The 121,896-nt window shown below is 39.2% G+C and overlaps 1 protein-coding gene and 1 long non-coding RNA gene across 4 annotated transcripts; one reads left to right on the top strand and one right to left on the bottom strand.

The window, feature by feature from the left end:
• Window positions 1–6,583: 6,583 nt before the first annotated feature.
• Window positions 6,584–116,989, top strand: LOC101746933 (homeobox protein ceh-24). 3 transcript variants are annotated; one of them, XM_038011980.2, is made up of 4 exons: window positions 6,584–6,653; window positions 20,501–21,174; window positions 50,548–50,786; window positions 111,643–116,989. In XM_038011980.2, the coding sequence occupies exons 2-4, from the start codon at window positions 20,583–20,585 to the stop codon at window positions 112,045–112,047; spliced, it is 1,236 nt and encodes a 411-aa protein (XP_037867908.1). In that variant the 5' UTR covers window positions 6,584–6,653; window positions 20,501–20,582; the 3' UTR covers window positions 112,048–116,989. The 3 variants fall into 3 exon arrangements, with proteins under 3 accessions (XP_037867908.1, XP_012553039.1, XP_062525294.1); XM_012697585.4 differs by lacking the exon at window positions 6,584–6,653 and adding an exon at window positions 8,344–8,571; XM_062669310.1 differs by lacking the exons at window positions 6,584–6,653; window positions 111,643–116,989 and adding exons at window positions 8,364–8,571; window positions 86,663–86,888.
• Window positions 107,085–111,648, bottom strand: LOC134199123 (uncharacterized). Its single transcript, XR_009973476.1, has 2 exons — window positions 109,437–111,648; window positions 107,085–108,985 (listed from the first exon to the last, which is right to left on the bottom strand). It is a non-coding gene; the product is annotated as an uncharacterized LOC134199123 (long non-coding RNA).
• Window positions 116,990–121,896: the final 4,907 nt, after the last annotated feature.

Genomic DNA, 121,896 nt, shown 5'->3' with positions numbered 1-121,896 from the left:
ATTAAAAATAGCGTAAAAAAAATGATTTTATTGTAAAAAAAGCGTGGGGTGCATAGTATCAGTAGTTATAAATATTTTATGAACAGATATGAGTAGAAGGGTTATTTTGATAATATTCTGAAAAGCACTCCATGCTTTTTTACAATAAAATCATTTTTTCGTACAGAAATTTTTAATTCAAATTTATTAAAATTTATTTTCTATTTTTTAGTTGGATTTTCTATAAAAGCGTATATTATTAGTTTTTTTAAACTATTATTTATATTTAAGTCACGGTATTATTGTCAAAGAAAGGGATCGTAGCGGCCCATCGAGTCGTAAGTTATTTTAGGAGCACAACTGAACTGTAACACTGTAAAGAGGACTTAGGAGACAGAGATCGAAACAACTTAAAATAATTGAAGAAATCAAAGTATCATTATTTGTAATCGAACGGACTGTCTCCTCTATCGATTTTCCTTAATCTATGCGCATAAAGTTATCGTTTGTATTTTATTGAGGCATTTCTACACTATAAAGTCTCTTAATGGATTCGTTTTATTGACAACGTGTGTACTCGCAGCCTATATCCACATATAGGAGTGTAGAGTGTGCATTATTATGGACATTTTTGCCTCGTTAATGTAAATGTTTCGTAATTCTATGCTCATTTGAATTACAGATAATAGGCGTGCTGATTGATAATGTAACAAACAGCTTGCGACAAGATCACTCTTGTCGATTAATAGAACATTAGGTTGTATCAACCAATTCGAATTGTTTCATCATCATCAGCCTTTATCTGCCCACTGCTGGACATAGGGTTCCCCAATGCCTTCCACATAATGCGGTCCTCCGCCTTCCGCATCCAACGACTTCCCGCCGTGCATTTTCGATTGTTTATTGTAGTTTAATTATAGATTTTGTATTCTAGTTATACTCTGTACGTACAATTCAAAGTATTTCAAAGATGGTTTCTGTGACAACACGATAACGTATTAAATTGGCAATAATTTTTGTACGAAGCCGAATGGGATTTAAAACTTTTGTTGCATTATTTACGATGAAAACAGTATTTTCACAACGCGCTTAACACTAAACATACCATAACGAGTCAAATGACCCATTGCGAACTTTTGCATTGAAAATGTACGTATCATCTTATTGGTTTTGTACATATATTTTTCTTACCAATTAATCTACAGTTGTTATACTATTTTTGGAACAAAGTTCCTTATGGGGCGATGAGGAGGGCTACCCTAACTGGGAAAAAAGTTTGTAACGTAAGATTTTTATTATTTATGTCTAGTCTTAGTATGGTGGCTATACAGTGTCTAATGTATAGTCTACGTGATGACGGCTATTATTATTATTCATATAAATAGCTGTTTCTTTGTATATTATTATTATATATTTTTTATAAATCATTGTAAATAAAATAAAGTTGATAACTTTGTAAAGTAGTTTTTTTTTGTTTTTATCAATAAAAAAATCATAGTACAAAATACGTGTCGTATACCGTTTTCTACCCGCCATGCCAGAAATAGGTACCAGTAAGTGTTGGTATTATTAGTGTTAATGGAATAATATCAAAAAGGAATGGAAATACGTAGGTACTACATAATAATATATATAAAAAAGTTAGATCTACGACGCGGTGCGTAGCGCCGAGTCTACGAAGTGCTACGATTTGCAATTATCATTACAGTCGCCTTATACACTAACAAAGGTACAGAGATACAGGATCAGTTATGTACACGTAAACGCACTAGAAACGTTCACATCATTACGGATCCTCCCGATCCATTAACGTTGCTTTTAGGCACCACAAGCACCGATCACCATCCTCGCCGAACCCGTCGCTTGCGACGAAGGGCTCGACGAGTAAATTAACCCACAGACACAGCCCACTGAGTTTCTCGCCGGATCTTCTCAGTGGGTCGCGTTTCCGATCCGGTGGTAGATTCTGCGAAGTACTGCTCTTGCTGGCGCCAGTGTTAGCAACATTTTGGTTTGAGCCCCGTGAGCTCACCTACATGTCAAAGCGAAGCCGAAATAGCCTCTCAAGGTTAACAGCATATAACAGCATTAAAAAAATCCCAAGATTTGTAAACTCTGGTATTTAAAAAAAAATGCGGTTTCTGAATAACGTGGATGCGAGACTTAGGAGGTAGTTACATATTTATAAATAAATACTAGTTTTACTGGTGGTAGGACCTCTTGTGAGTCAGCACAGGTAGGTACCACCATCTCGCCTATTTCAGCCGTGAAGCGGTAATAGGTTAATATATGATGATCATAAAGACATGTTATGCTATATGATGTTAACAAATGGTGTGGAGGAATAGGAAGGAGTTTTACATTTATTTTATTGATCGTTAAAGTTCGTTGCAGAAGTCGTCGTGGCCCAAAGGATAAGACGTCCGGTGCATTCGTATCTAGCGATGCACCGGTGTTCGAATCCCGCAGACGGGTACCAATTTTTATAATGAAATACGTACTTAACAAATGTTCACGATTGACTTCCACGGTGAAGGAATAGCATCGTGTAATAAAAATCATCCTGCAAAATTATAATTTGCGTAATTACTAGTGGTAGGACCTCTTGTGAGTCCGCACGGGTTCTGCCGTAAAGAAGTAATGCGTTTCGGTTTGAAGGGTGGGGCAGCCGTTGTAACTATACGGAGACCTTAGAACTTATATCTCAAGGTGGGTGGCGCACTTACGTTGTAGATGTGTATAGGCTCCAGTAACCACTTAACACCAGGTGGGCTGTGGGCTCGTCCACCAATATAAGCAAAAAAAAAAAGTTAATCCTGCAATTTTCTTACCTAAAAAGCTTTTTATATTTTAAATAAAAACATTGCTTTAGACATTGTTTACATTTTCATAGAAGAGCAGTTATGTTTGTTGAAGCTTATCGTTCGCCAATCGACCTGAGTTTTATTTTTAGAATTCAATAGCACCTACGTAGTAGTGTGAAGACTTCAGTTATTATATTCGTAGAATCAGTCCTAAGTCTGTATTGCTTATGATGGTTCAGGTTATAAAAAAAAATAAAAATTAAAGTTGTAAATTTTTTAGACATTCATTAGGTATAATTTACTTGCGTTTGTCTATTTAACTATTGATTACCTTAAATGCGCGATACTCATTACAATCTAAGACGTGTAAAAAGTTCAAAGTATTGTAAAGAATATATTTTAATAACATTTGGTTGAGTTTATAATATTTGTGTCTAAAACGTTAGCGGACTTTGAGCTTACTACATATTATAGTTTATTATAGGCTATCCTGATGTACTTCGAAATATTTTTCCTCAGTGGGAGAGCTTATGAAGTTCGTCATTTTTAAAAGAAGATTTATACCTTTACTAGCTGGCCCGGCAAACGTTGTTTTGCCATATAAATTATTTCTAGGAAAGATAAATAACCTAGATACCGACTGCAGCGCCATCTGCCGGGCTGATTTGTAAATCTAAACCATTCTCGAATTCACCGGAAGGTACACAGAAAATTTCATTAAAATCGGTCCAGCCGTTTATGAGGAGTTCAGTGACAAACACACGGACAGAAGAAATATATATATTAAGATAAATGAAATTTATGAATAATTACTAAAATGAATACACATTCAATTACTGTAAAGTACTTTCAGAACAATATCCCGATTAACCCCGGCCGGGGCCAATATATCCTCAGTCGTGGTAATAATTTAATACAACGTACGTACCTAACAAAATAACAGGTTAATATTACGCAAAGTTGATATTACGAATGGATACATACAGTAACAATGCGATCTCATGGCGTCCGCGTCGCACTCAATTAGCTCTTACAATATATACGACCAATTACGCTGAGCCTTTTCATTCGTTTTTTTTTACGAAAAAATTCTATGCATATTATTTTAATAAGCTTATTGCTAACTCCATGTGAGCAAAGCATCTAAATCCCACCGCTGATTTAGGAAAAATGAAATTAATCTCAGTATAAGCGAAAAAAAAATGAATTGTTGAAAGACATCAAAACAAACATCATTATGGTACAGAATGTTGCGTTGTTACGTATAGCATAAGCATTCACTGTTCATATGACGTAGATATTCCAGATATTGTCTTTCATGTATAGAAAAGAATTTTCCCTAATCGCCGAAATTAAATCTGAAACTTCCAAGCTTTGGCGCAACAAGGAAAAACTAACAAAAACTTAGGATAAATAACATAAATTTATTAAATTACTAAAATTATCTTCCTTAAGCATCGCTTCATCGGCTGAGCTAAATTTAATTAGCACGTGTATTCTACGCGGACATGTGCACTGTGGGTCGGTAACATATATATTCAAATAGTCTAAAAATGGACTACGACAATAAGCAAATTGGTTTTGTAGATTGTAAACAGCGATTTAGGCCCAAATTCACTTAAGCTTTGACAGATATTCTGTTTATGACGCAAATTAGCGATTTATCTGTTGATTACGAATGTAATTACAATAACAATTGCAGGTGACTTGTGTTTGACGTTATGTTGTATTGAAGTTTTCTGTGTTGAATTTTTTTTTAGTATTTTTTTCAATATTGATCCAGAACTGCGAAAACAAATGAAAACATTAATTTAAATCATGTCAATGGTTGAAAAAACGCACAGTACAATAGCGCACAATTAATTTGTTCATCCTACAATCGTTCCTTACAGCAGTGTGAGTGCGTCAACATGTGTGCGCCCTGTAATAGAGCGATGACGTGATTTCCTGCGCTGAGTTATTGCTACTGTACCGGCGCTAAATGGTTCGCGTGCTGTGACTTTGTCGCGGGGGAATATTTATCCTACAATTTTACTTTACTACAAAATTTGTGGTCTATTCTGAAGTGACTTATTGATTTTCTTCTCTTTGATATCTTCGATGCTGAGTAATTTGCAGGCAATAAATTTGGTTCACAGCCAGCACTCTCTTATTTATTTTGGTTAAGGACTGCCCATATTCCGATACTACTGCGTACTGTGTATGAATATGATGTTATGAAATACCAAAATGTCTGAGACAACGTAAAACTATTACACGAAAGGAATTCAGATATCAGAATCAGTTTAAAATAACCTTAAAAATATCAATTAACACGAAATCGATCACATGAGGTCATTAGGATGGTTTGTTATCGACACAATTAAATATAAAATTATAAAAATCATCAATTATGTTGTTAATATACACTAATCGCTAGATTAGAGTCTTCAAAAAAAAATTATTACACGCCTTTGATTAAGATAATTAAGTGGTTAACCGCGAAATGTAATTTTCGGATGGGGTTCCGTAGTATGCTATCCTGAAGATAGCATAACCGACGCTGTTATGTGTGGTTACAATAATAGGGTTTTTCTTTAATTTACAATGTTTTCTTTTCATAATTTAGTTAAAGCGTTCCATGTATCTTTAATTACAATGATTTATTTTATGCGTTTTGCAAAATTATCTGTGTTATAGTGAAGTTGAAGACATGGTGAGAGAATCAATTCATTTATGATACAATTTGTCAGATGGGCCCACCTTCTTTTTTTTTTTGGGCCGGGACCGAACCTCCCACTAGGTCCCCGCGCTTAGGGAGCGCATGGGGTATATAGGACTGGTCCGCGACTGCAAGACCGCGGGCCCAAGGATATTTTCAGGGTCCTACCCACTAAACGACTCCCCTGCACTCTTCACCCAAGCGTCCGATCCCCTACGAGGTCAGAACCCGTGTTACCGCGGTCAACACTACAACCAGACGGCGCAGCTCACCCCAAGGACGCCCGGCCGACGGAGTCTTCGAGGCGAATCGAAGGCTCTGAAACGTCGGCCGTCTCGGTACTTCAGCCCGTCAGGCCGCCCAGATGGTGCCGCTGTCGTCCCGGAATACAGATGGTCCTACCTAGCACTATGTTTTTTTTATTTTTTTTATTATCTTTGTAGGCAGACGAGCATACTAAGGCCAACCTGATGGTAAGTGGGTACTGTTACTCGTGGAGTTCAGGAATGCCAGGGGCAGAGCCAAGCCGCTCCTCACCGTTGAGTACTCTCCACAGGCCTCATTTGAAGAAGGGCATGTCATAGCACTTGGGAAACACCTTGAGGGGAGCTCATTCTAAAACCGGATGATACGTGGCAGAAAAGATCTCTAGAAATGCACTGCTGACAAATGGAGTGGTTCCGGGTAGTATGGATGAGCTATAATCCGGTGGGGGGCGATGCGATAGTAAAAACGATATTATGGGGATGTAGCTACGGGTGCACATAGAGACCATAATCAGGGACACTTCAAATATGAGGTCGAAGTAGTCAAAGTGGATGGCATATAATATCGAATCCAAATTAAATTAGAACCAACACGCATGGTTACTTTGCGACTGATAGGGCCAACTCATGGAGGCTGATAGCAAACTTCTACCATTAGAATGCCTATAAAACTTTGCATTACAATGAAATGAAAAAGTCAAATAAAAAATTAAAATGTTTCATAGCATGAATTCGTGAAGCCCTAATAAGTGTTTATCATGCCATATTTATTGACATTGCGATCGACAATCAATATAATCGAAGATATAAATTGTAGCCAAGAATAATTTCAAATGTTATATGAATTTTCAGAACCACCTGGTGTGTAAAGTAGTAAAAAGTGTGCAAAGGAAGTATACCTAAGTAAGTATATTTAAAATAATATCTAAATTTTACCAACAAACTCACTATAAGCATAATGTAAAATTCCGAATAAATAGATACAGACACCTTAAAAAAGTGTTCTTCTAACCGACAACATCCATTGCAGTAGTATATGGTATATGTTATAAGGTACTGGTAATTGGTTGTCACCAAGCGCTCTGGTTGAAAGTTATTAATCTTATTAATCGTCCTTGTAGTCGTAGACTTAGAATTTACCAAAATTAAATGACGATCAGGACCAGGAAAAATATCTTTTAATAAAAAAGTGTTAACGAATAATTGTTTTCTCTTGGATTAGGTAGAAATTGATATTTTATTAAATGGGTTTATCACTGTTCCACTAATCACAAATTTGGTGACGTGGAAAAACAACTGAGTAGGCAGTGATGGATGTGTTTAAAGCTAGATAAGGATTCACTAAATGCAATCTGAAACTTTTTTTGATAGATGGCTGTGTAAATAGCAAAGTTTTTAATATATCGACTGCGGAATAATTACCTGCAAACAGTTAATGGAGGTGCATAAAACGGACAGCAGTTAATCTACTGGAACATCTTATGATTCCTGCCAGTACGGATTTTATACGGAGCTTATCGCTATTGCGTGGTTATTGTTATCGCTGTAACAACTACAACAGGCTATGGCTCAAAATAGACCTCCAGATATATTTTTTTTAGTTTTTATTGTATGAAGGTTGAATGAGCTTAAATGAAAAGACAACCTTTGCACCAATATTTTTATCGTATCTCTAGGAAAAACAACTATTTACTTCTTTTTATCTTCAGCATGGCTTAATTTATGTCTGTAATCGTTTTAAATTTATCAATTAGATCTTTTTTAAACTGTAAATGTGATAATACAATATTGTGTCGCTTGATAAATCTAGGTTGCATTAATCAAACGTAATCGTTTACGCTGAAGAATGGTTTAATTGATTTTTTATCATTTTTAATTACTTTTTTATGAAAATAATACCCTAAGGTGATTGGAAAAATATTTTTATGATATATTCTAGGATGTAATGCTCAATGCATATGTATATATTTATTTTATTGTTTTGTTGCCTTTATTTGATACAAATCTTAATTGTCCGTTATTGATTAATGTTTTATTTGAAAAGTTTAATTAATATTAGATAAAAATGTTATCGTTCTAATTAACGTCGCACGATTGTGAATCGGTCGAATGCGTGGTTTAAAAGTTTAAAAGAATTAATATTAATTCACTTGGTTTTTCAGTAATTTATTTAGTTTTTCCTTTTAATCCTAAAAAAGAATAAGATCACAATGATTGTTGCGCTTGTTGACTTGTATTTTATAATCCTAGACGGTAGGTCAAATCATTTCACTCATATCACTTATTAATCTATGAAAAGGCTGATAAATGAAAAAAAAGTCACTAAAGATAAATAATAAGATCTCAATTTTATAGGGATTATAATATCGATGGTCTATAATTACACTGAGGGTCTACTAGGAAGTCATTTAACAAACTATTTACACGGCAACAAATAAGTAAGTAAATTAAAGAGTTATGATTTTCGATGTTGCCTGTTTTCTTTTGTTCGATAAAAAATTTGAATGCCTTAAGATTTACGCAAACTAAATGAAATAAAACAAAGTACGCCATGCAAAAGTTAAAGCACGCGTCCCGAACGAGGGGGTGGAGAAGGCAACAACTCATAAAATTAAGCGATTTGGATGTGAGTTAGTCTAACTGCGAGTATCGGTGTGTTAACAGTCCGCTAGCTGTCATTTGATTTCGACATTCACGCACCGTCCGCGTTTGCAACACCACGCAACATAGCTGTGGTAAACGGTTTTTTCGCGCCACAAACTGTTAATATTGTTTATTTGTGTGTTTAATTGTGTTTTTGTGCAAGGATTTTTCTCTTAAGGTGAGTTTAATCTTTGAAAGTTATACACATATAATTTTGGTGAACGCGCGTTAAAAAAAGTATGGACTACTGCATTTTTAGTGATGTTTGTTTACGTGAAATAATCGTTTTTCCAATGTTTTGATGTTACCGTATGTACTGTAAATTAAAAGCTGTAACATAAAAAATATTAATGAAGCTATTTAGTTGTAGAACTTTTCAAACAGCTTTTTTAATTTCAATATTGTTTACACAAGTAGAATTTGAATTGACTACGCTTAGGCGCGAAATAAAAATACCATTTTTTTAAAACAGTTCACAGATACCGGTACAACATTATTTAAAAAAAAAAAACATGTTTGTCTTTGTTTACATTATTCGTCTGACATTATTTTACAATGTTCTATACATACTATGAACAATAAATACATCTCTGTAATTCTATGAGAGGCAAGAGAATGTTATAGAAGTTATGATTTTATTTAATTAAGTTTTTTTTTTTATTGCCTTTGTAGGCAGACGAGCGTACGGCCCACCTGATGGTGAGTGGTTACCGTCGCCCATGGACTTCAGCAATGCCAGGGGCAGAGCCAAGCCGCTGCCTACCGCTTAATACGCTCAGTAAATAGAATTTGTTGTGTGTTTTAGTTGCTGCAGTTTCTAGTAATAGACATCTCTATATTTTTAAATTCAAACATTAATGTATTGGATACAGGTAACAGATGTTATTTGACATTAAATTTTCTAACCAATAGGTGGAAATTGTTGGAAGTCGTTTGAATTTAGGAGCCAGAGTATTAAGCACATATTTTCAACGGGAAATTCGAGATATTTTATTTTTTCTTTAATCACATCGGTCTGGTCGACATCAAATTGCAATCTTTGTACTCTAAACTTTTCGGGGCAAAAATGAGCTCACCCTCTTTTTCGCAGGCGACTGAGGAATTCATGATCATTTGAAAATTCCGATCTATCTATATGATATGAGATGCTTCAATAGCTGATTTAAGTTAAAAAAACTATATGCAGACGTGTTAGTTATGAAACAAAACAACATTCAAAGGTAGTTTTTTTTTTTTAGTGCCTTTGTAGGCAGACGAGCGTACGGCCCACCTGATGGTAAGTGGTTACCGTCGCCCATGGACTTCAGCAATGCCAGGAGCAGAGCCAAGCCGCTGCCTACTTTATATGTGATCATCTAATATTTATTAATCACATTCTCTTACAGCTTTCTAACTAAACTACAATTTTGAAGTATTTGTGTCTAGACCTAGCATAACAATTTTAGACCACAGAGAGTTAAACTAGCGTTTTAAATGTCAATGTCGCTGATGGACAGTCCACTAAGTTTCTCGCCGGAGACCCACTGAGAAGACTCAGTGGGTCGCGTTTCCGATCCGGTGGTAGATTCTGCGAAGCACGGCGCTTGCTAGGGTTCGTGTTAGCAACGTCGTCAGGTTTGAGCCCCGTGAGCTCACCTACTAGTTAAGGTTACGCTGAAATAGCCTCTCAAGGCTCTCAGCTAAGGTAGGAAAAAAAATGGACTTTGATATCAAAGAATATAGGCTGCTAGGGTCAAAACCAATGATGAAGACAGATTCCAAGATACAATAATTTCATTGTTAATAACTATTTAGGAAACGTTGCAAGCATTGTGATAGAAGAAAAGGCTAAATTGCCTCTCCTATTGGTCGTTATTACGACCTGAAAAACGAATCACTGCTGTTTCGTTAATGTTTGATTAAGCTACGCGCTTTCAAAATCATAAACAGATATCTAAGTATGAATAAGAAATAACAAATAAATATCTTGGACCGGGCGGCGATATTGCTTAGTAAACCAGAGGGTCCAAGTATTTTTGTTGGGAACTACTCTTTATATGATTATTTTTTAGTGAAATAGTATTTATTTGTTGATTTCTCAACTTTTTTTTCAATTATAAATAGGCAATGAATAATTCGATGTGGATTATCAAGCTCTTGACGTTATCTGTCGACAGCTAATCCCTGCAACTTTCGGGATGAGAACGATGTTATTTTAGACAATTTTGAATCATAAAAATGGAACACACAGTCGAGATTACCTTGCGTTTCATTACAAAACAAGTGACAAGTTTAAGGTGCCAGTAAATCCGATCCCAAAGTTTACGATTGCCTTTAAATATGAGGTCGTCAGCGCAAAAGTGGCCTAACCCACAATTTTTCATAATCATGCTTATAATTATGTATATTGCAATTTATTTAAACATAATAAATTTTGATGAAAAACCGATTCATAGTTTCACCCATAGATAACAGATGGCTTTGTAAACATTATTTTTGCGCGTATTGTTTTTTTTGATTACTGAAATTCAAATTCATGAAAACTTAAACCGTTTTGCGCTGACGGCCTCATATATCCGTTCGCTTGCTTTTTCGTTTCACATTATCGCAATAAATAATTACGATTAAACTTCAAAATATGTTTACGTCTATCGGTAATATAACCTTTTAGATTAGCAGTTCGTTTGTGGTTACAGGAGACCGTAGACAACAGTGAATGCCGTCATCCACCTTGAGACATGAAATCGAACTCACAATTATACTGTATAGCAGTGTTTCCCAACCTTTTTTGTGCAATTCCCTCACTGTAACATTTCTAAATTTTTTTGTCCCTCATACATACTTAATTACACATTAAAAATTTTATTTGTTCACTTAAGAAACATAATGATGGGTTTTAGGAAGAAGTCACTATGTAATTGTTATCAAAAGACAGTAAGTAATATTTCAACACATATAATAAAAAGCTGAAATTCAAATTCTAAATAATTTTAATACAGATTTTCTATATTAATTCAGTGCGATTGCCCTTCTTAATTATCAAATTGCCCCCTTGTGGGGCGTGGGCCATACGTTGGGAAACACCGCTGTATAGGGTCTATTCAACCCTTCAAATCGGAAGTTCGTTTCACAGTTTCCCTTCAAAATTCGCCTTATCACCAATAAAATAAGAAACTGTGGATGTGACAGTAATTATTCCACGTTCGAGTTCATACTATGAATACGAACACGGTAAAGGAATAAATTATTTTTTTAAGAAATAACTCTATGCAGTCTCATTGGTACAATTTCTTTTAATGAGCCTCCATAGCTATGTACCAACATCCTGCGTATTCTCAGAGCTTATCAGAGTGACCACTGTATGCTTCTCGTAATGCTCTGAGCCGTCACATGCCCAGAGTTCAACTTTCCAACTGTTTTCTAAATCCCGATTAGGCGCGAATTCTCCAGTGAAACAATAAGGTTCTGCAAGAATAGGTTAACTAGTGTCCCTCAGGGTTTCTCAGTGATCGCGGCTATTAATTAATTAACTAATGTAATAACCACAACGACACACACGTCTCTAAGGAGAAACAGCGGCGTTAGATTAGAACGGAATTAGATATGAAATAATGTTCGATCACTGATCAGTGGTCAGTGTTAGATTATAATCATTAAAAATTCTAGATTTAGAATATTCGTTTATGACATTTTTTTCTTGCATAAGTGCAAAAAAAAGAGTCTCGTCAAAAAATTTTGTTCGTAATTAAAACTAATAAGTAATTAAATACAAAATTCTCACAAAAAATAAAACGGATTTCAACAGTATTAAATCAGAATATCATCAATGTAGGTAATTAAAATTAAGTCAATTAAATGAGCATTATTAACAATAACTCAATAACTAGCGGTTAGATCTTGAAAATGCTTAAATGGATAAAAAAAAATCGATTCACCTCGAAGTTTGAAGGTTCTTTTTTTTTTCTTTAAGTCGTAAGTAAACAATCATTGAAATGTTTTGTCTTTGCCAGTTTATTAAAATACGTGATTAAGAATAATGATGCACTCCAACGACAAATAATATACCTAGGCACCCGGTACCTAATTTGATTTGAAACATTATCTTGCAGTTTGTGGAAAAATCGTGCTATCTTCGGCACCTGTCATAGCGGTAGATAAAAAATATCAATTTAAACTTTAATTAAAAGTTTACAACACGAAAATACATGAATGAAAGTAATTACAGTGATGTTTGCGTGAAACTCGAGCGAAAAAAGCGTGGTTTAAGAGTATTCATTGGGAAAATATATTTTAATCGGTGTACCGAATTGTTCGTCGTATTAAACGGAATATCGGCATTTAAAGAAATATTATTTTTAATTAATTTTATTGGTTGTTTCCTATGTCGACAAAGCTTAAGATCCTCCTGATGGTGAGTAATCACCCATGAAATTCAGCAATGCCAAATGTTAAAACCTTATGGCAATACGTACAAGACTGACTCGGTGGTGAAGGTTTTTTTTTATTGCTTAGATGGGTGGACGAGCTCATAGCCCACCTGGTGTAAGTGGTTACTGGAGCCCATAGACATCCACAGCGTAAATGCGCCACGGTCTCAAGTATAGTTACAACGGCTGCCCTACCCTTCAAACCGAAACGCATTACTGCTTCACGGCAGAAATAGGCAGGGTGATGGTACCTACCCGCGCGGACTCACAAGAGGTCCTACCACCAGTAATAGTAAGCCCCGACTGTAGCGCTGAGGGTCGTGGGTTCGATTCTCACGTCGGGTTAGTGTGTGATGAACAGGTTTGTTTGCTCTTTGTCTGGGTATTTATTATCTATACCTAACCTAACCTATCTATATATTATAAGTATGTAAATATTTAGATGTATGTAAATAAGTATGTAGGTATGTCAGTCTCTGGTATTAATTACACAGGGAATCCTAAATTGGGGCCAGATAGCCGCGCATGATTTGTTCCAAATTATTAGTTGTTATTATTAGTAAGTACTTCTTCTTTCTTTCCTATTGCCCTCTGCTGGGGTGTAGGGCTCGAATTAAATCCATCCATTTACATCTGTTTTGGGCTGTCTGTTTAACTCCTCCCACGTCATACCCAAGACGCCCAGCTCCTGTTCTACTGAGCGACGCCAAGTTGTCCTGGGACGGCCTCTCTTTTTATTGCCAAACACTTTTCAGGTCAGTGATCTCTTGGATAGGCGGGTATCAGGCTTTCGTAATATGTGACCAATCAAATGCCACTTTCGCGTAAGGATCTCCTTCTCCATTGGTGTCTGCTGATGATCTTTGTTGGTGATCGTCTCAGGCCAAGAGATTTTCAAAAAATTGAATCGGTATAATGTTGATTTTTTTATTTTATTTTTATTGCTTAGATGTGTGGACGAACTCACAGCCCACCTGGTGTTAAGTGGTTACTGTAGCCCATAGACGTTTACAACGTAAATACGCCACCCACCTTGAGATATAAGTTCTAGGGTCTCTGTATAGTTACAACGGCTGCCGCACCCTTCAAGCCGAAACGCATTACTGCTTCACGGCAGAAATACGAGGAGGAGAAGGAAATAGGAGGATGATTTTGAAATATAAAATTCGTGTAATATCCGTTAGTAAATAATAAAATGGACATTTTTTGGAAAGGACATCATATAGTGAATTAAAAAGCACAGATTACAACGTGAACCGTCCACATTGACAAGTCGTGCTGCGCTGAGGAAGTGGACACATCGTGTGTGGGCTTCTTTGATCTCATCAGGCCGACATCCTGAACCGAACGCTTACAGATTAACCAATCGAAAATGCACTCTACGCGATTACCATAAAGTCGTGCGCAAACAGACGAATGGAAAAAAATTATGTTGTTATAAAATAATTTTCGTATCGGAAACGCCTAGTTGTCGCGAATCAAAGATGGCCGTTTGACAATCTACTTTTTTAGTTTTCTTGATGTGTTAATAACTTTACATTTCCTGAATGGTGTTTTTTTGAAGTCCGCGCTGCTTTGATTTAATCATAAATTGATTTATGTGTGTCCCGTCGTATTTTTTTTAAAACGTTTCTGATGACAGCTGCCTAAAGTTTTCCCCTGCAAGAAAGTGTTTGTTCGACATTTTTATTATGAATATTTCCCTGTTTGTCTAGTTTGTTGATAAACTCACTTTGAATTTTCTTTGGTCTTGTTCCGTCTTATAACCACTATCAATATTTACTGGAGTAGAATGAGTTGCTCTTTCGTCAAACAAAAGAGTATTCATTGATTTATAGAATAGTAATGGCTTGAGTTATTTTTTTTATTTTTGCCAAATTAGTCAAGGGCTCATCTGGTTTTAAGTGATCATCGGCTTCCATAGACATCACATTATGACTGCCTCCGCCTACCTTGAGACTTGAGATGTCTCAATTGTATATTTAGTACGGAAATACCCTTTTTAACGTTTCATTCTTATTACACGATGCTATTTCTCCATCGTGGAAGTCAATCGTGACATGAGCTAAGTACGTATTTCAATAGAAAAATTTGTACATGCGGCGGAATTCGAACTCAGGCATAATCGCATCACTCAGTACGTGTATACACCGGGCGTCTTATCCTTTAGGCCATGAAGACTGGCAAATCGCCGCGATTATCGTATTCCACCGATTTGTTCCTGAAATAAAAATAATAGATAAGCCATTTAAATTGCGATAAGTCGTTGATGGTAAGACCGAAAATATCGCTTCACCCATCCCTGCCTAGGTTCAACCACCGATCCCTGCAATCTATATATTAATACGTGAAGCAAAAACTTTGTACCCCTTTTTACGAAAATTGGGCGAACGGAGGAGTATGAATTTTCCCACACTTATAGAAAATATAGAGAAGAAGTGCAGAATGCTAATATTTTTTAAATTATGCACTAAAAATACATTAAATCAATAAAGAAAACATTACACACACTACATACCATGTATTTGACACAACACATACGTATAAATATACTCTTTTTGTATTGTCAATTGTGAAACTTTTGTTATTGTTTAAAGTCTGTGATCAATTTGAGAATAGATTAATATTTTTTGTCTTTAATATTATTTATCAATAGTGTAGTTTTGGCGAAATCTGTATTAGATAGAATATATTAATATCTGTATTATTATAGAAGTATAATAATGTTTGACAATAGAACCATAATAATGTTTAAACTTTTAATTTCAATTAACTATAGTCGAATATCGACTACTGCGGGCACCACTAGTAAATAAAAACATTTGTAATTGAATACCGAATATTTTCCATCGTTCTATTTTCTGAGGTCAATGAAGTGATCAAAACTTCATTTACGTATGCAACTAAAATTAAGTACATGCGCTTACTAAGCTTATACTTACGTCAATAATGAAAAATGCTCGAAATGTCAAAAGTAATGTTTGAGTCTTAGAGGTTTTACGGTTAAAGGCGAAATTCGTATGCCTTTTAAATTACACATTGTTCTGAATTTTTTTTATTTTTTATTGTGTCAACGCAATAGTTCAATGACCTTTGATCACAACAATATGGACTTTGAATTTATTATTCTATACAAAAATTAATTGCCTACGTACAAACAGTAAGTAATTATTTATTCATAGCTGTTACCTACTATTTCCAATTCATCCGTATCAAAATCCCGACTATTTCTTATTTAACTCACCCTTTTATAACCGGGTAGGTCAGAGTGCGATGGGCCCTTGCGATTTGTTACTACATACGTACTACCTGGTTGCTTTTTTTTTTCCTATGTTGATAGCCTTGAGAGGCTATTTCAGCTTCGCCCTCACATGTAGGTGAGCTCACGGGGCTCAAACCGGAAGTGTTGCTAATACTGGCCCTAGCAAGAGCAGTGCTTCGCAGAATCTACCACCGGATCGGAAACGCGACCGAATGAGAAGATCCGGTGAGACACTCAGTGGACTGTGTCTATGGGTTAATAAGTTAATATGGGTGCTTGAGGTACCTAAAAGCACCGTTAATGGATCGGGAGGATCCGTAATGACGTGTTTTGTGCGGCGTCGACTATTTACCATTCGGTCTACAGGATCGGGTATGGGTGTTTGCTGGAATAGAATCACGTGTCCTGGTTATCGTAAAGCAATTAAAACCGTATTATCATCTCTTAAAGTTTACAGTGGCGTCCACTTTGCTGTGTACTCATCCATCTAATTATTTCTGTTAATGTCACTGATATTAACCGCCATCCAGCAGAATTGATATTGGCCATTAAATTACTTCAACTGGTGGTAGGACTTCTTGTGAGTCCGCGCGGGTAGGTACCACGCCCTGCCTATTTCTACCGTGAAGCGGTAATGCGTTTCGGTTTGAAGGGTGGGGCAGCCGGTGTAACTATACTGAGACCTTAGAACTTATATCTCAAGGTAGGTGGCGCATTTACGTCGTAGATGTCCATGGGCTCCAGTAACCACTTAACATCAGGTGGGCTGTGAGCTCGTCCAAACATCTAAGCAATAAAATAAAAAAAATTACAAATAGTTTTTATACAAATAAATAATGACAAAACAAGTTCACTGTGCTTAGTGCGAGTTTTTTAACGTTCTCGATAGCGTAAAAGTTAACTCAAATTTATATGGGGTTGGAACGCTTGCCTACGTTTGCTAGGGCCGCTGTTCCAAATCCATACAGATTTGAGTTAACTTTTACGCTAACGACAACGTTAAAAAACTCGCACTAAACACACTGTATTCAGAGTTGGATGTCGCCGCGTCGTCCGTGAGTTTTGAAAGCGAACGTCTTTAATGAAAACACACGAAAACTTAGATCGTCAACTTATCTCGACCGATCGCAAAAATGTGTGTCCGCGCGGGTAGGTACCACCGCCCTGCCTATTTCTGCCGTGAAGCAGTAATGCGTTTCGGTTTGAAAGGTGGGGCAGCCGTTGTGACTATACTTGAGACCTTAGAACTTATATCTCAAGGTGAGTGGCGTATTTACGTTGTAGATGTCTATAAGCTTCAGTAAAAAAAGTATACACAAAAAAAATCATTTGGAAATATGTACAAATGATAAATGAAACAATAACGTTTTGTCTGTTACATTATTCGTTCGTGCACGATGTGTGTATGTGGGAAGTATCGTTTTTGATATAATGTGTTTGCCGACCGCCGCGCCGTGCATTGTTCCAATTGAGTCGTTAGGGATGGCGAATGCGCAGTTTAACTATTAATAATCTATATATTAATACGTGAAGCAAAAACTGTGTATCCCTTTTTACGATAATTGCGCGGATGGAGGAGTATGAAATTTTCCACACTTATAGAGAATATAGAGAAGAAGTGCACAATGCTAATATATTTTTAAATATTGCATAAAAGATACATTAAATCAATAAAGAAAACATTACACACACTACAGACCATGTATTTGACGCACATACGCATGCATACTATTTATTGTCAAACTTTTGTTCTTGACGTCTGTGGTCAAATTGAGAATAGATTAAATATTGTTTGTCTTTATTAATATTTTTTATAGTGTAGTCTTGGCGAAATTTGTGATTATAGAAGTATAAAACACAATCATAATAGTTTACAAACTTACAATTACAATTAAATATAGTCGAATTTCGACTACTGCGGGACCTCTAGTATGTACATAAATACACGAATGTACTAGTTAGTATATACAATCGTTACAAGTCTTTAAAGTACTGTTTATGTTAATGTTATTTTGTGTTCTTCTTTTTTTTAGTTAGCTTTATTTATTAAGTGTTTTAATATTATTTTTATTTATTTATTTGCTCTACCTCAAATTCGAATGTTAATCATTAAAGATTTTTTAATAGTTTCTAATAGATGGTCCAAATAAAACGAATTTAATTATCCAACATAAAAGTTGACAACTATTTGTTAGTTAGGCAGCGGTTTGGCTCTGCCTCTGGTATTGCTGAAGTCCATGGGCGACGGTAACCACTCACAATCAGGTGGGTGGTATGCTCGTCTGCTTACAAGAGCAATAAAAAAAGTTAACATTCAAAATGGCCATAAATCATGAACTTTAATATTGCCATCCTTAAAATTGCGCACCAATAAAAATCAATCATCGTTCGTCGATGAGAGTTGATCCTGCTCCCGTGTGTGCGTGCCGAGGGGGTGCTACCATTGAACACAACGAAACATGAAGCCTCGTCGCGACTAATTAAAAACGAGTAAATGACAATTGATTTTAGCTGGCAGTTGCTTAGAACAATTTCTTTAAGTCCGGTGGGCAGCGGCTTGGCTCTGCCCTTGGCATTGCTGACATGAACGACGGTAATCACTTACCATCAGGTGGGCCGTACGCTTGTCTGTATACTTTTTCTTCTTCGTCGCTTTCTTCATTGCTGAAAGTCGTCTCCCTGAAACTTGACCGTGGCTTGTCTCCTGAGCTGTTTCCACCTCGTCCGGTCCTCAGCTTCTCGAATGGCGGTTGCGACTAGTAGCTCAGTTAGGGCGGTTATTTGATCACACCAACGGCTAGGTAATCGGCCGCTGGGTCTCCTTCTACTTTTTTTTTCTTTTCTGCCTATAAATGCGATAAAAAAAAGTCAATAAAAAAAGTCAGGAACAATTTTGATAGTATAGTCAAATTCGCATATCCACGATTTCAACTTTATTCCGTTGAACATTTCACACACATTTTTGTTGCCTATGACAACAGACCAGCGTATCTGATGGTCGCCCTCGCTTGGTCGTTTGCAATGCCGGGGGCGTAGTCGCTGCGAGCCGTTGTTAGTTCAAATCAAATGCGAACATTTTGTTGAACCTCAACATATCTGCTATAAAAGTTATAATCTAAAAGTAAAAAACAAAATAGAAAAACTACAAATATAGAACGCAAGAAGAATTTTTTTTTCAAAAAGTCAACTTTATTGGCCTTGTGTTATGATATGTTTATCGATATACCACTAGGCAGTTACGATAGTCCATAGATATAACAGCGTAAAATCGCCACCTTCCCTAAGATAGGTCAAGTTTTCAGTTGTATTGCGGTCCCACTGCTCAACTCTGAACGAAGAACTGTTTCCTGGCTGAGCCTTTGCTCGTCCACCTGTATTGTTGCAACTGGAAAGGCCTTGGGTCCACCATTGATTCTTCCTTTATAAAAAAGGACGACTGTTTGTACCTTAGAAGTAGGCAGGACGGTGATACTGTGTGGGGTCGGAACTGCGCCCTACGAGTGATATAACTATATATTTTACTAGTGGTATGCCATCTTGTGAGTCCGCATGGGCAGGTACAAACAACCCGCCTATTTCTGCCGAGAAGCAGTAACGTGTTTCCGTTTGAAGGGTGGGGTAGCCGTTGTAACTATACTGAGACCTTAGAACTCATATCTCAAGGTGAGTGGCGGCATTAGATGTCTGTTGGCTTCGGTAACCACTTAACACCAGGCGAGCTCGTCCACCCATCTATGCAATAAATAAGTAAAGAATTATACATAATAGTTTTCAGTAGGTAATGATACCAGTTAAATACATTGCACTGTTACACGAACACGTGTGACTCGGACATGTTCTGTTGTAGACGTCATTTATATCAGTTGAAAAACCTACTCCAAGTGTATATGTATACCGCGTGTGTTTAATATGAGCTTTTATCTGAAATTAACAAAATTTCGAAATTAATTCTTCATTTCGTCTGAATTCATGAATACCTGACCAACCCAATACTGAAATAGTTTTTGATTAAAAATCACCTGTTCACGTTAAATTTCAGTGAACATTCTGTCATTTAAATGAATTTTCATTTATTAGTTTTCGAGTACATGTTAAAATTTTGTCAATACATTTGTATCAAAGAAGTTTCTCATTGTTTTCATCTTTATACCTATGATGGTGGAGTTAACTTTCATTGTTTTTTCAGTCTACTTGACTATCTTGATGTTTGTTTAAAAGCAATGTGTTTTTGAAAAATAATTGATCATCAGGCCTTTATTCCTTCATATAATTACTTGTTAGTTAGATAATCGAATTTTACTTACCACGCTATTTCGTCGGCGACGAGCATTAAAGCTTCCTAACAAGTGCTCAGTGCGAATTTTGTGGATTTTTTTCTACACAGTCACCGTAAGTCATTCGGCTATTTGATTAGCTAATTTTCAAAACCCTTGTTTCAGGTTCGCGATGCCCCGAACGGCGGAACCAAACCCCTAGTTGAGAACAATGTGTACACCGTCGAGAAACTGATAGGCACAACACATGACCTCCGAAACAGAACGAGAGGAAATGCAAACTGTAATCACGTACACTACACCTGACTTAGACCAGGCGGAGAGCAAACTAGACTACGACTTTTGTCCGAGCAATGAAAGACTGACTCCGGAAATCGAAGAGAAAATTAACATCGAAGACGACAAAGATGAGGAACTAATCATAGACGACAGCGACTCGCAAGAGAGAACGAACAATAATGAAGTAACGGAAACTCAAAGGGAGGAAGCTCATGAACCGTCCTGGCATCCGCATGTCTACGGGAAACCACCGAAGAAACCCACACCGCACACGATCGAGTATATATTAGGCTTGCAGGACCAAGAGAAACACGTTACCCAATTGATTAACGTTAAAAGGAATTTTGAAACGAAATCAGCGAAGAACATTCAGATACAGACTGACGAGAGACGTTTTAATGTGCACAAGAATAAGTTACACGAGCAACTCCTGCAGAGGAGTGTCAGGACTAGTGAGAGTGAGTTAGATGGGAAAGTGTTCGTCTATAGGAGCGAGGAGCCATTGAACTTGTCCGTGAAGCCCAAGGACTGGAGTGGAGATGACGAGAAAACCTATAAAGGTACGTTACATCACTACATAGTATAAAACAAAGTCGCTTTCTCTGTCCCTGTATCTGTCTGTCCCTATGTATGCTTAAATCTTTAAGACTACGCAACGGATTTTGATACGGTTTTTTTAATCGATAGAGTGATTGAAGAGGAAGGTTTATATGTATAATAACATCCATTAAATACTGGAGAAATTAATAATAAATTACAGCTTCCGAAGCGAAGCGAGGGCGGGTCGCTAGTTTTTAGATATATGGAAGCAGCACTAAGATGTTTGAGTAAAACGGTATTTAAATTTTGCATTAAATTTGATGAAGAAGAAGCTCGCACTTCGAACTTTGCTGTCGAGGGGGGTGGCTGATCCTCGGTGGCTATGGACTCCGATCACCACTGCACACCAGGTGGACTGAGAGCTCCTAGACGCGTCTTCATTAAAAATATAACGAAAACTATTTTCCGCCAATTTCATACATAAACAATGTCATATTCTTAAACGATATGTACCTGGTCTGATTATTATTAATGAGAGTTTGAACGTCGAATCTTTCCCAACATTTCAACTTTTCAAATTGTACTCGATTTATCATTATGTGGTATTTAAGGATAGGAGGTATTACATAATTGTTATTAAATTTTTAATTCAGATATCAACGCCTCAAGCAGATAATACAAATTTTAAAATAAAAACATAATATGATCTTTCTAGTGGGGGTCAATTACATGTGCATTGTTAAGGATATCTTTATTACGGACAAAAAAACTACTGATCAGATCTTTATAAAGTTTATGTAATGGAACCGCATAACAAACAACTTTTAAATAAAAAAATAATCCAGGAATTAGTCTGAAATAAAAAATGCAGTCGTATTAAGAATTATCTCCTTTTTCGAGATGGATTAAAAATACCCAAAAAAGCATTGAAGTAGATGAGCCCCTTATTTTTGAGTTTAAGTTTTTAGCCTGCAGTGACCTGTATGAAAACAAAAAAAAAGTTTATGGTAAACCTTTTTTTTTTTCTTGAACAATACAATTTTCATTAATATTCCATTTATAACTATTTACATTAATTTGTGTTTTGTGAATGTATGAAATATGAATGCATATAAACACAGAATATTCTGAACGAAAACTATTTCAGCGTGGTACCAACATAACTGAGTCAACGAGCAATAAACTTAATTGTTATGCTGCCAACATAACGAGCACGGCCCGTCATTGCTCTTCGACTGATTGACTCTGATTTACAACTCGGTCGGTTTATAGCTTTCGTGGAATCTTTGCTTTGTTTTTGTCCGTGCGTGTGGTACTATGTTATTGGCGTTTCATTGGTTAATTGCCTTTGCCGCTTTTTTAATGTTTATTTTGTTTGTACTATCTAGATGTGCTGTCACATAAAGTTCGATAAAATGTAACGAATCTCTTGCGTATCGTTTGGAACCTCTTGATTTACAGAGAAATTTTAATTCTATCTATTTATTGTGATGAATGTTTCATGGAGAATACTTTGAGAAACAACGTTCTTCCACAGTGCGTTTTCAGACATTCTTTTTGTGTCACGCTGTGTCAAATCATTCTTCAAATGAAATTTGACACGATCATCAGTGGTAGGAATCGGTTTGGGTATTGAGATTCACCGATCCTGATTATTCATCATCAATTGGAACCATAGTTGGTTTGCCTCCGAAGGCAATAGGTTAGCAGTCTCATCTATCTATTTCGTTACATGTTTGTTTTGTTCAATGCACATTTTGCAATAAGTTATAAACTGTCCCCCGATGAGCTAGAGACCTGAAGTTATGAACATAACTCCATGACGTAGGTTTGTATGACAAGACAGCTTCTATAGAATATCATCGATACTAGTGTTAATAGCTGGTTCATCCGTCTATCTTCTTTGTCTCCACCTTGTCCCACTAGGTGGGGTCGGCACAGCTATTTTTTCTCTTCCATTCTCTTTTATCAGCCGTCATCCCAACACTCACTCGTCTCTCATATCGTCATTGACACACTCCATCTATGTCTTCTTTGGTTGATCTCTCCCCCCTCTACCTTGCACTACCATTTCCATACATCTCCTAGTCACATGCATCTTCTGTCTATGCATCACATGTCCATACTACGCTAACCGTCTGCTCTTTAGCTTGTGTATTACCGGGGCTACTTTCACACTTGCTATGATATAGGTACTTATTCCTTATCGTGTCCATTCTTATCACTCCGCATATCAATCTCAACATTCGCATCTCTGCCGCGAGCACTCCTCTTTCATGCTTTACTTTCGTCGCCCAACGTTCAGTTCCATACAGCACCACAGTTCGGTCTTATGCCGGTAAGGTGGGTGGCAATGTTCCATCCCTTGGGCCTGCGGTCCGCTCCCAATATCTGCGCACCATCTAGACCCACATAGGGTCCCCCCTAGGCACGGGGTCCGTATAGGCGATCTGGCCCCGGCCCAAAAAAAGGTGGGGCGGTTATATCTCATGTTATATCTATGGGCTTCGATAATTCTTTAATAACAGATAGCCAGTGAGTTCTCGTCTGTTCATTGAGTGGTATAAGAAAAAGGAAGGAAAATTGCTTAAGACATTCTGTGACTATTCTGAATGACGTTGTGCAATATTCTATTCGATTTGCATCGAATAAGTTCCTAGTTCTATTCGTGGCGCAATAAATGTGCTATAAAGTGCTGTCAACTGAGATTTCTCGTACGGCATGATATTGTACAGTAATAGATCGCATTAACAGCTGTTGAGTTCTTGACCCACGCGGCGCATCTTGAGACGTGATCTCAAAGTTTCAAATGTCAATTGATTTCACTTGTTGTTCCTAGAAATGGTTTTAGGGAGCGGTGCTGAGATGTAGTTTGATTTAATTAATGTTTTACTTTTGATCAAAAACACAATATACAGATTTATTGTTTGTTTGACACAAAATGCTCTTTGTTTCATTTCATACTGGTGGTAGGACCTCTTGTGAGTCCGCGCGGGTGGGTTCCACCGCCCTGCCTATTTCTGCCGTGCAGCAGTAATGCGTTTCGGTTTGAAGGGTGGGGCAACCGTTGTAACTATACATGAGACCTTAGAACTTATATCTCAAGGTGGGTGGCGCATTTACGTCGTGGATGTTTATGGGCTCCAGTAACCACTTAACACCAGGTGGGCTGTGAGCTCGTCCACCCATCTAAGCAATAAAAAAAAATAAAAAAATCATAATGTTAGATTTTTATAGAACAAGTCTTAAGTACATTTGTACTTAATAGTGGCTAAATTAGGAAGCGTCGGTGGTCCGCTGAATATGATTGTGTTTGAAACAACGGCGCTAACCTCCAAATCTGCTCATTGGTTTGCGGCATATATTGGTACACCGATTGTAACGATCCGTGTAACCTCAAAGTCCTTCCAATATTATTTACAGTAAAAATGTTGCCACAATTTAAATTTTTTGACTGGTACTTTTTGGGCTTCAATAATGTATGTATGGAATTCCTTTGTCTGTACAAAAATAAAATAGACATTCATTGTAAGATGAGAGGTGAAATAAATTCAAATGCTTATTACTAAAAATATTATTTATATTCAGATTATAAAATATTTTTAAGTTTGCTTAAGCCTTCTTATTTTGCTTACTTAATTCTTATCCAGTGCTGCCGAGTAATGTTTCATTCAAGAATATGAAAGGTTATGGCAGACGCCAGCGGAGCTATAGAGATACACTTTATTCTGGAAATAAACGGGGATTTATTGAAACTTGGTTGAGTTAAACTGGACAGTTAATCGAACGGTAATAATGGGATGATAGGTATTGGCTAATGGCGCCGGGTAAGACTATGAAAAACAATTATAATTTGGTGGGTACAGTACTTTCGACAATAATAAAAGGGAACAAATTTTTGACTTAAAATTTTCTATCATTAGACATAATTATTGTGACACCCTGTATATTTGAATAAAGCATTTAGAACGTTTAATCGCTTTCAATACAACATCAAGATTTATTTGCAAATCTCAAAATAAAAACCATTCAACTATGAACTCTATTTCCTATGCTGCAAGCGTTCAAATAAACACTACGTCAATACCAATAAGGTATCGGCGAACGCAGCTGTGCGGCACGTTAAGGGTTGCCAAATTATTTTTAGAATTAAAATTTATACGGATTATTATAGTCTGGCAATGTTAATGTAATGTTTATTGCTTATAACGGAACGTGGTCCTCGTTCGTTGACAGACGATTCTGTTTATTTAGGGCTGTCTTGTGTTAGAAGCTCAAAGTAATAATATCTTTTAATCAGAATTAAATGCGCTAATTACTTCCCTTTCTTTCTTCTGCGTCTCCTTATTTATCTATTTGTAATTTTTTCAGTACTGGTGCCGAAGTACATTAGCGTTGTATTGTTTATTATTATTGCTCAGAACTACCCTCATATACGAGTGTTACTGTGTTACTTATAATATTTGCTATGTGTATGTGCTATAATTCTCATGTTGTATTTGTTATTTTAGTTATGTGTTATTTGTTCTACACACACTTATCACTTTTTATTATTATTCTCATTATCCTCTCGCAGGTCTGCTGGAAGAGATTTCTCAAAGAAATAAGCAGTGCCTTTGTACATAATTTTCCTATTACTCTGTACTGTGTCTTGTTTTCTGTGTGTACATAAATAAATAAATAAATACCCTCCTATGTACATGCCCAACGCAGTCGTGCCCTCTGGTAGAGACAATGACTTCCGGAATACGCCCCCGATTACTTGAACACTAACACTCCGGTCATACTATCTTTTATTGTTGACTTCGTAAATTCTTGAGTTCACGAAAACAACCAGGGACATCCGACATCCAAGCCGGAATTAAAAAAAAATAGCCACAAGAGTATGTATGTACTGGGTCTTCTATTTTTGCCTGCCATTCCGGCCTGAAATAATAGCTCAATATAATACTGTAGAGTATAGTACAAGACAGACACACTAGTCATACATCACATCACGTTTTGAGTGATTAGATTATATTAAACAGCATATGACTATTATTTAGATTATGGGTGGAATATGTGGTATTAATGGGTCAGTCGGCCTGTTCATTAACAACCATCTCAAAAACACAGAAGAATTAGAAAAATACATTAAATCATTAAACTTCATAACAAATAAAACGTTGATGTCGCAATAATATATTTCGATAATGATGTCGTAATCTGTTTAATATAATAAAAATAAAAGTGAAGACAAAAATATTACTCATTTACATTTTGTAAGAATGACATTCTTTTATTGTATATAATCTTTTGTAATCATAATATAATTGTGCAATAAAATTTATTGTATTTATGAATTTGAAAGATAATTGTCGCAATATCGATTGGATGGATTTATTTAAGTGGTCACTTATTTAATTTGATCGATACTCTTTTGAATTAATAGTATTAGAGTTAATGGTACAAGTTCCGGCTTTGGAATGAGCTCCCCTCCACGGTGTTTCCCGAGCGCTATGACATTTTTTTCTTCAAACGAGGCTTTCTACATAGCCGTAGCCGTAGCCGTTCTAGTAGCCTAGTATCTACATATGTGTATATAAATAAATATATATAAGTATGTATATAAGTTTCTGATTTCCATACTACAGGGAATACTAGCTTGAGGCCGGATGACCACGTTTGACTTGTCCCTGGTTATTATTATTATAGTTATGGGATAGGGTCACCACTAAACATCATATAGGCTGTAAGGTGGTTCACGTATCTTCATAATAATATAAAAAAAGACGTGTGGCACTCGGAGACTGCCGCGGTAAAGCTATTGCATAGCATTTTTTATCAACTTATGCAATTATAAATCGACGATAATAATTTTAATATTAAAACAAAAATAAAATAAGATCCGGCGAGAAACTCAGTGGGCTAACTTTCAATGAATCTGCTACATTGTGAGTATTCCATTTTGACCGCGCACTCACTAGAGGGCGCTACATGGGATAGAGACACGCCTTTGGATGCTAGTTCTAACTCTCATTCGCCCAGAATCAACGGTTTAGCTAGTTTATTTTTAATGCCACTCCAATCACTGAATGAGTAGTAGGAGTAGTAATAAAATTCTTCGACTAAGCGATAGAAAATGGCGCGCCCAACGCATTGTAATGTGATATAATTTTCTATTGTACGATTCCGTTTGTCGTCGATAGATGGCGCTTGACGCAAAAGCTGAATCACGCTATCGTTGTGTTACCCACGAAATTATATCACATATTTTGATAGTATATAAAAGAGTTTTTATACTTCTTACTTTAAACACTACACAAGCGCAACGTGTGAATGTGTTGAATGCGAGCTACATAGTAGGCGTAGTGAGGGGGGTGGAAGGTTTTTTTCGTTACAGAATTTCACGATTCCGCTCTCAAGCCGCTCCCAAGGCTTTCCAACATGATATTAAATATTAATTAACACTTTTATCACACTGATCTGTTTATTATTATTAAAAATATTCCGAGGCTATGGCAGCCCTAAGAGTCGGTAGTCATACGATATGAGTGTAACGACATGTGCGCGCTTCTCAGAGCGGAGTGGCAGAGATCATACAATGTGCTGCCCTCCGTCGGCGTGCTTTGATATCAATTCTGTTACGTCATCGATTTATATAAACTGAAATCATACTTTACCTGTCCTGTGGGTTTTCGTTTTTGAAATTCGAAATCGTATTTGATGCCACCAGAAGCCAAACAATAAGCAGCATAATTGATCCCCTCATCTCCTTTTTATCATCGCACCTCCCGCCATCGGAGCAGAGTTGATCCATATTATCTGGAGCCACTGCAGTCATCCACAGTGCGTTTACAGAGGTATTTTTTGCCACGTACCATCCGGCTATGGAATGAGCTCCCCTCCACGGTGTTTCCCAAGCGCTATGACATGTCCTTCTTCAAACGAGGCTTGTGGAGAGTATTAACCGGTAGGCAGTGGATTGGCTCTGCCCCTGGCATTGCTGAAGTTCATGGGCGACGGTAACCACTCACCATCAGGTGGGCCGTATGCTCGTCTGCCTACAAGGGCAATAAAAAAGCAGTGAAATAGCAATAGCAAGAGATAACTTTTGTTAAGCATTGATCCTTAACATCGTCTGGCTATTTATGTTAAGGCGAAGATAATTGTGGGCCATCGAAGTGATGAAGTTAAAGTTATATCGCTAGCTTTGGAAGCTCCACTGAAATAGATGTTACGATTAAAAAGACTTTAATGTGTTCTGTGAATGCGTTGAGTAGAGTCAAGTAGAGTAGGTTACAGCATGTTCTGTTGTTTCTTAAAATAATTAATAGTAATTGTTTGAAAAATAAGCACTATGGACGATATATATCTTCATATGTATTTCGGAAAGCTGCTCCACTACTGTTTTAAATAAATAATAGTTTATAAAAACTAACGAAATACTCTTTTATGGAAAATCCAACTAAAAAATAGAAAATAAATTTTAATAAATTTGAATTAAAAATAGTGTAAGAAAAAATGATTTTATTGTAAAAAAAGCGTGGGGTCTTTTCAGAATATTATCAAAATAATCCTTCTACTCATATTTGTTCATAAAGTATTTATAACAATTTTTTCATATATTTTTTATGTTTAATTGTCATCGGTCCTTAATAAGTATAATTTCGGGTTAATCCGACGTTTTGAAGGGAGTCAAAATCATGTTCAAAGATTCCGTTACAAACATACATACGTCTGAAGCTTTTATTAGCGTATTAAAATAGTGTGTCGTCATTATTTCTGAGATTTTCGTCGTTATCTCGATGGAGCAGTAGAGATACTCTCAAATGACTAGTTTAATGTAGTTTCAAAGTTCGATACATAGATTTTTACGTTTTTTTCCCCGACCTATTCACTGGTTTAGATTAGCTTAGATTTAGATTAAGAGGCTATCCCAGCTACGTCCGGATGGGTAGATGAGCTCACGGACTCAACCTGAGAGAATTTGCTAACACTAGCCCTAGCAAGAGCAGTGCTTCGCAGAATCTACCGCCGGATCAGAAATGCGACCCACTGAGAAGATCCGGCGAGAAACTCAGTGGGTTGTGTCTATGGAGGATCCGTACGATTCTGAGAGGTCTGTACGAGAATACATTGGCCACTCGCCGGGGCTCGTATTAATAAACTAAAGTTTTTTTTTATTGCTTAGATGGGTCGATGAGCTCACGGCCCACCTGGTGTTAAGCGGTTACTGGAGCCCATAGACATCTACAACGTAAATGCGCCACCCACCCTGAGATATAAGTTCTGAGGTCTCAGTATAGTTACAGTATATATTATCAGCAACGAACATTGAATATTGATGTAAATAGTTATATTAAGCATTTTAAATTAAGCTTTTCATTTTAAGTGTGTAAGTGTGTTAAATTTACGTGTGTTTACCTTGAGCGATATAATCACACCGAACAGGTGGAAGAGGTCTTTATGAATTAATAGCGATTTAGTATTACTAGAGGTCCCGCAGTAGTCGAAATTCGACTATAATTAATTGGAATTGTAAGTTTGTACACATACTATAATCACAAATTTCGCCAAGGCTACACTATAAAAAAATATCAATAAAGACAAACAATATTCGATCTATTCTCAATTTGACCACAGACGTCAAGAACAAAAGTTTGACAATAAATAGTATGCATGCGTGTGTGCGTCAAATACATGGTATGTAGTGTGTGTAATATTTTCTTTATTGATTTAATGTATATTTTATGCATTATTTAAAAAAAATATTAGCATTGTACACTTCTTCTCTATATTCTCTATAAGTGTGGAAAATTTCATACTCCTCCGTCCGCGCAATTTTCGTAAAAAGGGATACAAAGTTTTTGCTTCACGTATTAATATATAGATGCTTTCCAATTGATGAGCTGCAACTGGTCGTAATACCCTGCGAAATAAATAAAGCGTGCGTTCGTCGGCGAGCACGTGTTGAAGACTAGTTGTGCCCCGTGTGTTAGCCTGTGCTACATTCGTATTATAACTCAAAAATAACTCGGTGTCATTGAATAACAAGACTCCGCCTTTAGTCTTAAGTCTGCCTGCAATTGCATTTCACACTGTGTGGCTTTAATCTTGATACCCATCTATCAAAAAACTAAAGACTGCTTAGAAGTAGTAGATGTCTATGGGCTCCAGTAACCCCTTAACTCCAGGTGGACTCGTCTACACAACTAAGCAATAAAAAATAATAAAAAATATTAATGGTTGATAAGAACCTTTGTGCTTAGCGGTGTTTGTTTGTCCGCTATTTTTTTAGGTAAAATACAATAGTGACAACTTAACGTGACCGATGTCAGGAGCGTCGCAGCTCAGTACTGACGGTTCAATTTGAAGACCGACATAAACCTAAAAGATTTTTAATGTACTGCCGACTCCCGTGGGTGTTGAGAACCTTTAATCTTCACGCCTCGCTCCCGACGGTGCAGACATTGACAATAAATCAGACGCGCTTCCGAGGATTATTGGAGTTTAATGAAATGTTGACTTAAGATGGAACATTCGTCTTGGTTAATATACGGCTTTACTTTTCTTTATTCGGTGTTGAAGGTGTGTTGTGTAGGAAGTTCAGTATTACGGGGTTTTAGACTGCGTTAATTTAAAATAACAGTTTTGGATTCAAAGGCGGGCCCTAATCGATTAGTTGTATCGCTATATATTTCAAATGGATTGATGTGTTCTAGCATAAAAGTATTTGTAAGATATGTCGTTTAGTCTCTGTGTCTAACGTCAGAGTATCTTGGTATTTCCATGATTTGAGTAGACACAGTGTCCATAGTCATTCAGTATCCAAATTGAGAGGCTTGAGAGACTATATCAGCTTCGCCCTAACGTGTACCTGAGCTCACGGGGCTCAAACCGAAGTGTTGCTAACACTAGCCCTAGCAAGAGCAGTGCTTCGCAGAATCTACCACCGGATCGGAAACGCGACCCACTGAGAAGATCCGGCGAGAAATTCAGTGGGCTGTGTTTGTGGGTTAATTCGCTCGTCGAGCCCTTCGTCGCAAGCGACGGGTTCGACGAGGACGGTGACCGGTGCTTGTGGTACCTAAAAGCACCGTTAATGGATCGGGATGATCCGTAATGACGTGTTTAGGGCGACGTCGACTGTTTACCGTTCGGTCTACAGGATCGGGTATGTAATTTCCAGCGGCCATGATATAAGAGGGTTCTCATGTCGTGCCGCCTTCTTAAAGTGGCGCAATGATGCAGACTGTAGATACTTACTGACTGGGTGTTCTTAACCCAGACGGCTTACGGCCGTTCTGAATTGTATATGTATCTATCTTATTACGACCCGGTCTTCTTTTCGCTCCAGTTTTAATAATCATTATATCGGACATCAGTAACTTCCTTTTCAATTGATTTGATTGATTGATGATTGATTCTTGTGGTACCCCTTTGAATACTGGCAACTTTTCTGCACTGGCAACATACTGGGGACTCGAAAATTTTCCTTAAGATATCAAATAGAAGAATATCAAAAGAAACGAACCTACATATATAAGTATATATGTGTTTATTTCAATAATATAATCATTGATATTTGAAAATTGAGCGGACGGAGGACTATGAAATTTGAAATTTGATTTGAATATGACCCTTATAGAGAATATAGAGAAGGAGTGTAGAATGTTAATATTTTTTTAAATTATGCATAAAAAACAAATAAATACCGTACGGGTTGAGCTAAATAAAACCGTTTAAAAATACATTTTTTTTATTGCCCTTGTAGACAGACGAGCATACGGCCCACCTGATGGTGAGTGGTTACCGTTGCCCATGGACTTCAGCAATGCCAGGGGCTACATTTACTCAATAAAATAAAAAACATTACACACACTACCATATATTTGACACAACACATATATTTAAACTCTTTGTTTATTGTCAAACATCTGTTATTATTTAAAGTCTGTGGTCAAAATGAGAATAGATTAATATTGTTTGTCTTTAATATTATATGTCTATCGTGTACATAGTCTTGGCGAAATCTGTGGTTAAAGAAGTATAAATAGTCTTTGGCAATAGAACCAATAATAACGTTCAAACTTATAATTTCAATTAATTATAGTCGAATTTCGACTACCGGGGCACCACTGGTTTATTTAAAGATGACTTAAAATGCATTTTAAAATAGTCATGATATTAGCTATGTTAGAGACACAGCCAGGCCAGAGTTTAATCTGTAACAATAATACGGTCGGCGCTCACTTTACCGTACTCCAATATCTTGTTACAATTAATTAATATCGCGCACAATTTAACTGTGATTAATTATTTCATATTATGTTTACTTATATACGTAATAGGTAGTGTAGTGCCTCAATCGATAAATAAAAAAACTAAACTTTTGTATAACATAAACTTAAAACAAACAAAAGGAATCCGTCCGACAAGGGACACATCAAAGGAAAAACAAAATTGTTATTTTTATTTAATTCCGAGCATTTTCATATTTATCTACCTTTTAAACCTTCTCTGGACTTCCACAAATAATTCAAGACCAAAATTAGCCAAATCGGTCCAGCGGTTCTCGAATTTTAGCGAGACTAACAAACAGCAATTCATTTTTATATATATAGATAGATAGATAGATTCATACAGTAGTGCATACAGCAATACAATACACAATATTGGGACAGGTTTTTTTTTTTTTTTTTTGGTCAGGAGGAAATCGCCGGACTTCCGCCCTTTTCTGGGGATACTGGGCGGGGTATGTCAGAGTCGAACTGACTAAAACCTCCTGTCGCTCAACAACCAACGTCCAAACCTCGCATGAGACAGAACTCATGACAAGGCAAAGGGGGGAAAGTGAAGCGTTTAGTGCGGAGCACATCTCTCCCATCACCCTCCCCCTCGGGACGCCGGACTGGCGGTCGTCGGCGCCACGACCACCAGCCCTCTCGGTCGGCAGACTGTCCGAAGCCCGCCTAGATGGCGCCGGTTAGAGTGGGTTACCCTACGGAATACCCCGCTGGGCCAGAACCAGCGTGGGTCGAGGATAGCCGGCCTTCCATCACCCGGATGCTCTTGCGTAAAACGCGTGCAGAGCAGCTTGCACGTCGTCTTCTTAGGCCCCCCTCGCCGGTCCCCAGACCGACATGTGAGGAGGACCCGAAACACTTAGAGGGCCAGGGCTTGGGCGAGATCCGCCTCCCTGGCCCCCGCTCGACGGCGGCGGGATTGTGCGTCTCTCACGCGCCCCGCCGCCTCCTTCTGCGAGATGGTGCACTCGCAGAAGTCGAGCATCGCCTTCCACGACTCGTCGTAGCCGAGCATCGATGCCACAACACTCGGCAACGACAAGTCGGTTCCTATTTTTGCGACGAGGACACGGCGCCACCCCTCCCATGCGGGGCAGGCGACGAGCGTATGCTCTGCCGTGTCCAAGTCGCAACCACAATGGTGGCACTCTGCCGTCGGCTCGGCTGTGATCCGGTGCAGGAACTCACCGAAACAACCATGCCCAGTGAGCACCTGCGTAAGCCGGAAAGTGAGGCGTCCTCTGTCACGATTCACCCAATCCACAAGGACCGGGCGAATCGCCTCGACGGTCCTACGACCAGCCGAAGGATCAGCCAGCCGTCTGGACAAAAAGGTAAAAAAAAAAGGTAGGTACATTTTACAGGAGATTTACATTAAATAAAAATGAAATTTAATAGACATATTATCACATAGGCGTTATATATTGTGACAGTTGAGTACAATGCGAATTATGTTTAAGTACTATGTAATAAAGTCGAATGATTTTCATAACGCTTTTTTTGTTATTAAAACTTGATTTTACTGCGCATCGAATTATCGTACCGAGACCTTTTAATGAAATTGATTCTTAAGTAGTAAACTCCAAAAATAACTACCTAATTGCGGCATTTGAACTCTGCGATCATCACTTCATAAGAGTACCTATTCACCTCTAGTGATCTATTCAGACAATAACTCATTCACCCAATCAAAGGCCCACTTAACATTTTCTCCTTGCATCACCGAATCCAAATCAACGTTAATAGCCCAATAAATAAAGTGGCATGTCTGACGGTTCGCGCTATAAACTAGGAAGCTCCTTTTGATGTCGGCCGGGTTATTTACACCGTTATTTCTTAAGGAACGTTTGTGGTAGTTTATCGTGCTATGCCTTGAATACCCGCAATAGCTGTTATGACAACTAAGGACTCTTTTTTATAATGGACTCCGTAAAATTATAATGCCGCGGTGCGCGTTCATGATTTTTAATTTTCCCTTTTGTTTTATTTTTATGGTGTCGTTTTACGATCATAGTTGAATACTGCGACGTGTTTGTACTGCAGAGAGATGGATGAAGCTCAACCAAGTGGTAATTGATGGCTATTATTTTTATTGGTGTGCCGAGCCGGCTGAATGTCTGGTTGACAAGTGCTTATTTTAGACGAACGTAAAACATTTTTGTGTCAAGTAACGGCCTTTAGTTCGAATTGATGGTAGGACCTCTTGTAAGTCCGCACGGGTGGGTACCACCGCCCCGCTTGTTTCTGCCGTGAAGCGGTGATGCGTTTCGGTTTGAAGGGTGGGGCAGCCGTTGTGACTATACTGAGACCGTAGAACTATATCTCAAGGTGTGTGGCGCATTTACGTTGTAGATGTCTATGGGCTCCAATAACCACTTAACACTAGATGGGCTGTGAGCTCGTCCATACATCTAAGCAATAAAAAAAAAACTTGTATATATATATATGTCGGCATACGTCAGGGATGGCTGAGCGGTAGTTTCGTCATCACTCGTATTCGATTGAACTCAGTTTAGTCAATAAAACTTTTCAATAATAATTATTGAAACACAACACACACAACTTTCACAATGACAGGATAAACCGACAGTTTCGTTGCACATACCGACAGACCGACTGACTGACTGTCAGAGACTCACTGATGAGACGGACGGAATCACTGTCTGACACGAATGCCACGACTCTGTCCACGTACCGCCATTTTATACTGTGGCGTTACGGAGTCTACCCTTCATTTTGTGATATTTATCAAAACAACATTTCATCATTTAAAATAATAATCAAAACCACCGTCTTAATATTACTAAAAGTCGTTATCCACGACAACTAAAAGTCGTTATCCACGACATATATATATAATCTGAATCTCGGAAACGGCTCCAACGATTTTCATAAAATTTAGTATACAGGGGATTACGGGGGCGATAAATCGATCTAGCTACGCTACGATTTGTTTTCAGAAAATGTTTTTTTTTTCTTGTTTTCAATAATCAACTCTTCCCGACATCTATTGGCGAATAATAATACTATTTTTCTTAATTGAGGGCAACTAACCGCTTTAAAGACACAATAAGATGGCGCTATCAAAAACAAAAAAACCATCATCTAGTTCAGTTGTAAATTACGTATAGAATCGACTGGATTTCTCAAAACGTTCTCTATCGATATTTCTAGAAACACCACTAAACTTCACTAGCTAAGTCGCAACCGCTGAATAACTTCACACCCAAACGTTCGAATAACATCAGCATCCGGCTTTAAAAGTCGCCAAAAGTCATCCGCAGGTGTTGAACATCCTTTAGACATTAACAAAATATATAATAAGATTTATACCGTATATTTGTTTAGCGCTAGAATACAGTAATGTCGGCGTCGCGGTTCGCTAGACGGCTCTTTATTGGTTTCCAGTGGGTTTTTATTGGCATCTTTAATTTGTGAGCGGTTTGGGCGTCAGATGTTACAGATGAAGCGTTTGATTGAGTGAGATGTATTGTCAATTCCAGACTAGTGATAGGAAGTGGTTGATTATTGGAGCAATAATAAAAATATAGTTTAAAAAAATGATTTTATTGTAAAAAAAGCGTGGGGTGCATGGTATAAGTAGTCAAAAATATTTTATGAACAGATATGAGTAGAACGGTTATTTTGATAATATCCTGAACAGCACCTCATGCTTTTTTACAATAAAATCATTTTTTCTTACACTATTTTTAATTCAAATTTATTAAAATTTATTTTCTATTTCTTAGTTGGATTTTCTATAAAAACGTATTTTGTTAGTTTTTTTAAACTATTATTTATTTTTCATTTTTTAGTTGAATTTAAATTTTTTCAATTTTTTTTAAATATTGTATTGTCATCGGTCCTTAATAAGTATACCAAATTTTGAGTTAATCCGACGTTTTGAAGGGGGTCAAAATCATGTTCAAAGATTCCGTTACAAACATAAATAATATGTCTAAAGCTAATAAAAGCGCATTAATGGGTGGTAAGGAATATTCTAGGCCTGTACGAATAGATACTAGTGCTCATCTTTCTATAGCATATAAAATGTTACGTTCGCTACACGCTCCTTTTGGGTCCACGGCAGTTTGATTTAATTCATTTTTATGGATAAACAGTGAAATTATCCGAAGAGCAATGAAAACGGTATTAATTTGTTAAGCAAAACTGTATTACAAATCAAAGCGGGTACCGCATTAAAACGAAAGCAGCTGTCAGATCCAGAACACAGGGGTGTCATAAAAGGTCGTCGATCCCGTGCGTCAGCTGATTTAGAATTTAATTACATTACGCGTAATACTATATAATTAAAATAAATAATAAATTAGGTAGGCAACAGCTTGACTGGTCTGTTTAGATATGCCATAAATAAAGAAACAAATATGTTCCTAAAATATAGGTTTCGATCGTAGTATTTTTATTAAACTATTGTCTTGCATCTAGTGGGAAGTATGCACATTTGTAAATAGCACTGACATTCGTTGAACGCACCAGAGAACGCATACACCCCGAATGGCAGGCGGCTTGACGCGTTAGTCGATAATCTCGCCTTCGATATCGTCGCTCCGCTAATCCCGACTCACTACCCGCTAAATATCGCGCATCGCCCGGATATACTCGACATAGCGTTATTAAAAAACGTAACTCTGCGCTTACACTCGATCGAAGTAGTTTCAGAGTTAGATTCAGACCACCGTCCCGTCGTTATGAAGCTCGGTCGCGCTCCCGATTCCGTTCCCGTCACGAGGACTGTGGTGGATTGGCACACGCTGGGCATCAGCCTGGCTGAATCTGATCCACCATCGCTACCGTTTAGCCCGGACTCTACCCCGTCTCCTCAGGATACCGCTGAAGCCATAGACATCTTAACGTCACACATCACCTCGACATTAGATAGGTCATCGAAACAAGTTGTAGCGGAGGACTTCCTTCACCGCTTCAAATTGTCCGACGATATTAGGGAACTCCTGAGAGCTAAGAACGCCTCGATACGCGCCTACGACAGGTATCCTACCGCGGAAAATCGTATTCGAATGCGTGCCCTACAACGCGACGTAAAGTCTCGCATCGCCGAAGTCCGAGATGCCAGATGGTCTGATTTCTTAGAAGGACTCGCGCCCTCCCAAAGGTCTTACTACCGCTTAGCTCGTACTCTCAAATCGGATACGGTAATAACTATGCCCCCCCTCGTAGGCCCCTCAGGCCGACTCACGGCGTTCGATGATGACGAAAAAGCAGAGCTGCTGGCCGATACATTGCAAACCCAGTGCACGCCCAGCACTCAATCCGTGGACCCTGTGCATGTAGAATTAGTAGACAGTGAGGTAGAACGCAGAGCTTCCTTGCCACCCTCTGATGTGTTACCACCCGTCACCCCGATGGAAGTTAAAGACTTGATCAAAGACCTACGTCCTCGCAAGGCTCCCGGTTCCGACGGTATATCCAACCGCGTTATTAAACTTCTACCCGTCCAACTCATCGTGATGTTGGCATCTATTTTCAATGCCGCTATGGCGAACTGTATCTTTCCCGCGGTGTGGAAAGAAGCGGACGTTATCGGCATACATAAACCCGGTAAACCAAAAAATCATCCGACGAGCTACCGCCCGATTAGCCTCCTCATGTCTCTAGGCAAACTGTATGAGCGTCTGCTCTACAAACGCCTCAGAGACTTCGTCTCATCCAAGGGCATTCTCATCGATGAACAATTCGGATTCCGTACAAATCACTCATGCGTACAACAGGTGCACCGCCTCACGGAGCACATTCTCGTGGGACTTAACCGACCAAAACCGATCTACACGGGAGCCCTCTTCTTCGACGTCGCAAATGCGTTCGACAAAGTCTGGCACAACGGTTTGATTTTCAAACTTTTCAACATGGGCGTACCGGATAGTCTCGTGCTCATCATACGGGACTTCTTGTCGAACCGCTCTTTTCGATATCGAGTCGAGGGAACCCGCTCCTCCCCACGACCTCTCACAGCTGGAGTCCCGCAAGGCTCTGTCCTCTCACCCCTCCTATTTAGCTTATTCGTTAACGATATTCCCCGGTCGCCGCCGACCCATTTAGCTTTATTCGCCGACGACACGACTGTTTACTATTCCAGTAGAAACAAGTCCCTAATCGCGAAGAAGCTTCAGAGCGCAGCCCTAGCCCTAGGACAGTGGTTCCGAAAATGGCGCATAGACATCAACCCAGCGAAAAGTACTGCGGTGCTCTTTCAGAGGGGAAGCTCCACACGGATTTCCTCCCGTATTAGGAGGAGGAATCTCACACCCCCGATTACTCTCTTTAGTCAATCCATACCCTGGGCCAGGAAGGTCAAGTACCTGGGCGTTACCCTGGATGCATCGATGACATTCCGCCCGCATATAAAATCAGTCCGTGACCGTGCCGCGTTTATTCTCGGTAGACTCTACCCCATGATTTGTAAGCGGAGTAAAATGTCCCTTCGGAACAAGGTGACACTTTACAAAACTTGCATAAGGCCCGTCATGACTTACGCGAGTGTGGTGTTCGCTCACGCGGCCCGCACGCACATAGACACCCTTCAATCTCTACAATCCCGCTTTTGCAGGTTAGCCGTCGGAGCTCCGTGGTTCGTGAGGAACGTTGACCTACACGACGACCTGGGCCTCGAATCTATACAGAAATACATGAAGTCAGCGTCGGAACGGTACTTCGATAAGGCTATGCGTCATGATAATCGCCTTATCGTAGCCGCCGCTGACTACTCCCCGAATCCTGATCATGCAGGAGCCAGTCACCGTCGACGCCCTAGACACGTCCTTACGGATCCATCAGATCCAATAACCTTCGCACTAGACGCCTTCAGCTCTAGGAGCAGGCTTAGGGACCTCGGTAACCGTACTCGTCGAACTCGACAAAGAGTTCGCCGTGCAACCTAACCCATGAATCAGCTCGCTGAGTTTCTCGCCGGATCTTCTCAGCGGGTCGCGATTCCGATCCGGTAGTAGATTCATTCGCGAAGCAGCTACTCTTGAGTTGTTAGGTCTCCTTCGGAGGCGCTCGGGCAGCTGTTAGCAAATCCCACCCCTCCTGGCTGAGCCTTTGCTCGCCCACCTGTCCTGGTGAAACTGGAAAGGCCTCCGGGCCACCAGTAATCCTTCAATCATAAAAAAAAAAAAAAAAAAAAAAAAAAAAAAAAAAAAAAAAAAAAAAAAAAAAAAAGAACGCATACGTGGGCCACCTACGGTAACCTGGATGTGTCAAAGCCACAGATGGAATCAATTTCTTTAGAGCTATATTATTAGACATCACGCGACGTGGCACTGTTACAGATTTTCGTCGCCCAGCAAAAGCTGCTCAGACGCCAAATACATAAGGATGTAGTTCCATTGGTCGCATTTAAGGCACGTAAGCTGTTCTTATCTCTGTAATTATCCACATTTTTTAATACTGAAATGTTTGCAGAAAATAGGCTTTATTTTTTAGGCTTTTTATATTGAAAGGAGCTAAATTGAAAATGAAGTTAAATGAGACTTATAAGAGAAAGATTGCTCAGTAGTAAGCTATGCTATGTTATACTTAACCTTATTTACTGATTTTGCTTCTTTTGATCGGTCATCATGCTCCTGCTTTTCTCCTAGTTAGCTGGAGGCCTTCCATCCATTCATTTCTTCTTAGGTCTACCTTTTCCTCTCTATAGCCTTCCACATTCATAGTTAGCACTTTCTTACCAACCTCATTGTCATTTCGTCTCATCACATGTCCATACCATCTCCTTCGTTTGATTGGTATGAGAAAGAAGAGTATGCGCCCATCTTCCAACTTTCGGGGCCTACCCGCAATAGCTACTTATATTGCTTTACGTGACCATCTCGCTTGCACATAGCACTAGAGGAACATCTAGATTTCATCTTGTCATTTCAATTGACGGAGTGGGCCAGGTGCATGGGACGAAACGACCTTTGGTCCTGAGAGGGCTTGGAAGACTTGGTTAAGCAACTTCCACCTTACCCATTAGCCATAAGACTGAAAGATTAGTTCAACAGAAAATAATGTAACCTTTATTAACCAGTGAACAAGCGTGGGTAGTTTGGTCTCCATAGTCTGATGCGTGCATCATGTTGCGTCAGCTTACCATGGTTATGTACTAAATTTAACTCTACAAATTCAAAGCACATTATCTGTGCAGTGTGCACATTACGTTATATATTCTAAATAACTGTTCACAAACACTCACAGAGTTTCCAAGCGATCTTATTTAAAAAGCGCAGTTATTAACACAACTTTATCGCCTTAAAACGTTATAAAATAACTAAGTGCGATATGAAATAAAAAACAATTAAAGTGTGATGTATGGAAGCCAATAAAATTCTAAGTAATAACCGGTACAATGTAATTGATACAACGATCGGGCACGACGTGTGAGTTTTATTACTGTCAGCACTGTTATTGTTGTTTGTGTTTTGTTGTGTGATAAGCGGAGCGGAGCGCGACTTAATGATAAACGTGCGGTTGACGCGTAGTCGTATATTGTGTGCTAGCAACTGCGAGAAACTACTCCCGATCCTGCGGACAGAATGGAAAGTCATTTCGGATCCTCCCGATCCACTAACGGTGCTTTTAGTATTTCAAGCACCGGTCATCGTTTTCGTCGAACCCGTCGCCTGCGACGAGTAAATTAACCCATAACACAGCTCATTGAGTTTATCTCCGGATGTTCTCAGTGGGTCGCGTTTCCGATCCGGTGGTAGATTCTGCAAAGTGCTGCCCTTGCTAGGGCCAGTGTTACCGACACTCCGGTTTGAGCCCGGTGAGCTCACCTATACGTTAGGGTGAAGCCGAAATATCCTCTCAAGGCTATCGAGTTAGGTAGGAAAAAAAAAAGAAAAAAAAAGCTCTGCATGTATTTGAAGGGATGCCTCTTGGTGTACGTGTGGCGGGTAGCCATCATACAACGCAAGATAATTGACAGATGCCTGAATCTCGCTTACGACATTTTCAAGATAAAGCGCATATATACAAGTTCCGAACAACAACATTCGGACCGTCGGTCTACCGAGCAATCTCACCCGCTCGGTGGAAGATCTTCCCTTTGTCGTATATTCCTACAACTGGTGACCTACGACGGAACAATCGCAACCTTCTGATTCATCATCAGCGCATCAAGATCTTCGGCTACCACAATCCCCGCATTCTCGCAGATAAAAGCAAGTCATCGACAGTCGTCCCACAGCAAGCCAGCATCGCAGCCTCAACAGGACCATCGCAGCCGACTCACCGCGCTTCCTGGCCCTACGGCACGCACCTACACTGCCTCATCGCGCAGCATTCAAGCTCAGTCTCGACTCACCGCAGACTTCGAGCAGCACTGGCGACAATCACGCAGCATTCAAGCTCAGTTTCGACTCACCGCAAACTTCGAGCAGCACTGGCACTTGCAAGCTAATCTCAGCACGGACAACGATAACTAAAATGACACGACCTCCGGTCTCGGAGGGGAGTGATGTGGCGGGTAGCCATCATACAACGCAAGATAATTGACAGATGCCTGAATCTCGCTTACGACATTTTCAAGATAAAGCGCATATATACAAGTTCCGAACAACAACATTCGGACCGTCGGTCTACCGAGCAATCTCACCCGCTCGGTGGAAGATCTTCCCTTTGTCGTATATTCCTACATACGGACCACTGTCTTTCAAAAATCAGTACTGCACAAGCATTGGACGTGGAACATTGATGATTAATACCCTCCCTGTTGCGGTGGGTGCATGGAACTCTGTCTCTGACAGACGGTACTGCCCTATGTGACCGCCTACATTTGCCATTCGTATTCATATTTTTTAATATGAAAACTGTTGACGTACTTACTCTCCATCTTGTGGATGAATATAGTCATTCTGGGACATTTTGCTTTATCGTGTTACTAGTTTTTGTTCAGTTAATGATTAGATAAAAAAAAAAAGTGTGTGTGTCCGCTCCGACGCACGACTGGAGTTTACTGGATATAAAAAATTAAACGAAACAATACGAGAAATAGTTCTATATTACGACAACACGATACACTACAGATTATTAACAAATTAACGAGACACAAAACAAACGACTAACAAATATATGAAAATACAATAATGAGAGAAACGCGCGATCAGTACGAGGCTTTGTGGCGGACTGCCGGCGCAGCAGCCCGGCGTCACCTGCGATAACGCGGCCGCGCGTTGGCTCCTGATTGGCGCGCGCACGCATCACGCAATCAGGAGCCAATCAGGCGCATAACGCATTTCGTGTGACATGCTAGTACGATTTTGGTCCCCATAATTTTCATACCCCGGGCCTATATATGTAAATCGATTCTTAAGGAGTAAACTCCAAAATATAGATAGCATTCTGCAAACCAATGCATAGTACGTCGTCTCATTCAGAGGTTTAAATGAAAACCGCCGATTTGTGCTTAATAAAACAGCAGCCTAATTAATAAAGCGCACACGCAAGCTAAAGCAGCTTTCTCACGAAACGTTCTCGGCGTGGGTCAGTTTTATATTAGAACGAATTTGAATCAAATGATATTTGGCTATTAAACCTTCGTACGAAGCTTAGAATTATAAAATGCTACGTTACCATAGGTATTAGTTGCATTCACTTCAAGAGAACTATGAGCTGGTATGCCTGGATGATACACTGATTAAAAGAACAAAAACCTGCATCAAAGGAAGGTTATAAGGTGATTCGACACTGAAACAAGAAAAAAGAGAAATCAATCCTGTCTGGTGCTTAGTAGGCTCAACTTAAAATCCTCTTAAGAGATCGCAATAAGAATTTTACGAAGGGCTCACGATTCATTTAGATCAGTCTTTCTCAAAGTGGGCGATAACGCCCCCTGGGGGGCGTTTGAAACCTAGAGGGGGGCGTTAAGGGGCCCACGAAAAAATGGGGGGCGTTGATGTGGGTTAGGGGGGCGCTGTAAAATTTGTAATTTCATTTACTTTATAGAATTTTAAATTTTACTAAAATTAAAACTCACCTACTACACAATAACGAATAATTAGTCTATATTTCTACCCTGTATAATATTATAAAAACTTAAAATAATTAACATAGATTTCGTAGGATAGCCCACACACCGTACGCAATCAAGTTGTAACATGTTTCTGCGGAACATGATCGATGATAGTTAAAAAGTTAGAGCAATTTTACCTTACATTGCACCAGAAATTATTTTAAAGATTAGAAAAAAACTACCATGCAGAGTTTTAAAATATTACACATACGTAAACTAACACAAATTGAGGTTTTCTTTACTTTCTTTCTTGTTTCTAACATAAGGGCATTTTAAAGCATTTTCCTAGCATTTTATAAGAAATTACTGATGTGAGAATCATAATTTTTATATAAAATGGAAATACGTATATAATTATTGTTCAAAAACTTGTCTTAGATTATTATTTTTTACAATTTACCCATTACCGTCCAATGTCAAATAGTATAGTATAGTAAGCCTAAACAGCTCACTTATTGTAAACATTGTACTATTTTATTTCTATATAATAACAGGTTGGGGAAAAAGTTTCTTCGCATTTTTTAAGAAAATTCACAACATTTTTTAATATAGTTTATTCACATTTAACTAAAGTATGTCGATATCATTTTGTTCGATAGCTTTTTGCCATCTTGTAGGTAGGGACATTATCCCATTGCTATAGAAATTTTGGGGCTTCTGATCAAAATACCGCGACAATTGGTTTTGGCTGTCCTCTCGTGATGTTAACCTGACACTGCCTAAAGAATTCTGAAGAGACCGAAACAGGTAGAAATCTGAAGGTGCAAGGTCAGAACTATACGGCGGATGCATTAACACCTCCCAGCCAAGCTCTCTTAATTTTTGCTGAGTGGCTAAAGATGTGTGAGGTCTAGCGTTATCGTGATGAAAAACCACACCCCTTCTGTTGATTAATTCCGGCCGCTTTCTCTCAACTTCTTGCTTTAATCTCATCAGTTGTTCGCAGTAGAGTTCAGAATCGATGGTTCTGCCTGGTGGTAATAGCTCATAATGTATAATGCCCTTCCAATCCCACCACACACACACGCATCACCTTGTTGCGAGTTAACCCGGGTTTCGCCAGAGTTTGTGAAGCCTGACCGGCTTTTGACCACAACCTTTCTCGTACGTTCTTGTCGTACGTGATCCACTTTTCATCACTAGTTATCAGCTTCTTCAAAAATGGTTCGGTTTTATTACGTCGTAATAAAGAATCACAAATGAGTACACGGTTCATTAGGTTTCTTTCAGTGACCTTTTTTGTGTACCCAGTTTTTTTCAAATGCGCCATAACTATTTCGTGGTCAATTCCCAGTTCTTCAGTTACGTTGTAACTACTGATATGCCGATTTTGCCCCACTTTTTCAAAAATGGCATCGATTTTATCCGTAATAAGGCGACCAGAGCGACGTGCATTTTTGATATCAAAATTTCCGGATTGAAAACGCTTAAACCAAATTTGTGCTACTCTCACAGACACAGCACTAGGTTCATAATCATAAGTTCATACATTTTTACGCTATTGCATAGCTTGTATCGTGGGCCTTGAGCGCGGCGCCCGAATCATGAAATTCCATAACGAAAAAAACCTAATACCCTTCACCCCGCCTACCATGTAGCTCGCGTTCAACACATTCACACGTTGCGCTTGTGTAGTGTTTGTGAATAAGCGCGTGGCGTGATGTCACACTGCATGCGAATCATGAAAAGTCTGCCCATCTCTCTCTCGCGCGGTTTAGCTTATGAGTGTGAAGGGGACAGTTAAGGTTTTGCCTTTATTAAGGTTTAATATAGCGTGGTCTTGTTTTATTATTGTTTTAATATTAAATTATCATTGTCTAATTATAATGTCATAAGTTCATAAAAAATGCTATGCAATAGCTTTACCACCGCAGTTCCCGAGAGCCACACGTTTTTTTTCGCCGGAAATCGCCGGGCTTCCGCCCTTCACTGGGGATGGAGGGTGGGGCATGTCGGAATCGTACCGACTAAAACCTCCTGTCGCTCAACAACCAGCATCCAAACCTCGCATGTGACAGAGCTCATGAAAAGGCAAAGGGGGGAAAGTGAAGTGTTTAGTGCGGAGCACATCTCTCCCGTCACCCTCCCCCTCGGGATGCCGCACTGCCGGTCGTCGGCGCCACGACCACCAGCCCTCTCGGTCGGCAGGCTGTCCGAAGCCCGCCTAGATGGCGCCAGTTAGAATGGTCTATCCTACGGAATACCCCGCTGGGTCAGAACCAGGGTGGGTTGGGGATAGCCGGCCTTCCATCACCCGGATGCTTATACGTAAAACGTATGCAGAGCAGCTTGCACGTCGTCTTCTTAGGCCCCCTTCGCCGGTCCCCAGGCCGACATGTGAGGGAGACCCGAAACACTTAGAGGGCCAGGGCTTGGGCGAGATCCGCCTCCCTGGACCCCGTTCGACGGGGGCGGGCCTGTGCATCTCTCACGCCCCGCCACCTCCTTTTGCGAGATGGTGCACTCGCAGAAGTCGAGCATCGCCTTCCACGATTCGTCGTCACCGAGCATCGATGCCAGAACACTCGGCAACGACAAGTCGTTTCCTATTTTTGCGACGAGGACACGCCACCACCCCTCCCATGCGGGGCAGGCAACGAGCGTATGCTCTGCCGTGTCCAAGTCGCAACCACAATGGTGGCACTCTGCCGTCGGCTCGGCTCCGATCCGGTGTAGGAACTCACCGAAGCAACCATGCCCAGTGAGTACCTGCGTGAGCCGGAAAGTGAGGCGTCCTCTGTCGCGATTCACCCAATTCACAAGAACCGGGCGAATCACCTCGACGGTCCTACGACCAGCCGAAGGATCGGCCAGCCGCCTGGACCATGACTCCGGCACGGACCGCTGAGATTGGGCCCTCCGCGCTCTGACCACACTGGGGCTGGGACGTGCCACGTCCCGGGCACGAAGGTTAGCCCGCTACTGATAGTCAGCGGCGAGCGCCTCCGCCTCCAGGACCCAAGGCGGCGTCCCAGCCAGTACACACGCTGCCTCGAAAGAGATGGTGCGATAAACACGGATGATCCTGACCGCGATGGTGCGTTGCGGCTGTTGCAGCAACTTCGCTACCCCCACGGCCATTGACCGCACCACTCCCGTATAGAGACGGCGCGTCACCTGGTCAGGCCACGCGATGTTGGGAAGAAGCCGGCTTAACGCGCCGGCCACCCCCAACAAACGAGGGACCAGGTTCTGAAAGTGAACACGAAAGGTCCAACGACTGTCCAGAATGAGGCCGAGGTACTTCAACTACACCCCGACCCGATACGGACGCCTCCAACCACGATATGGGCATCGACAGGTGGCACTCTCCGGGGCCTGTGGAACCACATGGAGTGTCACGTCGAGGCCTAATCTCCTGATTTTGCCGACGACATGCGCCACCCCAACGGTGGCAAGACGAGCAAACTCAGCAACCAATAGGGACACGACCAGCGTGTCGTCTGCGTAACAGATAACGCTTAGGCCCGGGAGGAGGGCACCTCTCAGTACCCAGTCATACCCGATATTCCACAAAAGGGGGCCGAGCACCGACCCCTGTGGAACATCGCCCACGACCGAGAGCCTGTGCACGATCCCACCGTGTCCAGTACATGTGACCGATCTGTCCTCCAAGTAGGAAGCCACCAGTCGAAGAAGGTAGGGGGGCACTCCGTGTCTTACCAGGGGCATTTTTTAAATAAAAGAACACTTATTGCGGCATAACTTTTAGTTATTAATTAGTTATTAAATTAGTTAGAAATATGCTGTCGCGACACTTTTTGTAAATAATAAGGTTTTCTACAAAGTCGTAGTACATTATTTTATTCTATCATCAATAGTTTTCGTAGGTACGCGACGTAAAGAATATTTTAGGAAATTTTTTTACACCTTGTGTTAAATTATTGGAATTGTAGTAAGGATACCTAATTTTTTTCAAAAAAGATTATAGCCTATGTCACTCAGGAATAGTGAAGCTTCCAAACAGTGAAAGAATTTTTCAAATCAGCTAAATAGTTTCGGAGCCTATTGAGTACAAACAAATAAACAAATCTTTCCTCTTTATAATATTAGTATAGATATTAATTATTACAAATAATAAAAACGCGGACTTAGGCGGCGGTTTTTATTTGAACCAGTTCTAAATTATAAACTAAAATTCTGTGAAAAATTACCCATATTTGTCTATAAAACGAAATGATATTAATTTATTTTTCGTAGTTTCCTTCCTTCTTGCGTCGATAATCCTCAGTGCTGAGGGTCGTGGCCTCCTCTAATAACTTTCTCCTGCATCATCTTGCGCCATTACTGCCTGTCCTCGGCTGTGTGGATAGCAACGTGGACTGAGATATTGAGAGTGGAGCGTATTTGGTCCGACCAGCGCATTGGATTTCTACCTCTGTGCCTTCTCCCGCATACCTTGCCTGTTACCAGCAGCTTTTCCAGATTGTCACCTCTCTTTCTGGCAATATCTCCAAAGATCTCGAAACTTCTCCGCGCGCATGTAGTGCTGAGGCGCATTGGAATCTTGAGCTCGGTAAGAATGGATTCGTTGGTTCTGTGTTCTGTCCAACGAATCCCGAGCATTTTCCTCCAGCACCACATCTCAAACGCGTCGATGCGTTGGCGATCGGCTTTCTTGAGGGTCCAAGTCTCTGCGCCGTAGAGAAAAATGGAAAAGACGAGGGAGGTGACGAGCTGCTTTTTGGTATTCCTCGAGATGTTTCTGTCCGCCCAAACACGGTCCATTTGGGACATAGCTCTCTTTGCCATACTAATTCGCCTTCTGAGGTCCTTTTCGGAGGATCCATTTCTAGCTAATAATTTTTTAATTATCTTATGATGAGAATCTTATATTAATGAGGAAGATATTCAACAAAAATAGTTTCGTTCTAATAAATTAGCATAGTAATAGTACAGTGAACTAGCAATTTATTTTGGTAATTCTGAATTTAAACAAACATATTGATGAGAAGAATTCATTTTTACTTTGAAAATTTATAAATACACGCTCTGTAGCGATGTATGGACATATAATAATATGAAGAAACAATAATAGCATCTACAAATACATAATTATGTACTACGTGGTACTACATTTACTACAATTAATACAACATTTGTTAATTAAATTAATGAAATTGTGGTTTTAAAGTTTTAGGGGTGTATAAAAAATGGGGGGCGCTGAAAAATAATTGATTTTCAAAGGGGGCGGTAAAAGAAATAAGTTTGATAATCACTGATTTAGATGGTCGATGCTTCTCAAATTGTGAAACAATCCCACGGGGGCTCTAACAGGGGCCCTTGATTGAATGGGGCGTTAATGACTACTAAGTTCGAAACTGTGTTGAATTATTGACTCTTGTAATTTAAATAATGGTAGGTATTAGTAATAATTTGTTAATAAGATAGTTTTAGTTAATTGAATGGCATTAATAACGTATCTGTGTACATTATAATTGAAATAACCCATTGGGGCAGCGGCTTTGCTGTGCTCCTGGGTCTGTTGATGTCCATGAACGAATGTAGTTGCTAACCATCAGGTGGTCCGGTACGCTCTACGCTGCCTACAAGGGCAATGAAAAAAGGAAACTTACTAAATTATGCAGATTTAAAATAACAGAAAAACATGGAGTTAGGTACAAATTTTTTTATGGTAACTATAATTAAAAATATATGTTTAGATTATATAAAGCAATATTTATCCAATCTAATGCGCTGGTCTGAAGAAATCCACACCACTCTGGATACAGTCTACGAGGCCATACACACCGCCGAGAACAGATGAAGATGGCGAAACATTATCCAGACAGAGACAAGGATAATGAGAGGAGATGGTCACGTCCTTCAGACAATATGAAGAATGTGGCTCAGACAGGAGGATTTATTACATATTTTGTTTTATCATTAGATAATACGCTACTTATGATAATTTAGTCTCCTTCTAATCTATATATGTAGTTATAGGGAGGAAATATAAGTTAAACGTATTTACAAGTGGTAGTATTGTAAGTCAGAGCGAGTGGATACCACCATCCTGTCTATCTCTGCGATTTGAAGGACGGGACAGCCGTCATTCTTTCATTATTAAGATTTCTAGAGACAATTGAGAGAGAGAGAGAACAACTTTATGAGTTAGTAAAATTTGCTGAAAAAAACATTTTGGTTTTGTAATAAATATAAACAATACCTACTGTTGTACATTTTGCGCAGGTTTGAAAACCACCGCGCTAGATTGTTCAAAAGCAGATAACGGTGGAGGGTTTGTGGGTAATTGAAAATCTCACAATAAAATTTCGAATGTTGCTAATAGATTCACTAACCTTTTTTTTAGATAATAACCGTATGAACGGAGGAGTATGAAACTCCCCATACTTATAGAGAATACAGAGAAGGAGTACAGAATGCTAATATATTTTTAAAATTATGCATAAGTAATACATTACATCAATTAAGAAAACATTTCAAACACTGCCATGTATTTGACACATACACACGCATTTGTACTCTTTTATTTATTGCTTAAAGTATGTGGTCAAATTGAGAATAGATTAGTATCGTTTGTCATCACTATTATTTGTCTATAGTGTAGTCTTGGCGAAATCTGTGATTATAGAAGTATAGTCGTACCACAATAATGTTAAAACTTATAATTTAAATTAATTATTATTATGATCGAATTTCGACCATTGGACGTCCACTAGTTCTTTTAATACGACAAAGATACTTGGTCGGTTGCACTAAGTACTATTCTTGTCGCCCAATTAGGCTATTTAGATTTATACCTCATGTGTCGAGATGGACAGGGAGGCCGCGAGGCCGTCAGAGCAATCAATTCAGTTTCGGGTTTATTTTCTTTCTCCGGAATCGAGATGTTTTGTATAGTTTACGTTTTACGTGAAACAAATTTATGAACAGAACCGGGTGCCGCCTTTACGCATACTAAACTCTCAAACCTTCTAATCACATTGATTGAAATACAGAAATTCAAAGTTAAAATAGAATACATAGACCAATACGTCATCGCGATTAATTCATACTAATCAATTCAAGATCTACTAACTTATGTTATATGATTTTATAATCGCTTACAGATTCATCAAAGCTGATAAAAAGGAAGAAGTCAACTGATGATGTGCGTTCTCCCCTCGGAGGTGAGGGCTCGCTCACCAGCGAGGAGGGCGAAGATCAAGTCGGGAGACGTAAGAAAGCTCGCACGACCTTCACCGGACGACAGATCTTCGAATTGGAGAAGCTGTTTGAAGTGAAGAAGTATTTGTCTTCAGGCGAGAGAGCTGACATGGCGAAACTTTTAAATGTTACCGAAACTCAGGTCAGTTGCTTTTTTTTTCCTACCTAAGCTGATAACCTTGAGAGGCTATTTCAGCGTAACTTTAACTAGTAGGTGAGCTCACGGGGCCCAAACCGGAGTGATGCTAACACTGACCCTAGCAAGAGCAGTGGTTTGCAGAATTTACCACCGGATCGGAAACGCGATCCACTGAGAAGATCCGGCGAGAAACTCAGTGGGCTGTGTTTATGGGTTAATTCGCTCGGCGAGCCCTTCGTCGCAAGCGACGGGTTCGGCGAGGACGGTGACCGGTGCTTGTGGTACCTAAAAGCACCGTTAATGGATCGGGAGGATCCGTAATGATGTGTTTTGGGCGGTCAGTTGCATTTTACATTAAAATGTAATGTGTGTTCTTTTTCTGGCGGGAAGGCAAGCTACCAGCCAGCACACGTTGATACAACCGGCTATTGACTGTTGAGATACAAATCAAGCAGTTCATTAGCAATGTCGGTCAGTAAACTGCTACAATGGACGAATGGAAAAGTAGTACTCACAGATGCCGAACAATATCGCAGTCATATAACCCGCATCATTAATAGCTATTATTAATAAATAAACTATAATTCTAAATATCCTCTTATCTAAAATGTACATCGAAAACATTCAAATCGTTAGCTTTTAACGCGTATAAATAAATATCTTCTAATAGTGAGTTATTTGAAGTGAACAAATCACTTTACGGTCTGAGCGCCCCCTTGTTCCCCGAACAGCGGGACAAATTAAGCGATCCACAGTAACGTGCCTTCCAAAGCCATTTTTCATTTATTGCTCGCGCTCAAGTCACGAGCGGCAGCGGGTACAAAACATTTACTTGCACAGATACATCAAATATTGACTGCTTAATAATAGTGCAGTATACATGAGACCGCCGTTAAATATTGAACTGAAAAGCCCTTTAAGGGTATTGTCTTTTACCTACAAATAAAAGTTATATGTGGGTTAATTAGTCCAATGAAATTTTTGCCAAATGTGCATAATATTGGTACAATACCCGTTGCGGAACACCGGGTGTTGTACTAACGTGTAATGTACTCAAGTTTTGAAAAATATTCGCTAATGACCATGAGAACTATAAATATTATTAGAAACTTCGAAAGTTTTATAAACTTATTTATTAGTGACTAGGAGATGTATGGAAATTGTAGTGCAAGGTAGAGGGGGACATGACATGGATGGAGTGTGTGAATGACGATACGAGAGAAACAGGAGTGAGTGTTGAAATGACGCCTGATAGATGAGAATGAAATAGAAAAATTCGCTGTTTAAGGTGAGATTCGCGGGATAATGTGAGACAAAGAAGAAGAGAATTATTAAGAAACCCTATCTAATCTTTGGTAGTCTAAAGGGACTATTCCAACTAGGCACGGCTTTGGTAGCTCACGAGGCTCAACCTTGGTAACATTAGCCCTAGCAAGAGCAATGAATCACTAAATCTACCCCCGGATCGGAATCCGGATTTATTGAGAAGATCCGGCGAGAAACTCAGTCTCGTGTCTTTGGACTAGGTTGCGCGTCGGACTTTTCATTGCATTCGACGAGAACGGAGACCGGTTCCTAAAAGCACTGAGAGTGAATCGGCAGGATTCGATTACACGCGCTTAGGGCGACGGCGGCTTTGTATTATAAAGCGGGGATATAATTAGAGGCGGCCACGATAAGCGGGTTGTGTCCCGCCACTTTTATGTAGAAAAATTTCAAATGCTTCCAATTACTGCGTGGCTAACAGCTGTATTCGTCTTCATCTACAAAGTGAAAATACGTCACCAAAATAAAATAGTTGAAAAAACGTAGGCAAGAGAAAGAGAGAGTCTCTGGTCGGCAGATCGAAACAAATAGCAGTTGCTGTCCTAAAAGAAAAATTCCTCTCTTTTTCTACCATCCACGTTGGATATAAGATGACAAATGAAATATTGCCAAATGTGTGAAATAAATACATAAATAATAAATAAATAAGATTTAATAACAATCACGCCAGGTTAACTGGTCCCGTGCTAAGTTCGTAAAGAACTTGTGTTACAGGTACCAGATAACGGAAATAAATGTAAGATTTTTATTATACACGTACATATATGTATTTAATATTTAATGTACATCCATAACCCTGGAAAAGACATTTATATTTATCATACAAATATCTTCCCTTGGCGGGATTCGAACCCGCGACCCCCTTGTGTAGTGACCATGTCACTTACCACTACACCAGACGGCCGTTAAACATTTTGTGAACATTTTGTGCTAAGCACTGTATGTTGTGTGTTCAATGCTCCAATTTCGAAATTTTAATTCTCAGATTAAAATACGATAATTAAAAGATAGAAATCGCTACAGTCTATAACAGGCACGCAATCGTTTAACGTTCCGAGATAATTATACTATCGCCAAGGTGGCGGTCCCGTCCCCCGCGACGTGAGCCGTCACATATGGCGTCACTAATTAAAACTATGCCATTATGGACTGGGACATTTCTTTTATACCACACGATTTTTTTTTGTATCACCAATAATCGTGTCAACATCGTAATGTGTGAGACTAAATATATTTTTGAAGAAAGGATTTTCATGTTTTTATTTTTTATTTGTGGTATAAAGTAACTTTTAACAACTGGAATGCCACCGTCTACCTCAAAATACGCCGTGAATTCTTCCTAGCATCAAAAGCGAAATCAATTTTTGCTTCGCGACAGATCAGGTACAAACCCGTGCACACTTTCGACATCATAATGATCAACAAATAATAATTAACAGAATTTTTTATATATTATCATATATTATATAGTCGGTTTTATTGTTTTTTTTTTCGGAGTCGCGACCCGCTGAGAGCTTCCGGCGAGAAACTCAGCGAGCTGCGGGTTTTATTGGTATCACACGACGCCATTATAAAATGAATAATTCAAATTAACTTTATAAAACCCTAATTTACTTAATTAATTAATATAAATAAACATTTATTTAATTAAATTTAGCATTCAGGTCTTAATAACGCATCAGTATTTTTTATAACCTCCGACGTCCATTACGATTTAAAGACCCTAAAATAAAGTTATAAATTAATTTTCTGCCACTCAACCGTCATCGCTTTTATGATACTTGGGTATGGCCATAGTGCGAGCGATTTTTTTACTAAACAATTTTGGCCGGTTTTTTTAGGCCAATATAATGAAAGCGATACAAGTGTGTCGTGACGAATAGTAAAATTTGTTAATGAGATTTAAAAATAATAATTAAAGAAACAAATACTTTACTACCTCAGGTGTAATACTGATTTATCTTTCTATTTTTGGCACTGGGTAGAGACGAGCCACTCATATCATTGGAGATCCAAATACTTAAAGCGGATTGGAGAATTAGGGGTTGCGGAGAGTTTTGGGTCCTATCTAAGGTACCGGAGAGTGCTCTAAGAAGCTTTTGTAACTGTACTTGGAACGTCTCACAAAGCGTGCAGTGCCTTATTAAAGAGCATTTGTAAGGGATGAAATACTATTTAGCTTTGGAACGAACAGAAGTACGGTAACCTCGCTGTGCTTTTGATATTGAAGTTGTCTTTGAGTGACTTGACACCGGATAGCAACCAAGTTCCTTATTATAAAAATATTAATTTTAAGTTCTATTCGAGGTATAAAGAAAATAACACTGGAGGTTTCGCAACAACCCACGGTCATTCGGTAACGTGCGAACAAATTGTGGTCACTTCATTCACGGTTGTTTGTATAAGAGTTGGTGTATTGCCCAAACGAACGCTCTGCGATCGTGATCAATGAATAAATATGAATAAAAAAATGTTATTTTTTGAACCTTATTACAAACTTAAGTCGTAAATTGTGTGCATTACTAATTTGTACGTTATTACAAAGTTAAGTCGTACACTGTGTGCATTACTAATTTCCTGGTGACGGTACCCCTCCGCATTGTCCCATAAGGAACTTCGTTCCAAAAAAAAATAGAGTGACTGTCGTAATGAGATGGGTCGGTAGCTAGATTTAAAAAACAATCAATTAACTGTCTGACTATTATGATAAGAGTAAGCGAGACAGTGAAATGTCTCCGATATCCACATAATCAATTTAAAAAAAAATAAAGACGTTGTTTTACAGTTAATTTAGATAATGTTTTCACTTTTTTTCATTTTGGTTTTAACTGTTGCATTCAAATGAATGTAAGCGAACCAATCCCGCTCGTTTCACGGCTCCAATCCACCGGCCACGTGTCCTGTATCCAGCACGAGAAGTCAATTACCACTCACAAAACATTTTCCTAAACGAAGGCGCACAAAAAATTGAGCGATAAAAAAAAACGCGGCGGGCGTTTTAAAATATGTCGTACCGTATTCGAAAATATATTATGTACCTATTTAAATTTTGTTCGTGTTGATCGATCACTACTGACATAATTAACGTTATAATTAAAGTTTCTCGCCGGATCTTCTCAGTGGGTCGCGATTCCGATCCGGTGGTAGATTCTGCGAAGCACTGCTCTTGCTAGGACTAGTGGAAGCTGGAATAGCCTCTTAGGCTATCAGCCAATAGGTAGGGAAAAAAATTTAGGGTTACGTTTTAACTGACATTAAAAAAATGGCTTTTTCTGTTCTTCAAAAGAAGCTGTTTTGTAACTTAATGGGACAACAGAAAGACAACAAGCTAGTACTTAAATACGTATATACAGGAAAAACTTTCGTTGTCTAATAAGTAAGACACCCATCCTGTACATATGAGACCTTGCTTGAGATGATCCCATCATCTCGTTTTTACCATCGCACCGCCCGCCACCGGAGTAGAGTTCATCCATACTACCTGGAACCACTGCGTTCATCCACAGTGCGTTTCCAGAGAACTTTCTAGAGTACTTCACTGTAGGCAGCGGCTTGGCTATGCCCTTGGCATTGTCCATGGGTGACGGTAACCACTCACCATCAGGTAGGCCGTACGCTCGTCTGTCTAGTGCGGCAATAAAAAAAGACTTGGAAGAAAAAAAAAGCGGTATAACTTTGTTCAATTTCGTATCAAATGTGTTATTATTATCTTGGAAGTCGACTTCACGATTGAAGAATAACATTTGATTGTAGCTTCAAGCTAGTCTAAATCCACCGCCATTAACGTTGATGTCTATGGGCCGGTATGCCCGTCTACGTTAGTTTAAAAAACAGTCCATATTCACATCAAATTATGTCAGGCGTAGGTTAAGTGTGTGTTTCTTTTTTGTAGTCTCCCGCGCGGTTCCACTTATTGCCTACGACTGTACGATACTACATTACACGCATAGAGTAGACAATGTAGATGGTACCTCTTAAACGCCTAACGTTTATGATTTGTGCAGGTTTTCATTCGTTTTTTTTTTTTTAAATATGTTTTACAGATTTAAAATTGTTAGTGCGTTTTGTCACTGACATCACTACTCCGTAATGTAACTTTCATTGAAATTAGAATTATTGTTTTGTAAAATCTTGTAATTCGAAACCTGGCAAATATATACAACTTTATTAGTTATACTTCTCAATAGCTAAATATACTAGTATGTTATAAGTGAAGCATTAAACTTTAAATCTATTGTTGTATTGATTTGAAATGTTGGATAATGTAAACCACACAATAACAATAATAATATGACCACTATTAAACTCATTGAGGCTCATTAGATTGGTTTAATGAGTGCTATTCAATATATACGTATTTTTAATGTCTCAAAATTGTTATTTCACTTAATGGAAATCGACGCCATGTTACTTATTAAGTGAACGAAACTATTAGATCGGCGGTTGTCCCATAGGAATAAGTGCAATTACTTTACGTTTGCTTATCCCCATTGTTTGGGGCCTGTCATTATAATCCTACTTTGTTACAGAGCAGTTTTGTCTTGGGTCCATAACGAATTTACTATCCTCGAGATCTTTTTTTTTTATTTTCCTTGTAGGCAGACGAGCATACGGCCCACCTGATGGTGGGTGGTTACCGTCGCCCATGGACTTCAGCAATGCCAGTAGCAGAGCTAAGCCGCTGCCTACCGAAAACCTACCATCTGTCATGAATGTAATTAAAAATAGACTGGTGTACATTGCTTTAAATTAAGTAATGCAAAAAATGATAGAATGAATATCAATGCACGTTGTTTTGAAGTGAAACTTCTTTAGGCGCGTTGAGAGTAAAATTTAACTCGAGACACATTCGTGACGGCTAGAGAGAAAAGATACAATTTAGGAAGAGCAAGAGTGAGATAATAGATAGGGCGTCTCGCGAACCACTCGGTCATGGAGATGGAAAGGACAAAGCGAGCGAGGTCGTTTCTCTTATACACAGCATTCCCTATCACACTCTTGTAATTGTAATGTAAATTTTATTTAAGGATGAGAAATGCAGAAAACCACACCACTACACACTGTAAAAGAAGTTTCACTTCTTTTTTTTTGTTAATTTGTTAAAATCTTAGAGCCTTAGGCGTTACAATCCAGCAGTTTATATGCGATTCTTTGAAATCAATTCGTTTTAAAGCGATTCTCGGTTAGGATGCATCTATGTTTAGAGAGTATGGTTTACGTTATCCGGTTACAAGTGACATTTGGGATGCACGCGACTGTGGGGGATCGATACATTCATATTTCTCGGCGTGAGCAACCACCGGTCGAATCTACATTTTGCAAAAAAAAAAAAAAAACATTTATTCGCATTCGTGTTTGCAGTATTTTGACTTTTTCTGTTAATTTTAGAACCGTTTCTTAATGGTCGAATACATACACAATACGAAGTCGTCGTGGTCTAAGGGATGAGACGTCCAGTGCATTTGTGTCTAGCGATGCACCGGTGTCCGAATCCCAGGCGGGTACCAATTTTTCTAATAAAATACGTACTCAACAAATGTTCACGATTGACTTCCACGGTGAAGGAATAACATCGTGTAATAAAAATCAAACTCCAATTATAATTTGCGTAATTATACTGGTGGTAGGACGTCTTGTGAGTCCGCGCGGGTAGGTACGACCACCCAGCCTATTTCTGCCGTGAAGCAGTAATGCGTTTCGGTTTGAAGGGTGGGGTAGCCGCTGTAACTATACTTGAGACCTTAGAACTTGTATCTCAAGGTGAGTGGCGCATTTACGTCGTAGTTGCCTATGGGCTCCAGTAACCACTTAACAGTAACCACTTATCCAAGCAATAAAAAAATGTACAATCCCACCTTATAGCTTTAACGTCGCATTTTTTCCAAGCGTAATCTTCATATGAGCGATCAGATCAGTACTAATAGTTTTATTTCCAGTGAATTTATACCTAACGTTTATTATTATTATTATTATATGCCTCAAAGTAGTTTGTAAGATTCACGATACGGCTTCAGATCTATGGTAACCCTTTAACAACACATGGGCTGCGAACGCGTCTGCCTATCTAATAAAAGAAAAATCTCCAAAAAAGCTCCATGATGAATTGTTTTTTTTTTCAAACACGTTCGAATTGAGAGCTTCCGCTTTCTGTCATACAAAGGATAATAATGTCCTTATCGCTAACGTCAAAAATGAACACCGCGCCTGACACTAATGGGGTGGGTGGTGATTAACATTGTGTACACAAACACTACCAGCGGGGAATTATTATTTAACTAGATGCCGGAAAATATCTTTAGTGATATTTTCAGATATTTGTTAACATTAGGCTAAACTGGCCGAAGCATCAAGCAGCGCATGGCATTGATGGATGAAACAGCTTCGAGTGCATGCATGCGCATAAAGAGCATTAATTGTTTAAAAAAAAAAAACTAGCACGTAGCCAAGATTCGAATATTAACATTCAATCCGTTGGTCTATCAAACAAACCGCTCTGCTATTTCTGCCGTGAAACAGTAATGCGTTTCGGTTTGAAGGGGGGGGCAGCCGTTATACTGTAGATCTTAGAACTCATATCTCAAGGTTTTTACGTTGTAGATGTCTATGGGCTCCGGTAAACACTGAACACCATGTGGGCCGTGAGCTCGACCCACCTAAGCCATAAAAAACACTCTTACTCGGTGGAAGACACTCTCTTCATGTTAGTAAGCTGTGGACTGTGTTTCTAAATGAACGCGGGGAAATTGTATTTTACAATGGCTAGGCCGTTCTTTACCCATTCTAACCGGCGCCATCTAAGCGGGCTCCGGATAGCCTGCCGACCGAGAGGGCTGGTGGTCGTGGCGCCGACGACCGCCGGTCCGGCGTCCCGAGGGGGAGGGTGATGGGAGAGATGTGCTCCACACTAAACGCTTCACTCTCCCCCCTTTAGCTTTTCATGAATTTTGTCTCATGCGAGGTTTGGATGCTGGTTGTTGAGCAACAGGAGGTTTTAGTCGGTTCGACTCCGACATGCCCCGCCCGCCATCCCCAGTTGAGGGTGGGAGACCGGTGATTTCCTCATGACCAAAAAAATAAAATAAAAGGCCGTTCTTTAAGCAGGAGAGCTTGACTGCTTTAGGGCAGGATAAGCATGATGGTGATACACAGCTTAAAGACTAACATAGCAGCAGCCGTATACGTCTATAATATCAATTAATTTCTAAACTATCCACGTGTTCTGAAGAATCATTATAGCATTTTCCTCGATCAAACCATTATCGTAAAAGATTCCCCGACGAACTCAATCATGATAATAATTAAATCATTTATCAATAGGTTGAAACGAGCCCACCGCGATGACTATTAACAAAACATAATGAATTTATATTACGATCTTAAAAGAACCGGAAAGAGGACGGAATAAAAAAAAGTTAACCACAGTAGTAACTTTGATTACTGTAGGTACAGGTTCAGTTTAGTTCACTTCACAATAAGCAGAATCTTCTAAATGTATGTAAGTGTTAAATTTTTGCTTGCGTGGAAGTTTAAGTGGAATATTCAACAAAAAAAAATCATTTAGTTCCTTAGTATGGCAAATTTTACTGTTCTGAAAAGCTTCAATAAAGTTTAGCGTAGTTCAAATGGAACACATATGTTTTGTCTATTCAATAGCTTTAAAGACTCAATGTGCATTAATTGCTTAATAGAACGGTACTGCAGACGTGTGTGTCTTCCAGCTCTGCCAATGACAGGAACCTACTAGTTCTACTTTAGGTGTACTCCTTCCACTGCGTCTATTAAATTAACACGTATCTTATTATCACTGGTGGTAGGACCTCTTGGGAGTCCGCACGGGTAGGTACCACCACCCCGCCTATTTCCGCCGTGAAGCAGTAATGCGTTTCGGTTCGAAGGGTGGGGTAGCCGTCGTAACTATACTGAGACCTTAGAACTTATATCTCGAGGTGGGTGGCGCATTTACGTTGTAGATGTCTATGGGCTCCAGTAACCACTTAACATCAGGTGGGCTGTGAGCTCGTCCATCCATCTAAAGCAATAAAAAAAAAAAAAAAAAAATATCTGATTGAGTATATTCGTTCACGATCTCTGTGTGCTTAGTGCGAGTTTTGTTACGCTTTTTTGTTTTTATTGCCTTTGTAGGCAAACGAGCATATGACCCACCTGATGGTAAATGGTCACCGTCGCTCATGGACGGCAGCAATGGGCAATCTGCCAGGGGCAGAGCCAAGTCGCTGCCTACCATTAAGTACTCTCCGCCGCAAGCCTCGTTTGAAGAAGGACATGTCATAGCGCTCGGAAAACACCGTGATCTCCCCGTGAATGAACTCCCCTCCCCGGATGAATTTGGAATGGCTAACGTTCTCGATATCGTAAAAGTTCACTCAAATTTGTATGCAGTTGGAACAGCGCCCCTGGCGGCAAACGTAGGCAATATTTTACGCTATCGAAAACGTTAAAAAATTCGCACTAAGCACCACTGGTAACCACTTAACACCTGGTGGGTCGTGAATTGGTAATAATAGCGAAAAAATAAACTTCACCATACCATTTCAACCATACTTATTTCGAAATAACCAATTCGAAATATCTATCTTACTTAATGTAGTCGCTGAGTTATTAATGAACTGTATCAAAAAAAGACATTCGAAAATTTTCGACGGCCATTATGTCATTCTAGTTCGTAAATCCGATTTGATTTAAACCTTATTTATACAGGGATTATGTCGTGTTTGTTTTGTTTCTCCCAAATTATAAAGATGAAAGTCTCACAAACGTATTTTGATACAATTTAAAAATTATTGCTGAAAACGAAAATATATTAGTTTGATTTTTTGTTTGATGTTTTATTGGTTTATTGTTTTGTTATTTGAACATGCACATAACTTTGTAGCGGTATTTGATAAAAATCCCAAGTTTTTGTTTTCCGGCTCGCCTGATGGTGAGTGGTTACCGTCGCCCATGGACTTCAGCAATGCCAGGGTAGAGCCAAGCCGCTGCCTACCGTAAAAGTACAACAAGCCTCGTTTGAAGCAGGACATGTCATAGCGCTCGGGAAACACCGTGGAGGGGAGCTCATTCCAAAGCCGGATGGTGCGTGGCAGAAAAGATCTCTGGAAACGCACTGTGGATGAACGTTCCAGATACTCTAAATATTTTTCAGATTTTATTGAAATTGTCATTAGCGCGATTTGGGTTCGTCAAATGACTCATATTCCATCTTCTAACTATATCATCAACTCGTCTTCTTTCCCTTATCCCACATTATGTAGGGTCGGCGCGGTATGTCTACTTGTCATGCTGCATAGGGAGTTGACATGAGTTATATGGCTGACCACACATTTCCAGTAGTATGTCCATTGCAATGTGCTAAGGACAGGGATATTTCTATTTCTACTCCTGGTGTTTCTTTTACTTGATCTTTTTTTTCAGTTCTTTTATTCGCATTTTATTATTTTAAGAGCTACACTAGAATTTACATGATCAAATAGCAACAGATAAAAAATTAAACAATAGCAACTAGCAATTATATAAAGCAAAAAATATAAGTGGTACTCCTCCTAAAATACTCTTCCTTATATATGTTTGTCATGTTATTTAAAAGTAAATTTATGCACTAAAAAGCAACCAAAATACAATTAAACAAACAACTTAACTGAGTACATAACTACATAAACATTACAATAATGTATACATAAATTGAAACATAAAAAAATTAAAAGGGTGTGTATAATGAACGAAGTAATGAGTCACCCGACAATTAACGTAACGATATCGATAAAATGAATCGACATTTTATCGACAGAACCTTTAATAGAGCAGTATAAGCTTTTACATCCTTCTATAATAGGGCTGTCATACTACTACATAAAATCAATATTTATTTATTTTGGTGTATTTGGGCCCAATTTTTTGCGACAAACATTATAATACTAGGAACATTGCTGCCAACTTATGACAGACATGTGGCCGAAGCTAGATAGCAAGGAAATTTTGTTTTTTTTATGGTCTTGATGAATGGGCTAGCTCAAGGCCCGCCTGGTGTTAACTGATTACTGGAGTCCATAGACATTTAGGGCACGGCGACTTTAATTTAATTAATTCAGAGTTAATTTACAAGGCGCTTATATGGCATTATGCTGACTATATCCCGATAAGTCCACGATTGCTTCGCAGCAGAAAAATATCTTCGTATGGTCCCAAACCCAGCCGATAAAAACACGCACCACGGCTTTTTATTTCGCAATCATATAATTTGCATTAACTTTTTTGCTATTTTTCATGTGTAGTAAGCCCCAAGAATACACTCTATCTTATGTAATTTCACTCGACATATAGTTAACGGCAGTTCTACTAGCTGTGAAATAAAACTGAAGCACATCCCATCACTTATTGTGTCAATAAATATTTCATAAATGTCTTGGCAACCCTATACGAACAGTCAAGAGTGAGACAGAATGAAAATAAACGATCAGAATCACAAGGATTCAGCTCTAAAAAAAACAAAAACTTATTAACTTCGTATTAAATACAGTGAGCTCTTAAAACAATAACCATAAAACATAAATTTACTTGAAAATCCTTAGTTTCATTGCAACACAAAATGGTACCTGAGAACAAACCAAATTATCATTTGGCAAAATTTCAGTAGTTCTTTGTCACTTTTGTCATAAGGTACAATTTTCATTGAGTATGCCCAGTCGACAGTAAATAGAACGGCCCTTTCTGTTCTAGTGATGCGCTAAATATGAGCATTTAATCGTATCGATATTTATAACTTCGCGTTTGATGTTAGAAATAGAAACGAAAGTGGCTTAAAACAATTGAGTTATGATAATTTAATTGTATTTACGCTGTACAGAGCGCTCTTGCTGTGCCTTTAATTGCTTTTTAACGGTTCTTTTCATCTGCGGTTAGGAAGACAGTTGTTTGGGATTCAGTAAACATTTCAGAAAATTGATAACGTCAAACCAATTTTAATAATTTCCGTTACTCAATTGGTCTTACTGTAAAGTATGGTATTGATTTGATATGATATCAATAAATCTAAATTATACTTTCAATCTCCAAATGAATTCTTCTGCAATTTACATTCTTGACGATAGCCGGTTATTATTTAGGGTGTTATATATGAATATATGAGATTATCTGAATTTGACCCGTTGGGTATTTCTCTATAGATTCCTGGTCATACCTGGATTGAAACTGGAGTAAAGAGGGACACGGAATAGTAACGGAGTGATTCAGTTACTTGAAAATAACGGAAAAGCTTCTTGAAGGAGTATTGACAAGACATGCTCTTTAACCATCGTAATTTTAAACATTTTTCACATGCGTTTCGCATCCACAGTGCGTTTTCAGAGGTCTTTTTTGCCACGTACCATCCGGCAATGGAATGAGCTCCCCTCCACGGTGTTTCCCGAGCGCTATGACACTTCTTCTTCAAACGAGGCTTGTGGAGAGTATTAAGCGGTAGGCAGCGGCTTGGCTCTGCCCCTGGCATTGCTGAAACCCCTGGGCGACGGTGACCACTCACCATCAGGTGGGCCGTATGCTCGTCCGCCTACAAGGGCAATAAAAATAAAATTTGATTGTTGCTCTGCAGAATCATCAGCTTCATTGGTATCATGCGTTAAGTGCTTTTAAATGAAATGCGCACAAACGTTTGATGTTGGTAATGGAAATGGTAGTGACGTTCAAGGATGTTGAAGTGCTTATAGTCAAATTTAAAGTGATGCGATTAGCAAGCAATAGAAATACGTTTCCTCTCGAAGTGTTGAGGCTATTTTCTTGCACTTTGTATTGGATATTTTGTTGTAAGGATTATGTAATTGTACCTTGATCGTGATATACAGACTCTACCTCGATTCTAAGTTTGAGTTAGTTGTTTAAAAACACGATGACATATTACTTTGTATATTAACTGATACTTTATTGATTATTTTACTTAAAAAAAATTTAATTAATATTATGAAGGATTTCATTAATTAACGTGTAAATAAAATGTTAAACTGTAATATGATAAAAAATTTATGTTCTAATGTGTATCTATCTGATAACAGTGATAATATAATCTATATATGTAATTATATAAAAACGAATTGCTGTTCGTTCGTCTCGCTAAAACTCGAGAACGGCTGGACCGATTTGGCTAATTTTGATCTTGAATTATTTGTGGAAGTCCAGAGAAGGTTTAAAAGGTTGATAAATATGAAAATGCTCGGAATTAAATAAAAATAACAATTTTGTTTTGCCTTTGATGTACACCCGTCAGACGGATTCCTTTTGTTTTTGTCTTTTATTAATCGATTAAGGCACTACGAAGTCTGCCGGGTCAGCTAGTTTATAATATTAATTCAATTAATAATTAATCGATATTCTTCACAACACTAAAAGAGTTCGGTAATTTCGAAAATACCCTTCACTTTACGCACAAACTTTAAAAGCGACGGGACTGTAATTTCCTAAATGTGAGAGCGAGATGGCAGATAACGTTTGCTTTTGTGGACCGTATGACAACTTAAATTGGAGGCCAATGTGTATTACGCTCGGATTACAAGAAAATAAATGGAGCTATTCAGACAAACATTTGTGACCGAATTGTAGGTTATTTAACTGACAGTTTAGCGGAGCATGACTATGTTTAGAAATGGCTGCAGTAAGTTCTGACTCTGTCTTTTCGTGTTCCGTTAAGAAATTTTGTAATATAAATTAAAAATATTTATATAATTTATGTACCTACTATCATAATTATAAGGAGTTCTCGAGTAGTTGGAGACCGCGCGGACCTGATCGACCTGATCTTTCAAGTCCGCAAGAATATTGTACTCTCTGTCTCTCACTCTCTTTTTCTTTACATTCCTTTAAAAATTTAAAACTGAGATAAATTTGTGTGTCAACAGATTTGTAGGACACGAAGATTTTAATTCTATAGGACTATGTCAAACATTACAGTTGAAGTAGCGATTAGAGGTAAGCACTGACAGACACACAAACAAACAAAAATAAACATGATAGAATAATGCATACGTTATGGAGATCGATGCGCGCCTTTGTAGACATTGTAAATCTCTACAGTAGATAACAGTCGAGGAATTGTAAACAAAAAAACGCGTGCTCGTTTGAAACCGTCAATATTTTTTCTCATTTTTAGTCGATAATTTTGTAGATTTGTTCGTTCGATAATTACGAGAAAATATTAATACGTAAATCAACTTTGTGAAGCAACTTTGTATCCTTTTTTACGAAAATTGCGCGAACGGAGGAGTATGAAATTTTCCACACCTATAGAGAATATAGAGAAGAAGTGCACAATGCTAATTTTTTTTTAAATTATGCCTTAAAAATACGTTAAGTCAATAAAGAAAACATTACACACACTACCATATATTTGACGCAACACATACATATAAACATACTCTTTGTGTATTGTCAATTGTGAAACTTTTGTTATTGTTTAAAGTCTGTGGTCAAATTGAGAATAGATTAATATTGTTTGTCTTTAATATTTTTTATCTATAGTGTAGTCTTGGCGAAATCCGTATTATATAGAATATATTGATATCTGTATTATTATAGAAGTATAATAGTGTTTGACAATAGAACCATAATAATGTTTATACTTTTAATATCAATTAATTATAGTCGAATTTTGACTAGTGCGGGGACCACTAGTTTCTATTATTAATTGTGAATATAACGTGGGAGAAACGTCCCGGTCGCCTAGTCCCCATTCGACTCACAAAACAAAACCCAACCATTAAGCAATTAACTCACAAAGATTTTATAAACCCTCTCCAGTCGAATTCTAAGTGTGGCCGCTAAAAGCTAATAAAATATTTATGGTCGTCATTTTATACAGATTTCAGTAATACATTATTATTGTTATTATTATCAATAATTTATGAACGTATTACATTTGAGGTTAATTATCGATTAAAATAATTACAGGCTTAAAGTTTTTATTAACGAGGCATATCGTTTCGTTTGGTCTATAATGGATCTTCACGAAATATAGAAATGTTTAATGGTTTTTTATTGCTTGAGATGGACAAACGATTTTGAGTGGACACCAGACCTCATAGAGATCTCAAAGTGGAACGTGGAAGTATCCAAGTATCATTCAAAACGGTACCTACAAATGCTGCGCGTAGGTATAATAGTATTTTTACTGCGTTTTAATTAAGAATGTACACGGACCTGCGCCATATTGTGACGTCATAGCCGTCAAATCGAAAAATTAGGTAGGGTCAGTAAAAAAAGACCGGACGTCTTATCCTTTAGACCACGACGACTTACCTACCTACCTATAGGTTGAAATCAGTTTGGTAGATGAGCACACGGGGCCCATCCTGAGGCAAGAGCAATGCTTCACGGTCCACTGAGAAAATTCGGTGAGAAACTAAGTGGATTGTGTCTGTTCAGAGATCAGGTCTCAATTGAATTCGGTAAGTTGTGCGTTGAGAACGCTGGCCAGCTCTTGGAGGAACTAAAAGTGCCGTGAGTGAATTTGGAGAATCCGATATGACGTGCTTAGGGCGACGCAATTGAGATTTAACCTCATGTATTTTGACGCATTGAGGTAATAGTATGGAAGGAATAATATATTCACGTTGTCAAGTGTCTATGAGGACAAGTTACTGCGTAACATCAAAATACACCGAATAATTACTGATGGTAGGACCTCTTGTGAGTTCGCGCGGGTGGGTATCACCACCCTGCCTATTTCTGCCGTGAAGCGGTAATGCGTTTCGGTTTGAAGGGTGGGGCAGCTGTTGTAACTATACTTGGGACCTTAGAACTTATATCTCAAGGTTGGTGGCGCATTTACGTTATGGATGTCTATGGGCTCCAGTAACCACTTAACACCAGGTGAGCTGTGAGCTCGTCCACCCATCTAAGCAATAAAAAAAAAATACGAAAATCTACAGTCACTTATCTAAAATGCAAAAACCTATAAATATTAATCGCGTCTCCCGTGTACGTTTCTGCCTACCCCAAATCAAACACAGCGTGAATAATCTCCGATCAAAGTTCCGAGATCAAAATAACAGTATCCGTTTATACAGAGCGATCGGCAATTATACTTCTGTCAAACACACCCTGTATATAGCTGAATGGTTCATACGAAAATAAACCTTAACAGCTGTGGAATAAGTCATTGAAAGGTACTAAAATTTGCCACAATATAAAATAAACACCCAAACGAAAGTAGTTATTAAAGCCTCTGGCATAAAGGTTATAATTCCGTGAAAAATGATTCGTTTTGATACGTAAAATTATGCTCACTAAATTAGAGATTTTATTTAGATATGAGCTGTAAATGTACTCTGTTAAGGTCGGTTATCGTTTACATTCGACATCAAAGGTTTGTTAATGTCAGTGCATGACGTACGCGACAATCACGCTGCCGCTATGATGTTCTGAAATGAGCGTTAATAGGAAGCTATCGATTTTGTAGGTCTCTAGAAAGCGCTCTTGGCTTACTAGTACATTGTAAATTTAATTCTTACAAGGAATTAGGGAACAAATAAAACGCGTGGTTCTCTTTCAATCAAACGTATAGGCTTAGCTTATACGTATTCTGGGGAAATTTGGGGTAGCCATTTAGATTTGTTTTCGTCTGATAATTGAGTTACTTTTTATGGTACGTCTGAGTTTTAAAGTCATTCTTTGGTATGTGTAGTAGCGCTTTTGTATAGTGCTATTATAGGTAATATTATAAATTTTTCCGCTATCTAATTATTGGTAGTCTAAGAGGTTATTCCCATTACACGTGAATAGGTAGGTGAGTCTGGGAGGACTTGCTAACACTAGCCGTCGCAAGAGCAGTGCTTCGCTGAATCTACCACCGGATCGGAAACGCGACCCACTGAGATCTCGCGAGAAATTCAGTGCGTTGTATTTATGGACTACGTTGCACCTCTAATTCTTCGTCGCGGTCGACGATTCGACGAGAACGGTGAGCGGGGCTTGAAGTACCTAAAAGCACCGAGAAGGGATCGGGAGGATCCGACAAGACTTGCCTAAGCAAGTCCTAAGGCGATGGCGGCTTTGCGTTGTACCGTGCGTCGCCTGGCTTGGATAGGTAGTTAGAGGTGGTCGCAATAAGGGTGCTCTGTTGTGTATAAAGTGTAAAGCATCATTACTCCCTCAGACACAGCCCACTGAGTTTCTCGCCGGATCTTCTTAGTGGGTGGCGTTTCCGATCCCGTGGTAGATTCTGCGAAGCACGGCTCTTGCTAGGGTTCGTGTTAGCAACGTCGTCAGGTTCGAGCCCCGTGAGCTCACCTACTAGTTAAGGTTACGCTAAAATAGCCTCTCAAGGCCCTCCGCTTAGGTAGAAAAAAAAGCAATAATTTTATTACTGAAATTTTTTATTTGACAATGATCACATTCTATTCTCAAAATTGATTTAGTTGAAGCTAAATTTATACAACAATAATGCGTAACCCAGTAACCATACCTACACAGTTTAGAAGTTGTATACGATAGTTTAATAAAATTAATAGGTTAGTACATAATGAAGCTTTGTTCAATGAATTATAAATCATTATTAGCCCATCCTTAAGTAATAGTTGAAAGAATTGAATACATTATTTTGTGATAGGAAAACAAATAATGACACGAATCTGAAAATTCGGGATAATTTGAAAAGTAAAATGTTGTGAAGCAGAGATTAATAAAGGCGCCCCTCTGTGCCCGCCGCCGCGCGCCACGCAGGGTTGTCACTGTGATGTTTTATAATTGATTACGATTTTAAAATCCAGTATTGTTACATTTTCCACTTAACCACTTAACGCCAGGTGTGCCGTGAGCTCTTCCACACAATTTTATTAAGCAATAAAAATATGCAATAAGGGACTTTCTGTTTTCTTTGCGTTCAAAATTTGGAACTAAAAATAATTTTAGCTCTTTTTATATTTCCTTTCATTCAAAAACTACGCTGTCTGAAACTTATACTTATAGATTCGTTGAAATATGTATGGGCAAATAAGAATTTTTTGGAGTTCGACAATCGTGATAATTCAATTAAATAAAATGACGTCACTAAGGCGGTGAGCTGCGAGAAAGACAGCCAAACATTTCTACTATCTACCAATTTGTCAACTTAATATTTTTTTATGGTACTTGTATAAAATTTTTGTGATATTTTTAACCATGTTACTAAATTACAGCTCGCAACTGTTATACTGCCCACCCCTTTTATTGATTTACGGGCATTCACAAGAGCCACTGAACCAAAGGACCAACCTTTGAGTACCGATTAATCAGTTCCCTTGTAACTGTAAGCAAATAGTGCGAGCTTCTGCTTGGCAAGTATCTTTGTCAACTTGGTATCCTCCAAAGGCATTAAACATCCACAAGCAGCTTGGATTCTTCTACAAACTGCTTGGAGCACGTAAAACCCAATAGTTCGAACGGCAATTACACGGAAGCTTTTTTTTTATTGCTTAGATGAGTGGACGAGCTCAAAGCCCACCTGGTGTTAAGTGGTTACCGGAGCCCGTAGACATCTACAACGTGAATGCCGACACCCGGGTGGGTACCTCGAGATATGAGTTCTAAGGTCTCAGTAAAGTTATAACAGCTGCCCCACCCTTCAAAACGAAACGCATCACTGCTAAACGACAGAAATAGGCAGGGTGGTGGTACCTACCCACGCGGACTCACAAGAGGTCCTACCACTAGTAATTATGCAAATTTTCTTCACCGTAGAAGTCAATCGTGAACGTTTATTGAGTACAATACGTACTACAATGAAATACTCATTACAAAAATTGGCACTCCCCCCTGGGATCCGAACACCGGTGCATCGCTCAACACGAATGCACCGGACGTCTTATCCTTTAGGCTACGATGCCTTCAAGCCTTCTTTTTAGATATTACAGAGGCGTTCGACATAGTTTGGCGTCGACAAAGGCTTCATTTATAAACTGTACAATATGGGCGTACTGGGCAGCTTCGTGCTCATCTTATAAAAGTTATTGTTATATCGTTAGTTTTGATAACGCGTTGAGGGTTCCCGAACTTCTTCCTGCCTATTCCCTCCCGGAGTTCAGTAAGGCTTGCTCTGTACCCGCTTTTGGCCAGTCTGTAATATTATCGAAATCCCCAGTCGCCTCGAACTTCAAATCCCAACTGGAACCCTAGGACAGTGGTTCCGCAAATAGCGCATTTAAAGCACGAAACGTATACTAAATGTTTTTTTAAAGGGAGAATTCGACGCGAATTTCCTTCCATTTGAGAAGATCAACATCATTCCTTCGTCATTTTTTCGGCAAATCTAGGGCTAGGAAGGTCAAGTATCCGAGAATCGTACTGAATCGCCGTTGTATGTGAGGAATGTAAATTTACGTGGCATAAAACGATGCCAAAATGTAACCGGTATTTTTTCGTGAACATTTATTGAGTACCTTATGTCATAAGAAAAAATAGTATCTGCTTGTGAGACTTGAACGTTCGATACAAACATATAGAAAACCGTATCCTTTAGGCAGCGATAACTTCAAAATTTGAAAAAATACCACGCCAAAATCCATCTTCATATTCATTGTAACTTTATTGTAATTCTGAGATTTTATTCATTTGGCATCACGTGATATTGGCATTATGGGTGTAATGAATAATAAACGATATGGTTGACAACCCTCACGCGGGAGTGAAATAATTATAATCTGAGTGGTGTACAAAATTCTAACTGAATTATATTCACATATAGATTCGTGAAGGATCCAGAGAGGTTGAGGCTTTTGCCCTCCAGCTATATAAACAGAATAATTAATACGTATTTCTCCTGAATTTTTGTTACCACCAACGTTTTAGCCATACGCTACCGTTTTGTAGGCGACCAACACTCATACTAATACTCATACTGTCCTGGTGAAACTGGAAAGGCCTCCGGGACACCAGTAATCCTTCAATCATAAAAAAAAAAAAACTAATACTCGTCAAGCATCCGTGGCCTTATTGGTAAAACCCCGATAAAGTCGTATTGAGTAATGTGACTATGCCAGGGTTTATATACTGACGCTGACACCAAATTTCTGAAACAAATGCCTTCGTCATATTTATGTTTGATGAATAGATAAGCGTTATAACAATATTATTGTAAAACTGAGACTTACGTATTGAAGTCGTCGTCGCCTAAAGGTTAAGATGTCTGGTGCATTCGTGTCTAGCGATGCAACATTGTTCGAATCCCGCAGGTGGGGTACCAATTTTTCTAAGGAAATACGTACTTAAGAAATCTTCACGATTGACTTCCACGGTGAAGGAATAACATCGTGTAATAAAAATCAAACCCGCAAAATTATAGTTTGCTTAATTACTGGTGGTAGGACCTCTTGTGAATCTGCACGGGTAGATACCACCACCCCGTCTGTTTCTGCCGTGAAGCAGTAATGCGCTTCGGTTTGAAGGATGGGGCAGCCGGTGTAACTATACTGAGATCTTAGAACTTATATCTCAAGGTGGGTGGCGGTATTTACGTTGTAGATGTCTATGGGCTCCAGTGACCACTTAAGACCAAGAGTAGGGAGGGGGTGAGCTCGTCCATCTGAGCAATAAAAAAATACTTCGGTCCATTATTTTATCAAAACTTATTAAAAACTTTTTTATTTCTCATTGGTCACCAACACGTCTATCTTGGATAGCAACACAAAAATAAATTATTAAAAAAAACATCTCTATGAATATATTTATAAGGCTATGATTTCTAAGAACGATGAGTTAAGAGCTGTTCCGTCCTACCGGCATTTTGATTGAACGTCCCGGTGTCGCGTTACGCGGCGCCCATTGATCTCCTCCCATGTGCTCGTTCGAGACGATTCCAGGAAATCTGTATTCTGAGCTAGATTTATATTGAGGTTTGTGACCTTTGAACATTAAGTGGATTCTGCTTCGAGTATAATACTACATCACTACATAGTATAAAACAAAGTCGCTTTCTCTGTCCCTATATCCGTATGTATGCTTAAATCTTTAAAACTACGCAAAGGATTTTGATGCGGTTTTTGTAATGATTGAAGAGGAAGGTTTATATGTATAATAAAATCCATTAAATAGTGGAGAAATCAATAATAAATTACAGTTTCCGAAGGGAAGCGACGGCAGGTCGCTAGTCTATATCTATATGTATACTAATATTATAAAGAGGAAAGATTTGTTTGTTTGTTTGTTTCGAATAGGCCCCGAAACTACTGGACCGATTTGAAAAATTATTTTTCCATTAGAAGCCGACATTGTCCCTGATGAACATAGGCTACTTTTTTTTTATTTTATTTTATTTTTTTTGCTTTCATGTGTGTTTTAATGTTTCCGAAGCGAAGCGAGGGCGGGTCGCTAGTAATACATATAAGACTAACTGTAGTTACATATAACATTGTTATCTTGGTGCAAATGGTCAAATATGAAACAGCTGAGCACTATACACTCTTTTGTTCGACAGCTGAGTTTCTTTCTGTTTTTTTAATAGAAAATAGTTTTGTTAATCTTGAGGTTTCAGGGATATAGTCGAATTTCGATGATTGGGCGGACAATAATGGGCAATTTTTTCCATTGAAACTTCTCGATTCGTTTTTTCTTTAGCGGTAGTGGAGTAGCTGTATTTTCTAGTCGTATCATCCATGAGGCTTTGACCCCACCGGGTCGGTCGGTCGGTCACGGGTCGCTGCTCTAATTTACCAATGAGAATTCCACAAGCTGGACAGAGTTCGGAATGAATACATACGGGGGAGCTTTAAAGATGGTATGGCCATATCATGAGACGGGACGATGATCATGTGGTGAAGGTCGCATTTGGCTTTCCAGAACAAAAGAAAGGTAGAGGCCGCCCGCCATCGACCTGGTGGTCAAACTCGAAAGAGACCTTAAGAAAGCCCAATTGCCAAAACCGACAACCCAGGACAGATCAGCCTGGCCACGTCCTTACGGATCCATCAGATCCAATAACCTTTGCATTAGACGCCTTCAGCTCTAACACTAGGAGCAGGCTTAGGGGCCTCGGTAACCGTACTCGTCGAACTCGACAAAGAGTTCGCCGTGCAACCTAACCCATGAATCAGCCCGCTGAGTTTCTCGCCGGATCTTCTCAGCGGGTCGCGATTCCGATCCGGTAGTAGATTCATTCGCGAAGCAGCTACTCTTGAGCTGTTAGGTCTCCTTCGGAGGCGCTCGGGTAGCTGTTAGCAAATCCCACCCCTCCTGGCTGAGCCTTTGCTCGCCCACGTGTCCTGGTTAAACTGGAAAGGCCTCCGGGCCACCAGTAATCTTTCAATCATAAAAAAAAAAAAAAAAAAAGATCAGCCTGGCGCCGTAGAGTGAGTAGACCCGACCCCAGATAACGGGAACAGGGACGAATAGTAGTAGTAGTAATTCCACAAGCTGAAATCAAAGTCTATTCACACTAAAATCCACGAATTTTCCCTCTATCCGTTAAATCTTCGAATTAATATATAAAAAAAAACATTGTCACGAAAATTCCATGAAACAAATCCTCTTTAATACATAACTAATAATGTCACGTGTAAACTGAAAAATTGCTTTACGAGAATCCTTCGGCGAAGTTTTCTGAATGTTTATTTGACATCGCTGCGACGTTTTGGTGACTTGTGCGCGGCTTGATTCATAAGAAATAGCGGGTTATATAATAAACATCACGAATTTAGGGGCAAAGTTCATTCACCTCATATAATTTATACTTCTTTTAAAAATCATTTATATATGAATTGGTGTACGGTCCTATTTTCGGTATCTTGATTTACAAATTATTGCTGTAGGTTAAGGTTTACACTTTATACACATAAATCCTATTGTTGAAATGTTTACAAAGTTTTATAGAACACTTGAATTTTTTTTTTTAATAAATAGTGAAACGTATTACCTTCCATTATTGGAGTTTACTCCTTTAGAATCGATTTACATATATAGGCCCGGGGTATGAAAATTATGGGGACCAAAATCGTACTAGCATGTCACACGAAATGCGTTATGCGCCTGATTGCGCATGTCACACGAAATGCGTTATCGCAGGTGACGCCGGGCTGCTGCGCCGGCAGTCCGCCACAAAGCCTCGTACTGATCGCGCGTTTCTCTCATTATTGTATTTTCATATATTTGTTAGTCGTTTGTTTTGTGTCTCGTTAATTTGTTAATAATCTGTAGTGTATCGTGTTGTCGTAATATAGAACTATTTCTCGTATTGTTTCGTTTAATTTTTTATATCCAGTAAACTCCAGTCGTGCGTCGGAGCGGACACACACACTTTTTTTATTCCCTTATCTATTTAGTACCTTACGTTTCTATTGTCAAAAGCTTTCCTTCAATATGTGTTTTCACCGGTCTATTTTTGGGAGGTAATTGCAATCTTAATGACGGTTTCAGTAACATACTCAGTCAGCATATTCTCATACAATAACGAGAATTCAGAATGTAAATGTTCCTGGGAACTGAAGGCATCAGGCGTTTTTTCACTCAGCTTAGCCACAACTGGTGTACCTTTGAAACGGCAATCTAATTTTATTGATAAAATCGTTGTTAATGACTTGTTTTTTTTTATAACAGATACAAAAGTCTTTTTGGTGGGTATTTTCAACAACGTGGCTTAGCTTACGATACGAAACCTTTAATTCTGAATCGGATTACAATTGGAACGAAGTATACACTAAATTTTTTTTTGATAATTAATTAGTACTCCGTAATCCTCTCCCGCTAACGCTTTTAAACTTATTCCTCTACGTTTGGCCTGAAATATTTTCTCTCGTCACTCGGCGCGACGTGCGCACTAATACTCACATTTCCACGTACGGATAAACTTCCACACTCTTCTAATGAATGTGCAGACGTTCTGTCATTACGGCTTTCAACAGAATTAATACGAAACAGATTTTAACTTGTGTTTCGTTGTAATAGATTAAGATGTTTTTTATCATAGGTTTTCCATTTTATTTGTTCTGGAATTTTGCTTACTTAGGCTTTTGTGTATCTGAATGACATTTTTATTAATTTGCTTTATTTATTTATTTATTAGGCTCACAATACACATCACAAGCTAAAAAGATACATAAAAAACACAAGTAAAAAGAAACAAAATCTGGCTTGCAACATAAGTGATGTGCGCACGACAAAACAAGACATAAACACACAGGTTATAAATGAATTAATTTGGTAATTCATTTAAAGTTTCTGTAACACCGACAAATTGTGTTCATCAAAACCATCACGAGCTCGAGGTAAACGGAAAGTTCTCAATCTGAACAGATCGAAGTGAACTCAATTCATAAAAAACCCCGGTGTAATAAACTTGAAAGTCCCTCTCTGGTGATGCGGGGATGATAGCCCACGTTACTACACAGGGGCTGGGGGAGAGCCGGCGTGCGGTTAACTCAGCAGATCAATTGTTTCGCGGGTCCTTGTGCTTTGAAAAACGAAAAATGTCCGTTTAAGAGTTATTGTTGGCTCATTATTTACCAAAAAAAAACCGAACTCTTTATCGAATGGTATGCTTTTCATTAGCTGTGATGGGCGCGTGAATTCAGTCCTTCGAGCTTTAGTTTATTTGTGTCTGTTTGCATTTTGATCCGGATGTTCTGTGTCAGGATGCCAGGGTAATTTAATAGCATTTTTGTACTGCCATCACTCCCTGTAACATACACAAAAGGTATGTCAGGATATCAGGCTAATCTAATTACATTTTTGTACAGTCATCGGTCCTTGCGTCATGAGCAAATTTTCAAGGTAATTGCACGTCGCGATCTCTATGAAAATTACGTTACAAGAAGACACATAGACCAATGGATAAGGTTAAGCCAATAAAAGCCTGTTTAAAAATGATTGTAGGCCTTCAACACATTCACATCGCTCGATACAAGTACATCCAGCGTCTTGTCCTTTACACCATCGACTATAGTTTTTTTTTAACGGATTTTATGACCTGGTAACTAAGACCTTTAAGTCATGTCTTTTTAATTTATATTCCTAATTTTATTAAAAATGATAATATGGAGTGAATTGAAATGAAATGAAATGAAGATGAGTAATTTGGGACATTAATCAACTTGGATGAAATTCAATGAAATGAGATGAGATGATATAGGATGAAATATATAATCTCAGTAAAATGGTGGTCATTTACTGAGTTTTTTTTCAGCGGACTTTTTGGAGGATCCCGAGAAGTTATGTCTAGCGGCTTTGTTTCATTTTCCCACATTTATGCACCTTCACAGATATTAAACCTGAAGAAACACTTAATAGACAAAATTAAACAAATCACACAACTTGACTCCTCGCGTTCCCGCCAAAAAGTCCTCGACTATAGCTAGTTATATTGTTTTAATGTAAACACGCTGTATTTTGTGCATATCTTGCACTACTTCTATGACAGATTCTGAAAATGTAATTCACTTTTCTCGCAATGAAAGTAGCATTCAGAAAATATCGTCGATCATATGTATATATGCGTTTTTATAATGACGACGCCGTTTGTAAACGGCGGAATCATACAAATTGCCTGCGACAATACCACTTCTTATATGCCTTCTAACACTCGTTGAACCACATACCTCTGGAATAGGTTAAACAATTACCGGCGAAACAGTAAAATCAAAAAAATAATACAAAGACATAATTAAGTCCAATTATTTTCCCGGACAATTAAATAGAAAGCTCAACCCCCAGGGTAAACACTCCGCGCCATAGCTCTATGGGGTGACATTTTTCGAGTGCTTAATTAATAATTGTTAGCATTGTTAGTTTATGAAAGGGTAGATTTGGAGATGTTTTGACTGTTATATTGGCAGCTTTTTATCACTGTTAGTAATAATATATTTAAAAAAAAAAACGTTACACGAACGGATGTGGTGGATATGAGTATAGCTTTTCTCCTCGTAAAAGGCTACTAAAGGATTGACCACAGAACGGGCAACGACAATTTACATACCGGTAACAAAACGTATTGTGGAGGAAACATACATTTTAGTTACATACAGCCGATTACATAAATATTATACTTGAGACATCAACCTCATTAACATGTCACAAGGTTACAGTCTTTTTTTTTTCTACTTAAGCTATTGGTCTTGAGAGACCATTTCAGCGTAGCCTTAACTGGTAGGTGAGCTCACATGGCTCAAACCTGACGACGTTGCTAACACGAATCCTAGCAAGAGCAGTGCTTCGCAGAATCTACCACCCCCATGCGGTGGTAGACTCGCCGAGCCCTCCGTCGCAAGTGACGGGTTCGACGAGAACAATAACCTTGTTGGCGTCATGCACCAAACTGATCATTACAAAAAATGTTAGGTAATAAAGCACGAAAAAAATTATCGAATAGTATAATAATAAATAGTAGAATCTTTACATTCAAAACAATCGAAGTCACAAACATTACTAAGCGCACCTTAATCTGTGTTGTGATATAGGCATGTTGTCTAAATACCGCTTGTGGTCTGCGGTCAACTTGGTCGCAATAATATCTAATGTATGTATGACAGGAATGCATTGTGATTGCATACTTGGAGTAAAACATACTGCGGTGCGGGAAACTGTATAACTATAATGTGCATCGCTCAGTTTTACCGATCGCGATGCGATGGTGACGAATGCCCATCTTGCGAGAGATCGCGGGCTTGGGATTTGGCACGTGGATTTGAAGCAATCCAACGTCTGGCAAACTTATAGCAACATATCGCTGCTGCTGTGACAGTTTATCTTTTTTACTAGCTATAATCTCGAAACTTCCTAGCATTATGAATAGAATTTCATTAAATTTGAACGTAACCAAAGATTTTTGATTTTAAACATACCTTATTCGAAGTCGTCTACTTTCGGTAGTCACCTACCTTTTTTCCTACCTATGCTGATAGCCTTGAGAGGCTATTTCAGCTTCTCCTTGAGGTGAGCTCACGGGGCTCCAACCGGGAGTGTTGCTAACACTTGCCCTAGCAAGAGCAGTGCTTCGCAGAATCTACCACCGGATCGGAAACGCGACCCACTGAGAAGATCCGCCGAGAAACTCAGTGGGCTGTGTATATGAGTTAATTTACCCTTCGAGCCCTTCGTCGCAATCAACGGGTTTGGCGAGGACGGTGACCGGTGCTTGAGGTATCTAAAAGCACCGTTAGTTGATCGGGAGAATCTGTAATGACGTGTTTAGGGCGCCACCTACTGGTAAACGGAGAGTGAACTTGTATACTCGCTTAAAACATATTTTTACTGCTTAAATTGTTGTATATTCTTACGGCCCACCTGGTGTAAAGTGGTTATCGGATCATCAGAACGTGATTACAGCCACTCATCTCAATACGTGAGGTCAAACGAACAACTCGATCACAATTCAGTTATATAAAAGCTGTTTCGCCCTTTAAATCGCAACTCTTGTAGGTACTTAACCCTTGCGGACGTGCAGTAAGCCCTACCGTCACTAATTACTCAATTAATTATGTGGCTTTGATTTTTATTAGGTACATTAAATCTTCCTTGCCTTTGTTGGTGAATAATGTACAGAGAACATGTCCATAGTATAAGCTTCGTTACAAAAATTGGCTTGTGAGATTTGAACAGGCATACCTAGCCGCATCGCCTAATATGATTACACCAGGCAGGCGTAATAATATTTCGCGATGCGACATGCCCTTTGAACCATGACGACCTCAAAGATTTTTAAGGTTCGATTTGAAATCGTGAATTGATTAACGGAAACTGTAAAATATAAATATGTCCAGTTTTATGTAATAAGTTAATAGAGATACTCATTGCATAAGGGTTTTGGGTTTCAAAATTACAAAAGGTAATTTATTTATATCGCCAATTAAAAAGGAACCCTTAACATAAACAATTAAATAATAGAATAACAAAGATAAAGCGCAGTTACACTTGCGACCAGTAGCGAGCGACAATTAAATCGCTCGAGTGTGCCGAGCCCAACAGAGCTGCGTTGACTTTGCGACAGTCAAGTGTTCTTGTACTGGTTACAACAACAATCTTTACAATATTTAAAAAAATAATATATATGCTTTCCATTTATAAACCGATTATGGTATTGGGTGCCTGTTAACATAAGTGTAATATGTATAAAAATATATAATTATACTTATTAATTTGTCAAAGGGTTTAAATAAAAAAAACACACATACAATTTTTTCATTAATATTATATTTTATTTTACACTTCTTTGTCAATTCGTCGTCAGTTCTGAATATTGTGGTCACTATCCAATTATACGTAATATTCAGTCATGTGGACGCCTTCATTTACAACTTTCTTTTGACGAATCAAAATCGAATTGTAGATTACATTTTTTTATTGGCCTTGTGGGCAGACTAGCATACGGCCCACCTAATGGTGAGTGGTTACCGTCACCCATGGACTTCAGCAATGCCGGGGGCAGAGCCAAGCTGCTCCCTACCGTTGAGTATTCTCCTGACTATACCATCGATTCGGAATGCAGCTTCGCCACTGAGAAGAATCATCGAGAAACGAATGGCTTGCTTTTCTATATGTAGAACGTCCAGAAAAAATACAAAAGCTGTTTCAATTAGTACTCTTAATATGGATATTCTGAAATAGTAGAAGTAGGTTTGCATTATGAGCCACTACCACATGAAGACTCATATAGATAAGGCAAGGAGTACCTACTCTAGTATTACGGATATAATCATAGCTTTCAGATAATTATAACTTTAAGATTCAAAATGTTTTAATTATAAAGGTAGGATTACAAAACCTAATACTACTTCTACTACCACCACCTAAACAATGTAGACTATAAAGCTATGCGATGTGACTCAGTTTTGGAGCTATTAACTCCCCGTAATAGCACTCCTCAAATCGACATCGACAAAGTAAAGTAACGAACCGAAGCATGATTTTAAAGACAAACTTCATTAAAAATAACCACTAGTATGCTCGCAAATAAAATCTAAATATAGTTTAAAAATAAAACAAACAAAAAAGCGATTAAATCGAAAACGATTTAGAAGCGAAGGATTAAAACAAGCAACCGTACCATTAATTGGAAGGTTCTAATTAGAGGCGTTTTATTAATTTATTCGTTAGAGCTTTTGTCGGCGACCGTACCCGGGGACAATCAATTAAGGCTCGTGTCGGGACGTTTTTATGCAAATGTCGGCGCTCGCTCCCGTGGTGGTCTCGCTAGTGATGAGGCGACTGCGCTCTGTGTGAAACATATACAGATATTACCTGATTTAATGGAGTAGGTAATGAAAATAATTATAACATGTAGGTAACCTTCTATTACGCCGTAATTATACTATACTAATATATATATACTAACTATATTGAGACCTTAAAACTTATATCTCAATTTGGGTGGCGCATTTACGTTGTAGATGTCTATGGGCTCCAGTAATCACTTAGCACCAGGTGAGCTGTGAGCTCGTCTAATCATTTAAGCAATAAAAAAATTGTCGATGAGTTCGGAGCAAAACCAAATCTTAGGTTTTATAATGTTTTCCTGTATTCGTTTTGTTCAAGAGATCTAATCGTAAAACAGTTTTGAATCACTGGTAAATATTGTATATATTGATATTGGTATCGAGTATTGAGATATATTAGTAAGATCAGGCTCTTAATAATATCTAATATGTTGTCGGTTTCCCTCATATATTTGTTTTACTGGTGGTAGGGCGTCTTATCAACCCACACGGGTAGATACCGCCCTGCCTATTTCGTGAAGCAGTTTCGGCTTAAAAGATGAGGCAGTCCTTGTCTTATACATCTAAGACTTAGATCTCATGTCTTAAAATTAATGGAGACATTTACGTTGTTACAACTAACCATCTATGAAATAACAAAAATAATGAAAGCGTCCATATATTTTTTTCTAGCTTAGATGGGTGGACGAGCTCACGGCCCATCTGGTGTTAAGTGGTTACCGGAGCCCATAGACATCTACAACGTAACTGCCGCCACTCACCTCGAGGCATGAGTTCTAATGTCTCAATTTTAATAGTACAACGGCTGCCGCAACCTTCAAACCGAAACGCATTACTGCTTCACGACAAAAATAGGCAGGGTGGTAGTGCCCGAGCGGACTCACAAGAGGTCCTGCCACCAGTAAAAAACAGAAACACATATAACAGAAAACGCAATGAAGTCTTTTATTGTTTATTTATTCTGAAGTATTCGATATCATTATATGTATATCGAAAAAATAATGTAATTGATCAATTTGATCTCGGTATCTTCCGCACACTTTCCGTCGGCAGACAATATCAACGCGTGCGGTCGGCCGTCTGCGCGCGCCGCCTTATTTAGAGACCTTAGGAAGTCACGTAAGTGCGCACTCCGGTTTATCTGGCCATCTAGTTTATTAGAAAGCTTATGCGAGACACGTAAGCTCTGTTTAATTAGGCGTAATTAGCCAATTAACACCTGAAGCTTTTTCATACGATTTCTCTTTGACTAGACTTTTAAATTCAGTTTTAAAATAGCACCTGCTGCAATTTAAAACATGGCTTAGTATTCGTGAAAAAACTTGATGTAGAATTTAATGAAGTTAATTAAACTCAAACAAGATGTCACCATGTCGCACCTGTTAAATTTGAATGTATCAAATGTTACATAACCACGTTTAGACTTACTGGCAGGCAGGGACGTCTTAAACTAGGCTGGGGCCCTTGGGCACACAAGAATTTGAGGCCCTGTTGGAAAGTAAAAAAAGCGAATTATAATAACATTTTTTTAGTGAGTATGACCATTTATTATAGGTAATCAAAGACAGTATGATATAATAATACTAGTTATATTAGAATGCTGCTGGGTTTTTGGTTACGATTACGATAATAGTTTCTTTCGGGATTTCTGTTGAGCAAAACATTCCATTATATCTTTAAAGCCAATTTTTTGAAGGAGGCCTATCACTTTCTATGCCCATAATTGACAAATTACTCAGCCATTCTTGTAACATTGTTGTTCGCAATTAATTTTTTATTCTCTTAAGCTGCGAAAATGACCACTCTCGACTACAATTGGTCACCAAATTGTCGGTCCTTCGGGGCCCCCTGAGAATGGGGGCCCTGTGCACGGGCCCCGTGTGCCCTTATGGTAAAGACGGTATTGCTGGCAGGTATGCCTCATGTCTCGTTCGCTAGTGGCACGAGTAAGTACCACCATTAACCATTCCCATTACTTCCTGCTGCAGAAGCTCCAGGGAGAAGTTTCGGATAATCGTAGCAAAATACCAATAAAAGAGACTCGGAGCAAATGTCTCAAGGTGAATGTCGTTTATACATATGTAAAAACGACAAGGGTTGTTTGATTTATGAATACCTACGTAATATCCAAATATCTAATAATTGAAAGTGTATTATATCGTTTCCAAAAATTGAGAATTAGCACTTATACCTATCTGGTCTATCCACATATCCATTATCTGGTCCTAGACCGTTGACAGACATTTTTTTTATTGTCGTATAGGTAAACGAGCATACGGTCCACCTGATGGTGAGTGGGTACCGTCGCTCATGGACGTCAGCAATGCCAGGGGCAGAGCCAAGCCGCTACCTACCGTTTAATACTCTCCACAAGCCTCATTTGAAGAAGAACATGTCATAGCGCTCGGGAAACACCGTGGAGGGGAGCTCATTCCAAAGCCGCATGGTACGTGGCAAAAAGATCTCTGGAAACGCACTGTGGATGAACACAGTGGCTCCAGGTAGAATGGATGAAACCTACTCCGGTGGCGGGTGGTGCGATGATAAAAATGAGATGATGGTATCATCTTAAGCAATTCCTCAGAGCACTTCCCATGGAACATACGATACAAAATACAGAGGGAATCGAAGGCCTTCCGCAGATCCAGAGGTTCCAAACGATATGCAAATAAACAGTTGGACAATAATGTAAATGATATTTTCTTGTAAAAAATATATAAACATCTTAGGTAGGTTTGAAACATTTAAAAAAATCCGTTCGCGAAATTTGAAAGTGATGTCAAATTAAGCAATGGATAGGACGCAATGAAGCCCACGTCTGCACTTCAAGCCTGTAACAAGAAACTGGAAATATACAACATGTGGAAATGAATGTTATTTATCAACACGACCTCAACAGACGCGTCAATAACTTTCACCGTTTTACAAATGGCGGATGAACGAAAATCGAAACATTTTTCATTCGAAATACAAACTCCGCCCCTTGATTCGTTGCCAAAATGCGCGTTGATACCGCGCTGACCAACCACAGAGCCGGATTTCTAACGGCCGACTCGTTTCCCGCCAATCGGAGGCGAGCTGCCCACGCGCACACTAGCAATTCAATGAGCTACCTAATTGCTGTTTTGTTTGGCAAATGGTTGATTATGTTTAATGATCCTTTTAATGTCATGATTGATGTCCGTTGTGTTATGCGATACAGTGGGAAGCTGTTCATAAAATGTCACATTAAAACACGAGCGAGTCGGCGCCATTGATGTGCGACATAAAATGGATGCTACAGTGCAATCTATTGAAGGATACACCATAAAACATAATAAATAGAAACAGTTTCACCAGTGGAAATGTTTCGGCTTCCGGATGCCGGTTTTACTGTCGGATTTTTATAAGGGAAGCAGGCATATTTTATTCTCTGTCTCATTCTCTATACCGAGAATGAGTGGTTGCTAAACATTTGATTAGATTTTTTATTGATTTCATGGGCAAAAGTGTACCATATCATAGGAAGTGGGCATCGGCAATGTCAGGGGTGACAATACCGCAGCCCATTGCGTTATACTTTTCTAACTATCTATCGTTTGAACATTCATGTCATCGCTCGGGAAAACTCGAGGATGGAAGCTGATATTCATTTGTTTATTACAAATGTATATTTTCTCTTTGGCGGGTTTCAGTTTTATTTGAAACGATGTTTTTCTTTCATCGTATCTGTCTGCGGGGCTTGAACACTGGCATAGTTCGATACAAGTGCATCGGGCGTCTTATTCTTTAGGCCACGGCAACTTAATTACTGCATCAAATTATAGTAGTCGTCGTGGCTTAAAGGATAAGACGTCCGGTGCATTCGTATCTGATGATGCAACGGTGTTCAAATCCTGCAGGCGGGTACTAATTTTTCTAATGAAATACGTACTTAACAAATGTTCACGATTGACTTCCAGGGTGAAGGAATAACATCGTGTAATAAAAACCAAACCCGCAAAATTATAATTTGCGTAATCGCTGGTGGTAGGACCTCTTGTGAGTCCGCACGGTAAGGTACCACCGCCCTGCCTATTTCTGCCGTGAAGCAGTCATGCGTTTGGGTTTGAAGGGTGGGGTGGCCGTTGTAACTATACTGAGACCTTAGAACTTATATCTCAAGGTGGGTGGCGCATTTACATTGTAGATGTCTATGAGCTCCAGTAACCATTTAACACCAGGTGGGCTGTGAGCTCGTCCACACATCTAAACAATAAAAAAAATATTAGCTCAAAATCAGCAGGTTTCTATTATGAGTAATGAGTATAGTAGTTTCACCCTTCTTCTCAGAGTACCGGCAGACTCAATTAGGTGCCAAGCTTAAAACAAAATCTACTCAGAAATGAATAAACTATGGTATTTTTTTATTTAAATAACACAGACTTGAGTATCTTACGAAAAAAAATCAGCGAATGAAGTATTCTTTGTGAGCGCTATGACATGTCCTTCTTCAAACGAGTCTTGTGGAGAGTATTAAGCGGTAGGCAGCGGCTTGGCTCTGCCCCTGGCATTGCTGAAGTCCATGGGCAACGGTAACCACTCACCATCAGGTGGGCCGTACGCTCATCTGCCTACAAGGGCAATAAAAAAAATAAAAAAAATACGGTATTTTTTTGTACTTTCAGCAAATAACACAACAACGTTCAAATATCTATTCACCAACAGAATCGCAGCCTAATCACAAACGGTATAAGAACATTAAAATGACTAAATATAAACGACATTTAACCACTCCGGCGATTGTAAACCTGCCACTTAGCCCCGTCACACTATTATGCGAAGTATTATTTAATAGAAGTTTAAATGTATCATTGGTTTGGTGCCAAGGCGAGGCGGGCGTGTGCCAAAAATTGCGCGTTGCAGATACCGGCATATTGTTGAGTGCCGTCGATCTATAGAATATGGAAGCGACAATGTTGGAGAAAATATTAAGCGATTAGCTAAGGAAATGTTGCTTGTTCTATTTTTTTGTAAATTTTATCTACTAAATTGTCCATTTGTTCCATCTTTTCTTTGTCTCTGTGTTTGATGAAGTGTTGGCAATTGATGTTAATAGAAATTCGATTACAAACTTTAAATATTTGACAAGCGCAAGATGAAACAACAGAAAATGTTAGTTTTTAACTATTATACTTTGGTTACATTTGCAAACGAACTAATAATTGTAAAACAATTTCTCTTTCTTTAATAAGCGCCGTTCGCAATAACTAATTAAACTCGTCGTCCAATACTTCATCAAATTGAAAATGACCAAAGAACCTTAAAAGAACTAAGTACCGGAATTTAAAAAACCATGTATGTTTTTAAATTAGACAGATCAAATTAGACATTTACTTGTGGTAGGACGTCTTGTGAGTCCGCACGGATAGGTACCACCACCCTGCCTATTTCTGCCGCGAAGCAGTAATGCGTTTCGGTTATATAGGCAGGGTGGCCCACATAAGCTATAAAAAATAAAAAATAGACAACGTTCGTACAGCAAAATGATGTTAATAAGTACCCACCCAACCTCCGCAGATATCACGACTTGGGCTTCGGCTGTGGCTTTAATAATTGCTTTGAACCAATCGAACCGTGACCACGTGTCAGCGTGTACACATACAAACCTGAAAAGACGAATGTAAAAATCATTTCTGTTACAGGCAGTAGATATTTCTATTCGGTCTAACTCCGCGTTACAATTTAGAATCGCAGTCACAGGCTGTCGTGAGGTAGACTCCCGGGAGCTTTGATCTTGCACTCCTTTAGGATACGAGCTGTGCGATTCTTACTTATAACTGCTACGTGTGTTTGTAATTTTCGACACATAGTGTTCAATAAAGAGAATATATTGAAATAGTGAAGTAAGCGCGATCGAGGCGGCCTCTCTCTCTCTCTCTCCCTCACTATCTCGCTCTCGCTCAGCTAGTTGATATTTTACAGGATTTTGAGAAAAGTTGGAAGGATTTTTTGAAAAGTTGAGAAGTGCGCGTTTGTGATGGTATGGACATGTGATGAGACGAAATGGCAATGAGGTAGTTAATAGAGTTTTAACTATGAATGTGGAAGTCTTTAGAGGAAGAGGTAGACCTTTTTTTATTGCTTAGATGGGTGAACGAGCTCATAGCCCACTTGGTGTTAAGTGGATACTAGAGCCCATAGACATCTATAACGTAAATGCCGCCACCCACCTTGAGATAGGTATGAGTTCTAAGGTCTAAATATAGTTACAACAGTTGCCCCACCCTTCAAACTGAAACGCATTATTGCTGCACGGTACAAATAGGCGGGGTGGTGGTACCTACCCGTACGGACTCACAAGAGGTCCTACGACCAGTAATTACGCAAATTATAATTTTGTGGGTTTGATTTTTATTACAGGACGTTACGAATACGATCGTTCTTTCTCTATCGTACCTACTACAAGTAAGTATTTCAGTTAAAAGTTTTCTATGGAACCGTCAAATATTCTATTACAGCTATTTTTATTATTGTAGATTGCACGATAATTCCGCCCTTTCAGACGTTATCATAACGCTAGACAGTTTTGAGACAAATATGTAGAGCGTCAATGAACCAGTGCGGCTCTATAGACAACAATAATGAATATTCTATAAAGGTCAAGTATTTTGTCTCTGTCGTTCGCTGAGATGCGAAAGGGACGGATGTAGTTGATTAGTTCGACGAGCTGGGGTATCTTCAATGAATAATTGTTAGATTAACGGAGCTTAGTCATCGGCCTCGATCGCCGCCGACTTGGATAACTTTAGTGACGTACTTAGTATCGTATCGATTATTTTATTTTATCATTGTTTATATGTAAATCAATTATAAGTAGACTTGCATAGGAGATATTTTGAGGAGGAGGTGGAGGTATTATTTATGACAATAAGCACTCGAACATTTTCTTCTGATAATATAATTTGGACATAGTCCTGAATCTAATTTCGTGATATGTGTTTTAATTTCAGTAAACATGAAAATTGAAAAATACATCGATGAATTATGTCGGTAACCTTACAATTAATATTAAATCTATACCTAATTATTCTTAATCGAACTAAAAATATCGGTATCTAAAATATATATCGATATAAATACGGATTAGTATTACCCCATCTCTACATTGTCGGTCTCTATTAGGTTCATGTCGAGATCTCTCCCGCGAACAAAGCGGTGTAGCTTATATTGATTGTACACAGACTGTACGTTTGTATTCCAAAGCTTCAGAAATGAACGTTACATTATCTCTGTGATTATTCGATAAAATTGTGTTTTTGTTTGTAATCTCAAAAATTAAGTTTAACCGCCACAAATTAAACCATTAGTATTTTTTAGCATTTCATAAACATTTACTGGTGGTAGGACCTCTTGAGAGTCGGCACGGGTAGGTACCACCACCCTGCCTATTTCTACCGTGAAGCAGTAATGCGTTTCGGTTTGAAGGGTGGGGCAGCCGTTGTAACTATACTTGAGACCTTAGAACCTATATCTCAATGTGGGTGGCGCATTTACGTTGTAGATGTCTATGGGCTCCAGTAACCACTTAACATCAGGTAGGCTGTGAGCTCGTCCACCCATCTAAGCAATAAACTATGAAGGAATACCTAATAAAAAAATAAAAAAGTGTGTTAATATGTAATGGATATGACAACCCTATTTATTGCTAGTATGAAGCGTCTCTAACAGAGCCAAATAGACAATACCATTGAGTCTTCAAGCTCAGGTAGAAAGGTATAAAGTTAAGAGACGCTTGTAGCGAAAGCCGAATGATTACTAAAAATGACATCCACACTATTATAATTAGCCAATTCTACAAATCAATAACCTGTTAATAGAATATACACTTTCACCTTTTCACATGTAAAGGTCACATAGTAAAGGACAAAAGAGTTGTCTCCTTACAGCGGCGCCCGGGGGTGGGACCGAAAATAAACAGCACAAATAAATTGAAGACCGGAATTATCTTCGGTCAACTATGTTGCGATTCGCTGAATAATATCTTTAATTTTGGCACATCGGAGCGACTAGTCGATCTGAATCACTTTAATGTACTGTTAACTAAGACTTATTATGACAATAAATAACAACAAAACAATAAATGTACATTAATTACAATTAGTTTAATTACCCTCATCTATAATGCCGTGTATTGATGTGCCTTTGGAAAACATACAGCATTGTATTATGAAGAAGCAGTGTGTACTTAGCTTAGATTCCTTGTCTATGTCCAACCATAGACCGTCAATTTAGTTCCATCTTTAGCCGCTAGGTGCTGCCAGCAAGTATAAAGGGAGCGCAGCCATCTTTGATCTTCATAGCGTTGTGTACTTTCGTACTGTGAAGTCGCAAGTCCACAAATATTATTCGACTTCTTATTAATTGCAAAAAATATTTATTTTGTGTTTCTATGAGTGTTATTTTGCAATCATTACGAGTATTATTTACCAATCCTATCATCGGACGCCATGAATCACGCGTCATCTGTTGGAGGTGATGTTGAGTCAAGCTCCATAATTTCCGAGAGGGAAGATGTCCAGGCGAGACGCGATGGAGACGCCTCGCGTTCGAACAGCTCGTCAAGCGAAAAAGAACAAAAGGAGTCTCTGCGTAAGAAACGACGGGATTCAAAGGTAACGGTCGATCTTCGAATCGGCTCGTTATCCCACCAGGTCAGTGACGTTGTAAATCTAATAATGCACCAACTGTGTGTAACAATTGAATGTAACGAAAAATGTTGTAAACAAATTGATCTCGTCAATACGGAAATTTTGACAAAAACACAACAGATTTAAACTAATAATCTTTGTAACATAATTACTGAAAACTTTGACAAATCGTCTCCGTCGTACAAGTTACCCGTAAAAAGCGTTTTAAATTGTATACGGAAAAAAGGGCCGTATGTATAGAAATAACACGTCAAAGTTTAATTTCCGTGGTCTCTAACAAAGTATCCTGTTGCCAACGCACCACTCATTGAGGAATTTTTGTTTGATAATAGTAAATTGAAATCTATTCAGTCCCTCGGAGGGCTACAATCCTATTTGTCACGATCTCGTACAAAAGGTAAGCCAAACATTATAAACAATCATAGTCTGTAACATCTGGCAATTGAAGACACCGACGGGAGGCATTGAGTGCCACCAAAATTATAATAATTTGTAAACCATGTATGGTTACCAAATACTGTAAAAAAAAAAAAAAAAAACTACCTTTTTTCTGCGGAAGAAAAGCGACGGATCAATGCGTCCAATTTTGAATCTTCGAGAGTTGAACAAGGTCGTAAAGATAAAACACCTAACTGTTTTCGGACACCTAGGTACCAAACTTTCTCCACCCAGGGGACTGGATGATAGAATTGAACATTTCTCAGGAATATTTTTCTAGTATCAGTCGCAAAATTTCGTCGATACTTCTTGAGGATCATTACCAAGGTACCAGTATCAGTACCTCCAGGAAGGAATCGGTACCTTCTTATGAGTTAGTATGAAATGACATGCCTACCCTTCGGTCTGGCTTCAGAGCCACACCTTTTTGCTTCTATAACATGCGGGTCGCAGAGACCTTGCGTGCAAAGGGAACTCGAGTGCTAGTGTCTACTAGACGACTTCCTTTTTGGTCGACCAAGACAAATCCTAGTTGAAACTTCAGGCTGCAGAAGCTGTGAAGCTTTTGGATTAACCTTTTTTGCTTCCATAACATGCTGGGTCGCAGAGACCTTGCGTGCAAAAGGAACTCGAGTGCTAGTCTACCTAGACGACTTCCTTTTGGTCGACCAAAACAAATCCAAGTTGAAACTTCAGGCTGCAGAAGCTGTGAAGGTTTTGGATTATCTGGGCTGGCATGTCAATTTCCATTATATAGGGTGCTCGGTCGCTCGGTCGCTCGGTCGCGGAGATATCCAAGACAAATAAACGTTTTTGTTCCCATAGCATGCTCGGTCGCGAAGACCTTGCGTACATAGGGAAGTCAAATGTTAACGTACCTACGCAACTTTCTCTTGGTCCTTGAAGACAAATACACCTTTTTGCTTCCACAGCATGCTCGGTCGCGGAGGCATTGCGTGCAAAATCGAAGTGCTAGCTTACTTACACGACATGATCTTGTTTCACCAAGACAAATAAACGTTTTTGCTCCCATAGCATGCTCGGTCGCGAAGACCTTACGTACATAGGGAAGTCAAATGTTAACCTACCTACGCGACTTTTTCTTGGTCCATGAAGACAAATACACCTTTTTTGCTTGCATAGCATGCTCGGTCGCGGAAACATTGCGTGCAAAGGGATGTTGAGTGTTATCCCACCTATGCAAATCCCACCAGGTCCATCAAAAGAAGTCCAAGTTGAGTCTTCAGGCCACATAAGCTGTAAAGCTCTTGGATTATTTGGGCTGCCAAGTCAGCCTTACAAAAAATCAATTAGTACACTGGTTCAAGAGATGACATGTCTAGGGATTCGATGGAAAATTGCGAGAAACGAAGTGGCCACTCAACAACATCCTAGCTCAAACTCTGACGGAATTACATCAATCTATGCTAACTTGCAAATTTTCTTGCAAAGTTTCAAGAAAAGGGGTAAAAAACAGGCCATCCTGCATGTGTTAACAATTAAATGCAGTGCTGACGCGAAGCCACATGTTAGACATTGCCGATACACAAAACCAACCATTTCCTGGCAACGGAAGCTTCGGACATGTGTAGGGGTTACAAATGCAGTGCCGACGCGGAGCCACATGTCAAACATTGCCGAGACCCAAAACCAACCATTTCCTGGCAACGGAAGCTTCGGACATGGGTAGGGGTTACAATTAGACAAAATATTAACGTCCTGTCTATGGTCAGCTCAACAACAGAAACGGCTCACCCACAAAAGAGCTATTTGCAATGGTAGTGACAATCAAAATGAATCTGAAAGTATTTCACTAACGTTGACCTTTCGATTTTGAAACCTAAGCGATAAGTTCAAGATAACTGTCAGCTTATCTCTCGGGGAGATACGACATCATAGCCGACAGGCTATCACGAGGAAATCAACCTGCGAAATGGCACTTTTTACCACAAGTGACCACAAAAGTTTTTCGAAAGTGGGGTCATCCGGATATAAACCCATTCGCCGACCAAGATTGGATACCTTCAGCAGACCGTAGAGGATGCAACTAGCATGGAGAATTCCTCCTCTCAACCTTCTCCCCAAAGTACTGACTCACTTCAACAGTGTCTAGGGAACCTACCTGGTAGTGTTCCCAGACTGAGCGAAAGCATTTGGGTTTCCAAGCCCTCAGATCCCGAACGCTAGATAACTCGCACGAAATCCAAAACCTGCCTCCTCCACAGGTTAAACATTAACCCTGAAAGCTTAGAAAGGGGGGGGGGGGAGGTTGTACAAATATTGACTGGTCTAAACAGGAGAAGATTTGTTGAAAATTAGCTGGTGTCAATCCACTTTGTCAGCATACTTACCAGCAACTAGAAGATGGTGCATATGGTGCTACAGTTTTAAAATTGATCCTAAGTCTGCAGATGTTGCCAAATTCTTTCTTCTTTTCCAAAAAGAAAATTTTGCCTATAAAACAATCCTTCTGCATCATAAAGCAGCGCTGTCAACTTTCTGTGGGCGAAATACATGTAGGACAGCAAACATTCTCAAGCTCTCTAATAAAAATTGCTATTTTAAAAAAGCCATCGGAATAGCTAAACAAAATTCAACTACTTATTACAATTTTACTAAGTGTAGTCCCATTCACATGAGATCCGAGAATAGTTCTAAACTGGTTTTCTTCAAACCCAGCCACCACATCACGCCTCAATGTAGCTTGAAGGACACCAACAACCATGTTGCTGGCTACGGGACGCAGAGTTAATGACCTTACTTTGCTCAACATTTCTAAAGACAGTTTCTTTGATAACAGAGAAAAACATCTTTCTGATACCAGTCTTTGGGTCTAAAATTGAAATCCATTTTCGTCAATAATCTGCATAAGTGCTTTCTAAACATGAAACTAAAGACATGCCCGGTAAGATTCGTAAGGACTTTTTTCTAACTATGTGTGTTGTCACAAAAGCGGCATCCCGTACTGTAATTGGAAACTGGTCTTCGTTCAACCTTACGAGGTAATGGCATCAACGCATCTCTAAGAAGTGGTAGATCAGCAGTAGCCTCTGAGATGGATTGATAATGAACCAATGGACGAAATACTTTCTAGAGGCAATTACAAATCATCCAAACGTTTACAATAATTATCGCCGAATAATAGAGCTTCGTAAAGATCCTCACGATTCTTTTTTTTCAACACATTTACTTCTACATGATGTATATACATCATTTATACAATTTATACATTTTCTTGTATATACAAGATAAAATGTTTATTACAAACTTATAAATATTTTTTAATTATTGAATTAACGTGGAAGTTAACAACTGTTTTTTCGATTTAATAATTATATAAATTATGAACATTATCATTGCGCTTCATAATTTTATTATGGCTTTACCTATTTCATCATAGCGTTGTGCTTAATAATTTCACCAGCAGATAACAAACACGTCTTCATAATACAATGCTGTATGTTTTCCAAAGGCACATCAATATTACGGTTTTACATAACAATAAAACCGATATTATGTGCCGAGAAGGAAAACATACAGCATTGCAGGAAGTTCTTCCTGGTGAAGACTATGAAGATCAAAGATGGCTGCGCTCCCTTTATACTTGCTGGCAGCACCTAGCGGCTAAAGATGGAACTAAATTGACGGTCTATGGTTGGACATAGACAAGGAATCTAAGCTAAGTACACACTGCTTCTTCATAATACAATGCTGTATGTTTTCCTTCTCGGCACATAATATCGGTTTTATTGTTATGTAAAACCGTAATATTATCTGGCTCAGGAATTTGTTTTCTCTATACACCGTGGGTAATATGACGTGTCTATCAAACGAGGTTTGAGACTTTGTTCTGTGCGCAACAGTAACCACTCACCATCGATGAGCTGCATGGGCTGCCTTCAAAGACAATAAATACCAAATCCCACATAAACTTCACAAACACAAAAAATCCTTTAAAGATGTTCTACTATGAAAAACGAATTAATCTAGAATGCTTATAGTTAATCGAACTCAGTTGAATCTCAAAGGTCGATTCCGAGTTGCGGTAACGATCGAGATGGAAATCGATTTACGATCGGTATGAACTATCGTTTAGTCGATTCTGCAATTAGCCTTTGACATGTCACACGTAACACGAATGCGTTGCGTCTCGTTTTGCTTACAGGGACGGATTCGAACTTTAAACAATACTAATTTATTATCCAATAATTTATTATTAATAACTCAACGTACGTACGTAGTATAAACGCAATATAAACAAAATTGTAGTTTAAGCAGTCCTTAACGTATTGTGTTTACTTAATAGAGTTTATTATTTAATCCAATCAAAGATAGTTCTCGGCCGCGGAAACATCTCGTTTTGTTTTCCATTGACCCGTGTCAATTCAGATATTTTCAGTAGCAGTATTTCCTTAGTTAAACTCATTACGAATACGGATGGGAAAATTTACTATTGTTAAGAAATTAAATATAAAGTACAATTTTAGCCAAGAAATATAGACTAACCCACCTTGTGACTTGACTTTGACTAAGAGATTTATTTGCAAAAAAAAAAGAGACCTTTTATTTGTTTTGATTGCAATAGTAGTCCAGTTGGTCTTCCGCATATTTCAACGGAAGAATTTCAAACCGATTCAACGGATATCATTCATACTTCTTGCATTGACAACACAAAGACTCAACGCCCGGTGGCTCACTTACTGTCATCTGATTCGCTCGCACGCAAGGTAACATGTCATAGTGGCCTCTCACTTTCGCGTCCAACTGAGCGGCTGAGCGGAGAAAACGGTTCTGGAGGTAGGCGATCGGCGGTGTCGCCTGTACGTGTAACATCGCGCCCGGCGAGAACCGAGGTGAGTCAGCCTAGCAGCAACTCATATGCTGAGGCGGCTGCGCGCGCGCCTCGGGCTTCGGAGGTAGCGGGTTCGAGTACTAGTGCGAGTAATGGGAAAATTTGCAAAAATGATGACTGGGTCCTGGTGCAACGAAGGCGTAATAAGAACAGATTCACTGCAATGACGGGAAAAGCGGATAGTCATTACAATACATTTAAAGCGGCAAATACGAGAATACCGTTTTATATATATAATGTTGATATTAATTGCATGACGGAAGATATTTCTAATTATATTATGAGCAAGACCGGTGTTGACGTGCAATTAGAGAAAGTAAATATGAAATTTAAAAAAGATTACGGAGGGTACAAGTTTATGATACCTAAGGATAAATTATCGATATTTATGGATGAGAATTTATGGCCTTGTGGGGTATCTTACCGCAGGTTTGTACAGTATAATAAATATGGGAAAACAAGTGATGAACAAAAATTAATTACTTAAAATGGATAAAGATAATCACAAGACATATAAAATTATGAGCTTCAACTGTATGAGCCTAAAGAGGTCTATGGATTGCATACGGCTACTGAGTAAGAAGGTGGATGTAATGGCACTCCAAGAAACATGGTTATTACCAACCGAAGTACCTGATCTGGGGTTGTTAAACAAAGACTTTTCTTATTTTGGTAAATCAGCGATGGACAATAGCAGTGGGTTATTGCGCGGCCGTCCTTACGGTGGCGTAGGCCTATTATGGAGAAATGATTCATTTCAATCGGTGTCTGTGATCCCCTGTGCGAGTGAGCGTATTGTCGCGATCAAAGTGTGTGTCGCGGATCGGTCTATGTTATTTTTTAGTGTATATATGCCTACTAACGAACTTGATCATTTATGTGAATTTGTTGAATGCCTCAGTGAAATATCTGCTATAGTTGAGAATGAACATGTTGAATCTATATATGTGTTAGGAGATTTTAATGCTCATCCTGGCAAATTATTTGGAAATGAAATGTTAAGTTTTTGTGCGGAGCAGAATTGGCTATGTGCGGACATTGAGAGACTAGGTATTGACTCTCAATCATATAATTACACTAGCGATGCGCATGGTACCTGTTCGTGGCTCGACCATTGTTTAACTAGTGTGGCCGCGTGGCGGACAGTAGTAAACGTAAAAATACATTATGATGTTTTCTGGTCAGATCATTTTCCATTGGAGGTCGAATGTAATCTTGAAAGGGTTAGATCCATGACTATTCCGCTAATATTAGTAATGTAAATAAAATTATATGGGGTGAACGCACAGGAGATCAAATTGATATGTATTTTAAATATTGTAATGATAAATTGAAATTAATAGATTTTCCTCTAGAATTGAACAAATGTTGTGATAAAATGTGTACTAATGTGAATCATCAATCTGTTATAAATAATTTTTATATGTGTATTATTAATGTTTTAACTGAAGCCTCTATTAACTGTTATGATAATTTTAGTAATAAGTGTGAAATAACCCATAGGGGTATTCGACCATTGATTGGGTGGAACAAGCACGTCCGCAGTGCTCACCGGGTGGCTAGACAAACTTTTCTTTGCTGGGTGTGGAACGGGAAACCTCGGAAAGGAACTGTGTATAGGGATATGGTGGAATCGAGAAAAATATTCAAAAAACAGCTTAAATTTTGTCAAAACCATCAGGAACAAATAAAAATGAATATTCTTGCCACAAAACACAAACAAAAAGACTTCCGAGGTTTCTGGAAACAAACAAGGAGATTGAGTCCAAAAGCTGGTATCCCGGTGAGCATTGACGGCGAGTGTGAGCCTGTGAGGATTGCTAATCTGTTTAGGAACCATTTCAGGGTACAATCACCCGGTCAGTTAAGTAGAGGTGCTGATGCTGGGGTGGTGGACCCGAGTCGACCCTCGCAAGTACCACCTCGGATAACAACGAAGGAAATAACTAAAATAATAATGAATATGACTAAGGGTAAGTCTCCCGGTCATGACCACCTCAGCATTGAGCACTTTCAACACGCCGGTCCGCATTTACCTAGATTGCTAGCGCTCTTATATACCTTCTGTATCAGACATTCGTATCTGCCCGGGGCGTTAATGAGAACGGTCGTTGTCCCGATTTTAAAAAATAAAACAGGCGACGTATCGGATCGTAACAACTATCGGCCGATCTCCCTGGCAACCATAACTGCTAAGGTACTCGATGCAGTGCTCGAGCGGCAGGTGAGTGATCATCTTAAATTTAGTGATGCTCAGTTCGGTTTTAGACCGATGTTATCTACCGAGTGTGCAATCCTGTCGCTAAAGCATGTGGTGGGATACTACACGGAGAGGAATACGCCTGTTTATGCAGTGTTTCTCGATCTTTCGAAGGCTTTCGACCTAGTCAGGTACGACTTGTTGTGGGGTAAGTTGAGGCAGACGGGCGTACCGGGACCTTACGTGGACTTGTTCTCCCATTGGTACGAGTATCAGACCAATCAGGTAAGATGGTCAAACACACTTTCGGAGGAGTACAGGTTGGAATGCGGGGTGAGGCAGGGGGGCTTAACCTCACCGGCGCTTTTCAACCTGTATATTAATGAGTTGATCGAGGCACTCGGTGAGGCACGTGTCGGCTGCTCGATTGATGGTCACTGTGTGAACAGCATCAGTTACGCTGACGACATGGTGCTGTTGAGCCCATCGATCGGTGCTCTCCGGCGGTTGTTGTCCATCTGTGAGAGGTACGCGGAATCTCACGGGCTCCGCTATAATGTTAAAAAAAGTGAACTGCTCGTCTTTAAGGCAGCAAAGACAAAACCGAGTTATGTGCCACCAGTGACGCTCGGAGGTACTCCACTGAAGAGGGTTACTGAGTTCAAATACCTTGGCCATATTGTAACTGAGCACCTTAAAGATGATGCAGATATTGAAAGGGAACGGAGAGCGTTGGCTGTCCGCTGCAGTATGCTGGCCCGCAGGTTCTACCGTTGTACCGCACAGGTTAAGGTAACCTTGTTCAAGGCGTTTTGCCAGTCCTTATATACCTGTACCCTGTGGGTTCGATATGCGCGGCGGGCATACAATGCTCTCCGAGTGCAATATAATAATGCTTTCAGGATGTTGTTGGGGCTCCCGCGGTACTGTAGCGCATCAGGTATGTTTGCGGATGCTCACGTGGATGATTTTTCATCAATCATCCGCAAACGAACGGCCTCACTGATGCGTGGGGTTCGTGCGAGTACTAATAATATCCTGATGGTTATAGGTAATAAACCCGAATGTGCTGTTTTGAGACACTGGGTTCATATACATACCCATATACCAGGTGCCTCAAAGCAGCGCAGATTTATGAATTAAATGTTTAAATGTTTTAATTGCTAATTTTAATTTTAATTTTAATTTTACTAACCATAGTTCTAAGTATTATTCAACTTACAACATATGGACTTAAGAGGGTCTGAATTAAATGAATTTTATTTTATTTTATTTATTTTATTTATTTATAAATGGTTCCTTGAATAATGACTTTCTTCATGACAGCTGTGCACTTCTACTGTTACTATTCTACAATAGTTATATTCAACTCATGGAATATAAAAGGTTTTCATACCTAAAAAAATTTAAGGGATATAAATTACATTACATTGTTTTATAAAAAAAAAGTCTTACATAAATGTAGCCTCAAACCTTGATACGTAATAACTTACAAAGAAAAAAAAGCAAGTTTTACATCAGCATGTACAACACAAGTTCCGTTACACGCTATAAAAGTACCCTTTGATCTAATTTTTTTTATTGCTTAGATGGGTGGACGAGCTCACAGCCCACCTGGTGTTAAGTGGTTACTGGAGCCTATAGACATCCACATCGTAAATGCGCCACCCACCTTGATTGCTTAGATGTGTGGACGAGCTCACAGCCCACCTGGTGTTAAGTGGTTACTGGAGCCCATAGACATCTACAACGTAAATGCGCCACACACCTTGAGATATAGTTCTAAGGTCTCAAGTATAGTTGCAACGGCTGCCCCACCTTTTAAACCGAAATGCATTACTGCTTCACGGTAGAAATAGGCAGTCTGGTGGTACACGCGCGGACTCACAAGAGGTCCTACCACCAGTAATTACGCAAATTAGAATTTTGCGAGTTTGATTTTCATTACACGACGTGATTCCTTCACCGTGGAAGTCAATCGTGAACATTTGTTGAGTACGTATTTCATTAGAAAAAATGGTACCCGCCTGAGATTCGAACACCGGTGCATCGCTCCGCACGAATGCACCGGACGTCTTATCCGTTAGGCCACGACGACTTCTGAAAGTCTTTCCCTTACCCCTAAAAGTATTACCCCAAACGCGATAAAATATTTTTTACATTAAAAATCAAGTTTCATTTGACCCACATAACGGATATCCAAGTGCGTGCCTGTCGACAACAGCCGTCTCGTTCGCGCGTTACTAATGCGCAATCAATAATAATTACGTTCATGTTTGCTTGCGGATTGCATTGTGATGTTTAAGCTACTCTCTGGTACAAGCAACGCATACATATAATTTATAATTATCATATATTTTGTTTATCTTGTACCTAGATAAGGTTACAGCCCGCGTGATGTTAAATGCGTCGTAGATCGGTCAAAATTTATAAGTGCTAAATTTATAAGCTGACCCGGCAGACTTCCTAGTGCCTTAATCGATAAGGGGACACATCGATGGAAAAACAAAATTGTTATTTTTATTTAATTCCGAGCATTTTCATATTTATCCAACTTTTAAACCTTCTCTGGACTTCCACAAATATAAATATAAAATAGACAGGATAGTGCGAGCTCATGAACACCACCATCGCATCATATCGCACCTTTAGAATTAAAGTGATTTAAACCAAAATTCTCTCTCTCTTTCTTCATACCTCGAATAGAACTTTAAATTAATATTTTTATAATTGGGAACTTCGTTCCTATCCGGTGTCCCACGACACCACACATCTTTTTTTAGTTTTAATTTTAATAGTTTAAGCCTTAACGAGAATACCTTAAAGTTTAAAGTATGCGTTTTGCAAAGCACTGCTCTTGTTAGGTTCAGTGTTAGGAACTCCACCAGGTTTGAGCCCCGTGAGCTCAGCTACTCGTCCGGTAACGCTGATATAGCCTCTCAAGGCTACCAGCATAGGTAGGAAAAAAAATGCGATTTATTTAAAAATTAATGTTGCGTTGCTGTATATGAGCGTGGACTGTATTTATTGTTTTGAGATATTTATTTGTCCTTATATGACAAATTAAAGGCTTAATATAAAAGAAATATAAAATTGATGCGTCGCTTTTGGCGGTTGGATTTGAATGAGAAAAGTGTCATGGCGGATGTCGCTAGCTGACATTTAGACGTTCAGAAACTGAACAGCGAGGGAAAGTGTAGTTTTGCCTTTTCTAGACGAAAATTAAAATTAATTTTTAGTTTTAAAAATTGAATTTTATAACCCTATAGAATACATGTTCATAAGTGGTTCGAAATAAACAACTCATTTCTTTAAATGTTTTAGTGAAGCCACTTCAATTCTAAAGCTGCGATACATACCTATTTAGTCTCTGATAATTCCAACCTTAGAGATGATTACAAACACAAGTGCGCCGAGTCAAATGTGACATGTTAGTCGGATTAATTTGCGAGGCAATTACACGGAAGCCCCGGGAAGCATTGTGGCCATGATGCACGACCGGCCGGCTAATGAAGGCATGTTATCATATGCAAATGGACATATGCGTTGCGTGCGTTGTAGATCTCAATGTACGACAAACTATTACTTGTGGTAATAGTACGCGCGTGTGAGATGACGCATGTTCAAAATAGTTTATTTTTATTTTACCGCTGGTAGGACCTGTTGTGAGTCCGTACGGATAGATACCACCACCCTGCCTATTTCTGCCGTAAAGCAGTAATGCGTTTCGGTTTGAAGGGTGGGGCAACCGTTGTAACTATACTGAGACCTTAGAACTTATATCGCAAGATGGGTGGCGCATTTGAATTTGAATTCGCTTGATCTGAGCAATTAAAAAAATACAGAAAATTTATTTAAATTTTTTTAAATTTACATAACCATAATTCTTTAGGTACTAACGCCCGTTTGAAAACGTCCATATTCATGATAAAAACCAGGAAAACCCGTCCGGCGGGCCTGTCTTTATACATATTTTTTATATATGTATTTGATTTTTTTCTAAATCGCCTCACTTTTTAAAATGCTCACACTTCTTCTCAGTAGTCGCATCAGAGGTACGTGGGAGCATTCAAAGATGTTCACGTTTTAAAAGTTAGCATTATATTTTATGTTGAACGATTTTAACTGAGCAACTGCAGGGTACATTTTGGAATGGATTCAAAATAATAATTATTAAATTACAAAGACCTAAAGTTGTCAAGATATTTTGGATACTAATATAAAACAGACAGTAACGGATGATAGAGCGCAAGCTTTGTCTTTGAAATAAATGTGCTTAACATTCTAAAAGCTGCCTAAAACTAAATTGTTTGTTTGCTTAAACACTATTTTATCTTCGTTTTATCCATCACGGTTTTAACGATTTGTTATAAAGATAATGCATCAGATGCGTACGAAACGCATTGATACATGTTTACCGATAATCACTTATAACCATAAAACTATAATTATTACATTGGTAGCTCATTCATATGATGTGGGCACTTATCGCCTCTAGAATCATACGGAAGTTATCCTACAGTGCTAGCAAGCTATCCGGCTATCCGCATGAGTTTCAGATACTTCAAATTGTTGTATCATTTATCAGATTTGCGAAGTATGTGTATTTGTAACGGTAATGCATTATTCTTTTTATTTGTTTATTGCCCTTGTAGGCAGACGTGTATGCGGCCCACCTTATGGTGAGTGGTTACCGTCGCCCATGGACTTCGGCAATGCCAGAGGCAGAGCCAAGACGCTACTTACAAATGCCATGTACGGTATAAATGGCCTAATATGGCATCGTCATTCTGGTCTGACGCTGGGAATAGAAGGTGCCTAACATCTTAAAAGTCACAAGGTGAACATTCATGCCCAGCTCGAGGCGTAATCTGAACATTTTTGTTGTCCAATCTGTGGTAAATTAGTTAGTTTTACCTTTGACGATACGCTGGCAATGATACTCTGGTGGTGTTCTTCTAAATTGACACCGCAGAGCCGTGTCCCCTAGCCTGGCGATGCTGATATGGTTTCTCTAGACCATCAGCTTAGGTAGAAAAAAAAACCGTGTTTTTTTTATTGCTTAGATGTGTGGGCGAGCTCACAGCCCACCTGGTGTTAAGTGGTTACTGGAGCCGTAGAAATCCACAACGTAAATGCGCCACCGACCTTGAGATATAAGTTCTAAGGTCTCAGTATAGTTACAACGGCTGCTCCACCCTTCAAACCGAAACGCATTACTGTTTCACGGCAAAAATAGGTGGGGTATTGGCACCTACCCATGTGGACTTACAAGTAATTATTGTATTAGATTAGCACAAAAATCGATAACTTTACAAACAGATCATTAGATGCTGCTCATATTAGAGAGCAACAGATGAAATTTGCAGGTGAAATGCACCGGGACTCCGAGACCCCTCAGAGTCCCCTCGATCCCGCCCCGTGTAGATGATAGGTATGTTTGTGTGTGTATGACAAGTTTGTGTATTGGTTAACAAACAGTTAATTGCCGATCGATCTGCCGCGACCGCGAGGGGCCACAGCGCTGGGACCGCGGCGATATTGTTATGTCGATTGTTTACCGGCTTTGTTTCAGTTAAATCCAGTTAGGGACCAGCTTTTAGCGTTCTGCTAATGAGAAAGCCCTAATTCAGATTCGTAACAGTTAAAGTTTTCCAAATGCCTTGGAAAGTCGTCGTGGCCTAAAAGATAAGACGTCCGGTGCATTCGTATCTAGCGATGCACCGGTGTTCGAATCCCGCAGGCGGGTACCAATTTTTCTAATGAAATACGTACTTAACAAATGTTCACGATTGACTTCCACGGTCAAGGAATAACATCGTGTAATAAAAATCAAACCCACAAAATTATAATTGCGTATTTACTGGTGGTAGGTCCTCTTGTGAGTCCGCGCGGGTAGGTACCACCGCCCTGCCTATTTCTGCCGTGAAGCAGTAATGCGTATCGGTTTGAAGGCTGGGGTAGCCGTTGTAACTATACTGAGACCTTAGAACTTATATTTCAAAGTGGGTGACGCATTTACGTTGTAGATGTCTATGGGCTTCAGTAACCACTTGACACAAGGTGGGCTGTGAGCTACTCTACCCATTTAAGCAATAAAAAAAAATGTAAATTCTGGAAAGGCAGTAATTATGTTAGTGTTAGAAAACGAAAACTCTTATCCGGTTCCAAATGATTAACGAAAACCCGGATAAGAGCTTGGGGTTCGTGCGTTAGCTAAGGCTCTTCATACACGAGACTAAGCTACCATCCAGTACTTACATTGGTTTTGTATTGTGTGGATATTTCTAGCAGTTAAAACCTAAAGCAGTCAGAACTTAATGAAACTGTATGGACTCTGTCGCAGAGAAGTTTGTAATCTGTATTTTTTCTGGATGTTCCCAAATTTATGCAATTTTACAAATATCATAATATGATAGAATAACCCACCATTATCGATATAGAAAATAATATAACAATGCCAGCAGGGATGCTGCACACCTCAAGCGGTCCGCATACGTTGCATGGGATGATGCTAGGAGACGTCGGGATCCTAACATCTCAGAGGAAAGGCGGAAATATAACGCCGCTTCCAGGTCCTACAAGAAGGTTATTGCCAGGGCGAAATCGGAGCACGTTGCTAGAATTGGCGAGCGACTGAAGAGCTATCCCTCTGGGAGCCGTGCTTTTTGGTCGCTCGCCAAAGCTGCAGAAGGTAACTTTTGCAGGTCTAGTCTCCCACCACTACGCAAGTCCGATGACAGTCTGGCCCATAGTGCGAAAGAGAAGGCTGACCTTCTGGTCAAACTCTTCGCCTCCAACTCGACTGTGGACGACGGGGGTGCCACACCACCGAACATCCTCCGGTGTGATAGTTCCCTGCCGGAGATCTGCTTTACACAGTGTGCAGTCAGGCGGGAACTCCGACTCCTGGACGTCCATAAGTCGAGTGGGCCAGGCGGCATCCCTGCAGTGGTTCTAAAAACGTGTGCCCCTGAGCTGACGCCTGCGCTAACGCGTTTGTATCGCCTCTCTTATTGCGCTAACAGGGTTCCGTCTTCATGGAAGACCGCCCACGTCCACCCTATCCCCAAGAAGGGTGACCGGTCGGACCCATCGAGCTATAGGCCTATCGCGATAACTTCCTTGCTTTCCAAGGTGATGGAGCGAATAATTAATATACAACTCCTGAAGTATCTGGAGGATCGCCAGCTGATCAGTGACCGACAGTACGGTTTCCGTCACGGTCGCTCAGCTGGCGATCTTCTTGTATACCTTACTCACAGGTGGGCTGAAGCCTTGGAGAGCAAGGGCGAGGCTCTTGCTGTGAGCCTTGATATCGCGAAGGCCTTCGACAGGGTCTGGCACAGGGCACTTCTGTCGAAGTTACCATCTTACGGAATCCCCGAGGGTCTCTGCAAGTGGATCGCTAGCTTTTTGGATGGGCGGAACATCACGGTCGTTGTAGACGGTGATTGTTCTGATACCATGACCATTAACGCTGGCGTTCCACAAGGTTCGGTGCTCTCCCCCACGCTTTTCATCCTGTATATCAATGACATGCTGTCTATTGATGGCATGCATTGCTATGCGGATGACAGCACGGGGGATGCGCGATATATCGGCCATCAGAGTCTCTCTCGAAGCGTGGTGCAAGAGAGACGATCAAAACTTGTGTCTGAAGTGGAGAACTCTCTGGGGCGAGTCTCCAAATGGGGTGAATTGAACTTGGTTCAATTCAACCCGTTAAAGACACAAGTTTGCGCGTTCACTGCGAAGAAGGACCCCTTTGTCATGGCGCCGCAATTCCAAGGAGTATCCCTGCAACCTTCCGAGAGTATTGGGATACTTGGGGTCGACATTTCGAGCGATGTCCAGTTTCGGAGTCATTTGGAAGGCAAAGCCAAGTTGGCGTCCAAAATGCTGGGAGTCCTCAACAGAGCGAAGCGGTACTTCACGCCTGGACAAAGGCTTTTGCTTTATAAAGCACAAGTCCGGCCTCGCGTGGAGTACTGCTCCCATCTCTGGGCCGGGGCTCCCAAATACCAGCTTCTTCCATTTGACTCCATACAGAGGAGGGCCGTTCGGATTGTCGATAATCCCATTCTCACGGATCGTTTGGAGCCTCTGGGTCTGCGGAGGGACTTCGGTTCCCTCTGTATTTTGTACCGTATGTTCCTTGGGGAGTGCTCTGAGGAATTGTTCGAGATGATACCGGCATCTCGTTTTTACCATCGCACCGCCCGCCACCGGAGTAGAGTTCATCCATACTACCTGGAGCCACTGCGGTCATCCACAGTGCGTTTCCAGAGGTCTTTTTTGCCACGTACCATCCGGCTATGGAATGAGCTCCCCTCCACGGTGTTTCCCGAGCGCTATGACATGTCCTTCTTCAAACGAGGCTTGTGGAGAGTATTAAACGGTAGGCAGCGGCTTGGCTCTGCCCCTGGCATTGCTGAAGTCCATGGGCGACGGTAACCACTCACCATCAGGTGGGCCGTATGCTCGTCAGCCTACAAGGGCAATAAAAAAAAAAAAAAAAAAAAAAAGCATTGAATATCACTTCCTTCGATCAATAATACTACTAGATTCGCGATTAGCGCTTCAAAAGCGGCCCGAAAAATAAGACGACAAATAAATTTGTGGTCTTATTTCAAATTAGTATGGTCCAATCATAGCCAACACTAAGACGTCAAAACGCTGCAATGCGCGTTCAAAAACTGAGTAAAAAACCACCGTAACACCAAGGTTTTGGAAGGAATATCTTTTTTTGGTAAATTTATATTATTAAGTGTTTTTCATAAAATAATAAACACAATTATATTGTAAATAAAATACAATTTACGAATATTGTAATTGTTTGGCCAATGTTTGCAACAAGGCACCAACTATTGTAACAAACATCACCTATTCTTGGACAGGGAATGCATAGAGTAGTTTTGTTATTTTATAATGTTATTTTTGTTTGTAGATTTCCTAGTAGCCCCTTGTCGCTGTGCACAATGGATATGTATTGTCGCGAAAGAAAGAGGAGAAGAAATATAGAACTCTTTTAAAAATTCTAGAATTGTTCAATGGTGGTGGCAAATCAATGCAAAAAAGTATTAAAAAAACTTTATATGTATGTGTAAATATTTTAAGCGTATATGCTGAAAAGGATTTGTTTTCTGGGGGAAACGAACACAGCCATAAAATAAGCCTAAATTAAACTGATTATAGAAAAATTCATTGATATAAGATTACATTATATTTGTAAAAAAGAAACCGCTCATATAAAAATGACTTCTAAAAGACAGCTTTATAACAAACTGAATCTGTTTAAAGGTAATTAAACCTACATTATTGTTTTAATTACTTCTGTATAAAGAATACGTGGAAAACATGTTTCGTGTTTCCTTTCATATTTTTTTTACTTTATTCAATTTTATTTTTTATCACCTATTTGTTGTAATAGCGGCAATGTAAAATATTATCTACAACTTTTTTGAATCGGTCAAAAATAGTTGCGACCATACAAAACAAACCTAAAACAAATATGTATATTCTGCAACTCTATGTCTTTCAATACTTACTGTGTTCTGAGCATTGAAATGTAATACCAAGAACTACATCTTGTTCCACAATACAATAAGCACGAAATTTTAAACAAATATTTTTAACCTTATAAATTAGGCTTTAAGTATCATTTTAGAATAAATATTTTTGTACTGATGACTTTTTATGTTCAAGTGACATTTTAAATTTATTCCATAATATTCTTTTTCTGACGAAAGGACCTAAATACATATATTTTGCAATGGTAATTAAACTTTATGTTTAAGTATTAAGGTTTATAATAAACTGAAGCCGTTAACATTATTAAACTTTTTTCTAAGAAATGAAGATGTTTTCGTGTCTGCAAACGTGGCCACTGGAGCGTCTTATTTTTGTTCTTGATCCGTAATCTAGTACTATTATTGATCGAAGATCACTTCTGATAAAAAATCTCATCATCTCATTTCGTATCGTATCATTTTTCAAATTTTATTATAATAAAATATCTGAAGACAATATAAGACTTAACTTAAAAGTCATAAAATATTTAAAAGAAACTTAGAGAAACTAATTTAAATTTGCGGTCGAAAAAATTTGTTTTTCATTCATTTTCGATTTAACAGTGGACGCGTTATCAGTAAATCTAAAGCTGTAATGTACCACCAATCATACAAATGTATTTTATATGTGTCAGTGATTAAAAACGTACTATTTTGAAACGGTTTTATTTATATCAATAATAAGATCTTGCTTCCTAAAAAAAACCTTCAGTCAGAATGAGAAGTGCCCTGTTGGATACAGTGACATAATATCGAGGGATAAAAGATTATTTGGATTAAGCGACATTTTTGCTACATTACCAAAGAGCCATTTAAAGACTAAAATTTGGAAAAACTATCAAAACAAAAACACTTCTTTAGCTATTTTCACGGAGTAAACTTAAGTGAAGTTCAATTAAAAATATTGAACTGTTAATGCAACTTCAAATAAAAGGCATCTTTAATTACAGAGATAAATGTCGTTTATTAAGCGACATATCGCTTAAACAAAATTACCTTTCACCTCTCGATATGACTATGTAGGCTTGAGGGTAGATATTATCTTGTTGAACACCAAGTAAAACGATGTCACTTTTTGGTTCCTGATTTAATCAACAATATGTTATCTTAACAATTCACTTTAACACTTGTCCAACTTTAACCAGTACGTACAACAGTCACTGAATCACACAACGTAACAAGGATATAGTAAGTGCACCAGGCAAGCGCAGTCCAACGAATGTTCATTTCAAGGCACGTTCCGCCTTTTTATACTAGCCGGCGCAGCTGGCTTATGAGTCACTTCTGTTGCAGCTGTTGTTTACGAGTGGAACGACACGGCCGGCGCGCCTGGCTTGTGTGAGTCACTCCTATTGCACGTGCTATATAACATAAATATCGTTAACGCCGTCACGGCCATACTGACGTGCGCTCGTCCTCGTGCGCGCATTCTTATGGTATGTCTGTGAACAATAAACGTGTTCGTTCATCCTGATATTAACGGATGCAACTTAAAACGTGGTCTATGATATTAACAATCTAGTACGGTTCGGTTCGCATAATTCTTCAGAAAATCCTATACTGGCTATAAATAACCTTCAGACTGCTTACATACCTGGGCCAGTTCATTTAAAACTCTTCAGGTCTGTAAGTATGTCCCTTTTAACTTAGACCGGAATTGTTATCCCTTCAGTTTTTCGAACTGGACCGGATAATGCTAGACCGAATCGCAATCCCTGTAGCTAATTGTTGTGGCTAATCTGGATGAAAATCCCTATAGCCAAGCCATTGGACCGGACAGACCCTTCAATGACTTCACACTTTCTTTTTTTTTTTTCCTCTTTTTTTTTTGCTAGTCCGGATTAACATCTCTCTAGCCACATACAATTCTCTTTTTTTTTTCTTTTTTTTTTTTAATCTGCGTGTACGGTAGCGTTTGTTAAAACATTTCTTAAACTAGAACATTTATACGGAATTTCTTCAGAAATAGTGCGAGACCGACCATCGTTTTCTACATTTCCAACACCTGCACCTGAGGTGCCTGAGCTTACAGACATTGTATCACTACCCACAGACTATGTTTGCTGTATCGCTATTTGCGGACAAAAATGTCGCTTCTATTGTCAGTGATAGAGTCGTCATCATTAAGATCAGTTTCATGAACAAGATTAATTAACCCATCTGTGTACGCCGTCACGTCATCGTCACTATAATTTTCAGAAATTTCTAGTAGGCCTGACGGACCTCGAGGTATTTCACGTAAGTTTTCATGGGGAAATTTGTACACTCTATTAGAACTATTTACATGTCTCAATTTATACCTATCGTTTCCCAAAACTGCAGTAATGTTGAAGGAACCTTTACATTTTCGGTTAACTTACGAAAACAAAATCCTCAGCGGAAAAGAGTTTGACTTTAGCTTTGCCTCGACTAAACCAAGCTTCTGTTTGTGCCCTTTTTTATGTTTTCGCCGGTCTTCGACCGTGCTAAATCAAGATCTAATCTAGAGGGATTATCACTCTGTTGAAACTTTAGATATTTCAAGTGAACTACCCTGAACGGCAAACGTCTATTCTATTGGAGTAAACCCTGTTACTCGACAACGTGCACTATTAAGGGCGAGTTGAATATCCCCTAAGTGCTCTTGCCATCATGATTGGTCTAAGTTACTTTCAGATCAAAGAGTGACTTGTTCATGAAACCGCTTACCATTGAATAAATTACTATGACTTTGTTTTATAAGACTACATTCTGACCCTGAATGGAACATAAAGGGGAAGCCAAAACCACTTATCTGTAACACACTGAAGCTCTGGAACACACGTTGACGTCTCTGGTTGGACCTGCCACAGCACCTGGAGCAGTGTCGTTTTTCTTCTTGTAGCGCATGGAACACCCAGAAGCTACATGGCTCGCATCACCGCACACGTAACAGCCGACTTGCAGGCGAGAGCCGGGCGCCCACGGATGAGGAGGTTGTTCAGGTTTTGCAGGCTGTATTTTTTGTGAGGCAAGTAGTAGCTCGAGCCTTAAGCGAATGTGTGAGAGTCAAAATTAAATCGACACCATCCAATACTTCAACTACTTTAAACGGCCCTTTAAACTTCGTATCTAATTTCGTTTGATTATGCTCTTCGTATTAATGTGTGGACGAGCTCACAGCCCACCTTGTGCTAAGTGGTTACTGGAACCCATAGACATCCACAGCGCAAACGCACCACACACCTTGAGATAGAAGTTCTAAGGTCTCAGCATAGTTACAACCGCTGCCCCACCCTTCAAACCAAAATACACCACCGCTTCACGGCAGAAATAGGCAGGGTGATGGTACCCGTGCGGTCGATGGCACTTATACGGAGCACCCGTCTGGTGCCACGTCCTTACCCACGAGAACGTCGCCGCGCTGCGACGCCGGCAGCGCGCGATCGCAGTTATTCAATGATACCTCACAGTCTCCTACGAGGCGGCGCGCCCTAGCGCAAGTGCAGCCGGAGCGTGGGGGCTCCAATATCGGCAGTCCGTGCTGGAGGCGTGGTCTCGTCGTTTGGCGGACCCGTCAGCCGGCCTCCGTACCGTCGAGGCGATCTGCCCGGTTCTCGCGGACTGGGTGGGCCGCGACCGCGGAAGTCTCACCTCCGGCTACCTGTGCAGACTCACAAGACATTTTACCACCATGCAAACTTCTTACCGCAACAAATCTTACCAGCCACCACGCAAACTACAATTTTACGGGTTCCACCTCTCTTACACGATGTTACTCCCACACTGAGGAAGCCAACCGCGAACACTTGTCAAGCACGCACAAGCACGCACTTCACCGGAAAAACCTGCATCCGCCAGCGGGACCCGAACACCGCCGCATCGCCAGACACGAACGCACCGGACGTTTTATCTTACAGGTCACGACGACTTCAGATGTGTCAATTTTTCTTCCCCACGGAAACTTGCTTGCTTTCTTGTTTGCTTGCTTGCTGGAGCCCGAAGTCATCGAACGTGTAATGTTATTGGTATTGAATCTAGTAGATTCTAAAATTTCAGTGACAATTCACAGTCTCATGTCCTGGTTTTACTGCACTAGTGCCATGTAACTCTAGCAGAAGTCAGCCGCTTAAAATAACTCTTGTCGGAACTACCCACTCGTCATTGAGATTTGCACTTGCCTTAATTTCTTGCAATAGCTTGTTACGTGTTGTATTTCCGCTAGTAAATGCCATGTGATGAAGTCGACAGTCAAACTGGGCAACATGAGTGGGAACGTAAGATGTGACGATTTTTTCGTGGTCAGATCTTCCATCGAGGTAACAGAGACGTTATTACACGACTTACGTATGCTGCATTGACGCTCTTGTGGCGTACCACTACTAGTATTCTGATCTGCATCATGTTTTTTTTGCTGTACTTCGAACATGTTCAAACACGTTACGCCAGTGAGAGTAGAGTCCTGATCTCACTTCTGATGTAGGCTTGAGGGTAGATATTATCTTGTTGAACACCAAGTAAAACGATGTCACTTTTTGGTTCCTGATTTAATCAACAATATGTTATCTTAACAATTCACTTTAACACTTGTCCAACTTTAACCAGTACGTACAACAGTCACTGAATCACACAACGTAACAAGGATATAGTAAGTGCACCAGGCAAGCGCAGTCCAACGAATGTTCATTTCAAGGCACGTTCCGCCTTTTTATACTAGCCGGCGCAGCTGGCTTATGAGTCACTTCTGTTGCAGCTGTTGTTTACGAGTGGAACGACACGGCCGGCGCGCCTGGCTTGTGTGAGTCACTCCTATTGCACGTGCTATATAACATAAATATCGTTAACGCCGTCAACTATATCTATTGACTAGCGACCCGCCCTCGCTTCGCTTCGGAAACTGTAATTTATTATTGATTTCTCCACTATTTAATGGATGTTATTATACATATAAACCTGCCTCTTCAATCACTCTATCTATTAAAAAAAACCGCATCAAAATCCGTTGCGTAGTTTTAAAGATTTAAAAGCATACATAGGGACAGAGAAAGCGACTTTGTTTTATACTATGTAGTGATTATTTCAACTGAGAATTTTGAGATTCCTTTCCGCCGTAGACCAGGATCAAAATACCAATTTCATCTCCGATACACATAAAATGATTCCGTAAAAACGCTTTTAAGTATCTCACTGATCGACTAACAACAAATTAACCCTATGCTCTCATTATCCTTTTAAGGATCGATACACTAAAAATATACCAGCACTCATAAACACGACTATCCGAATAAACTTACCAACAAAAAAAAAAAAAAAAAAAAAGTGTGTGTGTCCGCTCCGACGCACGACTGGAGTTTACTGGATATAAAAAATTAAACGAAACAATACGAGAAATAGTTCTATATTACGACAACACGATACACTACAGATTATTAACAAATTAACGAGACACAAAACAAACGACTAACAAATATATGAAAATACAATAATGAGAGAAACGCGCGATCAGTACGAGGCTTTGTGGCGGACTGCCGGCGCAGGCGCATAACGCATTTCGTGTGACATGCTAGTACGATTTTGGTCCCCATAATTTTCATACCCCGGGCCTATATATGTAAATCGATTCTAAAGGAGTAAACTCCAAAAACATTCACCCCGTTTTTCTCTGATTCCAGGTCAAGATCTGGTTCCAGAACAGAAGAACGAAATGGAAGAAGAAAGACAACGTAACGAACGCCGAAGTCGCCGAAATAAAACAGCAGAACAAACCAGACGACAGAAAGACGGACGAGAAAGACGCCGCCGCCGTCGACATGTCCAAAAAGACTTGCGCGAAACTCACCGAGAAACTCAAGAGCATCAAAACAGTGGAAGTGAGGCCGAGGAAAGCGGAAAAGGGTGTGCTGTTAGAAACATTATGTGATAACGATATTGAGAGTAGAATAACGATAACTAAAATAACGAATAAATTATCGAGCACTGACCTCTCGGGCGGAGGGGGCGTCTCCGTGAAGAGCTTTAGCCCCGACGAGGTCAGTGAGATGAGCTTCGACAGCATCAGTCGAGACGTCGAGATGTAGTCGTGACTCGGGATGTCCGGTGTGCTTGGAGCGAGCTTTTTAACGTTCTCTTTTTTTTCCTGCCCATTCTGATAGCCTTGAGAGGCTATTTCAGCTTCGCCCTAACGTGTGTAGGTGAGCTCACGGGGCTCAAACCGGAGTGTTGCTAACACTGGCCCTAGCAAGAGCAGTGCTTCGTAGAATCTGCCACCGGATCGGAAACGCGACCCACTGAGAAGATCCGGCGAGAAACTCAGTGGTCTATAACGTTCTCGATAGCGTAAAAGTTAACTCATATTTCCATACAAATAAACGGTCGGAAAGTTTGCCTACGTTTGCCGCCAGGGGCGCTGTTCTAACTCCATACTTTTTTTTTTAAACTTGCACTAAGCACACTGCAGCTATTTAACAAACATTGTGTTAAATTAGAATACTCGCGTTGGATGTGGCACGCGGAACGTAATTCAAACAAACGAGGCATTTTAGCAAAAAAATAAATAATTAGATTTACCAAAGGTTTTGATGCAAGGTTGACTAACTCATATTTAATTTTATTATTAATCGTAACGTTACGCACATTAGGATCGAGAGAATAGTTTACAGTATTTCGTAAACAAACAAAAATATGTTTTTTTTAAGCGTTCCAACCGATTATTAAAATTAGTTCAGCTAAAATCATATTTTTCTAAGTAATCCTTTAAAAACCATACGACCTGATTGAATACGCCACTTTAAGTTAATGTCTGTAATCATAATACTGCTGCTTAAATTAGTCGGCCTGTTTAATGATAAAAGTATTTTATTTCAATAAAATTAACATTTTGCGAATGTAACTTATACAATAGCGTTGTCTCTTTCTTTTATATGCGATTAGAACGAAACGGTGCGAGAATCGAATTAACGAGTTTTAAGTTCATTTTAAATTAACAGCGCCATCTTTCGAACAGTTATAAGACTACAATACGTATGTCTTTTCCTTTGTTCAACCACACTAGTACCTGGTGCAGCGACAATATAACTTTAAATTGGACATGATATTGGCTCGAGCTGATCTGATTTCTACAGATTTTTAACATATTTACCAAATTTCCGTAAGTTTTCCTTAAAATTTAATTTAGCGCCATCTAGTATTGTTTTGTGTAAATAAGTATTGTGGTTTTTAATTATTATAAATGCAGCCAATCTCGGTACAATACCTGGCAAACTTCTAGAGCATTAGTTGACTTAGTTGGGGAAAATTCGCGCGTGGTACACTTACGTGCAAAAATATTACTTATTCACTCTGTGTCATAAAGTTATTAAAATTTTAAAAACAACATAATACATATTTATTTTATTTATATATTTATTAGAACATCAACAAAAAATACAGGTTAATAATTGTAATAATTTAATCTTGGGGTAAAATATTCCTTCTATTAGATCAAAACTACGATTGGTGCCAGGCCTTGGCTCAGCTGAAGCGGAGCCGGTAATTTTTTGTATCTTTAATTCTTTGATATCCTTTGATTTCTTTGATTCTTGGGCCGAAGCGGTCCCCCCCCACCACCCCTCTCGCCCGTCAGCTCGCCACACAGATGTTTGTGTACTTTAGTGTTGTTTTTCGAGTTCAAATGACAATGCACTCAAAGATTAACATTAGGAATGAAATACACATGCTACTAGAAAAGCACGCTTGTTTGCTGCTAGGCAGCATGTGTATTCTAGGCTTTAGGTCGCGAGCGCCTGCCTCTTGTGAGCAGGTCTAGGTGCTTAGTGCGAGTTTTTTAACGTTCACGATAGCGTAAAAGTTAGCTCATATTTGTATGGAATGGGATCGTTTGCCTACGTTTGCCGCTAGGGGCGCTGTTCCAACTGCATGCAAACTTGGGTTAACTTTTACGATATCGAGAACGTTAAAAAACTCGCACTAAGCACACTAGTGCCAGCAATACAGTGTGCGACCGTGCGTCGATTGAAGTCGTGTGCAATATTCGTTAACGTCTACAGTAGGCGCGCGAGTTCATGTCCATCCTGAGGAATGCGGTAGTGCTGTGACACATAGTTAATTATGGTAATGTCGATAATAACTACTGATTTAGTCAACAGCTGTCAATTTGGTTTAATGTAACATAAGGTAATTTGACAAATTATGAAAGAAAATAAATGTGATAAGTAATTACTTATTTATTTCTAATAGAGAAAAATATTTTTTTTATTCCAATTCAATCACTATCAAATGAAAAGTCAACCGACAGATCAGAGACGGAATCAGTATGTATCTTTTTTCAGTAGGTTTTTTTTCTATCTGAACTTGTTGGAAGCGGAGTAGTCATGGTTAAATAACACAATAGCGTTAGCGTAAATTTTCGATGTCGATAAGCGCGCGTCACAACCGTCAAGGAAAACACTCGACGTCAGACCAATGCGGGGGGCGGGCGAAGGTGGGGCGAGCTCCCCCCCGCGCGTCGCCTCTGGCCCCGATGGACATGAATTCGCGCGCATACTATACTTATATTTAAGAGCTTACTTTAATCGCTTCGTAATTCTCATCGAATGACGTTCATTTTGGCAATAGACTTGCTGACCGACTCGCTGGCTTATATCATTACCGTCCCACCTCCGACGGGCGTGTTGTTAACACTTAATTTCCACGAAAAACATTACACGTAAAAACATTAATAGTAAGCAGTTGTCACAAATGGTGACTTTAGTTTTTGCTGCGGTGACTGATGTCCGGAGATATTTTAGACATTGACCGTGGGCATATTAGCAGTATTAAAAGGCACATATAGTCTTTTCGCATTAAAAGTGTACAATTTCCAAAAAATATTTGAAATTGAATTAATATGCGGAATCATTTGGTATCAGCATTTTGGTATTTTTCTCATAAAAACTGTCCAAAGAGCGTAGTTTAGTTTTAATTATTTTTTTAGTTTACCTAGGTTCTGACTAATATTAACAAACTTAATACGTAATTTTATCTTACTGTAACAGACAGATAATGTAACTGGTAAAAAATAAAAAATAAATATTGCAAATATGATTAATATTAAAAATATTACATGTTAAAACCTTTAAAACACTCTTCTGTAAAATTAGTAAGTTTTGAGATTACACAGTTTTAATGCGAGAAGACTATATGTCCATTCTCAATGTTCGTCAGCTCACGTATTCACTTACCGTGATGTCAGATTCAATAGGATATCTTTTGGCGGTGTGCGGCGGCTTGGCGACCCATTACCATCAGGCGGGCCGTTGTCAGTGGTTGACACGCTCCCGTCTCAAGCACGGAATCTGATTTACTAACAATTAAAAGTACAAACATTTCAAATTAAATATACAAACAATAATTCAATATTATACTCACTATAGTTTTACTGAGATGTAGAATTAGTATTTACTTAGACGGATATATTTTTTTCTGACTATGTACTTGAAATTGAAAAGTATACGAATTGAAATAAATGAATTTTTAATTAGTTAGTGTGTAAATAAGTACATACATAGGTACCTTACGAACTTTGTATTAAACATATCATTTTTGTTGGTTTGCGATTACAAATAATTTCCTCATACGTATAAAAACGACACGATCCCAAGAAGCCCTTAAAAAATTAATTAAAAGAAAAATTTAAGAAGAATAGGTACTACATACATAATATATGCAGTACGTGATAGATTGCCGCGGGCGTTAATTCCTTCTCCCATAACCATTTATAGTAAGGGGTTCCCAAACTTATTTTGTCTACTGCCCACCTTGGGAATAAATAATTTTTAGCGCCCCTTTTTTTAACCTACTTAAAACCACTATAGCGAGAGCTCAGTCGGTGTCTAAGAGTCCTCCTAGATGAAATTACAAATAGCCTATCAAGCCTCTACACAACAGCCCCATTTTTTTTTCTGGGTCTCTTACTGCCCCCCTTTAGGATTGCAGCGCCCATAAGGAGGCGTTATCGCCCACTTTGGGAAAGGCTAATTTATACGGTTACAAATTTAAAATTTTCGTTGATTATTACCAAAGTTTATAGTGGTCATGTCAACTAACATGTCAATACCCAAGTTGTATCCAACGAGCACTCCCCGGTTTCACCGTCCGTCCAGTGGCTGACTTACCCTCAGGCGGAGTATGCTCCAGCCTTGGGCGGCAGATTAAGGGGCGACCGATTTGAAGCAATTTTATTTATTTCATGTCCCGTGTCGTAGTCAATTTGATTGTTGACTACGGTATGGACTTGTAGAGGCTGGCGGTAGCTGGTAGGTCTTCCACTGGGTCAGCCCTTGACGTCTCCAGTACCACACACCATCGCCATTTGTCGCGGCGCGCGTGTCTCTAGATTAGGGTTGCCACCTTCTTTTTTACAGCTAAAGTACATTAATTATTATTAATTGTATAAACAATTTTGTTATTATAATTCAACAGATTAAACCAAAAATTGTGACAATTAATGATAGTGACATTGTAGGTATTTGAGGTTAAGTTGCGTTCAGAATTATTTGTTATAAAAACGAGTGCTTAGGTAATGTGGCGTTGGCGAGTAGCGAAAATTTACATAATATGACTAAACTTTTCAAAATCCCAAAGAAACCAACTCATTCCAAATAAAATACTTTCGTGTACTTTATTCTTCACATAAATTATAATATTTTATTGTAAAGTACGGGTGGCAACCCTACTCTAGATCGAGATATTTGAAAAAAAATGTTAATAAAAGTTTGTAATCATAAATCTTTTAACTCAAGTAAAGTTTAAGTGTCTGCATAATAATAACATAGTGATGTTTGCTAAGAGGTTATTTCGAGTTATCATTTCTTCAATAAACATAGGTACATTGATATAAGATTATTGTAAATTGGAGCCAAATTTTGTAATTAAATTAGTTTTAGACGATTTCGGCGAGTGATGTCTAGAGTAAGTAGATTGTAATAATTATATTAAAAAGATAGTGAATTTGAACGACAAATAAATAGTTTTTCATTGTGATTGATTTTTTATTATACAATAAAAAACCGTGTCGGCGTGTTCCTTTTCTTAGACCGTTTGCCGCCTTTCTTTTGATAACAGAGCTAAAGTTGTTTTTTTATCCGTCATGGCCTAAAATGCCTAAATGATAAGACGTCCGGTGCAGTCTTGTGTAGCGATGCACAGGTGTTCGAATCCCGCAGGCGGGTACCAATTTTTCCAATGAAATACGTACTTAACAATTATGGTTCACGATTGACTTCCGCGTTGAAGGAATAACGTCGTGTAATAAAAATGAAACCCGCAAAATTATAACATGCGTCATTACTCGCGGCAGGAGTTCGCATTTTTATTTTTTCCTGCCTATTCTCGTAACCTCGAGGGGTTATTCTAGATTCACCGAACCAGTAGGTGAGCTCACGGGGCTCAAACCGGGAGTGTTGCTAACACTGGCCCTAGCAAGAGCAGTGCTTCGCAGAATCTACCACCGGATCGGAAATGCGACCCACAGAAGATCGGGCGAGAAACTCAGTGGGCTGTGTTTATGGGTTAATTTGCTCGTCGAGCCCTTCGTCGCAAGCAACGGGTTCGGCGAGGACGGTGACCGGTGCTTGAGGTATCTAAAACACCGTTAATTGATCGGGAGAATTCGCAATAACGTGTTTAGGGCGACGTCGACTGTTTACCATTCGGTAAAGTCCGCACGGGTAGGTACCATTAACCCACGATGCAACCCGCGGAGGCTGATGCCCGCAGCTAGGTACTAGTTTTTTAAATAAATAAATAGCGTCGTGAGATAAACATCGAAAGTTTTATCGCCTCTAGATGGCGTATGATACTAACATTGAGTTATAATCAATTGTCAAACAGTTCGTGATTTACAAAACATAATATAAATTAATCAGGGAAGATTTTAAAATTAGTTGAATATTAACTACTTATACCGACATGTAGTATTCTCTTAAACAAGCTTTCACAACTAAATTAATTCCAATGCAATATTTTGATCTAAGCGCCATCTGTTGATTTTATTTTAAACTATTTGATGGATGTTAAACATTACAAAACTTACTTGATTTCAATTGGTTAGACAAAAAAATAAAAGGGGGCGCTGTCCTCTAAAATAAGTCAATTGAACTAAAACCAATGAAATAAAATAAAGAAAAAATGGTATGGAAGAAGATTGAATGCGCTCTTTATTTCTTTCTTTATTTTTATTATATTAAACTTTTTTTCTGCCAAACTAGCCTTAGCACCTCAGAATACGCATAGTTCGTCGTTATACCGATAGATGGCAATAGCAAGCCTTTAATATTTCTAAACCAATTATTTGACTCGGAACTAAGCAAATAAATAACTTTAATTACGATATTATTATAATAATATAACAGAAATTATTTACTCCTGCAGATCGTCTGTTGCTTGAATGTATCATCAAAAATGTGTTTCTTAGACTCAGACTAGCTCAGATTTAATAGTATCGAACGAATAATAATTAACTGTATATTAATTTATTTGAAATTGTCCTTGAAAGTTTTATGACAGTTTCGAATATTGAAACATTGCTTAATTGTAATTTAAGAATAATTTATTGAATACGTTGAGTAATTGAAATCTGTCAGTAGATAGTTTAAGATTAAGTTTACGAAACTTGGTTGTTTTTTTATTTTTAAAGGAAGGATTCGTGTTGGTCCGGAGGCCTTGTCAGTTTTTTCAGGACAGGGGCGAACACGGGCACCGACAGGAATGCTATCAAGTACCTAGTCGACGTCGCTATGGAGCAAAAACAAGGCAGCATCGTTGTTGATCTTTTGAACAGGTTCAAAACCGCGGAAACACCATCTTCGAATAACATTGACGGGTGTCTATAAAATTATTACATTTGAAGTCCTCGTGGTCTGAAGGATAAGGCGTCCGGTACATTTGTGTTGAGTGATGCACCGGTGTTCGAATCCCAGGCGGGTACTAATTTTTTTAATGAAATACGGACTCAACAAATGTTCACGATTGACTTCCACGGTGAAGGAATTATATCATGTAATAAAAATGAAACCCGCAAAAATTATAATTTACATAATTACTGGAACTGGGGAATCCATTTACGGATACCCGGTCGAGAGGGGTAAGAGACCGGGTTATGTCGGACTCCGGCGCCTCCAGAGAAGAACAGGGAGAAGAAGACAGGGGTCCTCCTCTTCTTCCAATTCCTGCCGGGAGACTACGCCTTGAGAAAGGCGCGCGAGGCACTGCACGGCGTTAGCCATGCAAGAGCTATCCCACAAAACCGACTACCGACTAAACCCCATCGAGCCTCACCACTCCGACTCCACGAAACCCACGGTACCGCACAGTGCGCGCCGAAGGCCACCCTGCTTATTCCTGCCGTGAAGCAGTAATGCGTTTCGGTTTGAAGGGTGGGGCAGCCGTTGTACTGTTGCTGTAAAGTGAGACCTTAGAACTTATATTTCAAGGTGGGTGGCGCATTTACGTTGTAGATGTCTATGGGCTCCAGTAACCACTAAACACGAGGTGGGCTGTGAGCTCGTCCACCCATCTAAGCAATAAAAAAAAACGTCGATGAGCTAATCAAGTTCAAGACTAACCTAGCGTTAAGTGGTTGTCGGATTTCTGAGGCATCACAACGCGAATCCTGCGTCATAGCTAAGACAATATTTACGTTGCGGGTAGTGTGTTCACGAATGCTCACGGTCCACAGCCGGTCAGCATTACATTTGACTTCAATAATCAAACAACTAGCTCGTCTACAACTTCAGACATAAAAAAATCGAGAATTATTTAAACGTATACTTAGAATACGAAAATAAAATGATAGCCTGTAATCAAAAGCGATTTGAATAAATATTTTATTTTCGTCGCATGGAAGTTTAAAGCTCGCATTAAATAGAAATATTGTTAGATAGAGATGTCTTCTACTGCACGTCGGGCGCAGCGCGGGAGCGAGCGGGACGGGTATAGACTGACACGTCAATTTGTCCCGTCAAGTTTTAAGGAAAAACAAACACGTTAAGGAGCTTACTCACTGTGCTTATAAAAATATTTTTAATAGCTAATTGTATATTAACTGTTTGATGTACGTTTTTTATCACGATTCTTAAGATTCTTGAACTACAGTTCGAAGTCACTCGTGTCCTGGCACCAGTCGGTGGTTTGGTTGCGAGTCCGGAGTCAGAAGTAACCGAACCCTCACTGGGATGGCCACTTGGACCTCTGAAACATAGACATCACGCGATCGAACCATACCTCTGGTTTAAGGGTAGCACAACTTGTATCTTTTTTTTTACCACCGGATCGGAAACGCGACCTACTAAGAAGAACTGGCGAGAAACTCAGTGGGCTGTGTCTATGGGTTAATTTACTCGCCGAGCCCTTCGTCGCGAGCGACGGGTTCGACGAGAACGATAGAAACAATTCGTTTCCTACAGCTTCGCTTCGCATTATCGCTTACATCAGACGGGCCTTGACTATTTATTTATTAGCTGACCCGGCAGACTTCGTAGTTCCTCAATCGATAAATAAAAGACCTAAACTTTTGTATAAAATAAACTTAAAACAAACAAAAGGAATCAATCCGTCCAACGGGGGACACATCAAAGGAAAAACAAAATTGTTATTTTTATTTAATTCCGAGCATTTTCATATTTATCTACCTTTTAAACCCTCCCTGGACTTCCACAAATAAGTCAATACCAAAATTAGCCAAATCGGTCCAGCTGTTCTCGAGTTTTAGCGAGACTAACGAACAGCAATTCATTTTTATATATACAGATTTATTACACTTCATGTAAAATGTACACTGGCGGCCTTAATGCCTAAGGCATTCTCTACCAGTCAACCAAATGTAGTGCAGAGTAAATAGTGGTAGGTGCAAATTTATATTAAATTACATATATTTACACAAATAATATATTATATACATGTGGGGTTTTATATTGAGAGTGTGTCAGTGAAACGGTTGATCACTTCCCACAAACTTGATTTTTTATTTAGTCTTAATCGTCTTAATCTATGTAACTAATTTTTTTTTTATCATTGAAAGATTACTGTTGGTCCGGAGGTCTTTCCAGTTTCACCAGGACAGGTGGGCGCTCGCCGAAGCGGGGGGGCACGGCTAGTATATTAATAAATTCACTTAACAAATAACTTTATCTTAATAAATTCAATTTGGCAGTGAGCAGGTCCCCTAGAAGTCCGTGAGTTCCTACTCAGCGAGAGTGATCGCTTGTGATTAGAGCAAGACGCGAGATTAGCCCTAATTTTAAATTGTTGATTACTTCGAACCCCCGACCCCCCACTGCCCCCCGACCCACCGTCTTCGCGCATCTTCGCCAGAATGACAGCTTGTTAAATTTTTAAAAATGTATCTTTTTCGTGTAGCGTTGGCAAAAACATTTTATATTTTTTTATATATTTTTTTATTGCTTAGATGAGTGGACGAGCTCACAGCCTACCTGGTGTTAAGTGTATACCGGAGCCCATAGACATTTACAACGTAAATGCGCCACCCACCTTGCGATATAAATCCAAGGTCTCAGTATAGTTACAACGGCTGCCCTGCCCTTCAAACCGAAACGCATTACTGCTTTACGGCAGAAATAGGCGGGGCGGTGGTACCTGGTGATTTTATAAAGAATCATGAGTCTTTAGTGAAACATCACAAGCTAACACAGATCAGACAATCTCGTTTTATCGCTTATAGCTATCTCTTCCCGAATATTTTGATATCTTCCTTGCTATAATAATCAACCGTAAAAACTAAGCATGTTTATCACTGGTGGTAGGACCTCTTGGGAGTCCGCACGGGTAGGTACTACCACCCCGCCTATTTCCGCCGTGAAGCAGTACGAGTAATGCGTTTCGGTTCGAAGGGTGGGGTAGCCGTTGTAACTATACTGAGATCTTAGAACTTA

The sequence above is a fragment of the Bombyx mori genome, chromosome 7 (genome assembly GCF_030269925.1).
Source record: "Bombyx mori chromosome 7, ASM3026992v2".
NCBI classification, from domain to species: domain Eukaryota; kingdom Metazoa; phylum Arthropoda; class Insecta; order Lepidoptera; family Bombycidae; genus Bombyx; species Bombyx mori.
The sequence above is the reverse complement of the archived record's forward strand: the minus strand, read 5'-3'. Positions and strand labels throughout refer to the sequence as shown.

What these genes read in the sequence shown, in the direction of transcription:
- LOC101746933 (XM_038011980.2), top strand. Translation starts at nt 20,583, where the DNA reads ATGACCTCCGAAACAGAACGAGAGGAAATGCAAACTGTAATCACGTAC. An exon ending in TGACGAGAAAACCTATAAAG is followed by an intron (nt 21,175 to 50,547) that starts GTACGTTACATC and finishes AATCGCTTACAG; the next exon opens with ATTCATCAAAGCTGATAAAA. An exon ending in TAAATGTTACCGAAACTCAG is followed by an intron (nt 50,787 to 111,642) that starts GTCAGTTGCTTT and finishes CTCTGATTCCAG; the next exon opens with GTCAAGATCTGGTTCCAGAA.